Source organism: Oenanthe melanoleuca, chromosome 5, assembly GCF_029582105.1.
Source record: "Oenanthe melanoleuca isolate GR-GAL-2019-014 chromosome 5, OMel1.0, whole genome shotgun sequence".
NCBI lineage: Eukaryota > Metazoa > Chordata > Aves > Passeriformes > Muscicapidae > Oenanthe > Oenanthe melanoleuca.
The window spans coordinates 36402545-36530284 of record NC_079339.1 but is presented as its reverse complement, the minus strand read 5'-3'; the positions used below and the strand labels follow the sequence as shown (position 1 = coordinate 36530284).

At 39.6% G+C, this 127740-nt stretch overlaps 2 protein-coding genes across 4 annotated transcripts; both read left to right on the top strand.

Annotated features, from left to right (window-relative positions):
- Positions 1-30166: 30166 nt before the first annotated feature.
- On the top strand, positions 30167-93867 carry BAZ1A (bromodomain adjacent to zinc finger domain 1A). 3 transcript variants are annotated; one of them, XM_056492704.1, is made up of 27 exons: positions 30167-30295; positions 31491-31640; positions 38448-38726; positions 51531-51674; positions 58144-58245; positions 60109-60196; positions 61920-62054; positions 62581-62683; positions 64700-64866; positions 65632-65727; positions 66207-66345; positions 66795-66941; positions 69334-69429; positions 69558-69782; positions 70446-70611; positions 70878-70991; positions 71633-71757; positions 73312-73920; positions 76504-76667; positions 76846-77000; positions 79499-79647; positions 86762-87009; positions 87120-87343; positions 88594-89063; positions 90126-90268; positions 92348-92435; positions 92957-93867. In XM_056492704.1, the coding sequence occupies exons 2-27, from the start codon at positions 31528-31530 to the stop codon at positions 93145-93147; spliced, it is 4680 nt and encodes a 1559-aa protein (XP_056348679.1). In that variant the 5' UTR covers positions 30167-30295; positions 31491-31527; the 3' UTR covers positions 93148-93867. The 3 variants fall into 3 exon arrangements, with proteins under 3 accessions (XP_056348679.1, XP_056348677.1, XP_056348678.1); XM_056492702.1 differs by lacking the exon at positions 30167-30295 and adding an exon at positions 30328-30805; XM_056492703.1 differs by lacking the exon at positions 30167-30295 and adding an exon at positions 31038-31093.
- Positions 93868-105231: 11364 nt separating this feature from the next.
- Positions 105232-110976, top strand: CFL2 (cofilin 2). The gene is made up of 4 exons (XM_056492927.1): positions 105232-105408; positions 106824-107131; positions 107231-107307; positions 107399-110976. The coding sequence occupies exons 1-4, from the start codon at positions 105406-105408 to the stop codon at positions 107509-107511; spliced, it is 501 nt and encodes a 166-aa protein (XP_056348902.1). The 5' UTR covers positions 105232-105405; the 3' UTR covers positions 107512-110976.
- The last annotated feature ends 16764 nt before the right edge of the window (positions 110977-127740 follow it).

Sequence of the window (127740 nt, the reverse complement as noted above, 5' to 3'; positions counted from 1 at the left end):
CTCAAATACTGTGTTGAATCTATTCTTCACGCATTTAAAAATGAAAAAAGATGGAAAGCTTTTTGTAAAACATTCATTTTGTTGGTTACTTAGTTGTCAGTGAGACAAGTACCCCTAGAAAAGAAGCCTTGGAGAAGCTAAGCAACAGAGTGGAGGGGGGATGCAAGGCTAATAGATCTAATAAGGAGAGAATAAAAATGAAGAAAAGAAATGCATGCACAGTTCAGAATGAGGAAATGAGCACTGTAGTAATCATCAGTACAGTGGAAGCTGTGACTGAATTGGAGTGTATAAATAGGCTGCTATAAAAGGAAAACTGAATGGGTCATAAAAAGCTACTTCATAACCCTACTACCATGTGAGAAGAAAACACCATGTTGGAATGTTTTTTACTTTTTCCAGAGGTCATGCAAGATCTCCTGAATCAATTGTCAGGGCTCATGATACTGGGTATGATCTGTGCCCTGCACCTTGTTTTGGTAATATGGAAACTACAACTTTCATTGCAGTTGTTTCCCCTCTTCATGCTGAGTCTTCAAATACTTTTTTTGGGTGTTGATCTCAGATTAAAAAAATTTCAATAGACTGGAGCAGATCACCAGCATATTTAATGACATCTGTATCCTCTGACTCTGAAAATAGCATACACGCATCTGGAGCTCATATGCAACAGAGGGTGCAAAAGGGAAGCTCCCTCTGTCTTTTTTAGGCATCAGGAGAAACTCAAGAGGTGAGTTCAAGCTGCTGAAATGTGTGTTTTCCTCTCCGACCCTTGATGGATCCTCAGTTAAAACCCTCACATTGATGCATTCGCTGAGAAGACGTGGTAATTCAGTTTGACTTTATTAAACTGATATTAAGAGATATAACTCCTCTGTCCTTTTAGAAGCCTCTTCCTAACTTGACTTCATAGGGGCAGAGATCATAGGGTCATTCTTAAGGATGTTATGAGTTGAAGAGCTAGAAACAACTAGTGTATGAAAGAAGATAGGAATTGTCTCTTTTCCAGCTGGCCCATTTCAGTCCTGTTATACATTCCCACACACAAGGGAAGCAAAGGTAAAGTGTGATGTGGTTTGCAAAACCTCGTGTGAAAGGGGGCAAATCAGTCCTCCCTGTGCACGCTCAGAAGACCTCAGACGTCAGCTGAAATCCTCCCAAGAGTGTGTGTATTGCCTCAACTCAGGTTTTGCTTGTTCAGCTTGAGGAAGCTGCCAGAGTATATTCAGCATGTTGAGTCCTTGTTCTTACTTCTGCTACTGCTGAATTGCATGATATTTGGCCAGTGATTGAACTTTTCTCTTCCTTGGTGTCTACAGTGAAAATGAGAACAACAAATGCAAAATCAGAGCAGGTTTGTGAATTAATTTAATATCAACTGCTTTGAGATTGTCATATAAAAAATGTTAAACATCGGAGCTCTTCTTTGTAAAGTGACCTAATTTGAAAAGACTTGAAAGGCAAAGATAATACCAGTACCTCTCTGAAATACTTTCTGGCTCTTTCCTTCTCCTGACAGCCTTGAAAAGGAAGCACAGATTAACCATACTAGAGTGTTGAAAATGCATAAATAATTGTTTCCTAGTGCTCTGAGTTTTTACACTGCCCTTGCTGTTGGATGGCCCCTGGTGTTGGGAGGAAGGGAGAGGGGGGCACCTGCACCCAGATTTTTGGGCCTATGTGCAGGGCAGCCCTGTGACAGCTGCTGGAGATGTCACGATGGCTGCCGCAAGCTGCCAGCCGGAGCTGCTTGCTGCCCTGCACGGCTCTGGGGCTGCACAGCTGGTGTGTGCTGTGACTGCCTGAAACATAGCTCTGCATGGCCTGACAGAGGTCCCAACCCCAGCTACAGCAACAGTACACTGTGGTCATGAACAGCTTGTAAATCACAAAATTTCACTTCTGTAAGCTGAATTAGAAAAAAAAATATTGAGGGAGATGCACATCTGCAGAGCTTACAATCACCAGGAGTTCCTGTTACACATGGAAAGCAGCTCTGCTATTCCCCAGTAGCATAGCTTCATATGCAGTACCCTAATTTCTGCAGAAAGAGCTATCGGAAATTTGAACCCATCAAAAACTACTACTAGTAATAAAAGTAGTAGTAAAACGAGTACTCTATAGTAGTAAATGAAGAAAAAAAATATTCTGGATCCGCTGTAGTAGCACAAAAAAAGGTCAAGCTATAAGAATGATAGATTCATTTTGCAGACAGGAAATGTGGCAAATACCTTTACTTGAGACTTTCAAAAAAATCACTAAATGCCTGGTGAGAAGAGCCTGTCTCTCAAAGGTGTGTCATTTTCCATGTGCCTTTTTTTACAGTAAGCTATACTGGAAGGGGCTAATGACCCATGCTTGGGAAAACTTCACAGTGGAACAAGTTTGAAAAAACCCAAATCCAGCTCCTTCATTTCTCACCATCTGTATCCTTCTCTCTTTCCTAGGTTTCTCCTGTCTCTTGTCCATTCTCAGCTGTCTTTTCTCTCCCTGCTGCCAGTGCCAGGACCAGCCCCTGGTGCAGTAGGAGCTGTGCCTGAGTGTGGCTGCAGCCTGCACGTTTTCTCTGTTACTGGAAGACAATAATAGAAAATGTGACTGGTTACTTCAGCTGAGCAACTTCTAGGGTTCACTGCAGGCTGCAGTAATGACAGAAAAATTTTTAAGGGGCTGCTTTGTACTCTCCAGGAATTCCTGGTGGGGACTCCAGTGAAAAGAGCAGACCCTGCTCCATTTCATCTCTGAGGCCTCACAACAGCCTCAGGCTCCAGCTGCCCCCTGCCCACCCTTGGTAAAGCAGAAGTTGACATGCACAATGCCAGTACTCTTTGCCAGCATTTTAACAAATGGCCTCTCATAGGCTCTTGTGGTGTCACAAGCCTCTGCAGTAGAGGGGTTGTACTTGTAGAAGTAAGTGGGAGAAGAAGGCAGTGCTACTTTTCCAACAAATGCAAGTTAAATGCTCTGCACAGTTTTGGGGGAAGGAAGAGACATGGAACATCATGCTTAAGTGCATATGTTTTGTAAATTCCTGTGCAGAAACTCAGTCCAGCTTGTATCTCAAAAAATTGACATGTTTGTGTCACCTTCGGGTGAGTCTTTCCAACAGGAACAAGGTAGCAGTATGCTGAAAGGCTTAGAACTGATTACCTCAAGTCCCTTGTAGCTTGTAATGTAGGAGTTCTCTACGTGAACACATGCTGTAGTCATTCCCCATCCAACAAAGTGAGATGAAAACCCTAATCCCAGAAGTTCACTATTAATTGTAAGTTTTTTGTACTTAGCCTTTGCTTTCCCCCTTTTTTTCCTACTGCATGACTTGTGAGATGTCCCAGCTCCTCCTGCAGTTGTGCTACTACTTTGCCTAGAGACCCTGTCTTGGGGATTTTTGCATTCATGCTTCTCCAGAGACTCTTCTCCTTCCACTTGATGGGACAGGAGGAGAGGAAAACAGTTTTCATTCTTCATCACAGGGTGCATCAGAGATCCAGGTTCTCCTGATCTGCCCCTCTTTCTGTGAAAATGGCTATGAAGGCTGACTTTTCATCACCTGGCTCAAGCCCCACCAAACACATATGGGGCAGGTGGGGGAGAGGGGAGGTCTTTGCACAGCTGTGCTTCCCCAGGTTTACCCAAGCAGGAAAGGCAGCCAGCCAAAACTGCCAGCCTGAGCTGGAAATAGCAAGGATGGGCAAAGTTGGCAAGAGATTTCATGCCAAAATTTGAAGTACAATAATTTACCAGAGTCGCTAGCAGACCCAACAGAAATCAAGCCCCAGTTATCTGCAGTATTGTGTGAGCATATGTATTGTGTATGTGTGTATATATATCCACCAACATAATGAGATTCTGCTTATCCTCGAGAGTCAGCTATGTACACAGACAAAGGTAGAAGAAAGGAAATAATATTTCCTATCTTCCAGATGGGGCATTGAATTTTGTGTGCTTATTGTGATGGTGTAAATGAGGTAATTGCACGCACATGGTCTGCTGTAGGATTGCTGAGTACACTTTTTGTGGTCAGTATTTTTAGAGACTTAAAATTGGGAGCAAGAAAATACATAGCTTTTAAATAATCTCCATTTAAAAAATGACTTTGAGCAGATAAACAGTACACAATTTACTGGGGGGAGTAAGGGAGGAAATCAGAACATCACTGACGGCTTCCTGGCAAAACAATTTAAGACACTAGAATACAAGCACTAAGCTGACACACAGATAAACATTTTAAGGGCACTGGTGTAATGAATTTGGGTGGAGCTGCTTGCTTCCAACTGCTTGAAAGGAAAGATTACCAATTTTAATACTGAGCTAAACAGAAAGTTAACAAAAGGTCAGGCTTAGCATCTTAAAATGAGACTAAGCATGATGTTGTAGAAGTGCTTGCCAACTAACTAAGGTTGGATGCTGAGGAGCAGTATTCTCTACTAGAGATCGCAGATGCCTGCATGTTTTCTTTCAGTCCTGTGTAAGGTGTGCATGCTGAGGATGTAAGCAAGCCAGTACATCACCTTTGTAATTTTGAAAGCATTTTGAATAATAAGTACATTTCAGTTAGGAGCTGTAGCAATTAGGAAAAATGATTATGAGCTAGTAAGCTCAAGTAATCTTGAACTACTATGTTACATATATGTACTAGGGGTTTCACTCTCAAAAGTGTACACAGGAGCATCTTGGGCATTTCCACTGATTCTTTCCCACTTGTGTATGTTAGAAAGACTGGACCAGTGACTGGTAGGTCATTGTCAGCTCTCTCCATTCTTGCCAGGGTAATAACCCAGAAGGTCATCAGCAAAAAAATCCAAACCAGAGCCAGGCAATGAGAGAGTTGCCAAGCATTCAAGGATTTTATAGTCAAAACTACCACATGTGTGAGTACAACATGTGGTGTTGCAATACTGTGAGCCTGTGTTTCTTAATGCACTTACTGAAATTAGGAAGGACCACCACTGCCTATTTAAAATCTCTGCGTCATAGACTGATTCTCTACTTCAGTGTCATCAAGGTGTCAGCCAAAAATTCTGAAGTGGCAGTAAGATTTGCTCTGGAAGAATCCAAAATATGTACAGCTTTTGGCTCCTTTTCGGGAAGTGGCTGATTGTGGAGAACAGTACATGCTGTTGGCCTTTTTTTATTTTTAATGACTCATATTTTGGACCTTATTCCTGTTTGTCTTTCAATGCCAAACAGAAATTACTATTTAGGTCAAACTGCTGTTGTGGTACTAATAGAAGCAGACATCAGTTTTGTCGATGGATTTCACAGCTATGCATTTTGCAGAGTGAAGTTCCCTCTCTAGGCTACTTCTGACATTTAGCTGTGATGGTGTTAATACCAGCTTCTAGTGATACCTCTGCCATTTTACTTGCACACACTCAGCTGGGGAATATAGCTGGGGAGCTACCTTTCAGCTATAGCTTTTTATTTTTTTGCCATGCAGACTCTGAGTACAGCATCTTCTGCTCCCAGATGCAGCTTTCAGGCCACTTCATGCTGCTGCTGCATGGTCCCAGCTCTTCCCTCTTCAGCTCTTCCTATCCACTGGTATGCTCCTGCCTCTTGGCCTGTCTGTGGCTGCTGCCAGCTTTGCTATGTTCTGCTTCTCTTGGAGGGTTGTTTCTAACTCTGACTCCCCTGGCTCTTGCTTAATGCTTCTTGGTAAGTGACAGCTTTGGAGAGGAGCCTCAGGTTTTTAGCCTGTGTTCTGTGTTCTAGCCTGACTCTGATGCTGATGTGTCTCTGCAGTGAGGCTTGCTGCACTGCTGCCCTGGAACCAGTGCCTCAGGCATGCATGGAAATGGGAGACCTGCTAGCTTAGCCTTCTGGCACCAGCAAATGATGTTGCTGCAAGTCTCTCATCCCTACCCATCAGGTAACAGAGTGAATTGAAGTATCTCTGCAGTACAAAGTTGACACAATTTAAGCATCTTCCCTTTACAAGAGCCACCATGACCCATTAGGTGGTCCTGAGCATGGGAATTGTTAGACAAAATCAGAGGGGTGGGGCTGGTTTGGCTGTCCGCTGGTGTAGCTCCATGTGTGCAAGGCTTCACTGAATTTCCTCCAGTTCTCATCATCTCCACCTTCAACTCTAGCATTGAGACTTCTGAAGATGGATCTTTAAATCAATTTATGCATAGATGCTCAGACCCTGAGCTACAGCCAAAGATATGGGCTGAGAGAGAAAGTACAAAAATGGATTTAAGGTACCTTTGAATTTCTGCATTATTTGTATTACGTTGCTTGCTCTGATTAAATAATACTTTAACTTGCAGAATAGCCAAAGATGAGCTGGTTAGCAATCCCAGGGTCTCTACTACCAGCTAATGTCTAGAAGACTAAAGTACCTCTTAAAGCTACTATTTTCTTTCTTTCCATCCTCAGATTTTTCTGCAGGTAAGAGGAACCCTAAAATTACTTGGTTTTTGTTCTCTTTCTGAGAGGGCTTTGCTAACAGGAACAGGATGACTGAGCATAGCCTGATAATTAGGTCTGGTTTTACTTATATAGATAACAAGATGTTTTCTGTGAAATTTCCCAATCCCTTTCAAGCTGATCCTCTTTTGCAGTACATGTATGATATAAAATCCAACACTGCATTAATTTTTTCTTCTCTTCTTGGTTTTGTCTCTTGTTTTTGTGTTTGGTTTTGTTCAGTGATGTTTTCTTTCCTGGTCAATTGTTTCATCCAAACTTTGCACACCAAACAGTTGATGCCACCCTGAAACTCTAGTAACAGAAGGAATTTCTTACCACTTACTGCTTTGAGTTGATAGTCGTGCTCTGAATTAACAGAAGTTAGTTGCAGCACCCACATTTAATCATAACTGTTTAGCTCTCACAGATAATAGGGATGAGTATTTAGTAGCTAGAAAGAGGTATTTCACTGAGACTTTGAATCAGACCATTCAACTCATAGCTAATGGTCTTTCAGTAATAAGGATTTATTTTATTTTACTGTCTTGTAGCTACAGTGTTATGGTATCCAGAGTTGGGGTTATTCCTTCATCCTTCCTGCAAGTGGCTGCAAATGGCATGGAGGGAGTAGAGAAGACAGAACTGGTCAGAAACTAATTCTGTCCCTTCCCCTGCAGGCCTTAATTGTAATGAAGGACCTTGGCAGAGAGGAGAGCAGACAAACATCCTGTATGTGTGGATGACGTCCCTGCTCACAGCCTAAATTAACTGTCAGGGATATCTAGGCTCCAAAACGAGTCTTTCCAGCATATGGGAATGGGTTTACCTTACTGCTGTGATCACAGCACAGGAGAAACAAGGTGCAAACTTCTCAGCATCACCAGAGCAGCCTGGTGGCTGTCTGGTGGGGTAAGCACTGCTTGGTGCTCCAGAGAGGAGGTAAAGCCTCCAGACCAAATAATAATCTGAGCCTAGTGCTAAGCCCTGTTTAGCACTACACCACAGCTGAGCCTTTCCATCACTCACAGCCCTGAGCAGCATCTGTCTGTTGCTGCAGCCACTGGATTTGCTAAGTCAGTGAGGACTTCTCCCCATAAATTCCCACTTTGCTTCTGGCATGACCTGGACTGTTTTCTCTCCTTGCAGAACTATCTCACCTCTCCCAGTCATGTTTCCTTTACTCTTCCTACAATGTTTTCAGAAATGTACACGAGCTGTCCAATTACCTCATCCCTTGGTGAGGGAAGTTGGAGTACAGAGGTCAATAGACTGGGATCTCTTTCTGGCCAAACTGGTTCACCTGGATGCTGGTTCCCAACCAGTCTTACTGTGAGGTAGGAAAGAGGCAAGACAAGAAGGAAAAGTAGGAGAAATCAGGAGCAGGAGGACTTGTTCTGAAAGAATTAGGGGAAGATTGCTCCAGGCAAGGAGTTCTACATATCTGTCCCTGGGAGCTGGGGTGATGCACAGCTGATGGACAGCCTTTCCTTTCTCCTCTGTGTGCTCCCCATTCCCAGGACAGTTTTGGGGCACTGGGCATCCAGTGAAGAGGAAGAGGTGTGTTAGGGGGAAGAGGGAACGAGGAGCCAGTGGAGGACTAGCAGCATCTAATGAGTGTGTAGCATGGAATAGCAGTTAACACTCCTCTTTCCATGGAGAACAGCCCTCTATAAAGTTCTGGTCTTCCACTGCAATGCTCATTGGCCAGAGAAGATCCTGAGCTGGAAGAAACCCAAAAGAACGAATGAGTGCACCTGCTACCTGTGTTTTCCACAGAAAGGCTTTCCAAATTGGCTGTCAAGAAGGCTCTTTCCCATCTCCACTGCTCTCAGACCCTGGTCTTTGAAGGAGCTCTCCCTGCAAAACCAAGGCTCAGCCTAACACTTTTAACCACCCCTACCAGTGTTTTTTTCAGAAGCCATATTTATGACAATTTATACATTAGATACAGATTGCTTAATTTGCATGGGTGCCAGACACAGAGATACACAAAATTTGGCAGGTAAGCCCAGACGCAAAGGATGTGAGTGTCGCAAGAGGGAGGAGACAGGACCCTTGTTTTTACTCCTGTGAGGATTGCTGCTGGCAGGGCAAAATGGGTTTAACTGGAACCCAAAAGGCTTCAGATCAAAGCTGTGAAAGAGCTTTAAAACACATTCTGCTCTCCTCCTGCACTGCACCAGCACTCTCTTTTTGTTTGCTTTAAGCAAAATCTTTGACTGTGGTCAAATTATTATGCGTATGAAGAAGGTGTCACACGAGGCAGCTCCAGCAGGTTTTGGTAAATCAGCTAAGTGTGAGACATCCTAGTGGAACCTTGTCAGGTTTAGCAGTGATGGTTACACATTAACTGCCTCCCATCTCCCCACCTCACTGCCAGGATAATTGCACTTGCAGTGGCCAAAGCAGGAGCTTGCTGCCTCAGCCCACACAGTGCACCAGCCAGACCCAGTGGAGAAATTGCCTTTATCAGCATATGCTCTTGTTTCCCCTGCTGCTGGGACAGACAGTACTGGGAGAGGGCACACCAGACATGGGGGAGGTAAAGCATTACAGATTGCTGCTGTTCAGCTCTTCAGAGTCCATCTGCCAGGGCCTTTAAAGTGCCTTCAGTCCCAAGATGGAGGTTTCCAGTACAAATCAAGCAGCTTTAGTTTGATGCTACTTCGTAGGATCTGCGCATAATGGACCAAAAACTTGGATAGTCACCTCTGCCAAATCTAGCCAAGCAATTCAGTGCATTAGCTTTACCAACTTGCTGCTCTTTCCTACAGAGTGGAACAAGATGAGTAACACACCTCATCCCTTCCTGTTCACAGCCCAGGGTTTTGTCTTAAGCCAATAGTAATGGTGGGCTTGTGCAAAAACACCAAGCTGTAAATGCTCAAATCCTGCTCTGCTACCTGACAAAAGAGATTAATATTTTATCACTATGATACCTCAAGAAAGGGAGATCTGTTAGAGTTTTGCAGACCCTTTGCTCTTGAATAAGAGGATCTATGCAGAGTTTAAGATGTCTTAAATTCTACACGCTTTAGCTGATTCATTTTGAGTTTTCTAAGTGGAGACATGGCATAAATTTGCTAAAAAGCTAATTGAAATTTTTCCTGTTGGCAAAAGGCCAGCCATGAGTAATTATAGTGAAGGCACCTGTTGAAAAGTGAGGTTACTTAAACCCTCCTTGATTTCATCACTTGTCTTTAGTAAGCAGAAGGCACATCATCGGAAATTCTACTGTCTGAGGATGATAGCAGATTGGGGATGTGGTTATCTGCCTTCACTTACTCCACTCTGAACACTCCCTCTCAGAGGCTGAGTGGGATGGCCAGAAAATACGGAGGATGTGGTTTCTGAATTCTGAATCATGACAATTTTCCCCCAATACTTTTATCTGTAGTAATTAAAAAATTCCAGCCTGGTAATTAGACTGTAGTTGGTCTCAGGCTCTGTGAGCCTTGACACTAGTTTCTTAAATTTCAGGACTAACCAGACTAATCAAATTAAATTTTTTAATTAAAAGTTCTCCTAAACTGATACTCAATTGGAGGCCAAGCTGAGCAACAGCTTTTTGGAAGTCATTCTGTTACTTCCTTTTCTGTTTCCATTTCTTCCCGAGGAACTCTTTAGGCCCACACTAATTCTTTTTGTAAAACCTTGTAGTAGAGACAGATGCAGTCTGCATATTAGAAACAGATAATATGAGGGAAAATATTTCAGCAATTTGATCTTTGCTATTTCAACCTGTGTTTGAATAGATGACCTTCAGAGATCCCTTCCAGCCCTATTTGTTCCACTCTTCATAATACCTGTGAATTGGTATTCATGGGTACCATGGGAGCATGATGACTGAAAAGAAGTGAATGGCTCTTGCTTGCAAAGATTTCTAACTGGTAAACCAGTTAATTACATGTCTAAAAAACAAACAAACAAACAAAAAAACAGACCAAACCAAACTAACCAATGGAAAAGCACCCCCAAAAAAACGTGAGGCCTCCAGAACACTAAATATGTATCTCAGAATAGCTGAACTCTATTTCTCTGTTTTAGACAGTAAAGATATGGTTAATATTTCTTCTCAGATCAGGCGAGAGCACTTGGAAGGGAAATCTGGTACTTTTGTCAGTTTTTATCCAAGTCCTTCCTGGGGGTTCAGCTTGTACTTGGGTAATTTCTCTCCTGCATCTGGGTTACAGCAAGTGAACAAAGCCTCAAAGTGATTAGCAGTGGTTCCTGGAGGACCCCAAGAGGTGGCTTTTAGAGATCTCTCACACACTTCAGTTTTGCCTGGTGACAGGATTACCTTGGTCCCCAATAAGGACGAAACAGGGATACAGTGCATCCCATAGATATTCCCCATGAGAACTTGTGCTTACAGCCTGCAGTTCTGCTGCACTAAGCATCAACTCCAGTGATATGCACAGGATTAGATATTGGTGTAGTACCTGACCCTCTGTGTAGTTTAACACCAAACTGGAATTCATTCATACATTCAAGCTTCACAGATTTAATGATGACCTCTTCTAGTCTTTTCTCAAGTTGGCTGACACATATAAACCTGTTACTACTGTGATAGGAACCTTTTTCCTGACTACTGTTCAGGTTATCTCTGAAATTAATCTTCAGGCTTTGGACCACTCTTACCCTGAAAGCTGAGCAATACTAAAATGCAGCAATCTGACCATCAGAGTACATCATAAACTGCCTATACCTCATGGAAAAGTCTGACAGATGCCTTACTTAGAAATGCTTTGGTTTAGGTATGTCATTATATTTTGTTTCCTTAATACGTTTCTATGAAAACAGGGTCATGGTTTAGAATTTAATCTTCCCTGTATTCCTGACTTCAGTCATAACCTCAGTCCACATCAGAAATAGCTGGGACATTATCTTTACAGCATATACCAGGTTTGAAAGAGATCTTTTCATCCTTCTGGGTTTTTTTTCCATGTAAAGATCTGAAACCTAAGCAGAAAAATAATCAAAGTTTTCTCATCCTTTTAAATTATTCTTAGTGTGAATTGATTTTGTGATATTGATTCTAGGAATACTGTAAGCAGTACAGTATTACATGTCTGCAAGCAGTTATATTTTCTGCAAATATATTAAATAGTAAAAACAACTGAGTATATGCATTCATAAAAAATATAATAATTCTTTTATACATATAACATGCCCCTATGTACACAGGCATAATCGTAGAAATTCAGTCAATCAGTGTAGCTGCTGATTACATTAGTACATTTATTTTCCTATTCTTTGTTCTCAGATGATTGTGACCTTGCAGTTGTCTTTTTCAGTGTAGAACAGCATATACATTTGAAACTTATTGGGAAAAAATAACCCATGAATTTCCATGTGTAGCTGAAAAGGTGAGCAAGAAAACTGGTGAAAGATGCATTGCAGAAAAACACAGAATAAAATGTAACTTTATACATAAAGTCACTCACTACATAAGTTCTTCACTACAGAAAAGTGGATTTAAATTCAATGTCAGAATGCCATCAGCTGCCCTAGCTGAAATGATGCCTTATTTTATTTTGGTGTTAAGGCGGTTGCATTTAAACTATTAAAAAAAGAATACCAAAATAAACAAACTTTCTCTGCTGCTTATTCCTTGCTTCAAAAGGATCCAGGAAATGGTAGGTGTATAGATACTCCAAATCAAAGTCCAGAGCTTGATTAATAGGCTCCCTGACCTTTCCCAGGGAGACACAGCAGGGAGGGCTGGATAGGGCTGGTGCAGGGAAGAAGGGCTGTGCAGCTCCTCGGGGCAAGAACTGCGTTTATGCACAGTAATTTCTGAACTGCATATTTTCCACTCTTTTATGAGTTGTCTGCTATTGCTTAAGGGTTCACCTGCATGCTGGTTTTGGGATTCATTGACTTCCAGATCAGTTCAGAAACAGGCAGTTATATGGGTATAAGCTATAGTGCTAAAAGCACCTAGTATAACTATGTTCACCCTACAGGGCAGAAAGTCACTTTATTTATTTTCTTAAGTTAAAATATTACAAAAACACTAGAAAAAATCAAATCACTCCTGAGAGCAAAGAGATCAGATGAATGAGCTATATTGCAAAAGCTGGTTGGGATATTTAGTGTTTCTAGTGCTAATATTGGTGCTTTAGAATAAACCGCATTGTAACTTAAAAATAAATTAATAAATCTTTCCATTTATTTTAGTTGTGATTATTTTGTCTTCAGCTTCCTTGTCAATGTGTGACTGCAACTGCACCTTATAAAATGCATTCATCCAACATGGTTTCTTAGAAATCTTAGCTTCCCAATAATTGCTTTAGTCCACTTGGTATTGCAGGTTGGGACTCATTTGCCATGGTAAGGAGAACAATTTAAATAATTTCACTTGAGGTCTTGGTTAGTATTTTTTTACCACCATGAAACGATCTAAGAATTAAAGGATAACAGGAAACTCCCTCAAATCACATTTTCAAAAGTATTTTCCAAAAGTGGCTATGTTAGTAGACTTTATTGTCACCAGAAAGCCTCTGGTAATCTTACAAAGCATCTGCAATGAATAATCTTCCCCTCCCCCATCCTTATTTGTTGCCAGAAACAGCTTATAAATGCTCAGTTGAAGACGGTGCCAAATTTTGCTTTTAGGCACACTTGTAAATAGAAAATATTTCCACTGATTTTGGTAGAATTATTCCAGATTTTTGCAGATGCAAGTGAAAGACAAATTTTGCCTGGGTCTTCCCTCATGGATGCCACTTGGTGCCCTGATCAGCTCCAGAACTGCTGCCTCTGGTGTCAGTGGAAGGCAAGTACTTCAGCTGAGTCTGCCTATAATTTGACAAATTATTATAAACAGATTTGAACAAATATTTCTTTACAAAACAAACTGGTCAGCAGGCTCCAGGCTTTATTCTCCTGATGCATTTTACAGGAAATAATATCAAGTTAGCTATTATGAAACTACCCCCTCCTCACACACACATAATTGCTTCCAGCTTGCTGATTATTGCCCTTTCCCTAACTGATAGGGTGAGAAGAGAAATAAAAATATCTCCATACAGTAGGCCAAATTCTCATCTGGTATAAATCGACATAGTTCCATCAAAGTCAATAAAACCATCTTGATTTACACCAGTCAAGGAGCTGATGCACTATAATTTTTTTACTTGCTTTTGAAAATAAAACCTTATGTGATTGTGTAACCAACATTGCAACAGAAACCAGAATTTTCTTTTGTGAAGTTACATGTGCCCTCCCTTTGACTTTCAAACATTTTCACTTAGATAGTCCTAATATTGCTTTTTTTTTTCCTTTGCCTTCTGGCAGAATGCTCCTACCACCCTTGTGCCATGAGTGAGGTACAAACTGGACTGAAAGATAATCACACACAAAAGAATTTTTTCATGGAGTAATAAGGACAAAGAATGAAATGCTGCCACTACTCTTTCACCCAAAAGAGGAAAGAGGGTTAAGCAAAGCAAAAGATAAAAAAAAATTATTTCTGACATTCTCTCTGATCACCATTCTTCAATTAACAAACTTGTATTAACAGCACCAAAAATTAGTAATTCTTATTCAGGAATGACAGTACTGTAAACTACTTTTATAGATTAAATTTCTTAAATAATCTTTAAAATAATACAATGAAACTTATTACAAGGTTGACTAAAGCTGATAGAAACTATGTGCTCTCTTGGACAAACTTTTCTAAAGTCTTTTTTTGGTGTTCTCTAGGGGCTGTGAAACACATGGTGATTTTTTTGGGAATACTCTTTGTCTCTTGTACTTCTCAAAAGCAGAGCAAGCTGTTCACAGCAAATCTTTTACATCCATTTCAGGGAGTTCTAAGCATTTCCGTGCAACAAATTGTCAAATAAAGGTCTGGTCTTTCCCAAAACCTTCATTTTTTTTGGCTGGTTATTTTGATTGATGTGTATATTCAGAAATTCAAAATTTCAATAGCATCTTGAAAAATTGGAATGATTTCCTTGTTAATGCTCACATAGTTTTGTACCGGTTCAGCAAAGACTTTTAAGAAAATTACATTTATTAATTCTTGGTATTTAGCAGCCCCTAACAGCATGCTGGTAATTTCATTAAAGTTGATGGTGATATTTGCAGGATTGCAGCCTTTAATTTCCAATAGCTTTTTTGAACACTGTAAAAAATTAAAGCGTAATAAAAAAATGCATTAGCATGAACTTCCAAATGTTTTCATTCAAAATGCAGTCAAGATTAAGCTTGCTTTAAAATACATATTCTATTGCTTTGAATAACATCTTGAAAATCATTCTATGATGTCTGGAATTCAGTTGCAAAGACTGAATTGGAATTCAGTCACATAGTCTAGTCTCTGTTTTAATACATATTTTTTGATTCATAGACCAGTCTGAAACACATTCAGAATTGACTGGAAAAGTTTTTATAGTAAGACTTGAAAATTTGCATATTATATTTGGGGAATATCACTACACTACTTATTTTGATTTGGAAAAGACTGTTTATCTCCATTACACTGTGAGCCCTTTAGCTTTGGGATCCTGCTTTCTCTGAAGCCATCACTTTAGACTGCAGCCTTTATTTTGTGATGAAGCTTTTCTACCTGGTCAAATGAATGAATGACTGAGATACTGATGCAGAAAAATTAAATTCAGGTTCCTTTATTACCCCTTGTTTCCATGGCAAAATATGATTTGAAAACATGATCCCTGTAGAAGACAGTAGTTTCCCAAGTACCCTATAAGCAAGTATTTATAGGCAGGCACTCTCCAGATCTGTGCAGAGGAAATTAAAAAACCAGAAATTGACAAACACTTTCCATTCAGTTGCCATAGAAAGAGTGGCCCTGTCTGTAGAGAAAGGTGCTGGTAGATCTTGCCAGACGATTGTCACATGTAGGGTAGGCCAGCCTTGCATAACATGGGCAAGGAGTATCGAGGCTTGCTGGGGACAAACAGAAGCTGTTCAGAAAGTCAGGTCCTGTCCTCCCTGCTACTGATGCAGAAAAACAAGTTGCTACAAAATGAAGGCAACAAACCAAAAAGAGTTTACTTATCTAGAAAATACAGTCCTTCACAGGGCCACCAGGGCCACAGTTCAGGCTAGCAGACTCTCAGGATGCTTCTGGGGCTGCAGGAGGTTGGCTTTCAAGCTGCAGTTAAATTACCCAGAGCAGTAAAGAGGCTGCTCTCTACAAAGCTGCTCCCCTTTCCTACATAAACAGTGGAGCAACAGTCTCATGCCAATATGGACACTTGCAAGGCTTGAGTTTTTCCTTGAAAAATCACGATTGTTCTTTGAGGAAGCTGTGTCAGCTGATACTGAGAGGGATGATCTGGATGCTCTAGGCACAGGCCATTTGCCAGCAGGTTGGAGACCAGAGACCTGGTGGGTGTGGTGCCCCATTTTGGGGAGGTTGGCTTCAGCTCTGATTGCAGAAAAGTTGTCAAAACAGCATGCTTCCAGTGGCATGCTTCAAGCTCAGAACATGTTTCAGCAAAAAACGCAAATGTAACCAGTTCCAACTCAAGGTTCTTTCCTCTAAGCATAAATCACATATGAAATAAATGTAGAGGATTTAGGTAACATCTTAGATTGCTTTTATTTTATACACTACAGAAAAATTTTCATTTTATTCTGAAATGTAGCAACAAAGGTGGAAAAAGAACACAGCACTGTCTTGTCTTAAGCATGCTGAAGCTTTGTGGCATCTTTAGACTGGATTCTTGGCTTTGGAGACTAGAGAAACCAGAAAGTGTACTGGAAGTGAAGTCAAAACAGCTTGTTACCCAACTTGCTTTTTCCACAAAGTATTGAAATATTAAGAACTCAGGCAAATAATGCTTGGATACAACTCTGTTTGTGTTGATTTCCATTTGTTTGTCTGAAGCCAAACTGGGTGAATAATTTTGCATTCTTTATCTTAGCAGTGAATTGTATGGTTCTGAAATTTGAGTAAGATAAGATCACAAACAAGTAAAAGCATGCAGTAGGCTGAAAAATCAATATGTTTCAAAGTAACAGTTGAGAAACAAATTATTCCTGTACTATTAGGCTGAAAACTAGATTTAGAGATTCTGCTAGGGCTGATAGTAAATTATCTGCAAACAGTAAAGCAGTATTAAAAGAAATTTAAGCTGCCTCCATAGTTAGATGTTAATCATGCCATCATCTGGAAATAAGGTGGTCAGAAGACTGAAAATGGTAACTGTGACATTAAGGATTTTTTAAGCTTCTCAGATTTTCATAATAATTAGATATTGACAACTGTAGTTCTTTTTAAATACTCATGCTGATGTCTGCTCTTTCTGTTTATCCTGAAATTTTCTAATATTTTACTTCAATTATTAAGAATAGCTACTTTCTTGCTAAGATGTTCAAGTTTTTCAGTTCAGGACTCAAGGTCATTGTCACCAAAGAGTGGCAGAATTCCTGCTAACTTAATCACAATTAGATATATACCATGCCTAACATCAGAAAGCCATTAATAACTAGCTTATACCAATCCAAGTCTGTTCTCTGAGCGATGATACATCTTAAAAATAGTTTCCTGTAAATGAAATGTACATTTCTGTACTTAATTGTTACTTTCTAGGAGTCACTCTTTTGGTAACCCTTACACTTTGCTGAAACAAAACACTCATTGCCCTTGAGAAATACCTGAATAAGCCATATCTAATATACAATTCAAGAGTAATCAAAGGCAATAAGTGAAAACTGTAGGCTAGCAGCAATATAAAGGTTCCCTTTGCCACCAGAATCTGCCTTTTCCAGCCCCTGCTTCATCTAAAGCATTTTAAATGGTGTAATCCTGACTGTTCAAAAAAATCCTCAGTACCTCCAGTCTCTGTGTCTGGTACATAATACTAGGACAGACCTAAACATCACCTATTTATATTTCTATATGAGGTCTCCTGAGTGCTGACTATCTACAAGCAAGCCATACATGTACTGTAAACATCCATGTATTTATAACACAGAATTCCCCAAATTCTCATCACCTCAGCAGATGACTGATGTTTGGTCAACAGCATTTTTTAGAGAAAAGCTGTGTTGACAGGAAAAAGGACAGGTTGTTGAGTTATGAGGCTGTGGAATGATTGCAGTAGGGAGGACTCAGAAGCAACAAGTAGAACTGTAAATGAAGATGGGTGTCAATTCAGTGCTTTGAAGCCAGAGTGACTCAAGTGGCATGTTGAGGCACACCACACAGAGTCTTATCTGCTTAGTTCTACATAAATGTATTAAAATTAAAAATTAAAAAAAAAAAAAATTAAAAAAAGGAAAGAAACCACTTGGAAATCAGCAGAGCTACATCTTCCTAGTGTGGATCATACTAACAGTGCTTAAGATGGAGTTTGGACTAAAGACCTCAAACATGTAAGAAGCTCCCAGTCCAGACTCTGATTTTTATGAGATGGGGGAGAACTACTGATTAAGGGAGCTGCTTACAAAGTTAAAATCTTCACATGTGATGTTAAATGGCTGAGGAAAGAGTGGAAATGAAAGAAGACTTACCTATTTTTTAACCTATTTAACAATGACTGTAAACAGCTCTGTCTACGTGCCCCTGAAGTTCCAAATGTATTTTCTTGGAAATTTTTCAACAGCTGTGAAATCACTTGTTACTTGCCAATTACAGTGTAATTTAGAATAATCAATGACCACAGACATTCTAGAAGAAAAGCTGGCCACTGTGCATACATATTTAAGGGGTTGACTCTGACTGGATGGTGAGGAGCAGAAGTTGAACGGATCAGGGCTGGGAGCAAAGGTAAGGCCAGAGACAGCAAGTGGGACTGGTGCATACAGGACAGAAATGTGTGGTGTGAAAGAAGGTGAAAAGTCTTGTGGTAGTGCTAGGAGCCTCACACATACTGTGTGAGAAGCCACTGTCATTTCCAACGGAGCAGGGCTTTCTAATCTGGAGAAGCCAGAATGAAATGTCAAATCTTGCCAAATTTGGCAATTTCTGTTAGAATGTGCTCTTGTTCTAGGAAGGTTTGTGGTGTTGTGGATTGATCCTCTCACTTACAGGTTAGTATATTTAAATGTTGTCTTTCCAGCACATTGACAACTGTTAACTCCAGACTGGGATCCTTTTGGACCAGTGACTGGAGCGTGTTTAGATTCCAGAACTGGATCCCAGCCCTTCTGGATTCCCAGTGGTCCTCCAAGTGCCTCTTGCTTTCCTAATCTGAGCCAGGATGCACTATAGCCCCCTCAATGTTTGCAGGGACAGCAATCCACAGCTGCAAACCCTGGGGGAAGAGAATGCACTCCTGGGGAGAGGCTGCGTAGCCTCCTGTGGAAGGGAGAAGGGAGCCAGCACTGGGAAGAACAGACCCTTACTCTGCAGGCCTGTTGCCCAAGCCATTCAAAGGTTAGTTCAAAAGTTAGTTCTGTTGTGACAAGCCCATTATCTACCCAATGGTAGCACCATTTATAGCCTGTGATATTGATACCTGTCTTGGAGCTTTAGATGTAATCCAGTGAAATCCATCATGAAGTCCATACAATCAAATTGATGGCTAAAAACCCCACTTAAGAGCTGTATTCAAAACAAAAAAAACAACATGGCATTAACAAGATCCAAATGGAATTCATACAGTAATACAGACATGGTCTTTATTTTTTCTACAAAGTTTAATGTGGGCCTGGTTTGAAATGTACTACAATATGCATTACTTGTTATGAATAAGGAAACCATTTATGACAGAGTACCCAATGGCATCTGCCATTTCAAGTGACTTAAAAGCATTCTTAAATACTATAAATATCCCAAGGAATTGTGACTTCTTTCTGCCACAAAAACTTTTTATAACATCAGAGCAAGCTAACTTTTGATGTACACTACTTCTGTAAAGCTGGATATGACAGTTCAATGCCAAACTATGTTTCTGATTGATAAGGATGCAGTTAAAAGTAGCATTAACAATTGGTTTTTCCTCATGATCTAAATTATTCTGGAGTTATAAGTTCTAGGCAACTGTAACAAGCTCAGAGATTTAAAAAAAACCCCACAAAATAAAACAAAAAACCAAACTGAAAAGGGTGACATTAACAGAAATGTTATAATCTATTATTTTTTAAATCGGTAGGTGAAAGCCAAGGTGAAGTTCAGCTTGTACACATAACATCAATACACCACTTTCTTTGCAGTGTCAGAATATGGAATCATCTGAATCATGTGGTGCATAACATTTTTCTTATCTTTTTTTTGCAACAAGGTTCACATAAAGTGATAAGGAGATGGAGCAAATTAGAAGGTGAATGTTGAAATGACGAAAAGAGTAATTTCAAACAGGTACCTGTGTTGCCTTTTAATTTTTTGGCTATCATGTGTTCATCCCTGTCATTACCTAACCTTCCAAAATAGGATACAGATGAAAATCTTTCTTTGACCCAGGGTTTCATGCACCTGCAGAAAAAGAGGACAGAATGTGATCATTTACCCCAGCGAGGCAGCTTTAAACAGGCTTCTGCCTGAAATAAGCATCTTTCTCAGGTGTCCTTGGTCTGTTCCTTTCTCCATCAAACCTAGAAGGAGACAAGCCTGAGTCTGGAGAACATTGGCCACCATTTCATTTTGCTAAGTGAGCCATACAAGTTTATGGTGTCTCTAGATAAGGGGTTTTACGTGTCACCTACTGCACTTTAAATTACTGTAATCCTATCCCTGCACTGTTCAGGCTGCTTACTGTATTGGCAACCCAACAGGTTTAGTTTGAGGGTGTGAAGTCCTCTTTTTCTCATAACTGGCATCACCTATCTCTTAGATGCACATTGAGCATTCCTCCCACTAAACATCTGATTGCCATAAAAGGAAAAATAACATTTTATTCCTGGCATAAGAAGTTATTAGAAAGTTTTAATTAATATGGGTATCAGGAGGATAATAGGACAGTATGAACTCTATCCATTCATTTCAAGTCTCTTTAAATAAACAGATGGTAAGAAATTTCTTCTTCTCAAACCCTGTGCTTGGTACTCAGGTCCATTCAGTGCCTCAAACGACTCTTTCTGTCCTTTCTTCTTTCTTCTTCCTTCTCACACAGTGTAATACCCAGTCAGCCCCAGGATTTTTTGCTAGTTATAAAAGGGCAAAGGTTTTACATCACTCTAGGCAACAAGGCACAAAACCAAAATTTCCATCCCCTTGCTCTTAGGCAACTGCTAGACAGAGGGTTGGAGTTTTTGTTCTGTTTTGTTTTGGGGCTGGTGGGTGTTTTTGCTCCTAGAGGCAGTATCTTTGCTCTTAATTCATTCACATCAGCCTGGGAAAATCACATGTACTGCCTGGACTACTTCTTGCTCAGGCCTTCAGCAATGCTTCAATCCTTTGCTCTGGAGAGCTGCTACCTCCATAAGGTAACCACTGTCCACAGACATGGCTGAGAGCAGACTCCAGTTAGCCTGAAAGAAGAGAGTAGGGCAGCCAGATGCATAAATCAAGTAGATGGCTATCAACAGATTAAAACTTTTTCATGTTAATTATTAACAATTTTCAACATTGTAACATGTTCACTCCTTTTTATTACTCCACAAATTGTCATTACTTCCTCATCAGACAGAAGCTTGAGAGTATGTTTGTATAAAAGAACCAACAGGAATTCTAAAATGATACAATGATACCTTGGATGATTCACTACAGACCAAGGAAAAGCAAACATGCCCAAACCATATCAGCTGACATTAAATAGTTTCTCAATGCTTATTCTATCCTATCTCCAAAGAGGAAGAATTAAAAAAAAAAAAAAAAAAAAAAAAAAAAAAGAGGTTATGACAAACATTTTGTTTAATTATCTTGGAGTTTGTTTTGTTGTTTAAAGAATTAATCAGCTGTTCCTAGCCCAAGGGGAGCATTCTGGAGGCAGAGATGCACTGCAGAGCAGGTCCATGCTTCCCATGCCTTTTGTTTCTTTGTCTGTGTTCTGGGAGTCAGAGTTCAGAAGTAGGGAAGTGTACACTGTCTCAGCAGACCTATGCCTGGCAGAGCTGTTTCTGGAGAAGTGAAAATACTTATGGTTGGGGCAGTTAAGCTGGCTCTAGACCTGTTTTGAACTATTGGAGTAGTGCCAAGGACCTGGCTCAACTGATAGATTTTGTTTTCAAGTTGCATAAGCACAAGTAACCTGCAAGACTTGATTATTTTTCTGTACAGTGGTGAAGTTCAGATAGGATTATTTAAATAGCAACTACAATGGAACCCCTATAAACTCCTCTTATTTTACCTTAAACACCTTCCTGTGTGCTGCATCCTTGCTTGTTGGCCTTTGGGTTCTGATTTTACAGCTGCTCCAGTGTTTTGACAGATAGAGCAACACCGAATATTTAAAGATTTTCTGCCCATATTCCTTCAGAAAAATTGCAGATCTTACTCATCCATATTATTTTTATTAGGAAACAGTAGTCAGGTTTCATAATGAACGCAAGGGTAATTTTTGTATGATTGAACTTATGTGGGTAACATTCCATCCTTCTAATACTTTTTTCATCTTACTATGGACTCTTCATTCATTTCTTTAGAAGTTCAAACACACTAACAAGCTTTTCCCCTTGCAGACATTTTGCAAAGGCTTTAGAATATACTCATCTAGTGGAAAATAATTCTCTCTTGAAATACATAGTTATTGATTGTCAAAGGAATTAATATATTACACTTAAGTGTAAAGGAAGCAGTGTGTAAGTCAGCTGAGATAGATTTTTATCTTTACTACTACTGTAGGAGGGAAGCATACTAGGACACATATTTCAGATACTTCAAGGCAAATCTCCCTGTGGTTTGACAAGTATATACTTAGACCAGTCATCTGATACAGAATTAAGCAAAGTTCCTACACAAGTAAAATCCAGACCAAAGGAAAAACTAGTCTATGCACAAAGTTTTCACTGGCTCATCTAAACCTCTTTTTACTCCTATTTGACTAAATACCTTTAAAACTCTGTGTTAATGTGCTAATGTAGTGTTTACACCTTGTTTCTCAGTGTGTCCACCTGACAGTTCACAGCAAAGCTACTAAACTGATGCCAAAATAACTCTAGTTAAACTAGTTCATGGTCTGGTCTGCATGCAAAGCTTATGATACATCTAAGAGTAGGATTTAGGAGTAGAATGTGTTAAAAAAAAATCAGGAAAGTTCTGTTCTGCATTCCCTAACACTGTGAAACCATAACAATTTACAGGAGCTTTTATCTTTCCCTAAATCCTTATGAACTGATAGTTTACAAAATAAAGAGAGAGAAGGGACAGACTTAATTTTAGAACAAAGGATGGTCACATGCACAAGGTCTATACAACATTGAAATATGAATCACAAGTAGATTCATTCTGGTTTAACTGAAGAAACAAAGTCCAAATTATTCCCAGGAGCATTTTGTTGTTTGACCCCCACTGGAACTGATTACATTTTATGACTCTCAGCAGAAGGACCTCTTAATTTCCGTGAGGTTTTATATACACCATGCACTGATGCTAGCACTGGCCATGATCCGGCTGGTGCGGGAGGAGCAGCACAGCTTACAGTGCTGAACCCAGCCCTGTGCTCCCCTGCAAGCCACTGCAAGGCCCTGCTCCTTGGCCTGCTCTGGTTAAGCTTTCACTATCCTCCTCATCCAGAACGGGCAGAGACTCCACCTGCAATGAGGCCAGCCCTAATGGGCAGCTGTGAGGGTCTTCCCCTGTTCGGCTGCCATGGCCCACACAGCCCCTCCATATGGATGCCATGGCCCACTAGACACCCCTGTCACCCCACTGTTCATGGTTTAGGCACTAAATGTGTAGTTCCCCAAAGTGTTTTTCTTTCAGATCCCATTGTTAGTGCCAAAATCCATCCAAATCCCACTGACAGCCAGCCTGCGAAGCGGCGCCCACCAGGGTGGCAAAGTCAGCCTAACAGAAACAAATTAATGGCAGTGAATAAAACTCCTCTGGCAGCATTTCCTCATTCATACAGTCGGTCTGAGCTTCACCAGATGAAGAGCACTGCTTCTATCTGCAAAGCTGTTTGGAAAGTCACCACTTTTTGTAACCAGGTTTTACACGAACGTAAAGAAGAATCCATATGTGTTGGGTGGGCTGTACTCATGGGCTGTTGTGGAACTCACTGAAAAACACCATCGGCACAGACGTCAGCTGTGTTTCCTGGCATACCTTTCCCTTTCCTCCTCCTGAGTTTTTGACAAACTGTCCTCCTGCCAAGGAGATTCTTTTAGATGGTGTGAAAGAATTATTACTGGGGGCGGGAGGGAGGAAGTGTTTTATTTCAACTTGTGTCAGCTGCTAAACATTTTTATCCAAGCATGTGCGCATGCAATATGCACAAGTATTAGATAATGCTGAGGTTGTAACTCCTTTTGCTGCTAAACTCTCAGTTGCACAACAGGCAAGAAATGGAGAATTGAGGTCATGAATATGCCTTGCACAGTTAAAAACCTATCCATGAAGCAGGAAATTCTCTCACTGAACTTCACTTTTGTCACAGAGGCACAACACATCCACTCACAAATATTAGAAAATAAAAATCAAGGCAATTGAGGGCAGTAATGGGAAGGCACGGGCATTTTCAAACTTGATCTGACCTTTTAAACCATTCTTCTTGGTACTGACTTCAGTAGGGATAATTACTGGAATCAGGTGTAAAAGAAACACCTTGCACATTTTCTTCTTTTTCTCATGATCAGCTGCATTTATTTCACTGTACCTCAAATAAGTCAGTGGTACAGAGTGTAAGTGAAAGCTATTTTTAAGGAGGTGTCTTATCCATTGCATCCAGTAAGGACTAGGCAGAGCTGTGTTCTTTTTTCACAAAAGGCAGCTGGCAGTTAGAAGTAACTTTCTGATTTCTGGGGGCAACACAATGGTTGGTATGCTAGTTTAAATGTTCGTGTCTCTGTAAATCTGGGTTTACATGCAATGTTTTACAACATTCTGTAATTATAACAAGGATGTAAACTTTAAAAATGTATTTTAGGCAGAGATATTTATGCCAATTCAACCTTAAACATGGGTACATTTAGAGAAATATAATGATACAATGAATCACTAGAAAGTGTTCCTATAGAATAATAAACTATGTGGATATAAGTATTTCTGCAACTTAATATTAGTGTCCACACTGTAGTCTATAAGTTCCATGTGTGAAGGTAGTCTTAGGATTGCCCTTGCATTTGCTTTTTTGTCTAAGAACTTCTTGGATGACTGGAAATTGCAACTGAAATAATTGTTGGTTCTTAATACGTAAGCTTCTGAAACTAGCAATTTCATTCTTTCAATTGTGCACTAAATTGGTACTGGTAACAAAAAGATTTACATTTTCCTCCTTGCCATGAATGCTTAGCAACTGTATGTTAACAATCCAAATAACTTTCCAGCTGTCCTAAGTCCTCCAAAGAGAGCAAGACTAAAGCATGCACTGGATTTAACACCTTTAAAGTTTGTTTCCTTTAGTTCTGCTCTACTATGCATGCCTTATATAAAACAGACATATTTACGAGTGCCTGACTTTTAAGAAATGTAGAAATTCTGTCAGTATCTCATTTTCCCTTGGGTGTGAGGCTCCAGCATGGGTATTGTGAACAGTAGTGTCTGCCTAACACATCTGTCCCTGGATCTGTGGGAGAAGGGAGAATGATCATCTGGGCTTGAGCCTGAGGAGCTCTCCTTTCAGAGGATTTCCCTGGAGTATAGCATTCCCCTAAGGACTATATTCTGTGGCTGTGATGCAGTATGGGTGACTCCTCTCCAGATGTAGGACTCAGCAGGCTTGGAGTATCCTGTAAAAGCATGAAATGAAAACTGAAGCTTGCTTTGTACTCAGAGGAAGCTACCAGTTTACTCCAGCCCTCATCTACCTAGGCTGAAGTGGTTTGAGCATGAGTAGAAGCATCGTGGTGGCATGTTCCACCTGTACACACCATGACTCACCCATGTGTTGTCAAGTGGGGAGACATCCAGAGTCTTTATCAGCCAGCTACTCTCTTCTTCCAATTCTGCTCTTATCTTGGATCTACCATCAGAAGAGTGCCTGGATAGTTAACCTCTTTACCTTTGCTTTTAAGGTCTTCTGTTAGAGATAAGCAGCAGGGCAGAAGAACACAAGGTGGAGGCCAAAGGAGTCTCATATTAAAGGGATAAGTCAGAATACCGGTCACAATTGTGAGTCATCACATTTGGCAAATGAATGACTCAAAGAAAATCCAGCATGGTCTGTATTTGATTGAGCAGATGTATATGCTTCAGATTGACTCATCACTGTAAACTCTGACTAAATAACCTGGACCAGCAACTGGGCCAACTTCTCTTCATGTGCTCCTCAACAGAAATTGCACTGCATGGGATGATTTCAATGTCCAACCAGGTTTGTCTAATCTCAGTATTAGTGACAAAAACCCCACAAAACCTACAGACAAACAAACAAACAAACAAACAAACAAATTTGGGACTGTATAGTCATATAATAAAATCATAAAGCAACATCCTTGAAATTATTTGTTCTACTTATCAACTACACAGAGAGGTGTTCAATGGAAGCAATTCAAATAAGATGAATGTAAACTTAGTAAATGGTAGGTTAGTATTATGCAGCCTGAGAGTTTCCAATCTTAAATTTGACTGTACAAAGAATATCTTAATGGTACAGATCCAGATTTCAAGTAGGCTGATGCAGGATATTTAAGTCTATTGTAAAATGCCATACATTGCTCCAGCAGTGACAATGTTCATAGGTAGAAAAAATTAGCAAATCTGCCCATCATTCATTCATTCATTCATGCAAAATCCTTAATCAGCCATCACTCATTCTAAATATTAGTTAGCAATAGAAATTCAGCATATTTTAGTGTAAGAAAATGACAGTAGTGTCAATACTCCGTATCCTGTACACTACAACTGTAAGAGAGAAAATGCAGCAGCAATCCTTTCAAAGTTAAAGCTGGTTTCAGAGACACTATTAGGAAATGAATAGTGGTTTCACAACAGCATTTTATCATTTTGTAACCAGGTTAGAGGCCAATCATACATGGTCATTGCTGTAAAGTAGATAAGGTCAGAGTTCCTCCCCACTAGTATAAAGTTATCAGCTTAAATACCTTTAACAGTATTTCATGAGAGAGAAAAAGTAGGATATGATTAAACTTTAAAGGAACACATCTCTTCATTCTCTTCTTTAGTATCTTCTTCACAGATACTAAACATGCAATATCTGTTAAAAGCAGAGAGAACCATATGTCTAAATCCTATTAAACTGTGAAAAAAAATTAAGAACGTGGAATGCCTTTCCACAGAATGAATCCAATGATATAAGAAACATCCCAGTGCTCCCTGAGGGCTTTGTTGAGGGATGGGCTCTGCTGTACTGGGTGTTCTTTAAGCTCAAAGAGCCAAAGCAGACTCTGGCCATGACTTACTGCCCTCTGTGATAGCAACAGACCCAACAATTATGCCTGCATTTGCAACTGTGGAATGCCTGTCTTAAGGTTATTAAGAAACTATCGAAACTTGTGACCACACCAAAAAATTCACTGTCAACAGGGATTGATTCTTTACCTTTATTTGTGACTCGTGAAAGCAACAAAGTAATGAATGCATCTAGCAGCTGCAGAATAAGGAACCTCCTGTGCTTGTGATTGCAGAACTGCTTTAAAACCATGTTGAAATATAACTGTGCCAGAATGAAAGAAAGATTAAATGTGTTGTGAAAAATCATGTGTACTTCTTCCGTGGTTTCTTTCTTTGACTGAAGAATGTTATTTATAAGTGAGTATGTTATTAAACACTGAACATAGTGCTTTACAGCCAGTAAAAGACAATAGACCAAATGTTACTGTTACTCACAGCTGGAGTGGATTGATAAAACTAGCACATTGTCTTTGCTCACACATTTAAAGTCTAAATAAAGATACATGATCAAAAGAGTGAATTGAATTAGCAAGGTGACAGAGAAAGGGCAAAAGGTAAAAAAAGCTGTATCAGTAAGTTATAAAACGCTTAACTGGATAAATATTTTGCTGGGTGCCCTAAGCTTTTAAAAAGTGATCTATGGTTAATGTTTACATGACAGAAAGTAAGGATTTTCAAAACAGCATTTGGAACAGAGAGGGAGGACACTATTCTCCCAAAATCTACTTAGTTCATTAAAGCGAGTCAATGCTTACATATATGTTATACTTATCCCATTATATATGATCCAGTAAACTGGGAGAAAGGTGGGTGTCATTGGTATCATGTCATTTGACAGAACAACTCACTAGCAATCTATCATTTACACATTTGCACATTTATCTTTTCAACCATATGTTTTTTACAAAAATTACAGCTGAGAACTTAGTATACCATTCAAGGTCCAAGGATGTTCTATATGAAGAAACCCAATTATCTTTTTCTCTAACTTCAGCAAAACCTTGAGAGAACAAAGTGGCAATTTTGGGGGGGGAAAAAAAACAAGAAAAGCAAGAGAGCGAGTGGTTAAACACACTGCAGAAAATACTCTCCCAATTGCATGATAATATAGGTAAAACTGAGTAAAAACTCTCCTTTTGCACTGTTCCAAGTATATGATTAGGAAAATATTAGTTATTCCAGCATAAATTTAAATGTGATTTTTAAAGTGACAATGCTTTAGTAGAATATTGCATGTGCTCTACTTTTTCCAGAATAACAATGGTCATATATGGAATTATTTTGTAATGGACACAGTTGAATAAAAATTTTGGAGCATCTTTGTGTTCTTGGTAGTTTAAAGAGGGGAAGAAATAGGATATGGAAATGAATCTGTAATACTGTAAGGATCCAGTGAAAAGAAATATAAAGTTTTCACATTTTGGGGAGCTTTGAAGGAGCAGCTGGGCAGGGGTGGGGGAAGCTGCCCCAAGCCTGGGTTGACTCTATCCCTAGGAAATAGTTCTACCCTTGTAAAGCATAGAGACCAAGAGTTTCATAAGATTTTATGTTCCAAATACATCTATTTTTAAAGTTCTGTGAATGAGAACTGCAATCTCACTGACTAGGGAACTGTGTTTAATATATCTGTTAGTGTATAAGGCATCTTCTAAAAATGAAGCAGCTTCATTTTTCCTGTTTTGTGGTAAAATCCACATCAATAACCCCACTGAATATTACAAATCATCCCGTTCCTGCATCTTGAATAAAACTACTTTCAGTAATTTGTAAAAAAGTCCCAAATTATTGTAAAGATTAAACATAGTGTTAAAATAAAAGAAACATTCCTGTGGAAGAAAAGTAAGCTTTTTCTGATCTTTCGGAATTATTTTATGTTGATTTCTCAATGCCCACTTGGTAGACATTTAGCTGGCATCATAAAAACTTGTTCTAGGTCCTGCTGACCTTATTGGAAGAAAAACCAGAGCCTGGATTTGTAGATTTTAAAGAACAAAAGTGAAATCTAAATGGACTGCTCCTCTCTGTCCTAAGAACATGAAAACACAGTGCAACCCTATTACTCAGTGAGGATCTGTTCACTAGAAAATCACCGAGGGAATAATGAGGGGGGAAGAACACGAGGAGGAGGAAAAGGTGAGAAGAAAAGAGAAAGAGGACAAGAGAGAGCAAAGAGGAAAAGGGAATTTGCTTTTGATGTCACAGTTCTATCAGCTCATGCATTTTTCATGGGTACCAACTAGTGCTAAAATAATGCTGTGCTGACAATACAGGCGTGAAAAAAAAGCAGCCAGGTTCAAAACCATCATGATACTGGCTTAAAAATAGTAAGATTTACAAAAATTTGAAGCTCAAAGCTCTTTTTCCCTTCTAATTTGCAAGCCTTTCGGGGCTACATGTTCCAGCATTTCTATCAAACTTGAGATTTAGGAACATAATTATTTTTAAGGTGACCTGAGGTTCCAATTTAATTGCATCTGCTGAACAGCTTAAAACAAAGCTAACTGTTGCAAAATCGCTGCAACCCTAAGAGCTGGCAACACTAAATGTCATAAGCATGGTGTACTAAACAGTTTTGAGGCAGAGTGGAATAAAAATGACCAGATGTTAGATACAAGTGCATTAATTTAAATAGCAATTGTGCCCTTTGCTAGAAAAAAATTAAAAACTGAAAGGGAAGCCAGCTGGTAAATGAAAACTGACAGAACTCAGGAGTTAACCTGATTTGCAGTTCAAGTTTTATAAACTTGATTTGAGAAAGTGAACATTAACATTTCTCAGGGTTTTTTACTAAAACCTGATCTTTAAAAATAAAGTAATTAATGGATCGTGTGTACACATTCTGTTAGGTTTTAGTCACACATGCTACAGCAGTGCCGATTACTTGCAGAAGAAAGCAGACCATGCACAGGTGCAGGAAACAGCACGGGACCTTTATTTGTAGGAACGGCATTCTCAGTTGTTTAATTAATTAGGTATCAGCCTTCAGGTATTAATCACCTCAATAGTTCTAAGGACTTTCTACAGTTTCTGATTTCTATTATATTTTTAATATAACCACTGCACTTAGTTGTCATGAATTATAATGCATGTGGAGTTTCTGTGGTTTTTGTCTTTCAACCTGGCTAGCACTCTTAGGAACACAATTAATTTAATACTCCAGTTTTAATTACCAATGACACTGTAAATGCATTAGCGTAAAAAAAAAAAAAAAAAAAAAAAAAAGTGGTGAAAAATGAATACACCAATAAAACCATTTAATGACATTTTCGGTGAACGGGAAGGAAAAGCAATGTTGGGGGCCCGCGTACAACCCTCATGCTCATCTTAATTGTACACAATCGCACTTTCTGCAGCATGCAGCCGCACGCCCCCGCACGCGCCGATAGCACCGTGGCTCGGGGGCTGTATCGGCGAGCAGCGCGCCCGGCCCTGCACTGTCAAACGCGAGCGCCGCCGGCGATCAGCCCCGCAGGAGCCGCGCCGGGGCCGCTGCTCGCACGGCAGGTACGGAGGGCACAGAGGGGTGGCTCCGGGGCCGAGCCGCGGCTCTCGCCGGGCTCACAGCCGCTCGGCGGCCCCTCGGCACCGGCGGGCAGCACCGCGGCACAGCGCAGGCCGGGCCGCCCCGCCGAGCCGTGCCACGGTCGCCGCGCTTGTGCCGCGGAGAGAGCCGCCTTCCCCCCCGGGCAGCCGCGCTGGGCCCACCCCCCGCACCGGAGCGCTCCGGCTGATAATTCAAAAATGGAGGATGCGCCCTCTCGGCCATTAATTAATAATGTAGCTCGCTGTCTTCCTGTGTGACACACGCTGGAAGGCACCGAGCGGCCAATAAAGATGTAGGGGAGAGCAGGGGAAGGCTCCTCCCCGCAGCTCTTCCTGATTGAGGGCTTGAAGAAGTAGATCAAAAACTTCCCAGGAGCCGGCGGGGGGGGGCTGAGGAAAGGGAAGAAACGCGGCGAGGGGGACCGCGCTCCGCACCGACCGAGCAGCGAGCGCAGCCTGCGGCCGCACCAGGTGGGCAGGAGCGGAGGGAGCCCCGCAGCCCCCGCTGGACAGGCCGGAGGCCGGGCTGACCCCGCGCTGTCCCGCGGCGGCGGAGCCCGGCAGCCGCTGGGCCGGGGCGAGGCGCGGGGCGGGAGGGGCGAGAATCCCAGTTAGGCAGCGACCCGGCAGGAAGGCAAGGAGGGAGATAAGTGGTCGGCGCTGCCCCTCCTGGGTGTTTGCTTTGCGGAGAGGAGGAGGAGGAGGAGGAGGCGGAGGCGGCGGGGGAGTGGAAGTTGGTGTCCGGCCCGGCGTGTGTGGGTCAGAGGCGGGGGAAAGGGGGTGACCCGAAGGCAGGGGTGCCGCGGGAGACAAAGCGCGGCCGGGGTATCCCCGAGCCGAGCACGTTGCGCGGCTGGCGCGGGGGTTGCCGCCTCCGCCCGCCGCTCGGCGTCATGGCCCCATTGTGAGGCGGGCGGAGGCGGAGGAAGGTGCCGCCGTTGGTCCGCGCGCAGTCCCAGGCAGGCAACGGCGTGTCGGGCACACAAAAGGCTCCGCCGAGCTGCCGCCGCCGCTCCTGCTCGCTCCTAGTCCGTCTCCCCCGGGAGGAGGGACACGCCGGGCCCGCTCCCTCCTCCCCGGGCTGGTGGGCGCCGCTACCTCGCTTAATCCCTCCGTGTTTTTTATTCCTCCTCCCCCCCCCCACCACCCCCTGAAGCCGATCCTGGGGCAGGAAGAGAGCCGGGAGCGGGGCGATGCCGCTGCTGCACCGAAAGCCCTTCGTGAGGGTGAAGCCCCCCGCCGACCTCCGGCCGGACGAGCGTGTTTTCTACTGCAGGGTCACTAACGAGATCTTCAGGAACTACGAGTAAGAAACAGCCCCGTGTCGGTGTCCGCGTCCTTATGTCCGTCCTGCGCTCCCCCGCCAACCCCCCCGCGCTCCGGCGGCGGCGGGCGGGGAGCGGCTGGAGCCCCCAACGATTCTGACACCTGGGCGGGCAGGGAGGGAGGAAAGGGGATTCCCCGGGTCGCTGCGGGGAGCCGTGCCGGGGGGCGTGAGGGGGGGACCGCGGCTTGCGCCGAGCCTGTGCCCTCGCGAGGGGGATGGGGGAAGAGAGGGCGGATCTCTCGCCTGGGGCAGGGGGAATCCCTGCCACTCCTCGGCTAGGGTACCCCGCAGCCCCCTTCACCCGCGGGGCAGGGAGACAAGCCCGCTCCTTCCCCCCTCCTTCTCTCGCTCCTTCCGCGGTGTCGCCCCTGCCTCCGCCGGGGAAGTGAAAGTTGCGCGTATGGAGGCGGCGGGCGGCAACGAGCGTCTGCCGGGCTCGGGCTCTCCCTCCCGTCCGCCCCCGCCGGCAGCCGCGTGTCGGCGGCGCTCGGCGCTAGGCCGCCCCGCCGAAGGGGCCGCGCCGGGCCCGCGTGCGCCGGCCGCCCGCCCGGCATGTGCCGCTCGCCCTATTGTTGTGGTGACGGCCGGGCGGGGGGCACCGGCCCGCTGGGCTCCCGGCCGGCTCCCGGCGCGGTTAACCCCTTGCTGCCGGCCCTCGCCGCGCCGCCCGGGGCCGCGCTCGCCCCGCCTCCGCGGGGAGCCGCGGCCGCTCCGGTTGGAAATGGCCGGCGGGGAGCGCGGCGCGGGCGCGGGTCGCTGCACCTGTCCGGCGGGGCGGGGGTCCCGCCGCCGCAGCCCGGGTTAAACCCTGCCTGGAGCCCAGCGAGCGCACCTGTCCCCTTAGGAGCTTTTTTTCTAGTGAGGTTTTTATCGCTCTTCCCATCCGATTTCTTCTTTTTTCTTTCCTGCGTGTACAAAGCTGAACAGGATTGGTGAAATTCCCGTTAACGGGTGAAGGCGGATGGCACGGGTAGCCCCGAACTTGTAGCCACTCACTTCACCGCTTGTAAGAACAATGGACAAAGTATTTAGCAAGGCGTTTTTCAAAAGCTGATAAATTACGGGTTTTCACACCGCTCTGATCCAGCATCATCCCCACCTACAAAAGGCCCCTGCATCCAAACTATAATTTTTTAACGATGCGCAGACTAACGAGGTTAAATCTAAAATACTTTTCATTCGCAACATACGAAATAAAAGCACTCCTAAATCTTTTTCATGTTTAGACTTGCTTTTGTTGCTTCACTTAATAAAATTTTAAAGAAGCTGGATTAGGTAACTTTGAAGGGTACTGCCTTACTGTTCCCTGAGCTATACTCTAGGGGTGCTGAATATGTTGTCGGGAGTTCTGTAAGGAGTATTTTCCTTATAGGGTGTATAAGAACCTAACAAGGGAGGGGTGACAGCCCCCTGTTTCTGTAGGAATTAAGTCCCCCTCCCCCAGCTTCTGATACTTTGAAGCTGCTTTTCTGGTTACAATTATTTTCCCATCATTAGATGGGATCATTAGATGATTCTATTTGCTGACACTGCAGGCAAATGCTTCAGTTACATGTAGTTTTACTAAAATTTGAGTATGAAAAGTATCCTTTTAAAATGTCTGTTTTCAAAATGTTTGGTGACTATTTCAAGTATTCTGACAGGCTTATTTATACTGCAGAGGTGTTGTCATTAAGAAGTATGAAAGACCAAATTCCTTACTTAACCAAAGTTCACGAATTAAGGGGTAAATTTAGATGTGTTCACACAGGCGATCCCTAGAAATGTCAGTAGGTGGTTAGTTGAGAGGTCAGGCCTTAGAATGCGGTTTTTGGGAAGACTGCAGAAAACTCTGCTATGCTTGTTTTTTGTGTATGGGTGTGTATGTGTTTTTTGGTAATGTGTTTGCTTTTGTTGTTTTCGTTTTCTGTCTCTTTCTGTTAGGTTGGGTAAAATTGGTGCATTGGATTAGAAAATGTAGTACTTTCTTTACCTATCGAAGTGTTCTGGCACAGATGGGTGGGAAGTTTAGGTTACTGTTGGTTGTGGCATAATCTGCTGGAGAACATAAGGCTGGTCATCTTTTAGACAGTTTTAAAGATGCTGATCCTTGTCTCTGCTGGTTGCTGATTGATAAAGTCTTCTGAAAACAGCATTACCTATTTCTTTGCCCCAGCAAGGGTAATTAGATTAATAGGGATAGTGAGGGCCCACTTCTTAAAAATTGTATTAGCTGTTTCATGAAAGAAAGCTATTGTCTAAATCATGGTTCTCTGAATCTGCTTTCTGAGGGGAGAATTTAAAATTACAGAGTCCAACTAGATCAAGAGGACTGTACAGATATATATGATAATCTGAATCCAACCCCTATATCAACTATATGAATGCTTTTAACTAGTACAAACAGGTAAGACTCAGGTTGGTTTTCTGTTTGTTTTTTGGTGGGTTTTTTGACAGAGCTCAAACTTAGTGTTGAAAAGCTGCTTTCGAGGTTGTGTCAGCTTTAGTCGAGTTGATTAGAAATCGTACATTAGTATTAGTCTTTTCTATATAAGAAATGGATGTACAAATAGGAGAAGAATTTGGCAAGACTGCTATTTGTAAAGTGACTTTCCTGTTAAGAATGTATTTCCTCTTTAATCTGAAATACAATCACATAATTTTGTAACCCTTTCAAAAGGGGGGGCACGTCCAGTTATAGTTATCCTTAGTGACAGAAACTGGGAGAACAGACGTTCTTCATGCTTGGTTATATTCCTGGTTAGAGGGAAAAGACCAGCAAGGAGAGTCTGGGGGGTCATAGTAGGCAAATCAAGTACGAATGTGCATGAGATACATGGAATGGATGAAAAACATATTGAACCGAAGGGGTGTTTCCACCAGTCTTTGACGCCTTGTTGTAAAAGTTAATAGGTGATGTAGATGTGCAGATAAAGCTACTGTTAAAGTGTGGGAACTCTTGTATATGAATACAGTTCGAAAAAGACAATGATGAATAGTAATAGACACAGTGGTAGGAATGTTTCTCATTCTAGAACATGAGAGGGGGAGGAAGAGCAGTTTCTCTTCATCTTCCGAACTTAGTGAAACTTCTTTACAGGTTAGCCTGTAGAGTTCTTAGTTACAGTCAAATAGAAATCTTTCAAAAGGCTTTTTAAGTGTCCTTAGTTAAATTAGGTGAATTTTCCTGTTTTCTTGGAGAGAAACTCATTTATTAAATGCATAATTAACCTACAAATATTAAGGAATAAATTTATTTATCATGGATTTTTTTTTTGTTTTTTGTGCATTATTTGTAATGCATATTCTTGATTACTTCTGGAGACCAAGAGTATAAGAAAACTGATCCAGAATGGCAGAATTGGTCTTCTCTGATAACCCTCCTGTAGTACACTAAATTACATGTTTTTTAACATATGCTATGAAAATGAATGGAAGTAAATATTTGCAATAAATGCCCTTGAAGCACACTAAAAATTTAATAGATCTTAAAATCAAGAGTAATATTTGGTTAGTTCAAGCAAAAGACAGCCGTAATTTCTAAGCTGATTCTTACATCCATTGCAGTCAGCACAGAGATTGAAAGTAATTTATTTCTGTTAATGAACTGCCTCCTATCAAATACCTACTGAGTAGTGGCATTAAACTACTACTCAATGATTGCTGATAATTTTACAGTTAGCCTTACCTTGCATAGAAAACTATCTAATTAAATGAAATGAGGCATCCAGCTGAGAAGTTGGTGTTAATTGCAACTACAAAGACAAATTAGTTTTTAGTCCATGCTCCTCCAGTAGTTGAGCTGATGTGGACATAACCAGCGTGCTGCAGTCACATTTGGCTTCTCAAATGCAGATGTGACCATGCAAGTGAACTTTGTGGATGTGTTTTGTATGAACTTCTTCCTCTGTGTTGTCAAGAGTCACAGAGATCTTGAACCAGCAAGGAAGCCCGAGAAACCTTAATACCCTAGATAAAGATGTAGGTAACTCTTGAGATGTGATGTAGCAGCAGATGCTCTCGCTGTTATGAAACAGATTGCAGAATGTAGTTGAATGTAGAGTATAATCAAGGACATTATTACCCTTCAAGTAAAGGGAAGGGGTGTTGCTGCTGCTGCCATTCCCTTGGTTTGGTAGCTGTTATATCTGCTCTTTGACAAGCATTTTTTGATAACTGATGTGCACTGGAGAGAGACAGGGACAGAAAAAGTGTATTTAGTGGTTTACTGTGGGTTTTTGTTTTCTTTCAAACCAAGTTAAAGCGAGATCCTTAAATATTGCAATGAAACTTGGTTAACAGACTAAGTCACAGATGGTTTTGTGCACTATAGGTAAAGATAGCTAAATAATGCTTTCAAAATGGAATGTAGGGTTTTTTCACACTATTTTTTTTCTTCCCTGTAAATTCACAGGGGAAAAATCCACACAAAACAAAAGAGGAAATGAGGGAGAATGAAACTAGATACACAAAATATGCTCGTATGCAAATGGAGCATATTTTCTTCAAATGTGTTTCAGTTAAAGTAGTCTTAGCATTTTGTACTTGTAATAATCATGGATTAGGAATTTTTAGAGGTTTGTTGATTGGGATTTTAAAATTATTTTTTTAGTTTTTAATTTTTTTTTTCTCTTCGTAAGTTCAATGCTGCTGCTTTAAATAGCATGACTGCCTGGTGTCCCCTCACAAAGAATAACAGCAGCTCTTAAAGGGGCACTGTCAGTGTGAACCTCTGTCACTCCCTTGTGCTCTGGTACCTCCTTGACTTTTTTTTTTTTTTTTTTTTTTTAAGCTTTCACAATTTTTAAAAAATTATATTCTCATACATTTTTTAGTTACTCTTTAGAATGTTTTTCTGTTTCCTGGCTAAAGATAATTATCAAGAGCCTCTTACCTCTTTTGGTAAGCGAGACAAAAATGTATGTAGAAACACATCTGAATGAAGATTTAAGTGTTACTTTATCCATTGAATATCCATCCATAAAAATTACTTAGTCTAATACAGAAATATTGAAATGTAGGGCAGGACAAGACCTGAAGAGATCATGTTTTATCTATTCTATCACCTCACAAAAAAACCCAAACCAAACTCACGAAACAGATTTTTGTCTAACCTGTTCTTTCATATGTTTACGTAAGTATAATACACAGTAAAGATGCACAAAGAATGACTGACAACCATCTGTTCTTCATATATTGAAAAATAATTTATCTAATTCTCTTTCCTTTGTTCTTCTCCTTTTCGTCTTTAGATTAAGCAGGCCCACATTATCCTTGTACTGTCAAATATATTAGGTAGATTGCAGATGATATAAAAATCTGGATTTTTTTAGCTATTAAATATTACTCAGATAATTTATCTATCTCTTCCTCTTCTGTCATTTTCCCCTTCTTGCAGCTGATGTTCTTCCTAAAGCATATCTTGCTCAGAGGAATCCTGTGCTCATACAGAAAGGATTATCTGAGCCAAGACCCTTCATTGTCCTCAATCTGAAATTTCCATTTTCATTTACAAAATGTTATGGTTCATCTGTCCATCTGCAGTGAACACTGTCATCTGCATCAGTGTCACCAATGAACGTTTGCCAGCTTGGGTTTGCAGGGAGACTGCAAGAAAAAACTCGGTGTGAACTATCCAATTCTTGTAATCTCATTACTAGAAATTATTTGAACAGGTCTATCCTTTTAAAAATGGGAACACTGTGGTTTAGTTTTGGGGATTTTTTTAAAGGAATGAAATGAAACTTCAGTGTAGGTATCTCATGGAGCATGCAGATGACAAAGTACTGTGTGCTTAGAAATAGCTATGTTGGGCTGATAAAGACAAACCTCAGTTTGTCATGTGTGTTCAGTAGTTTTCAATACTAGTCCATTAATACTTTTGAAGGCAAATAAAAGCATTGTCTGAACTGGGGCATTGAAAGATTGCTTTGCTATCTGATCACTGATCCATAATATATAATATGTTTTAACATGGCTTTGTGAATAGATATATCATCTACTTCATTTAGAAAATGTTTTAATAAATTGCTGTTCTTCTGATACCTGTCAAAAATGGATAGATTTTTACTAATGTAAGCTCTTCGTTCTTGATTCCAATATAATAGCTAGTAAGCAAGCAGTAACAAGAATGCAATTTTAGCCTTAATTGGAAATGTGTGGAAGGAGGAGAATCAATATTTACTAATGGAACAAGGGAGGAAAAGAATCTGTAGGAAAAAATATTTCAGTGCTTTTTTGTAAGAGCTATGCAAACAGTGAAGGAATAAAAACTATTTAGAGAACTACTTGACATTAATTTTTTACCTCTACCTCTCCCATCTTTTCATTTGCGAGTAAAGGCACTCAAAATCTGGAACTTATTCAAGTTGCAACATGTTTCTGTGATCTTAAAGTTATTTCGTGTTTGTACAGTTCTAGGCGCTCGTCTCGCAAATATTTGTGGAAATGGGGGAGATACAAGTATGATTTGATACCTATTTAACTCAGTGTGATTATTATTATGCAAAAGGCTTCTTGCACATGAATATTTGTTTGCAGCATTTCTAGGTCTTGATTCTTTTACTGTAGTCTGTAATGAGAGGAGACGTTGGTTGTACAATAGCAATTTACCATACTGTGGCTGAAAAATAGCAAATGACCCTTGATATGTACAAACTGTAGAGCAGTAGAGATGCTTTTGTATTTCGTGCTTGTCAAAGATATTTGCAATTTGCTGCTGTATTAACTGTGAGCAAGTTTAAAACGTTAGTCAGAACTTAACTGTTTTCTTTTTTTCTTCCCCCTCCGACCTTTCCTCCTTTGCAGTGATTTTTTTGAACGCACCATTCTGTGCAACAGTCTTGTGTGGAGCTGTGCTGTCACAGGTAAACCAGGACTCACATATCAGGAAGCTCTAGAATCAGAGAAGAAAGCCAGACATAATCTTCAAAGTTTTCCAGAAGCACTCATCATTCCAGTTCTCTACTTGGCCACCCTTACCCATCGCACCCGACTTCATGAGATCTGTGATGAAATCTTTGCTTATGTCAAGGATCGGTATTTTGTTGATGAAACAGTGGAAGTACTTAGAAATAATGGTGCAAGGTAAGTATATTTAAAAATAAACACTTCTTTTTGTTTGATGTTGGTGGGGTTTGTGTGTGCATTTTTGAACCCAAAACCCAGTGTAATAAAATCCATCAAACAAATACATGCAAGTGAGGTGTGATGCTTAAGTTGGTGATACTATTACTGCACTTCCCTACTTTAATTAAGAGCAGGATTGTGTTGCTGTGCTTGATACCTTCCATTAGCTCTAAAGCAGCTGTGAAGATACAACAGTGCTCTCAGACCTTGATACTGCATGTTTTTTGGTCTGTGTGATGGATTTGCAAGGGAATATCAGTTTTTCAGTTTTTTTCAAAAAGGTGGGTTGTTTATAGAATAAGATTTAATGAGAAATTAGGGGAAGCTATGAATTAAAAAAACACACAAAAGTTTTGATGAAACATTCTGAATTAATGGCCAAACTACTGAAAGCTTAAAATAAATGATAAATGTTGGATTTTTACTTTACAGGTAATGCAAAAATTGTGATTGCATTATCAGTGAATTTGGGAATTAATTGTATAATTATAATAGTTTATATACTTTATATATAATATATAAATTATATAAATAATTTATATATTTTTAATAGCTTGTAAGTTTATAATAGTTGATTATCTGGAATTTAAGTTCATAGGGCATTCTTCCCACTCAGAGTTAGTGTTATGCTTACTGTTATACTGGTATATCTATTGCAAATTTATATCTATTGCACTTAGTGCCATGTTATAGTCTAGACTCTGAGTTGAGTTGTTAGGACATAGGTTGGACTCGATGATCTTGGAGGTCTCTTCCAACCTCAGTATTCTGTGATTCTGTGAAATGTTTTTGTCATCTTAGACTGATTAAGACCTTGGAAGAATTTTGAGCTTCAGATGTGTTCTTTCTCATGTCATTGGTACTATGCTCTATAATATAAATAAGCTTGAGTCCTTTAAAGCAGCTTCTAGGAGAGGCCCAGAAAAGGTCCATCTTTTTTGTAAATGAGTTTACAGTTTCATCTAATTGAGGTTTAAGATGTGAAAAAACATGCTGAGCTTGGAGGTGGCTGCAGACTGAGTGCTAAAGCCTTTGTGGGTTCAGCTGTTGCTGCTGGGGTTTTTGTTGTTTTTAGGGTCATTTTATTTTGCTTTTTTTCAAGAGGAAGGTGACAGCTTACACTTCAGAGTAGAAGGGACTCCTGTGGGTAGCCTTAGTACAGTCTGGTGTTTGTTGGGTGATAAGAGTGGGCTGGTTCAAAATGGTCATTGGAGAACAGTTATTCTGTGTGAGTTTTTGTAGTGGCTGATTCAGATATTATTTATAGAAAATTTTATACTACACCAGGAAGAAAAATCTCAGTGCACTGCAGGAGATAAGTTGTAACAAAATTTATATGGTTATGTACATAAGGTCAGTGCTTAATAGAAAAGCTTTCTCCATCTCTTCACTGCGCTGCTCTGTTCTTTTCAACCAGTGAAATCCCAGTCTGCAAAGCCAGGACAAGAAGAACTTCAGTAGGGTTACTGCCTTCTGTATGGAAAACCTGTATACAAAGTTTCTTTCTCTCTTTCTCATCTTTATACTTGTCAAATGACTAGGCTGAGGTTACCACTGGTATTGCAGTCATTTTGCTTAGAAAACAAGATGTTTGTTTGTTTCATTTGTTTTTTTAGAACCATGAATATTATGTACTGTCAGTATGGTTCGGGTGTTATTTTTCTTTTGCTCAATGAAATGCCTTAGTATTTTCAGAGGTAGAAAACAGTTAGTTTCCAAAATAATAGCAGAAAAAATTACTGTTTTTCTGAAAGATTTTTTCCTCTCAAGATTGACTCTTTCTATTACTTTTCTAAAATATTTGCATGTGTGCATCGTAACTTTCCAAAGATGTTTCCAAAGATAAAGTTGTGATATCCCCTTAAGAGAGTGCTGCATTTTCTTTTAGCAGTCTTTAATTCTTCTTGGTTATTCAAACTTGTGTTGAGATAAACACAAAATTATTAGATACGTATGTTCTACTTTCACTGATCAGTACATGACTAGGACATAAGCTAAATTTCTTAAGCCTCTGAGATGGACTGGATACCATTCAAAAGATTAAATTTTCAAATAACATTTATTTCCATCAAAAATTAGCCTGCTAGAGATTGTATGTTTTAAAGTACATAAGTATAAATTGGTGTAAAACAAAAAATAAAAAACTTGCCTTAGTTGATTGTATGCCACTGATAATTCTAGACAAAGGTATAGCAGGGAGCTAGTTCCGACCTTTAATACTAAACCCAGGAAACACTGCAAATAGCATGGTAATGTGGAGGGACTTTTATGCTTAGAGGTACATAATTAAAAAATAAAGTGGGAGGAGGTGAGGTGTAGTTATTTGTCTGCCAATTAACAGTTGACTTTGACCTGTATTTTGAAGTACTACAGTGGGGATTAAGTGTACCAACTCATGTTACTTGTACATAACACGGCTTTACAGCAGAGCTCTTTGACACATTTGTCTTTTGCAGCTATGTTTTTGGGATCTTTTCTAGAAAAAATTATCACAGTCTGTCTATATTGGAATAAAGTCCTACAGGACCAACAGAATTTGGCAGATCATGAAAATCTAGTTGTTTTGTGGTGTTGTAAATTCTTCCACTGCTTTTATGTATGAAGTTTTTTGTACATGTGATGTCAGCAGGATCATTTGGTTTTCTGAGCTCTGTGCATCATTTAATGCCATAATACATGTGTACCAAGGCTTGCTCAAACAATTTAAATATTGATATTTTATAACTCCTAACTTTGCATGTGTAGTATTCTTGTGAGATAGACTGCAGCTTTCTAGATTTTGAACAAAGTAAGTGGTAGGGAGGTAGAAGGCTTAGCATTTTGGCTTAATGTAAATGGTTTTATCCTTGAGCATATGAAGTTGTCTGTAATACTGCAAGAACTTGCAGGTGATCTGTAAACAGAGGACAAGTGCTTTGTTCAGAGCCTAGGAAGATGTTGGGCTTTTTGATTGTATGAAACCTGTGTGTTCCAGTTTTTGCAGTGTCTAATGCTCCGTTACTTTTTCTGGTCTTATGTCTCTTATGGTTCCTAGCCTTTTTCTAGAAAAGCAAAACTTCTACTCAGTTTTGAATTTGGCTACTTCTGCCTTGTTACTGAGGTCTGGTAGGGGGAACTCAGGAGAGATTGGGATATACTATCCTCTTCTTGTTTTGGTGTGTCTAGTGTCTCCAACAACCCTTGTCAACCAGAAAAAAATTGCAGAGAAAGCCCCCCTCGTCCTATCATGTGGTTTGTTCAGGTGGTCTCTAAGAATTATGGGTGCATTCTGGTAATCTGTTAGAAGCTCTTTTACCCTTTCAAGTGATGTATTGATTAAAAATGGCAATCTTTCTGGGTTTATATGTGTGCGACTCTTCTAGCCACACTAGGGCTGACTTTTGTCCAAAGTGGCAGCTGTGCTATGCTTTCAAACACAAGGTGCTCAGATTTCCAGTTAAAGAAACATAGGAAGTGTGTAACAACATTTTCCTAGTTGAAAAAGCAAAATTATTATTTGAAACATTGGTCAGAAACATTATAGAATACAAAAAGAAAACTTAATCTAAAATTGAGTTGCTAAAGAACTGAAACCAGTTGACACTGTAAATATTGTCCATTAGAATGTCACATTGCAGTTTGTGTAAAGTAGTTTATTGAAAAAGGCGTGGAAATTATTTGAGATTTCGTTGGGGGGAGGATTAGAGCAATATTTAATGTTAGCCATGGTCAATTAAGATGTAAAATGAGCAGCTAATGTTTTAGCTCACACTTTATTGAAGGAGAGGAAAAATTGTTGATCACATTACTGGAATTGCTTCCTGTATTTGACATTCAGAACTGGAAGTTCCAGACCCATCATATACTTGTTGGTCTTTTGATTTTCCACAAGGAATGGTGTCTCTTGCAGAAACCTGTCCATTTGTTGCTGTCTTAGTACTGTGTTTTATTATTGGTACTTGAAACTTGTGAAATTAATTTTCAACATCTTGACATCTGAAGACAGTTACCTGAAAACTGAAACTATGTGGTATGGAAGGCCTACCTGAAAATAATAACCTTAGCTAATGCCTCAGACACTAAAAAAAAAAAGCCCCTTAAACAGCCTAACTTGCTCAGCAGTAGGACCTATTCTTTCTGCTTGAAGTTAGCAGCATGCTTTTTGGATTTTATAACTATTTTAATTTTTTTTGAGGAAAAACTGCATTTAAAGCCTGTGTAAACAACCTGTTGTGATTTATCATCAGTATTCTGAGTCTGGGTGCTATCACAAGAATTAATGTCCATATTTATTAGGATATATAAGTAAGCAGTTTGATAATTAGTTAATTAAACCAAAGGTTTTCAGTCTGACTTGAGCAGTGAGATCTGACAACTCTACCCCCACAAATAAAAATAACTTCTGTGGTGATGTCTTCCCCATGTGGAGGTTGGGGCACAACCAATTCTTGTCTATCAGTTAGTATGGCACTTAATTAAAAAGTCAAGCACTTACAGACTTACAATACTTACAGATTGTTTAAAGGTCAGTGTGTAAGGAGGAAGAAAATCAAACAGAAAGGAATATCTTTTTTTCACTGAATTTGACCACTAGATGACACCACTGCAAAAGAATACTTGCCTAATGTCTGTATCAAGCAACACCAGAATGCTTTTAAAAATGAACTTACAAAAGTAGTAGATAATGTTCTGTTAGGAAGATTGCTGCATCTGATGATACATTTGAATAGGTTAACATCCTTTCTCTGCTTTGAATGATCTGATGCTGAAAATTGTCAGTCTGCAGGAAACAGATAATTACAGATCAAACTTTTTTTAACTCATCAACTGTGTCCCAGTGCTTTAGGAGTGTTCATTTAGGAGTGGATTAACCATTGCATTAGGCCAATTAAAAGATTTGCATACTGTTTTCATCTCTGTAAGTCTTAACTGGGGCACAGGAAGCATGTTGCTGGTCATGACTATAGCTGATAAGGAGTTAGGATGGTAGAAGATAATCCTTGCAAGAGATAAAGTTATAGCTAGTTTTCCAATTTTTTTATTCAAACTGGCAAGTTGTTTATATCTTATCTACCTGTCTATATATCTATATATCTGTAGTTGTCTTCTGAGTGGTAGGATGAGTTATTTAATAAGACTACTAGGTAGGAAGTGACAAAGTGTCTTTCAAGTTTAGACTAATGAGTTACAGAGAATTTAAATTATAATTACTAATTGTGTGGTTTATTAGTGGTAACGCTTAAATGCAAGTTCCTGTGTACAAAGGGAGTTTAGTACTTTATTTTGAAAGGTGAATTTGAATTCCAGAAAGCATCAAAACTAGTGTGATATCTGTGCAACAGCAGCTCTGATAGTACTGGAAAGTAGCTTTCCTAATCATAGAGCAAATACAGTATGCTTTTTCTCAGCATAGCTGATTAAGGATCAGTCAACTTCTGGCCTGGAAAAATCATGTTTAAGGAACTCACCTTCATTGCCTTTAAAGCCTTGACATAAACATGTAAATTTGTTGACTAATAAATATATTTGTATTTGATTAGTGGAAGCTATGAGATGATGATATATGGCAAAGAACCTGCAACTCATTTCTTATAAGTTGTTGAGCAGCTGTTAAAACAATTGGCACTGCCAGTCTCTGTTAGCTCACATTCTCACACTATTTTATAACTATAAATTCAAAGGCAAAAGTTTTGGTTTGTTTTATTACTTATTTGTTTTTAATCAGTACAATGTTAAGAGCCAAAGGCTGGGCAGTCAAAATGATGCATATACCAGTGTAGTACTGTCCTAATTCTGCAGGAGACAGCTGATACAGCTACTCTGTACATGCTCTTGTCCTAAGCAAAGCCATGTTTCTTAATAGTTTCTTTAAAACATACAATCTTAACTATAACTTGACAGACGAATGAAGATGCTAAAACTAGAAAGCAGCAGCTCTTTCTGTATTTTAGGAAGCTGTTATGTGCATAAAATGTCTCCTTGTTGTGTGGGCCTTAAACAGTACCAGTTAGCTTAGTAAAAGATGCCACTTTTTCCTTCAGATCTTGTTTCTCTTGTACCTCTTTAATTACTCTAAAGCACATGAAAACTGATAGGATGAGAATATGAGTGACTGCACTTATTTGACATTTGCTTCTTAAAAACTTACTAAAAGCTTACTAAAAGACAAAACAGAATGATGCTATAGCTTTTTGGTACTTTTTGGCACTTGCTACTACTACAGCTTCTTGTATTGCTCTTCTGGGGGTTTCTGTATTAACTAACTTTACATACTGTTAGAAAAATAGTGCTTTTCTAATTTTGGCGTTTGAAAAATTTTGCTTTCATTTGTGTGATTTAAAAAGTGAATTTGCTTCTTACTCACTGATCATTGTGGGTTTTATTTAAAAAGTTGGTTTCCAAGTCCCCCACTGTCCCATTTGAAACAGCCATGTGCCATCCAAGGGATGGTTTTTGTGTGCTTATCGTAAAGCATACAGAGACACGTTTACAACTCATCTGAGCCTTCAGGGTATCTTGGTTTTTTGACATGAAATGGGGACATAGCAGAGTACCAGACTATTATTTCTGTCAGAGTAATTAGTGCCAGCCAGATCAAAAGCTGGTGTGCAGAATGCTCAATAGAGGAGCTGTGAGAAGTGGTCTCCTCTCACAGCCTCTGTAATGCCAGCCTTGGTTGGATGTAAAGGCCTGATTGGCATTTGGGAGGAACTTTTCTGAGAAGCAAAAGTCCCAATAATTGCAGGGTTCACGTTTTTCAGTTGATATCCTGTAATGGTTTTGGCCTGTTACATAGTGGAGTGCAGATTCTCTTCTCTTCTTTACATTGTGTTCTTCTACTTCTCCAGCAGCAGTAGATGGATATACCCGGCCTGTTCTGCCTGTTCTGTGTATGTATCTCTGAGTTGCTGAGCTGAATGAAAGAATTTGTTCTGGTTTGTTTCATTCTAAAGAGAAAGAGAAAAGGCTGAGGAGTTTTCAGGGAGTGTGAGAGAAAAGAGACTGGTGGAGTCACATCCTTCAGTTCCTGAGAGAAGTGCAGTGGATGGAAGCTTGCAAGAGTCAGAGGAACCCTGACCCTCTCACCGTCAGGCAGAAGGGTGGGACCTAAAAGATGAGGGCGAATGGAAACAGCTCCTTGCTCAGGGAGATAGGACAGTTCCCCCCAGCCTCCCTTTCCTTTCCAAGTGCCATTGCAGAATATGTATGAGGCTCTGCAATATCAGGATCAGGCAGATAATGGAGATGAAGTTCTATCTTGGAGCTTGCCCAGAATGAGACAGTCAGCCAGATGGATCACAACTTTGGGTGGTAAGAAAGAAAGAAGGATGATTGTAGGTGGCTCCCTTTGCAGGGAAACCGAGGGCCCCATATACCAGCTGGACCCATTCCAAAGGTGAGTCTGCTGCCTCCTTGGGACCTGGATAAGAGATGTCATCAGGAGGCTCCATGGACAAATTGAGCCCTGTGATTATTACCTGCTTCTAGTTGTGCAGGTTGGCAGTGACAAGGTCAATGGGAGAAGTCTTGTAGCAGTCAAAAAGAACTTCAGGGCACTAGGGCAACAGATTGAAGGAACAGGAGCACAGGTAGTGTTTTCCTCAATCCATTTGGTAGCAGGGAGGAATGCTGAAAGGAACAAGAGGAGCCCACCTGATGAACATGTGGCTTAAGGGCCATCAGTGGAGTGTTTGGCTTTTGCAATAATGGGGTAGTTTATATGGCACCAGGCCTGCTGGAGACATACGGGGGTTATTTGTCTAAAAGTCCATGAGATGGCAGGGGTGATTGCAAAGGCTTAAAATTAGGTTTGAAGGAAGAAGGGGAAAAGACCAGGCTTGGCAGAGATGAGCCTGTTTGCAGCTTGCCTGTGTTGGGGGTGAAATCAGTAGCCCAGCTGAAGCGCATCTATATTCTACTGGCTCTGAAATGTGCGAGCTGTGTTGGAACATGCAGTCTTACAGAGATGAGCCAGGGACTCCTAAGGTATTACAAGCCAAAAGGGAAATCACAAGAGAATTACCTCCAAGGAATTAAGGGGTGTGTTCCTCTACAAAGGTGACAGCCCAGCTGAGGGTGCCTTTGCATCAAAGCACACAGCATGAGCAGCAAACAGGACGAGTTGGAAACCACTTTGCTGCTAGAAAGCGATGACCTTGTTACCATTACTGAAATCTGGTGGAACAAATCCCATGACTGGACTGTGACCATCAATGGCTACAGGATGTTCAGAAGAGATGGGAGGAAGAGAGGTAGAGGGGTTGTCCCCTACATCAAGAGGTGGATTGAATATGAGGAGTTGTCTCTGAAGAACAGCCCATGAACAGATTGAAAGCCTGTGGGTAAAAATCAGACAAAAAAACAACAAAAAAAACCCCAACAAAACCGAGGCAAGTGTTTGGTGACTACTACAGGCTCCCTGATCAAGGGGAGCCTATTGACAAAGCCTTACTGCTTCAGCTACAGGAACTATTGCACTCACAGGCTCTTGTCCTTCTGGAGGCTTCAACCACCCTGACATATGCTTGGAGAAGTAGCTTGGCTGAGAAGGGTCCTGATGGTCAAACTAAAGGGAAAGAAGCAAATACACAGACAGTTGAAGATAGGGACTGACAGGTGACCTGGGAAGAGCTGGAATTGAACCTTGCCAGGGATGCAAAGAATAACAGGAAGGACTTTAACACGTGCATTAACCAGAAAAGGAAGGTCAAAGAGGGTGTAACCCCCTGATAAACAGTGCTGGAAAACTGGTAACAATGGATGAGTAGAAGGCTGAGGTAGTTAAAAACTTCCTTGCCTTGGTCTTCGATGGCAGTCCCTCTTCCCCCACCTCTCGAGTACATGGACAGCTCTCCTCCATTCTCCTCTGCATTTATCTCTGGTCGGTGTTTGTATCTTGCATATGCTCTAGTTCTCATCGTTCCTTCAGTGAGCTGCTTAAAGTAGGTGATAATGGCACAAGCTTACCCAGCGTTTGACACTGGGTTAGGGATTTTTGGGTTTTGGTTTTGTTTTTTTTAAAGTATATTCTTTTGTTCAGTTGTTTTGTCAGGTAGCTGAATTCAGTTTCAGACAATCAATGAATGAAACTGATTGCCAGAGCTGCAAAAAGCAAGCACCATGTATGTGGCTGGAAAGAGGAATGGCAAAGGAAGATCTCCCCATTTGACAGGAGCTGTTAAGTGATCTCTGCAATCTTGTGGAGTGGCAGCCTGAGGCTGCAGGTGCAGTTTGCTTTTGTGTACCTTCAGCCTATAAGTTCTTCCTTAGAGTTCTGGGAGTGACAGAATTTGGTCAGACGTTAGTTTTCTGTTAGTTGTGTTAAACTGCTCTTCTAAGCACAGCTCAGAATCGTTTCTGCAGGAGACTGACTGAGTTGGGTTTCCTGAGAAACTGTCCTGTGCCACAGTGTGTAGTCCCTAGCCCTTGGATTGCTGGAGTTAGTTCTGTTCTTTTGCTTGTGCAGCTGGCCAGCCCTACCCAACATTCATGGAAATCAATGGAAATTTTCAGACTTTTTCATTTGAGAGAAGATAAATTTTTTTTTAAAAAATTATGTTTGTGATGCCACCTCTGGCTTTGTGTTGAAAACCTTTGAACTCCTGTTTGTTGTTTTGGTTTTTTTAAAAGAATAATATATAAAACCGTAAGGCTAAACCTTTATTGGAGCCCTTCCCATAAGAGACCTCAAAGATCTTAGTTTCTCAGCCTAACAAAAAATAGATCTGTAAGCATAAGGCCATCCTTTCAACAAGCATGAAGACCCCACTGTTGATAACAGCCTGTAGTGCAGAAATAGGTAAGCAAAATTGTTTTAGGTAGTCTTATCTGAGCTAGCGTTGTTGGGACTATTGTATATTGATGGTTCTATTCTCAATTTATTTTGAAAGCCTGGGAGATTCATTCATTGTGACTGTAATCTTTATTGTTATTTGAAGAAAGTGCTTTCTGACTGATGGGGATATTTAGGGTACATATTATGTATGTTGATGCTGCTGTCTTTTTAGATTCAGTCACCCCCAGATCTTATTTCATGGGGAATAGTGAATATGGTTTGACATAAGCTGTGTAAAGATCCTAAAGTATCTTTTTTAGGAATTAATTCAAGTAATATTATTAATTTAAAAGTCTTGATTCAGCTTACAGCTATGTTGTTTTTTGTGCCTTATAATATAAAACAAGAGTTGTAGTCGGTGAACTCGGAGCGATTAGGTTATTAAGAGGAGCAGAAACACTAGAAACAGTGTCTTTGCCACTTAGTCCAGGGAATTGGTGCTATTAGCCATGAAGGCTAAAAAAAAAATAATTAATAGATTATTTCTTTAATGCGAGAAGGAACGGTTGCATCACTGTCTTTAATCTCCTGTCTATCAGTAAGCATTAAATTGCACAGGACTGTGCTTTTATTGCACCAGGTAATGTGTGTTTCACTTGATTCCTTCCCCAAAGGTTTCTGGTAATGATTTGAATGGTATAGAAGATGGAGTATCACTTCCTTTCTGAGATAGCTTAATCTGTTAGTCATTCTTCCTGCTGAAAAATAAAGGGGAAGGGGGCGGGGGGTGGAATGCAGCTGTATTGGGGATTTTGCTGCTCACTGAATCCAGCGTATAGAATATGTAATTTCCATTCGTAGAGAAGGAGATGCGGTGCCCCGTAAATGGCGGGGCTGCCCGATGTATAGCAGGTAAAATGCACGTTGGAAAGCTGCTGGGTGACTGGAATATCGGTGTTTTTGTGCAGAGGGCGCCCGGCCGTGCGTGCGCCGCAGCCTTTGTCCGTGGGCGCCGCGGGTGGCGGGGGCTGCGGCGGGAGCCGCGCCCTCCAGCGGCGAGCGCGGTAACAGCAGGAGCGTGCGGGGAGCTTCCTTGCTTTGCCATTACAGATTGGGTGTCTGAATCTGAACTGGACTCACTAGGAAATAGATTATAAAATCTGAAACAAAACTAGTTCTACTGAGAAGTCTTTATTTAGGATGCGAACTTTGTTGGATTTTAAAAAATAAATCCTAATCCTAATAATGTACATTCTGTTGCACAGTCGGCTCCATATTATATAGTATAAAGGGGTGAGTGTGATGTTCCATATATTGGAAAACCAAGTTACTAATAGTAGACATTTCTTAGAGGACTCAGAGTCTGGTGCTGGGCCAGACCTTAATAAGCCTTTTTGGAATTGGACTGACTTTGTGAACAGTCACCAGATTCTACCTCCACTATACTTTGAGACTCTTGGTTCTTTATACAGAGTCTGTTTAGATTCTTTACAGTTAGTAAGCTTGGTCTCCACTCTCTGGGAAGACATGTCTTCCAGCCCCAGACCAGCCAGCTTTGGCAATGAGATAGGCTGTGGAATGGCAATGTGCCTGTGGCCAGCAAGTCCGGGTGGGCTCAGGCTGCCTCTGCGTGCAAGCAGCTCTGGTGTCCCCATGGATACCATAAGCATTGGTCATATTGTTGTCTTTAGGAGTATATAAGGATGTTAATAGTTTTGTTGATTTTAAAAAAATAAAATTATTTTCATATTTTTTAATAACCTGCTGGTGCATCATGAAGCTCCCTTCCTGTTGGAGAGAGCAGCTACAGGGTCTAACTGCATGACTGATCCTTGGTAATGTCACAAGAATTCTACATAGGATGTTTTAATGTTATTATGTTATTTTCATTCTTTGGGGTTTTCTCTGGCTACCACCATCTTTTCTTTCCCATTCCCGACCTCCAGTCTTCCCAGTGTGTTCAAGTTTTGGGTAGTACCGTCTGCTTGCAGAAAGACATGTTCAAGGAGTATTTTGATATTGCTTTCTTTTTGCCAGTGTTCAGTTCAGATAGAAAAATATTAGAATTTGTTTGTCCTGGATTTAGTGAAGTTTGTTTGGTTTTAGCCTAAGTGTGACACCAGTAATTCAAGCCCAGGACTTCACGTATTCTTCATTTTATATATTTCAAGTAGGAGTGCTTGGAGAAAACAATTATTATATTATCTTTTTCCCTATGCTTTGAGCTTTTAGTGGTAGAATGTGACAATGTCCATTGACTACAGCAGTTAATATTCATGAATCAGACAAGGCTTTTGGATGTTAAGATAAAGAATAGGAACCATGGAATTCTAGAAAGGGCTGAAAGTTTGTGGTTAAGAACCAGCTATAGTGCAGTTGCCCAGCATGAAGTGTTGATTAATTGTACTTTTTGATATGTAGTTAATTCTCCCTTTTATAACCAGCATTCAGGATAGCAGAGGAAGAGACTTGTTTTGTCAATTGTGTGCATGCCAGATGGAGCCTTAATATGTGTCAGCAGATAAATGGGCCATTATTAAGATTAGATGCATAATGATCATTTCAGCCTTGTTTATTTAGGTCATCAACAGTAGTAGAAAATGATCTCTTTCAAGAAAAAATACTTTGGGATCTGAAAATCTTCATGAAAATAACGTAGAATTGTTGTTGTCTAGTTTTAAAGTAATACATTAAGTTAACTTTTTAGTTTATTTTAACGAGAATTGAAAAAAACTCACAACCACAAGCAACTTGATTTGTTTTCAAATGAAAAGTTTTCAGCTTTTCACTGAGAAATGAAGCTGATGGCTGTGTACTGTTTATTAGATGGCACTTATGAAATTAATATTTTACGTAGTATTTCAGTTCAAGTCTCTTAGTTACTTAATTAGTGGACAGTACAATGTTCAGTTATGTATGCATTCTTAAAATAACATCTGCTGCTATTTTAGGCTCCTTGTACTAGTGAAAGACTTTTGACATTAATAAATGTCTGTGTTTTATTTCAGGTTGCAGTGTAAAGTTTTGGAAGTCATAGCTCCAGCCCATCACAATGGAATGGCGAATGGCCACACCAGCAGTGCTGATGGGGACACAATTGTCATCAGCGACAGTGATGACTCAGAAACGCACAATAGCTCTGCACAAAACGGGTACATGATGCTTTCTGTATGTCATTCTAACTGGGTGAAAATGAGGCTAAAGCCAGATGGGTCAGAGTCTTACTGAAACAAATTATTTGATCTGTATGGATTGTGAGCCTTCAGACAGCTTAAGGTGACAAGCTGGTTATGGAACCAGGAAACTACATTCTGAGAAGTGGAATACCTACAGATTAATCATTGTTTATCTCTTAGCAATGACAGTGTTTTTGCTGAGAGATGGTGGAAGAGCTTTATGTACCTCTTGGTAGTCTCTGTGCTGGGAAATTTGTGCTGCTGTAGCAGAAAGTGCAGTTTGTTCTGCATTTCTGCAGTCTGGTATCACTTCACTTCCATCATGGGGCTCAGAATTGGGATTACTTTGTAACAGGAGGGCATGCTTTTACTGGAACTCTCTGAAAAGTCTTCCCAGAGACTTGTGTTTGTGTCCAAAAGACCAAAAACATACTAAGCTTTCTTCATTGTGCATGTGTCTGTATAAATATATCATTGTATTTGATGGATTTAATTATGATGTAGGTGCAGTGAAACTGTGTGTTTTACATTGAGGAACTTTCTTTGGACTGGAGTAGCCTAATAACATTGAATAGGAAAGCTTTGTAGCTGTAACTGTGTTGTTTAGTATGGAGTATCCCTTTACTGAGCAGTAATTGAGCCTATCCTAGCAATATAATGAGAAGAAAGTCTTCTTTGCTTCATAGGCATGATGATGAAAGAGGTGGGTTTGAAGTGGGACCTAATCTAGGATCTAGCAATATATAGACTGTGCATGACCTGTTACTGACTTGAGGATGTCACATAGATGCAGAAGTTAATCTTGTTGATTGCTTCATGAAGTCATGTCCTGACATGCCTAGAATAACTAGGGTGGAGCTCCTCACTTGGTTAAGAAAATAACGTGGGATAAAAAAATTTTTAAATTTCTATGCTGTCTCTTGAGGGTAATGTCTAAATTGTTCATGAAGACATTCTATGTATTTGAAAAACTGAAAGCTTTTTAAGTATTCCAAAAGGCATGTGATGTTTGAAAGCAGGTTATTCTTGGAATTAAGCAAGCATGCTGAGTGTACGATCTGACTGTTGATCCTGTTATAGTGCTGTCACTTCCATGCATGTAAAGCTGATGGTAAGGCTAAGTCTTGCACTCTCAGTCAGTCTGTGGTTCTCCCCAACTGATAAGTTATTTTGACAGTGCAGAGAAGGGAGGGAAACTAATTTCTTTTTATTGGAAAGGGAATTCTTGTGAGACTATACAGGCTTTTGAAGCAGTGTTCTGTGACATCTAACTAACGTTTGTGCTGCAAGTTAAATTGCAAACCTCTTGTGGCTTTAAAATGCTTTCTGTAAGTTTTAAGTGAGTCTGTTTATAACAAATGTGAGAGTGTAGTAACAGTTATTTTCTAGATATATTCTGGTTATATGCAGACTTGAAAAGTATTATTTGCTGTATGTACAAAACCTGTCTGTAAGTAAAGCATTGTTGTGAATTTTTGTATGCTGGCATATAAGATTCTTTATACCATTACTCCTAACAATAAGAAATCCCACTCAACTGAATGGCATTGTTTTGCAGCCCTAATATTTCTGTACTTTGCTGTTTATGGAGGGACTTGCATGTGGAGAGTATAGATGTTAGTCACCTTGGGACCAATGTCAAGTTGATATGTGCAGGGCAGTTCTGCCTCAGCCTGCACACAAATGTCCAGGTTTTGAGACCCAGCCTTTGTGCAAAGCTGCAGTGCTGTTAAACAATGGTACAGCAGATGCTCAGGGTGTTTGTGAGGCAGGGGGAGGGGAGCACAGCACAGATTGATGGGCCATCTGCAAATATTTTTCCTAAAGAATCCGTAAGGCTAGAGAATCTTAACTGAAAATAGATGTCATTAAAGATCCCAGCCTTTCTGTGACCCTACTCCTCCTGTCTGTATAGGGCAGAAATAGTCATGTAGTCTGTACAAATATTCCTGCTGACCTTTTCTGTTGTGTTCTGCAGTAAAAGTTGGAGTGGTACAGGAAGAAAGAGGCTATGATGCTCTTATTTTCCCTGAAAAAAACAGGCTGCTTTCTAAGGCCTGGGTTACAAAGCAAAAGGTAGCAATCTTATAAGTTTTTAAAACATTTATACTGTAACCTGGGAGCCTCTGGTACTGTAGGATAGTGGTCACATTGAATAGCAGTATTCATACCTTAAACTGCTAGACTTCTAAAGGTAAGGTTGAACTCTAGTGTTGGCTTTAGCACTCAGCAGCAGCCTGGAGGTTGAGGGGCTTTTGCTGCCAAATGTGTACAATTCAGCTACAACTTAATTATTCATGGCATTCCTTTTGCCGGGGCTGTGAGTAGTGTGAATCATCAAGCATCATTAGAAGTACTAGAAAAAAATATTCTTGGTTTGCTGGCTGGTCTATGGCAGTAAATTTGGGTGTTTGTTCAGTTTGAACTGAAGATTAATTTTGGGGAAGGGCTAATTGTTTCTGCAGATTTTGGGCTATAAGAGGTAACAGTTTTTGGAAATACTGTCAGTGGAACCTTACCATCCAGGCCTTTTACCATCTTCAAATGAGTTTTTAACTTTATTTGGAGAAAAAAATTATGAACTGGATATGTCAAAATGTGGGCATAGCTCATCATTAAAGCTATATAATATCTTCAGTACAATAAACCTTTTTTCATCTTTATTTCTTATCTTTCCTTTTTTCCTCTCTCATTCCTCCACTGCTTGAATCCAAGAATAATGATGATGGGTAATAGTCCTCTTTATATTATAAGGAAAGACCAAAGTACTTGGATCAAAGACACCTTAAAATCTTCACCAAAATGTTAGAAGTTAGGATTTTCTTGCAAAGTGCTGTTGTCTTGTCCCTAGGATGTTGTTCTTAACACCCTGTTTTGTTGTTGAAATTTTATTTCAGTTGCAGAAAATATTTGCAATTCCAAATGGGCAGTGCTTTTTATTGCTTGGTACAGAGTTGCTTGTCAGTGGCAGCCTTCAAAGATGTGCAGAGGCGCCCTCACTATGGGGATCAGTTTACTGACAGGTTACCTCTGTGTAAGGCTTGCACTGGAGCATGACAAGACCATAAATTGTGTTATTCCTCTAGCATTCTTCAAGGGGAGTTTTTCCATTCCCAAATTTAGTCAAAGAGAAGAAGAAAAGCCACTGCCTCTTTCTGAAAAAGTGGGACAGTGGTTGCTTTAGCACTTCAGGACAGTGTTTGAATCCTCCAACTCTCAGTATTTTTATGTACAATTTTTCTACTTCTGTTAATACAGTAAGATACTGTAGCTGTGGCAGGACTCAGACCAGATGGTAGATAGGTGTCCTGGAGAAGGTAACTGAGAACGACAGGATTGAGGGAGCAGGGTTTGTTTAGGCTGGAGTAAAGGAGGCTCGGGGGAGACTTTAGCACTCCCTACAGCCACCTGAAACAAGGGTGTAGAGAGGTGGAGGTTGGTCTCTTCTCCAGGGTAGCAAGTGACAGGATGAGAGGAAATGGCCTCAAATTGTGCCAGGGGAGGTTTATATTGGATAATAGGAAAAACTTCTCCACTGAAACATCAGGCATTGGAATAGGCTGCCCAGGGATGTAATGAAATCAGCATCCCTGGAAGTGTTCAGAAGGCCATGCAGATGTGGCACTTGAAAATGCAGTTAAGTGATGAACACGGTGGTGCCAGCTTGGTAGTTGGACTCAATCTTAGAGGCCTTTTCCAGCCTTAATGGTTCTATGGCTGTAAGGTTTCAGAGGTTATTGGGTGCTGTCAGAATGTAGCATAGCAGTAGTGTAAGAAGAAATTTATATTCAGGTCATGTGGTCACTGTGCCAAAGTAATTGAAGGCTTGATGAGATTATTACCTGTCAGTGGTTCAGTATAACCTTGTGAAAAATGCAAGATTCTGACACGAGTACTCACCACATTCACTTCAGTGCAGTAGAAATTAGTGTAGTATGGATGAGTCAGTTGTGGTTTTTACCTACTGAATTACAAAACACTCTGTGTTTTTTCCTCTGGATTTGGTTGTGTGTCAGAGCTGTGCTGTGAAGATTTTTTTTGTAAGGGATCTCTGCTCTGAAATGGGTCTAACCCTTGCTAACTCTATTGTGTTTTATATAGTGCTTTACAAAATAAAATATTACCAAAAATAATAATAGTTTTATGCTAAAGCTGCTAGATAATTTATATAATTATTAAAGCATTCTCTGTGTGTCGAATGACCTTTTTCTTCCTCTTTTGCACTAAGCAAAATTTTTACTATAAATTTAGAGGAGGATATCAGGAATATATTTACTTCTTCGGATAATAACTGAAGACTCAGAAGCTAAGCAGAAAAAATGTAGTGTGTTTGAAATTACATTTGGACTATTGTATATAATCCACTGAAGTTAAGAAAGATTTACTTAAGCTAAAAAGTAAAGATTAATGATAAAGAGTTGAAAATTGGATTATTCTTTGGGCCCTGAATTTGATTGCAGTATTATAGCTTAGAATCTATTCAAAATGTATAAATAACCTGATATACTTTTGGTTTAATATTAGAACTCTGATGCCTTTTATTCTGTATCTGAACATTTTCTGTTTGGGTCATTCTTTAGCTTGCTAGACTAAAGGACTGGAAACCTAATGGTGTGTGATGAGGTGCAAGCTTGTCATTCATGCTATGCAGAAATTCCTAGGGACAGCCTTTATTACTTTAGCTTTCCTGTCTTGACACTGGAGATGGTCATGGAAAACCAAATCATGGTATGACTAGAATATGAAGCCTCTTTTTACAAACTTATGTAGAGATGTTAAAATCTTGCCAGTGGAGATATACTGGATTACAGTTGATCTCTGTTTTGCTAATATCTATAGCTGGGTGAGCTTTTTTCTGTTATATTTCTTAGGCTGTGTTTGGTCCAAGTGACTCAACATTTGACTTGAACTGTGATGTGCATGCAGTATCATGCAAGGCACTGCATGCATGTCACAGCAGCTATCTGTAGGTCTAGTAGATGTATTGCTGTTTCCAAGTCTGTCTTCTTTTTTTTTGTCAGTCCACTTACTATTAACTGTACTGATAAACTATGCTTGTAAACTATTTTTCTCTTTAGAACTTTGAAAATTATTCTCATTTGAAATGACAGTAATGGTGAATAAGTACATTTTCATTTAATCTGTGTTAATTAATGTATTTATTAGATATTGGAATGTTAATATTTCTTTTATTTCTCTTTCACTAAGTTAGTGGGGAAAAACAAGAATTGTAGCAAATTTTATTTTCAGCAGCATTGTAAAGTACAGTTCTCAACATCTTGTACATGTTTTTCACAATGCTAAAGAATAGCAAGTGAAGCATTTTGTAAATGCTGGAAGGACTGACAATGGTGAAATGCATAGTTTTAAATCTCCTAGTTCATCTACATAGCTGCTTCAACTTTCCTTCTTGATGAAATAAGATGATGACTGAATTCTTCCTGATAAGGCAGTACAATTCTTGATTGCAAATTGTCACCTCAGGAGAAGTTAGTTCTGTTGTTTAATGCTAAATTGCAAAATTATTTAAATAAAGTCTTATTATTTAGCTCTGTTCATAAAGTCTGTCCATAAATACAGTACTCTTCTTAGAGTATATTGTCTGTGGCAAAATCTCTCTCTTTCTTGTAGAGGAGTGAATTTTGGTAGCACACCAGACCTGGGTGTTATCCACCTAGGAATAGATCTAACAAAACAATTAATGTTACAATAAAACTGAAGAAATATTTTCCATGAGAGGGGAAAAAATCTAGTTCTCTGTAGCAATACCTGTAAAAGGGAAGTGTGCTTTGGCTAATAAAGCATGTAACCTGGTAAGAATTTAATTTGAAGTGTAGATATGTTGCCTTATGATTTCTGTTACTTTCTGGTTTATTTATGTTGTTGGTAAAGTGTCTGGTTAGTTTTTTTTTTTTTCTAAGGTGTTATTTTTGAAAAATATTTTAGGTAGTTTTTATGTTTTGCAGTGCAATTGGTAGATCAAGGGCTACTGTTTTTATTAATTTTATTTATTTCTGTTTTTATTAATTTTATTTATTTCTGTCTTTTGGACTCTTCCTCATAATCTTTTTCTCCTTTTTTCCTGTCTTCCTGTTGCCATCGTGAGTGCTGAGAGTATTAAGGAGACAATTTTCTGAAGTATAGGGATGTATCATTACTTGTCTCTCTCTTCCTTCTTTGCATTCTTATCTCCCATTTCCTTGCTCAGTAAACATCCCTCATTGTTCTTCCTGTTCCTTGCAGGAACTGGTTTTAATGCAGATTTAAATATAGTAGCAGAAAAGTTGGCAGAAATTAATAGGCCCTCTTTGGTACTGGTGGAAATTACAAGCTGAGTTATTTTAAGAGATCCACTGTGTAGGCATATAAGTATATTAAGTGTGCAAAATATGAGGGTGATGATAAGTGAATGTAAACTTCTAATTTTTAAAACTTTTTTTCCTAGGGAGAAGAAAGCCATAATTGATCCTTCTTTGTTCAAATACAAAGTCCAACCTATTAAAAAACACCTATATGAACCTGTTATTGTTAAAGCATCTCAACTAAGGTAAAAATTAGTATGTGGAAATTAAAATTGTTCTTTGTAACTGTGAGTTGTGTAAGATGTTTTTGATATAAAATGGCATTTTGAAACAATGTTAGATCTGTTAATTAAAAACACTGAAACAAAATACTGTAATGCAGGCCTTCTATATCAAGGATTCCAAGCTTTGCCAGCATTAACACAGGTACCCACTCCTTGCAGGTGTCTGCTTTCATTGGTGCACAGATGAGACCTGCTGTTGTTGTCTGCAAAAATCAGCTGAGTTACCCAGTGTGCAACAAGGCAATAATTATACACTGGAGAGAGACACTGATTATTTGAGAGATGTGCAAGCCTAGGTGATCAGTGGTATTCCATAAGTCAAGCACGTTTTAGCAAGCAAAAGAATTAGTGCTCATTTGCTACAAGATTCATAGTTCTCTTACTAATTAGTATTCTATTTTCTGATGGTTAATGTTTCCAATTAATTGATTAATTACTTCATTTTATGGTAATTAGTCTGCATGCTCAGTCTTTCTCTTTTGAGTCAGTGAGTTTCTTGTGCCAGTGGTCCTGAGTTGGTGGCTGCAGATTTCCCCCTGCAGAATTACCTTTTACCCAGTTGGAGCTGATTTGGTACAGTTGCTTGGTTAGGTTTCCTTACCTTGGGAATTCTACTAGGTGTCTTTGTGACCCCTAAATTCTTCATTCTTTGTATCCACTGTCAGTGGGCATTCTTCTTCCCAAGCTTTGTTTACCTCTCCCCAGGTCTGCCTTAACAAGGCAATTCTACCAAAAAGTAATTTATTTTTCTAACACCTGGGCATCATTTATAGTAGCTAACAACCAAGCTCTCTGTTTCATGCATTAAATTTCCCTTTGTGTTGATTAGGCTTGAAAGTATACGAATATCAAACATCAAAGAACATCCTTTCTTAACAATATTTTTATATATTCCACATTTTGCAACATTGACTTCTGATATCTTGGCTACTGTTGTGATTGATGGAGTAGGTGGAAAAAAGTTTGAGAACTCTAATAATAATAATTATAATAATGAAGTCTTGACATTGTGAGCACTCTGGTAGTATTGCTGGTTTGAAATGTCAAAACAGACATTGGCAATCAGATTGATTTAAAATAGAAAGGTGTAGAGGTTTTGCTTCTTAAATAACAAATGTCTCAAATTTAGTTAAAATATATGTTTGATTGTAATTGTGCATCAAAATTTATATAAACTGGGTAAACTGTAAACAAATTTCAGTTTGTGTGATTACAAATCATTTAGTTCCAGTACAAATCAGGATTTGTGTTTTCATTAACTCCTCCTGTGTAGTGAAGTTTTTTCATTCCCATGAAGTAATGCTGGTTCCTGGGAATGCCAGCAGAGTGCACATGTCCTCTAGAAAGAAGTGGCATAGCTTGACTGAGTAGCGTGTGAATTCACCTTGTCACTTGTGGGCTTGCCTCCCTGCTTGACAGATGTGAATGCTTTCCTACTGTCCCTGTTTGTTTGTTTGTCCTTCCTATCTACTGAAACAATCAGACTTGAGTTTTATTTTAAGAAGTATTTGGAGGATCTACCATGGATCAAAATGGTGGTTATAAAAGAGGAAGTAACACAATCTTCAAAATAAAAATTACAGATGCATAAACCAACTGTTATGTACTACTTGGGTTTTGTTTTAATCATAAGGAAAATTTTAATTCACTTGAGGTTTCAAAGAATGGTTGTTAATTACAATAGTAAGGGTGTTATTTATAATGAAGAAAATAAGAAGATCAATCATGTGGTCTATCACATGTATTCTTGCACATACTTTTGACTGTACTTAAACACTAGTTAAAGATGTTAGTTGATAATACTACCTTTCTTTCCTAATACAGCCGGAGGAAACATCTCTTTTCTCGTGATAGACTTAAACTTTTTCTGAAACAGCACTGTGAACCACATGATGGAGTAATTAAAGCTAAGGTAAGCAAGAAGAAATAATTTATTGGATAGAATATTGACACTATTTAGTATTTTTGCTCCTCTCTGTTAGCTGCTCCTTTTAAAAACTGCATCAAATTTAGCTTTTTGTAAGTATAATATACTTTTCTAAAATAAAAGGTGAATACTTCAACTTTTTGTTTTTGACTAACGCTTGTAAACAAGATTGTAGTTTTTCTGAAGCACAATTCTTTAATTTCTTCTTTCGCTACTAGTTTAAAAAAGTCCTCAAAATAAAAAAGAGCATTTACCTAGAAAAATTTTATTTGTTGAAACATAATATACTTTTGATTAGTCTAGCACATGAATTGTTTTCATTCTTCAAGGTATGCAGCTGGTATTTCTAAGTCAAAAATGAACTGTTTCTGTGTTGGTATAGTAAAGCAGTGTTATTCTGTTCTAACGTTTTGAGCTGGAAAATGTTTTACAATAGACTGAGTTTTGTCTCCAGATCTTCAGTGAGACAAGTGAGTTTAGGTAGCTAGAATGGGTTTTTGATAAGCTCTTGGATGTTGACTGTTCATGTTCTTGTAATCTTAGATATATGGTGACACTTAGTACAACTCAGACAAAAGTTCACATCCTAGTGGGCACTGCATGTCTGAGAATTTGAGCAGCTTTTCCCACAAGGCAGCAGTTTCCCTTGCTTGCTGTACCACAAGAGATCCTGAACTCCTTCATTGTGTATTGCATCCTTGACCCTGAAATCCTTGCTATCTTCTTGTTTTTAGAAGGTGGCAGGGTTTTTTTATTGTGTCTGTTTTTCATACAGTTGTGTAACTGCTCAGTCTGCACAGGAAGGCTTGGAGAGATGAGAGTCTTGCCTCAAAGTGGAGGAAAATAACAAAGGCAATAAATTTCTAAATTAATTTGTAACTCTAGAGTCTGTCTCTTCTAAAGAAATGGAAATAGAAGAAAATAGAGCTGAAAGGGATAAACCACCCCATTCCTTGTTAGTGCTTGTTAGGGTTTGTTAGTGGTCATTTTGACCCAGCTCACTTTACCACATTAAGGACTAGTGATCTATTAGTGATGCTTTCTGGAGCCTCAGGAAGACTGTTATATTCTGTATATGTGTATTTGTCATCTTGTCTTTATTTGGGCTTTCTGTGGAGTGTCTTCTTGTCCTCTTGCTGATTGCCTTGCATTTCAATTATGTGAACATGTCCTGTTTGGAATGTCACCTTTGTATCCTCATCTGTATTGTTCAATAAAGGCATATTTCTTGAAGTTATCAGATTGAGAAAGTAGACTTGAAAAGAAACTCTGACAGTCTGGAACAATCTTTCTCCAGAAATAAGTACCTGTGTAGTAGAGAATTCTGTAATTCTTCAATAAGTTACATTTCTGCTGATATCTGTCAAAACTTATTCTTGACACACTTCATTACCTTGCTAGGGAGACACTGTCCAGCTGTGTTTGCTAAAGGCATATAAGGAAACAACATCTTGCCAAATGAAGCAAAATTCTACTTTCAGATGTGCTACATACATTATTATCCACTTGGTAGATTAACACTTCACTTACACTATTTCAGAGCTTTATTTCTTATCCTCAGTTAATCAGTTGTGGATATGGTTACTCCTGTTGTCTTGTTTTAGAAATTAATGATTGAGTAATTAGCTCATATTTAAATTAATTAGCCCATATTTATAAAAATGTAAGAATTTCACCATGAATATCTATTTTCATCTTTCTTACTAAGGCAACATCAGTTGAAAAATACAATCTAGCAGAACAAAACTTCTCCTATTTCTTTCCTGATGAACCACCCACATTTATCTTCAGTCCTGCAAGCAGACGGCGAGGGCGACCTCCAAAGAGGGCATCTGCAAGTCTTGTAAGTAAAAGCATTTTTAATCCCAGATGAAGACTCATTAGCATAGTCTTATGAAGTTCTTCCATTTTTCTGAGTTTTCAGATCATTTGAAATACAGGGTTGACATTGTGCTTTTTTTATTTTGAGAGCAGTTGGGATATATTCCACAATTGCTCTTCAAGTAATTGCTTTATAGTTAAGCTGGTGAAAGGGATCATACTTGATATGTTATCTTCTTATTTTTGTCATTATTTCTGGGATCCCATTGAGAAACTAGTTTTTTGGTGTGTTGTGGTGACAAACAGAGTGCTTGTCCATTCTGGGATTAATAATTTGCTGAAAAGCTTTCATTTGAACTCTCAGATGAATTATGTCACTTGCCCTCAGATACAGGTATGTCACTTGCCTGTATTTCAACACTCAGACTCTTAGCCACTATACTACTTCATTGTATTCTAGTTGAAAAATTTGGAATATCTTTTGCTGTATATTTCACTATAGTTATTATGTTCTTTTTTTTCCTCTCCACCCCCAAATTCTCTATCAGGAGGACAGTATTACACCTAAACAAAACACCTCAGGAAACAAAAGTAAAGTATCAAGGGAAAGGGCAAGGTTCCAGAAGCAGAAAGATGATGTGCAGGCCATAGGTAAGTTGAAGTTTACTCATATGCCAAGTAGAACCAGTTCTTGCAGGTTTGAGAGCAGGCCATAATTAGAATATTTTTGGGTTTGTGCCTTTAGAAGGGAAAATGTATTAAGAGTGTACTGCCACACCACTATGGCCAAGTTCTCCTTTCAATAGTTAGCATGCTTGTTTCCTGGTTTTATTTTTTTTCCTTGTCAGTTGACTAAATTGGGGAAATGTAGGAAGCTTGTGGTCCAACTGTGTTGATTTCTCTCTCAGATGAATAAAGAGCTAAATAATTTTTGTAGACACTTGGATGGTGAAGTCATGTGTAAATTTTACCAGCTGAAGGTATATCAAAACATGAATGTATAACACAAATGTTTGTTTTATGAGGAAAATGCATAAATGTTAAAACTATCTCAAAATTTAAACGAATTGAAATATATTCTGGGGGTTTTTTTTGTTTTGTTTTGTTTTTTTTGTTTTTGTTTTTTTTTGTTTAAAAGAGCACAAGTCACTTCAGAGATTTTTGGTTTCTACTGATTTAATTATTTTGGTTTAGTTTTGACCTGTTCCTTATCAATTTAAATTTAATTTCAAATTAAGTAAGGAGATCCATATGCCTTTTGTTTGGGTTTAACTAGATAAACTGGTATGTCTTCTTGAGGACAAAGGTTAGACAAGGAGATATTCTTCTGCATTGTAAGGACTCATGTCCTTCCTAAGGAAAGGCTTTCATCTGTGGAAGTATTTTAGTGAACTTCTGGTTCCAGCCTCTCATTTCCTTGAATATAGAATTTTTTTAAGATGGCAAGGACATTTAGAAATTACCTAGTCCAACATCTGCTTAAATAACAGTGAAGTTGTCTGATGCTCCTTTGGGCCTTTCTTTTATGGGAGATGAGGACACTAGAATTTCATGTGTTTTTGTGTCCACGTTCTTGCACAACAAGCATCTATTTATTCATGTGCTGGCAATGACAGCATAGACTGAGGTAACAGCTCATCAGCAACAAAGCTGCTTCCTCTCTTGTGTGGACAGAAACTGCAGCTTCTAGAAGACTAGTAAAGACACATTCTCACAATGTGAAAAGGTAGCAAAATACCAAGTACCTTGAAACATTAACCTCCGCAGTATGTTGAAGACCCTGGGGATCAGCTTCACTGCATTTGTTTGCCAGGTACAGACATTGCTGCTTAGTGCAGTAGCTATCTGTAGGAGGAACCTAGCCCATTTTCAGAATGTTATAGGAAAGTTTTTCTTGTAATTATGATCCACTTGGTAAGAGTATGGGTCTTCTTTCATTTCATTCACTTAGGATTCTAGCTTTCCTGTTTATTCAGTTAAAACAGTGAGACCTCCTTTTGTTTGTTAGCCTGTGTGTGGGCTGATAGGCACTTTCTGTCCACAGAAAGTGGAAATTTGTTGTTCTTCTACATGTGACTGCAAAGAAATCTGCATCTCTTCAGGCAGTAGCATTTATTATCATTTGAAGTTAGCTTAAAGTGTGTAACTGAAGTAAAATTTGAACAAAATACACTGAAATATACATTTCAAATGTATTGACTTCAGTAATTTAATAATAACTAAATATTTAAAGATCACTTATTTAAAGGTTTTTACTATCACAGATATTTCACGGTTGTGTGCCATACCTAGTTGTGACATGCTTTTATTTAATCAGTCATTATTAAATATGTTGCTGTAATTATATGTTGGAATCAGTTCTCATCTTTATATGTCAATTGATAGAAACCAATAAACAAGTAATTACCTTCTGTATACTCATAAACCTAGATATATTTAACTTTATTACCTGTCGACAACCTCGTAAAACATGTCTAATACATAGGCTTGAAACTTTGATTCTGTAGAGAGCTTCCAAGTGTTTGAATTTCTGGTTGGTGGGGTGACAATTCAATCTTCATAACAATATCTTCTTCATATGGTAATTATAAAAATATCAGTCTATCTATCAGTTAAAACTGACATTTTACAAAAAAAAACCCTAAGCTTGTTTTTTTTTCTTTATAGCTTTTGAAAAAGCTAAATTAAAACAAGAGAAGGCAAATGCTATAGAAGCTAGGAAAAAGGAGAAAGAAGATAAGGAAAAGAAGAGAGAAGAATTAAAGAAAATTGTGGAAGAAGAAAGGATGAAAAAGAAAGAAGAGAAAGAGAGACTCAAAATAGAAAAGGAAAAAGTAATGCTTTTGAAGTATATGTGTTTCATATAGGAACATGGCTTTCTGGTTTCCTTATCTCTTAGTCGCTGTTTCAAGTTATTTTCTGTTAATTATTTTCAGTTCCTGGAAATGCACTTTAGAAGAATAGACAGTTACAAGACTTGATGATGGGTTGTATTTCTGGTTAGCATTTCTATAATTTTAGTTTACCAAAAGTTCTTTTTAAATTTTAACTTACTTCAGTAATAATGTGGTGGGCTTGGGGGGTTTTTTTGCCAATAATGCATAAAACTGTTTGATTTAATGGTTGTCTTCTCTTTGAAGAATCTGTTCTGCATCAGATTAACAGCGTATCTAATAGTTGTGGGTTTCTGTGTGGATTCTTTGGATGTAAATTGCTAAATAACTTTTTGTCAACCTGAATATGAAGAAATTATATATACACATTCACTATCTTATTTTGATGGTCTTTTTTGAGGCAGTTTTCATATATGCTGTCTAATTTTTGATATTTTTTCTTCAGCTACTTCCATTAAAAAGAAAACAAAATTCAAAATACCCCCCAACAAAAGCAATAATTAATTCAACAAAGTATCACCTCATTTAAATATTTTTGCCAATCTCATTTTAGAGAAGTAAAAATGAATAGATTACCCCATTCTAATTAAATGGGATGTTTGACTTTTCAGTGTGATTGAATAGTAAGTGATGCAGTTTTAGAAATTGCAATAAGGCCATGCAACAATCTTTACATACAATTGTGGCTGTGTTTGTTTTTTTCAGGAAAGAGAGAAACTGCGTGAGGAAAAAAGAAAATACGTGGAATACCTGAAACAGTGGAGTAAGCCTAGAGAAGATATGGAGTGTGATGACCTTAAGGTATGATTGATTTTGGAATAGCTGAAGACTCTAGTTTGCAGGGTCCCCAGATGGATTAGATTTCCTAATGCAGAGGCAAATGTAGATCTCTTTGGAATGCTAGAGGCTGTGAGTCACCTGCAGTGTGTAATACACATTTCCCAGTGGCAATGTTATTAGGATCATCTGCATTTTCAACCTTCAGAGCAGCTTTTCAGGCTGTGCTCAGTCTGCAATGGAGTATGTTCAAAGTGCTGGCATTACTTAGTGGAGGCTATTGAGCATACCTGATTTTTCTGTTAAGTATACAAAATGTGCTCACTTAGAAAAATGTGAGTCACTTCAAAGATTTGAGTAATGAAAAATTAAATTTTCGGCTACAAAAAAATGTAGAGAAACTCAGTGAATACATCCCTTAGAATAATAAACTCTCTGGTTTTGATAATTTGTGTACTATGCACAAACCAAATACTATATTAAGTGGTCCATTTGGTTTGCAGGAACTTCCCATTCCAATGCCAGTGAAGACGAGACTTCCTCCTGAGATCTTTGGTGATGCTCTGATGGTTTTGGAGTTTTTACATGCATTTGGGGAACTTTTTGATCTTCAAGATGAATTTCCTGAAGGAGTGACTTTAGGCAAGTTGTGGTTTATGTGGCAAGTTGCCCTATTTTGGTGGTTTCCCTTTTACCAAACAACCAAACATCTTAAGTGCACACAAGTACCACTGCTACAGAATCTTCTGTGTGGCTTTAATCTGTCAGTACTAACACTGGCATATCAATCCAGTTTTCAGTTTGTGGTCAACTCCAAGCGACTTGTAAAATCAAAATTAATTTTGGTGTACAAGTTTTATTCTGCTTATCAAAATATCTGCTTGTAGTTTTTTCTTGCAATTATGTTGTAAGAGAACAATATTTATTCAGCACTCTTTCTGGCACCATCACTCTAGGAATAAATGCAGTAAATTATGGAAACGTAATTTAATTATCATACCTGAAGGAAAAGAAATGTTTTCATTCTTCAGTACATAATTTTTTTTTCCAACTTTGCGGCAAAAGTGACGATTCTTAAACTTTATTCACAGAGGTTTTAGAGGAAGCTCTTGTAGGAAATGACACTGAAGGCCCACTATGTGAATTGCTGTTTTTCTTCCTGACTGCCATCTTTCAGGCAATGGCCGAAGAGGAAGAGGAAGTGGCCAAAGATCAAATAGCTGATGCTGAGACCAAAGGTCAGATCTTTAATTTTACTGCTGAAAAGCTGAAATTGCACTGGAATTAACTTTAAGCTGCATGATTTGTGGCATTCCTTTGTTTAACCTTGTCTTATTATGCATGGATATTGTATGTAAATGGGCTTGTTTTTTCTCTTCTATCTGAAATTGAAGCCTTGAATTGGGCATGGACTGCGGAGTCTGGGGGAATAGAGAAAAGAGAAGCTTATTGTTACTACAATTGTATCCAGCAAAGCATAATAAGCTTTTAACAGCATTGCTTGTGTTACGGAGGTGCAGGAAGCATCTTTACCTTCCTCCTCTTCCTCCAGCACTGTTACATGTTTCTCCTGAGGGTCAGGAAACAAGTCATTTTCCTAAGTCTTCTCAAAGATATTTGTATCTATAAAAAATCTGTTCCTAACTAGATTAAAAACTAAAACTCTCCAGCACAACTGGAATGGAGAATTGAATATTCATTGTCCTTCAAGACTTGAAATTATATATCCACAGCTCCTGGATAATACCATGTGTGTTCTTTCAGTAAAGATTCTCAGAGTCACTCTGACTTTGGTCTTTGCTCTAAAGCTGATGTTGTCCCCATTTTCAGAGGCATTTGGTGTATACTAACCTTTGATGAGAGGGAAGTGCAGGCTTTGTTACAAATTTGCGGTCTCGTGTTTATGGACTGCCAAATTTGCTGACTAAAGGAGAAGTTTTGATCCATCCTACTAGCCTTTATTTCATTAAAGGTAGGTAGATAAGAGCACTCCCTGTGTGAGATCAGATGAATTCTGTGGTACCCCTGCAAGCCAGATGTGTGAATTACATGAAGGTTCCTTTAATTCCTCCCTTGAAGATTGTTTATTTTCATGCTTAAGATTTATGTCCAGTCTATAAATTATCTTTATATAAAAGCATGGGCACTGTCTTCAATAACAGAGGCTGCTCTTGTTAATTGAATAAAGTTATAGATTAGAGACAGCATTAATAAATTTAGGCTGTATTTTAATTACAGTGGAATTTAGCAATTAAACTGTATTTATTAACTACTGAGAGTATTGCCTTGGCAATACAAGCAAGGATTCCATTATCAGGTAACCGTAGAATAGTTGATTAGATTCTATATTATTCACGTGGCTGATCAGAAAAAACATAATGTAAACTTTCATATTTTAATTTGACATCGTGGGGCTGACTATTGCAAAAGTCTGCCATTTTGTTTCTAGTTTAGCAGAGTTGTGGGTAAGGCACTTCATTTATTATGTTTTACTATCCTCAGAACTTTCATTTCTCGTCACTCTTGTTTAGGCGTCTTCTTTCCCATAAACGAATTACATAGTCTGGGCTTTGTAATTCTTGCTAACCAAACTAGCAGTAGTCAGCATGTTTGCTCAGTTAAATTCTGTACAGGCAGCGTTTCTGCAACAGTGAGCACCATGGATATGTGGTTTTGGGGTGTACAGTACTTTCTCAAAGTGTGTTATGTAGTTAAAGTGAGAGGGGAGATGCAGAGATTCATTTTGCAGTGTCTGGATGACAGTTTTCAAGCAACATTAAACATCGTAGAGGAAGGATTCTTGTGGATTTGCATTTTATGTATTGTTTGTATGGTTTGTATTTGTGGTTTTATTATGGCCTGGTGACTTTAACTGCTTAATAATTCGGATTTGAATGAAGTGAAATTGTTGAAACAGCATACAAGTGCTGAAAATACTCTGCCAACCCTCTGGAGAAATACCTGTAAGTGCTGAGGAAACCTTTGTTTAAGAAACAAGAACTTGCTATTTCTCCCTTTCACTTCCCTGCTTTCCTGGTCAGTTTCTTATGTATGGTGATCATTCAGTGCAGGTGCTTGATTTAGTGAAATACGATTTATTTGTAATGTCTTAGTAATTGTGCTTGTGCAGAAGAGGCAGTATCTGAGTTACAGATAGAAAGTGTAAAGTGAATGGTTATAGCCAGTATTGACATACATGGTTGGTTTGAGCTATGCTTCCTAAAAACAAAATTATGAAAAACAGTTCATTTGAGGAAAGGAAATACAGGTGTTCTTGCATTGCTACTTGTCTGCGCTTTCAAGCGTGTTCCTGGATTTGTTCTTGCTGCCTTTTATGTTGCCATTGTGCATGTTCCGTGTGTTGCGGGTGCTTTAACAGCTTACATGGTGTTCTTCCTATATATAGCATGTGGTGCATGTCCCTAGCTTGTAGTTGGATTATTTTAGTTGCATTGAAAGATCTGTAAATTTTTGTTTGGATGTTGAATTGAGTTTTGAATACATTGATGCATCTGTAAATATCATCCCTCTTTTCGCTTTGTCTGCAACTCTCAAAACACAGCTTCCTTTCCTCCCCTCCACAGTACAAATTTTAATTTGCACTAGAATAAAGTGTTTATTTCCTTAAAGATTTAACAGAGGCTTTGGATGAAGATTCAGACCCCACAAAATCTGCACTGTCTGCAGTTGCAACTTTGGCAGCTGCATGGCCCCAGTTACATCAGGGTATGTGTGGGTTTCACTTATTGTTTTATTACTGTTATTATTTTGCTCTGTATTTTAAAGCACTATTTTTATATTTATGTACATTCAAATGTCTGTATAAAATAACTGTTTGTTCTCCTCAACTGTAGGCTGCAATTTGAAAAACTTGGATCTTGATAGCTGCACTCTTTCTGAGATTCTCAGACTTCACATTCTAGCATCAGGTGCTGATATAACATCAGCCAATGCAAAATACCGTTACCAGAAACGAGGAGGGTTTGATACTACTGATGATGCTTGCATGGAGCTGAGATTAAGTAATCCTGGTCTCTTGAAGAAACTTTCAAGTACCTCAGTATATGATTTGTTGCCAGGTAATAAAAGACAACACATGTTAGAGATTATTAGATTGCTCAATAAGTGGTCAACTTTGCAATTGCTTCAGACTAATAGTGGTCAAAATTTATTGTATCATAGAATAATTGAGTTTGGAAAGAATTTCTGGGGGTCATGTAGACCAACACTCACCCTCTATGCTCCAGTCCCCACAAGCACATCTCACCACATCAGAGATTGCAGAGCTAGGCAGTCTCATTACTCCTGAGTAGCTTTTTTTTTTCATCTCATTTTAAAAATGTTAGTGTTACTTGCATAAGGGGATCTCTGTGGAAGAAGCACTGGGGTGTTTGATTCAGCCTCTGCTTTCCCTCCCCCCCCCATTTGTATTTGGATTCTTTGTTCATTATTTGGAAATGGAGAAAATTTTTTATCTACTGTTCCTTTATCTCTATTTTGAAGGTAATACTGCATTTTACTGCTTCATTTGGTGGTAAAAGCTAGTAAATTAAAAATAAAGGTTCATGTCTCTGAGCCAAGCAGATATGCTTTCAGGAAATGTCTCTGCAATTGCACCTAGTGCACTACAGATGTTTGCTCGCTAGTTCTTAAGTGAGAACAAATCCAGTTTGGAGTCTGTAAGAGAGAAACTTATTATCAATTGCATAGTGAAATATAAACGTTGGTCCAAATTTTGTTAGGAGAAAAGATGAAGATCCTTCATGCTCTCTGTGGGAAACTTCTGACTCTTGTCTCCACTCGGGATTTCATTGAGGACTCTGTTGATGTGCTACGACAAGCAAAGCAGGAGTTCCGAGAGCTAAAGGCAGAGCAGCACCGCAAAGAACGAGAGGCAGCAGCAGCAAGGTAGAATTAGGAAAACTAAATTGTGATGCTACCATTGAGATTAATCCCTTCCTTGCAGAAGGCATATAAGAAACAATAGTAATGTTTCTGTTCTGTGCTGGTTTCCTGGGACATTAGACAGAAGTGAAACTTAGTTGTGCTAAATGTTGTGTTCTCCTGTGTTGTCGCTATTTTTGTATGAAGTTTTAGTATAAAAGAAAAAAGATGTGGACAGATCAGATAGTAGGTTAACTGCAACTGGTTTTCTATATCCTTTTTACTATTAGGATACGTAAGAGAAGAGAAGAAAGGTTAAAAGAACAAGAGTTAAAAATGAAAGAGAAACAAGAAAAGCTGAAGGAAGAGGAGCAAAGAATTTCTGCTGTAGAAATATCTGTTGGGTATGATACATAGTATTATTGTGATGTTTATCTTATAGCACTTTTCAGCTCCATGACCAGTCCTCACATCTGTAGTTTAATTGACTTGATCATATACAAAGGTATATTTTAAGTATATTGTCCTTAATGTTGATTTTATTTTTCTTCCTAGTGATACAGAATTGGTTAAAAAGTTACCTTGTAAAAACTGCCTGTGTTTCTGTAGGGCATTAATTGTATTTGCTAGATGAGGCAAAAATATGTAACAAGCATTTTACAGAATGGTATATACATTTTGGGAAGGAAACTTTCTTAGATGTGAAAAAAATTTGTGGCAACAGAACTATACTAAGATGTGTCCAAAAATGATCTAATAATAATAATAATAATACTCTTCAAATGAAAGTGTAGGTACCAAAGAGCAGGTTTTAGTCTTTAATATAGAACCTTACATTTACAGTTTGGTTTCTTTTGGGCTTTAGTATAGTCAGTGATTTACAGTTTATTTTTAAGAGCAGTATAGGTATTTTACTAGTTAAGTATTTGGGAGATAAAAATACTCTTTTGTGTCAAAGATGCCATATTTTATTGTGCATTTTTTTAATCATTCAGTTTATATTGCATGGTTGGTTAGTCACCTTTTGTTTATTTTGCTATGTCAGGGAGGAGGAACGGGAAGACCTTGATACTAGTACAGAAAGTAAAGAGATGGAACGTAAAGAGCAAGACATGGACACAGTCACAGAGGATGAAGAAGAGCTGGGACCAAACAGAAAACGGCGGAGAGGTAATGCTATAATGAGTCTCTGTGTGTACACCTGCATGCATGCATCTGGCAAGTTCTTGTGTTTTATGGTAAGAATATCAATCTTTGCTGTAATTTTCTTTTAAGGAAAAAAAAATCACACTTGAACATAATCATAATGGGGAATTAAGGATAGAGCCAGCCTGGTGTAGTTCTTATGGTCAGCTGCATGTTCTTTTATACTTCTGTTTCTTCTTGTCTTCCATACGTGCTGTGTGGATTCCTCTTTTGCCTAAGACATGTTATGGTGTTCCCTGACAACTCATTACAAGTACTTGCCCTCATAGAGAGAGTTGTAGGAATTTCATGTAATAGGAGATGGTGTCAGTTTGGTTTGTTTTTGTTTTGTTTTGTTTTTTTTAAGTAAATGGCAAAACTAACTGGTATTTCGAAAGAAAACGTTAGATCAAGCATTAGGGTGTAGTTTGCCTTCGTTAATGAAGCAGCATGACTCCTCTACAAGAATAAAACCAGACTTATGCCTAGATTTAATTTCCTCAGCAGTGTGCTAGTAGGAACTGCAGTGCAGTAAATGGTGCAGCCTGCTGTTCCTAACTAAGCATAAATATCACCATAGGAGGATGAGTTGTTGATGGCTTTGGGCTGATAGCTCATCTGTGTCTTTCTGTTGGGAAGGCTTTGTGCTGGTGTCTGTGCCAGTGAAAGTCCTGGATGATTGTGGACTTAAGTTGCAAACTTGTACAGTTCCTAACAGTATCTGGGATGGAAATTCCAAGTCATTCAGTTATACAGATTTACATGTTTGTTACAGGCTTGTCATGATGGTAAAGCAATGAGATCCTAAACAGAATTTCAGGTTTCTCAAATATCTGTGTTTGAGACGTTGTGACTGGATGACAAACAAGTGTTATTATTTCATTCCTTACAACTAGGGAGCTGAAAGTCACACTGGAAATATGTAGAACTTGAGTGTTGATAGCATCTTTCAGGTTGCATGCATTAATTATGAGTCATACTGGTCTAGATGACTACCAGGACATAATACTTTGGTAAACTAAAGATGTGAACTGAAATGTTTTCAGCTGGTACAAATTGAGGGGAGAAAATAATAGTAAATAGATTTTAAAATTAAAGTGATCAAGTAAGATACCTGAGTTTGCCATAAAAGCTGCTATGTAGGGATTCTGGTCATTTTTGAGACTTTTGGGGGTTTAAGATCATCATTTTGAGTATGATAAATCAAGTCTGAATCATAGCTTGGATTCAGTAGATTAATTCTTAAAACTTGGGTTCTTTTTGTATGATGTTGAAGATGACAGTGTCAGTAAATGAGATTTAGTCTAGTTTCTGCAAGGTGTATTTAAAGTGGCTACCCATTATTCAAGGGAATGAGGGTTAATCACTTGAGTTTTTTCTTTAATAAAACCAATATTGTCGTTTGACTGAGCTGATGATCTTTGACAGTGTAAGTTTGGATAACCAGAAAGGGACAGAACAAAAACCTGCCCTCTACTTGAGCTTTTCGTTAAAAATTGTAAATTAATTGCTATCATACTTCTTCTTTTAACTTTTTAGGAAGAAGAGGGCAAAATGGATATAAAGAATTTACAAGACAAGAAGAGACCACTTGTGAAAAGAGTGAACCTCTTACTGCTGAAGATGAAGAAGCTTTAAAACAGGAACAACAAAAGAAAGAGAAGGAACTGTTAGAAAAGATTCAGAATGCAACAGCCTGCACAAATATCACCCCGTTAGGTCGTGACCGTCTGTACCGCCGCTACTGGATTTTCCCTTCTGTTCCTGGATTGTTCGTAGAGGAGGACTATTCTGGTCTCACTGAAGACATGTTGTTGCCTCGAACCTCTTCCTTTCAGAATAGTGGACAGTCTTGCACAAATGAACCTCAGGTATTCAGTAAAACTGGAGAGTCTTTGAAATCCTCTGAATCTACCTCCAATATTGACCAAGATTCACACACCAGTGTTGTTGTAGAGGTGCCAAGGCCAGTATACAAACCAAACCGTTGGTGCTTTTACAGTTCTCGGGAACAACTGGACCAACTCCTAGAGGCTCTCAATTCCCGAGGACATAGGGAGAGTGCCTTAAAAGAAACTCTTTTACAAGAGAAAAGTAGAATATATGAACAACTAAGCAGTTTTCAAGTGGAGAAATTCCATATTCCAGGTAAATGAAATGTTCTTGATCTTTATTTGTTTCTACTGATGAAATCTCTATATAATATTATAGAAACCTCTAGTTCTAATATAACTGTAATTTCTAAAATCTAAGAATTATTTTTAAGCTTTTTTTTTCCACTCGATGGAAAACATGTTTGGTTTTTTCCTTCCTTCCTTTTTTTTTTTTGTTCTTCTTGCTTGACAGACCTTTGTAGTATATTCTGGTGCCTCATGCTAAAAAAGAAGCAGTAATTTTTCTGTGATCTGCTTAGTAAACCAGTAAACTGGCTTTTAAACAGACAAGTTTGGGAAGTAATTTTAGCTTTGAAAAAAGATTAACTGAGGGATAAAAATTAATACATACTAAAAAGCTGTGTAGCTGTGTCGGTAGGTACATGGAATTAACATCAGTGCAGTGGCATTTAGTGATATTACTCTTTTCTGGGTTTTTTCCCTTCTTTTCCTTTGGCAGACACTCATTACAGAAGGAAACAGCAGGACAGCAGATGTTTTTTTGGGTTTTTAAACATAGGAGTGTACTGAAAACAATCCTAGAACTAGGATTGGGGGTTTTTTCTTTTTCTCCTAGCCAAGTATTTTGCCATTTATTAGTAAGGCACTGGCTCCAATCACTGATAAAATTCTGCACATACAGGCTTACAGCTGGCTTGTTTATGGCGTGTTGGTGGGCAGACAGTGTTAGCAAAGTGAGACTCCTTAGGGTCATGTTTAAGAAATTGCATTTTGTTTTTAATTATGACAAATTACCTTGAGAATTTGGGGTTATCTGTATTGGGGCAAGGGAGAATTATTCACAGCAGACACAAATTCTGTTTTCCTGGTATGCATATGCTAGGACACGCTGTGAGCAGATCAGATACGCTAAATTTATAACTGATCTACTATTTATTTTGGTGGAAACTAGCACAGGACAGAGTTTTTGCATAGTAATTAAGCTTTATTTTGAGGCCTTTTTTCTGTTTTGTTTTTTGTTGGGTTTTTTTTGTTTTTTTTTTTTTTTGTGAGAAAATCTCCGTCATCTTCTGATATGTTTGAGTTTGTACATATGGTTCCTTATTTTCTTAATCACTGCACCTTTATCTGTGTTTGGTATGTTGCTTTCTGATCTGAAGCAACTTGATGGCCAGAGTCACAGATTTTTTTTCTCTTTCAATGTTAGAACTGTAGAATAGCACTGATTTTCATTTAAAAAAAGAGACAGCTTTGAAGTTCACTTTAATAGAGATCAAGAAAATTCAAATGCAGTGGTCCCATACCAATGGTGCCACACCAGTGTATGATAAGCAGGGGTAGATAGCCATGTGTAGATGCACTCGGCTGGGAGATTTTCTGCTGTGGACTCCAGAGGCTGCCCTATTGCCTTCACTCAAATGACTTGCAGGACAAGAGGGATTCTCCTGCACTGTTTCTGCCTTTTCCTGTTCCTGCTCAAAAGAGCATGGAAATAAAATTTGCTATTACATGATTGTATTCCAGTATCCACTAACTTTTCTTTGTTAATTATTTGAAAAGCAGTTGCTGCCTTTCTAGTTCTGCTCAAGAAAAAATACTGCATTTCTTCTTTGCTTTTAAACCAAAGAGGACGTTTCCCACGTCCAGGCATTAGAGTTGCTAGTCTACATTTTCAGAGTATTTGCATGATTGCTTTCAGTTACAGGGAATTGTTTCAGCAATTGAGAGCACCTTAGAAATTCATCCTGTGCTTTCTTAGCAACAGCTTTATTGTATTTATTAAATACCTCTCAAATGATTGCATGTACCTTCTTATCACTGCACTCAAAGGTTTTAAGGTAAATCCTGTGAACAAAAGTGTTCACCACCTCTGCAGACTAATTTAGGATTTGGGCATACTTCCAGCTCTTTCCTGTGGCTTTTGAGTTTTTGCATGAACTTTGAGTTCTCTTGGGAGTAGGTTTTTGCTTGACAGCCCATCATCATCAGCTCACACCTTGTTTTCATAAATTATCATGTTGTCTTACTCCTTTTTTCCCTGCCTTTAATTAGAGGACACAGTCAGTCTTGTCTGTGCCTGTATCATATTATCTTTTTGTTTTGTTTTAAGGTTAGGTTTTTAAAATAGATTTTTATCTTGCCTTGTTCTGTTAGGTTTTATGATTTTCAGTTGCACATGCTTATTTTAAGTGTTTCTGTGGTAAAGATACATGCAGGAAAGACAGTTGAAGAGTTCTTTTGTAAAGTAAGAGCAATCAAATAATAGAAATGTGACTATTGTCTCTTTTTTTCCTCCTTGCACTTAGAGCAAGATTGGTGTTACTTACCTACTACCTTCAAAATAATTTTAAGACAAAAGAACTACTTTTAAATTAGCAAAGATTTCTCTCATGTGTTGTTATGAGTGGATGCCAGTCTTCTATTGGTCATCATTACCCTGCTTGGCTGAATCAGATACCTTAGTTGGCACAGATGTCAGTGTTGGCACCTAGCTACAAGAAGGGAATTTTGAACCCATGTATTCACCTTGTTCTGTCTCGTACTATTGTTCCCTCTGCCAAGAGCTGCTTTAAAGGAAGAAGATCTGCTAATACCAAATTACTTGCTGTTCTTGCAGAAAAACCTCAAAGTGATGTCAGACCTCCTATAGGACGGGGAAGGATCCAGAATATCCACGATGGATCTCACCTATCTGCAGAGAAGCAGCTTGAACTGAGACTTAGGGACTTTCTTTTGGACATTGAAGACAGGATCTACCAAGGAACATTGGGGGCTATTAAGGTATTTATAAATGCTAGAATGTAGGAACATAGTGGTGCCATCAAGTCTGTAACTTAAATGAGAACTCTTGCTGTGATTTTACTAAAAGCATAATTAAATTAAATGTAGACAGTAATGGGTACTAAAGGTTTGTGTCCTTTGATTCTTTAGAAACCTCAAATTTGTATGTTTGCTTCAGGTTACAGACAGACAGGCTTGGAGGGCAGCCTTAGAACATGGGCGATATGAGTTTCTGAATGATGAAAACAAAGAAAATGGTATTATTAAAACTGTGAATGAAGAATCTGAAGAAATGGAAACTGATGATCAAGATAAGTTTATTGTGAAAGACAGGTAAGAGCTATAGTTTAAATAATGGTTCTCTCTGAGTTGTGTAGCAGTGCTCTGGTTTTGTTTGGCTGGGGGCTTTTTGACCTTCAAATTGTTTTTACCCTCAGATTCTTCCACATGGTGATTTTTAAGACTGTAAATCTTAAAATGTGATATTTTACTTTGGTTTATAGTCTCTAAAGGGTGCTGTTCTAATACCTAGACTAAGGCACCAATTTTTACATCTTTCAATATTCAGATATTACACTGCTCAAAGTAAACATTAATTATCAAAGAAGGAACACGTGGATTCATTTTGAAGTGATTGTAAATGTGGGGAAAAATTAAACTGGCAATTGATGTTTTATTTTCCAGAAGAACCTCCCCCAAAAAAATCCCCCCAACCAAAAAAACCTCACACAAACCAAAAAACCCTCCCAACAAGACAAACCAAAACCAACAAAACCAAAAACACTTCAATTTCTGAAAAGAGTAGGAGTGTTAAAAAGGAAAAATGTTAATAGTAAGAAATCTCTGGTTGAACTGGCCAGTATACCTCATGAGTCACAGTAAGAACCACCAGGGCAACAGGCCATGGTCTGGATTAACTGTAAGTGTAGAAGCAAAGCGGAGATGTTATCTTACAACTTCAGGAATGATACTGCTGTGGAGCAAGCTGCAACATAGTAAAAAGAAGGAAACCTCAAATTCTATAGTATTGTAGCTGTTAAGTTTTCTGTGGTGTTTTGTTTAGTATTTAAACATTTGAGATGGATTTGGTTCTCTTGATAGCAGTTCTTGTTGTAAATAAAACTTCAGAAATGGTGAAGATTTCCAAATTCTTAATTCTCAGAAGTTGCATACTTCTCAGAAATAAAGGTCTGCCTTAATATAGTTAATGCATATAAAATTGTATGTCTTGATAGGGTGTGAATATTGAAATACTTCAGAAAGAAGGATTAATTTGAGACAATCATTGTACTAACATACTGTTTACCTTATGTATTTTGTGACGCTTTCTGATGTTAGACTTCTACAAAAGCTGTATTTCTGAGTGGACTAATAAATGCTGTGTTGGATGCTAGGAATTTAAAGTTCAAGTTTTTTTCTCATTTTTTTTCAATTCTCATTCATCACTGTGAATTAGAATTTTCCTATAAGACTATCCTTTGAATCAGAGTTCTCTAGTTCCAAAATGGATGGAGTCATTCTTTATATCGATCACACAATTTACAGACATTTGCTTCTTGAAAACCACAGTATAGAAGTACTCCTCTGTTTTAACCAAGAAGCTGAAATTTATCTGTTTTCACTTAATATTGGGTACTTGTTCCGTTGCCAACTCAATTCAACTGCAGAACTTTGTAGCTTAATATTTTTCCATTCGATACTGACTCCATCAGAGTTTCTGAATAAAATCTACTCTAATAAAGTCTTGCATATTAAATTAGACTATGGGATTCTGAAATCATGTGACAGATTGCTTTTGATGTGGGGGTTTTTATCCACCTCAGAGCAAGTGACATCTCATTAAGACCTTGGAGTTTGACTAGTGAAATGTAAATAACTCTGCAGCTTTCTTTCTGTTTGCTTTCAGGCTCTCAAAATGTGTGTGACTGCAAAATATAATGAACAGCTTTTAAGTGTGAAAAAGAACAGGGACAACTAAACGCATTGCTTATTCACGAGAATAAAGCACAATCCAGACAGTCTTAATTAGTTAATTTTTTATAAGCCCCAAGTAGAAATGGAATTTTATTTTCAGTAGCGAGCTGCTCTCCTACACATTATTTAATGTTTGTGGTTCAGAAAGATTAACTACATTTTGAAATGATTATTTAGTCTTTTGGTCCTGTTTTATTGGAAAACTAGCTCTTTGGTGGTTTGTTTGTTTGTTTGTGGGGTTTGTTTGGTTGGTTTCAGGGGCTTTTTAGGGGTTTTTTTATTGTCTAGGAGGTTTTCTAACCACTCTTACATAAAAAATTAGTATTTTATAAAGATCCTCCATGGATGAGAACATAATAGTTAACAATTCTTGATTTAAATTGAAAAATTCCTTTGTTTTTATTGTTTTATTTTCTTTTCAAAAATCTTTTGAATTGTAGGGATCTGTGTAGTTGATCTTCTCCAGGTTGCCGTGTTCTAAAAGGCTACACTTCACCACTGGAGGTGTTTTCACTGAAGAATTATTGGGACTATATTCTTCACAGAAATCTGTCATAAACTAGCTGATGGATGTGACATCAAATTTTCTGGAAATCTTAATTGTTTTGAAATTTATTAGCCACATTTCTTGCAATTTATATAACTGTTACCTAAAGATGATTTACCAAGATTAACTAGGCTAGCTGAGCAAGCATAAGAACTAGGACAGCTGATCACACCTGTGTAGTATCTGTTCATGTCCATAATCCATGTACATAAAGTTAAAATAAGAGGCTTCTGTAGATATATACATTTGCAAATATCTCTGGTATTAAATTCAGACACTTCAAAGATAATTTAATACATTTTTCTTCTAGACTTGTTGGGTTAAAAACCGAAGCTCCAAGTGCTGCATCAACAAGCACAAGTACTCCTCAGCCTGTCAGTAACGTGGTCCACTACTTGGCATCTGCACTGCTTCAGATAGAACAGGGAATTGAGCGCAGGTTTCTCAAAGCACCTCTTGGTAAGTCTCAGAATTAAAACTGTCTCTGGTCTTGTGTAAGATTTCGTACTAACAAACCAAACACATCCACCCCAACACTGCAGTAAGACCCTGGTCCCAAATCCACTTGCTTGTTTTGTAAGACTGGATGCTTTAGAAGGACATCTTGGGGAAAAGAACAAAAAGTTAGCACACTCACATATATTAATTAACAAGCAAATTTTACTCTTAAGTACATGCTTATTTAACATAGATTATTTCAGTGATCTTGTTTATGTGATCACTGTGGTACAGTTATACTGATGCAGTCGGAGACAAATTGTCCTTAGGCAGAAATGATCAAGCTTTCTGGGGGAATACTATAATTGAGGCCAGTATATCATGCAGTTCTAGGTTGTAAAAATGTTTACTTCGTTCTGTACTGTTTCCATGAAAGCAATATAGGCCTAGTTTACCTGGATCACCTTGTTCAGTAAAGTATAGGAAAGATTTACATTGCAAACATTAAGATTCTCAGGTTTTTGCATTTGTACTGTAAAACTTGGAAATAAAAGGTTGCAAGAGAAATTTAAACCAAACCAGGATTATAGCTTGACTTTGATATATATTCCTTACTTGGTTTCCTCTGATGAGGCTCCAGAGGTGAGAGGGGATCCAAAGTGCATAAAGTCAGTTTGTTTTCCAGTGATCCCTCAGGTCTAGATTCCTTAGGATCATTTTGCAATTCAGAAGTGGACTTTTATCTTAGAGAAATGTGTAAACATGGTTCCTCCTTCCCAAGGTGGCTGTCATGTCCAGACTTCCTGTCTGGATGGCACATTGGGGATGAGCTGTGCTCTGTACTTGCTGGGCTGCTTTACGTTTCACCTCTGGTTTGCCAGTGCAGTGCATTCCAGGGTCCTCCAGGGCTGCAACTGCTACGCACCCTGTAGACTGATACTCTCCTCTGATAATCACTGTGTATAAAATCACTCTGCTCTGGCAGACTCTGCTGTAGTAATTGAAGATGAAAATGCAGGTTTTGGTCTGTTAACCAAGATGTTAATGCCCTGTGGTGCAGTTGACCCGAAGTTGTTTCTGCATCTTGGCTGCTCCTGCATGGAGCCTGCTGTCTGGGTATCAGTTCCCACTGAAGATGGGCTTGAGCTAGATTTGTGCCAGAGCCTGACACGTGGGCATGGATTCCCTTCCACAAGCTTTTGATATCAGTGTGATGACCTCTAGAAGAGGGAAGTGCCGCAAATGATTGAGATGAAATGGGAGAGCACAGGAATAGTTGAAACCGCAGCTGTTTAAAAGCTTTACTTGGCTGAGTGTTTGGTCAACTCAAATATGTCTGCACCTTCCAAGCCAGGCATGATACAGCTTATTTCCTGCTATATGACTAGATTGCAACCTGTGCAACAGTTAATTGACAGTACCTCTAGCATTTGTCCTACTTTTCATATGCAAGCTGTAAATACACAGTGCATTATATGCCTCCATTTCTATGCGGAGTCTGAGAGTACTTTGCTGACAGCCCCTGGCTGACAGTTGTAAGTTTACTAATCCTCTAAGGGGAAAAACATGGTTATTAGCAGGCTGTGGTCATTGATTGTGCATCCTGAGTTAGAGGAAAAAGAGTAAAAGAAGAAACATGCCCCAGAAGTATTGGAGAGAAAGTTTTTTAGCAGTTTCAACTCTGCCATAATCTTATGTTGGTTCATGTTCTTGCCTTACCTTTGGAATAATGGTGGGCAAGGTTTTTTTCTTAACTTGGAAATCCTCTTCTCTTAGGTGTTTTATACTGAATGACAAAGAGAGTAAAAAGAGAGGAAAGCAAATATGTGTTTTGCATGTCTTAAATCTCTGATGTTTGTTTACTGTAATGTGCCCATGCATCTCTTTTGCTGTGAAAAATGCTACTGCTCTAAGATTACAGTAATGTATAGAATAACCTATATCGCTGAGGAGCAGGAAGGATTCCAGGTGTCCTCTGCTCTGGCTTACTGCCCTAACCATTAAATGACAGTGTCAGGTTCCCTCTTGCTTTTTGGTGCCAAATGTCTCATGTTTTCAGTTGTGTAATGAGCTGCTTTTAGCAGAAGGTGAATCTGAATGAAGGCAAGATTGCATATGTACAACAGACATAGAAAAGTTCTCTACTTAGCTTGACAAGGAGGTGTTTGTAGTGCTACTAAACCTTCTAATGAAAAGTGGACACTTGTTTTTCAGGACTGGTCTGTGCTCAAAGCTATGATGCATTTTTTTTTTCCTGACTCCTCTAGAGTATGACAAACAGTATTCTGATGATAGGATTAGCTCTAAGTTTGTAACCACTGGGGTTTAGTTTGCAGAGTTTCTAGTTTTGTTAGACTGTTCTTACACAGATTACTGTGTTTCTGCACTCATTCTTTCTTTTTTCCTCACAGGAGAGGTGTTTTTTAAATAGTTGCAGTTATGTAAGGGAAGCCCCCTGCCCCCAGATAAAATGCCTTGCATATCTGTTTCTTATGTTAAATATGATAATCCCAATTTTTTTTGGCTGATTGAGTTACCATTGAAGTAAAAATACTGGAAGTCAAGCAAGTGCTAGGAGTTCTGTTTTGGTAGCAGTACAGGGGAACACTTGTGGTAAAAAGTGTGTCCCTGCATTTCTGCTTTAAACCACACTTAAAATGCTCTTTGTCATTATTTCAGTTCTCGCTTTTGCTGCAAAGATCCTTTGCCCTCTCCATCCCGCCCTTTACTCTGCTCTGTTCCTAGTAGGGAATGGAGCCATACTTAACAATTTTTAGTTTTCATTTACGACTGCTAGTCCTAAAGCCAGCATGCTGAAATTCCCTGCAGTCACTGGCAGGTTTATGCTGGTGGCCTCCAGGGTGCAGAGCAGACAAAGGGACCCAGCACAGCAGTAAAAGGACCAGCTGCTCCTCTTAGCTCTGTTTTTGTTTGAGGCTCTATCGGGCTGCCAAGAGCCTTGCTGGTGATTCTGATAGGTTTAGAGTTGAGGTGCATACCAAATGTTCAAGTGGAAAAGCAAGAAAAGACTGACAGAGAAGATAGTGATGTGAAAGGAGATCTGGAAACCCCAGAAATGGCCCCTTCAGCCTTACAAGCTGCTAAATGCCCACTAATCTTCTGTTGTCTGGTGATTAAATGTAGCATGATTTAAATGATATGCATTTCTTAATTATGAACTGTCTTTGAAATCCTTTCATTAAATATTACTATGAAAATTTGGATTTTCTTCCTTCAGTGCAGCCTAAGGTAGTTACAGGAGACTCATGGAAAGGAGGGGGTGCAGTTGCAGTAAATTGTTTTCCTGCAAACATTTCAGAGTTAAAATGTAAAAAATCCTTTTTCTTTTTTAAATAGTTGTTTGAAAGAAATTCTGAAGTGCTGCTTCTCAGAAAAAAAAAATGTTTGAGAGGGAAGAAATACAAGCAGTTTTTGTTATGAATTTTGCTTCTTTTTTGATATAAATTTACTTTTCCTTACATTTCAAAATACTTTGCAGTGCAGTAATAGGTCTCATCATTCTTTTTACAGAGATGTGAAAGTTAAGGTATAAAATGATGAAGTGATTTGGTTGCCCTGTTGTTCAGTGAGGCATCCACAAAAAAAGTCTGCCTTCTGCATTAGTTCAGGACTTCAGTCATTTAAGCATCCTTCAGATTTCCATGCAAAAGGTTGGATTCTGATTCATGGGAGCACCTTTGAGACTGATGGAGGGAACCATGTGCCTACTTTGTAACTTGTGCCATGCAGTTCTTGCATGACAAAAAAAAAAATGCCCAAACCAAGTTTTTGCTCCTTTTTGCTTGTCTTTATTCCGTTCTTTCTTTTTAGATTTTATCTTTATTTTCTGTACTCCCAAAGCTGTTTCCTTTCTTATTTATAATTGTCCTCATAACAGCATCAGACATCTTCCAGCAGTATCCTGGGATATGATCAGTATATACACATGCTTTGTTCTTATGCTTTCATTACTTCCCTGCAGAGTTTCATGAGCAGAGGCAGCAAAGGTGGAAATGGGCTTTTTTACGATAAAGAATTTTTGTTTACTCTTCAGAGAAGACAGTCAAAGAAGGTGCCTTGTAATTGAAGCAGAGGAGGTTGACCATGGCTCTTCCTTCCTTGGAGGTCAATTTAATAATTTTAATACTCGAGAACACTCCTGCACAAAAATATCCAAAATACGTTGTTGCAGGTGGAGAGATGAACTAATTCTCTTGGTCCTTGAGAACTGTGCCCATAACCTGGCTACATTTTTTGAGCTGTAAGAAGGTTGGTCGTAGCACAGACCAGACAATTTTTTTGCTGAGAGAGAAACCTGTGGTTAGCATCTGCTGCTGTGGCCATTTGCACCAGAGATGGACAGAAAGGTAAGGCAGGGTAGGATTCAGAGGTTTTAGTTCAAGCATTCTGTTTGTAGTGGGAGTCAGAGTAGACACTGGGATGTGCAATTCCACCATACACAGTTGTTAAGGGAGTACCCTTCACTGTGTGCACATATTGAGAACCACTGTTCAAGTCATGTTTTTAGGCTACATAAGTATGGAATATAAAAATTAATTTAAAATAATCTGCCATGCTTCAAAAAGGTGTTTGAAATAACTCTATGAATTTAATGTTAGGTAATGCAGAAGATGATGAAAGGCACCACTGGGGGTATAAAAGGAGGAAGAGAGTGAAAGACAAGACTAGTCAGAGAGATGGTAAATTTTAAATGTTACTTGTATTGCTAAGAATTAGAAAGCATTGAATATTTTATCAGGTTTTCTTTTTTACTGTTTTTTACTTAATTAATTTTGTAGTTAGTTCCTTACATTGAAGGTATTGAAGCAAAAGTTTTAAACATGAAACAAATACAGCTCAAATATTTAAAACTAAGAAGAAGGTTTCTGCAGCCAGAAATAAAGAACTGGATTTTTTAAAATAACTTTTAATTTTTTAAAATAACTGCCTGTTCACATAATCCTGGGATTTCCCCCCTTTCTTTTAATGTCCCCATTTTTTTCTGAAACTTTACAACATTGTACAAGTGCATATCCTTTCTAGAAACACTAAAATGGAAAACCCTTCCCTGAACTCAATTAGCTATTGATAGATGAGTGCATAGATGTGTCAAATGACTTCATTTGCATTGTAGGAAGGCTTGGAGCACTTAGCTGACAGAAGGGTATCCCACTGTGCAGTGTAGAGCTGCTCAGACACAAAGGAAGAGGCCATTTCTCCCTCCAAGTTAACAATATAAATGAGAAAGATGATGGATGGAAGAAAAAAGTGTTATTCTAATTTGACAAATTGGGATCTGAAACAGTGGGTGTTGTTTGGCTTGTTGGTTTAGCAGCAGGATATGCTGGTCAGTAATTTTCATCTCTACTTGCTCTGCAAATTCGCAGTTGCAATATATTTGTCGTGTTGTGTGATGAGCTATATTGGTGAGCCAAACCAGGCTGAAAATAACCTTCAAATAAAAGTAATAATGCTCAAGCTGTCTTTATTAGCCAAAGAAACGCTTGCCAGACTACATATATGCTTAACATAACATGTCTTTAAGAGTAAGAGTTACAGTACAAATCTGATTTAAGTGATCTTAATTTTCTTACTGAATTAAAAAAAAATGGAGATATACAGCAGTGCTATGAAAAGGACCTGTCTACTGTCTTCAGAAGACTGAACTTAACATAGGAAGCCTAAGGACTAAGTAATAGGAAATGTTAGGTTTGCAGTTTAGGTCTGCATTTTATTTATGAAGCTGTGTTTCCTGATTATCCTCTGCCTTCTCCCATCACTTCTCATGTGCTGCTTGCTGCTAATGCAAATGTATGCAAGATTAGACAAATCCTGGCAGTCAGTTGATGAGAAGGCAGAAGGACCTTGCCAGGAGAGCAATTAGTCTCATTTTTGTTCTTTCATTTTATTTGTTATTAGATATTTTCTCTTCCTGATAATAAATCATTTGGCAGACAGGTGCATCACAGGCCATTTGTGTGCCCACTGTCAGTAGTGCAGCAGGCAGGGTGGCATTATGTACTGGAGTGCATCATTAATCATCTGAGATCACACAGTAGTAGCTGGACTGTCACTTTTAGAAGGGAAGTCTTCAGACGTTTCCTATAATCCAGAGCACTGTTGTATTGTCTCTTCCTGTCCTCAAACCCTCTTACTTTAAAATGCAAGAAATAACTTTCGTTTCAATAATGCAATTCACTTTCTGCTCAGCAGAAAGGGTGCAGGATGTCATTTATACCTTCCATTTTCTCTCAGGTTCTCAAACAGCCTATTTGCTTCTCTAGTTCCCAGCTGCCCATTCCCATTCATTACTGTCCCCCTCACTATTCAATGTGTGTGTTTGTGTGGCCACTTCCGTGGCCTGGATTGCAAACCAAAACTATTTGAAGATACAATCTAATTTGGCACCCCTGTTCCCTCCCCTGTTTATTTTTAACTTAATTAGGAGCTTAGGTGTTACTTGGTTTGACACTTGATGTGGACCACAGGTCGTCTTTGTGTGCTACATGGCTTAAAAGGTGTTAAGGAAACAGGTATATTTCATCCAGGTCAGTCACCCAGCCTGGTCAGCCACACAGAGATGCAGGTGCTTGTGGAGGGAGAGTGCAGGGCAGGAATGAAGGCAATGAGGCATGGGCAGAGGGCTGAAAGGCTGTCTGGTAGACTGTACTGGAGCAAGAGTGAGTGAAAAGTGCTCTGCAAGCTGTTCTTTGCCAGTGAACTTTCTTTAAACATTTTGAGATTTCCAAATGTAAGTGCAAAGAAAGATAAATTGGACATGTGATCATTTTTTCATAATCTTAAGTAATGTTTTGTACTTTGTAAATTGAATCAAATTAGGTTTCCAGATTGATATCCGACTTGCACATACACAGGTCGTTAATAAGTTGAATAGGTATTGAAGAGTAAAATCTTAAAGCTCCAGCATCTTGGAAACTATGGAGAAAATTTTCCAGTATTGAAGAGATAAGACAAAGGTTGAATTATTATCCCAGTTTGCTCTTTGCTGCCTGTTTGACAGTCAGAGTATTACCTCATACTCTCAAATAACCTGGATCTTTGAAAAAGAAGTTTGTTAATTCTGTGGAGGTTTGTAATTTTTCTTATTTTTTTAAATCCTCTCCTTCAATGGAAGATGCCAGTGATGGTGGACGGTCCTATAAAACAGTTCTGGATCGCTGGAGGGAGTCACTTCTTTCTTCTACCAGCTTGTCCCAAGTCTTCCTTCATCTGTCTACACTGGACCGAAGTGTCATCTGGTCCAAGTCCATCCTCAATGCTCGCTGCAAGGTGTGTCGGAAGAAGGGCGATGCGGAAAGCATGGTGCTGTGTGACGGCTGCGACCGGGGATACCACACCTACTGCATCAGGCCCAAGCTGAAGGTACCTCGGGAGGAAGAAGTGCTTCCTTTTCACACAGAGAGGGAATAGTTCTTATAGCACAATTGCACATTGCTAATGCTTTTTCTCTGCACTTCCCCTTCTGTTTCTAGGTCATTCCTGAAGGAGATTGGTTTTGCCCAGAATGCCGACCAAAACAGCGCTCTAGGCGCCTCTCCTCCAGACAGAGACCTTCTGTGGAAAGTGATGAAGAGACTGCTGAGCACCTGGAAGGGGAGGAAGGGGCAAACTATGATGAGATGGGGCAAAGTGAGGAGGAGCATTATGAAGAAGAGCAAGATGAGGAGGATGAATCTCAAGAGGAGGAAGAGATCAGGTAAGTAGACTTGTTCAAATATCACCTTGATCGTGGAGTAATTGTTCACATTAGTATGTATCTTGAAACTCTAGTTTGAAAAATATGTTTATTTTTAGAAAAATGGCAGCTTGTTACGAATTTTGCTCTTATGAAAAGATTTAATACCGACAAAAGCTAGGGCCACTGGACTTGGGCTCACTTTTCAGGATAAAAATTCCAGCTTTGGGTGTTTGGGTGAGAGAAGGCAGTTCTGTACAGCTACTGTTTGAATGTAAAGGGGAGAGAGTTTCAAACAGTAGAGGTTTTCTGGAGAAAACCTGGAGTTATTTTTGTCCAGTTTTGCATTTTGGAGGACTAGATGTATAAAGTATTAGAACATTAGGGAAAACAATCCATCAGAGGCCACATGGAAGGCTTGAGGACTAATGCAGTAGCTGTTTAAAAAAGGACAACAAACAAATGGAGCCACCCATACCCCCTGAAAGGACTCCTCCAAAACCATAACACCAAAACAAACGTAACCCAAACAAACAACCCAAGAAAACCTCCTTGAAAAACAATCAACCCAAAAACACTACACAATCAACTAAACAATATAAAGTGATAACTTCAGTAAAAATTTGATTTGATACACATGCCAGCAACATAAAAATTGAAGAAAACTTTTCTGATCTCTCAGTATTTTTCTTCTCTTTTTGGTACAGTCTTTTGAATTGACTAAATCAAGGTTATTTGCCGCTCTGACAGTTGAGATTCAATAATTGGAGAGAATGTGCATGTCCTTGGGAAATAAATTTATCTCTGGGATCTTGCCTCTCCCCTGTAAAGGAAGGGGAGTCTAGAGTATTAGTTATAAACCCTGATCAGAGCATAATTCTTATATGTAGCATTTTACAACTGCATTTTATGTGGCTGATAATAATGTTCAGGAATCCTAGTAGTTAACACTTGCTGTGAGAAATAAGTGATTTAAAGAAATTGATAGCTGGTGCTCCAGTTAATGCATTCCTATTGCATAAGCTGCAAAGATGATCAGAATTCTGAGAATTTCTTTAAGGTATGTACTTCACATAATACTACTGAAGAGACCCCAGAGCAGTATTTAAGATAATAGTAATTATGGGTGACTGACTGCATGAGGTTGCAAACCAGCTGCTTTACTAGTTCAACCTTGAATGGCTGGATTTTTTAAATGCTGAATTAGAAAACTGAGGGAAAAGAGACAAATGGAATTTTGGAATAAATAAACATAACTGTTCACTTTGTAGCCCATCAAAGCAAGGAAGATCTCAGGTCAAGTTTCCATTAAAAATGAGAGCAGCCAAACTCAACAATCCATTCTCGAGTCAGAACAGCCAGCGTCAGGCACGATATGCTTCTCGGAGCCAGCAAATTGAATCTTCATCAAAAATGACCAGAAGGGGTTTAAGAAACATAAAATCAGCCTCTTCAGCAGGGACAAAGCCTGCCTTAAGACTTAATAGCCGGACCACTCGTCAGAGCCAAAGTTCATTACAAGCAGATGTTTTTGTGGAGTTGCTGGGTCCTCGAAGGAGACGGAGAGGAAGAAAGAGCGCTGGTAACACGCTGGAAAACAGCCCTTCCAACTCACTTGGATTTCGAATTGTTGATACCGCAGACCACAGCGAGCGGCTTAGGAAATTTCCAGTTTCTGCTTCAAAGCTTTCTCTTCCTGTTGCTGAACCCAAGAGAAGAGGAAGAAAACGACAATCTACAGGTTAGGGAAATGTGTTTATCACAGCAAAATCCACATTCTGTTCCTTGCTAAAATATTTGTGTGGTAGAGCATGGACACTAGAAGTAATGATAGAAGGCAGTTTTGCCACTTCCAATGAGACAGTTTCTTTCTTTTGCAGTGACAGAAATGAACCTTAAAATTTTCTGAGATTTATTGCATCCATATTTGAAATTTCGTATTTGCACACAATATGCTTTATAATAAGTGGACAGAAAATTTGAAAGTTGAAAATTTGCCTTAACTCACAGAAATGCAAATGTTTACTTGTAGCTTTTATCATTTTATTTTATTAAAGAATTAAACAATTAAGAACACAGAGGCAAGATAGTGAAATTTGGAATATACACACACAACAAGAAACTGCTACCAGAAGAAAAATGTTGTCTGTCTTGTATAGGGCTAACAGTGTCCTTGCTTGTTAAGGTAATACTTTGATGGTAAGGAAATACTTGGAAAGATACAATAACCTTGTAAAAACAAAAAGGACCCAGTGTGAGACAAGAGTATAAGAGCTTGCACTCCAGTGTGGCAGCCTTGTATTCTGCACCATTTCTGTCTACCACTATTCAGAATTTCTGAGCTTTTTCTTTAACAACCCTGCTGCCTACTCTTGAAAGCAGATAAAACCACTCTGAATAGAGGTTTTGTGAAAGTAAAAGTTAGGAGCAGGCAGCTTATTCTGTTTTTTCTCTAAGAGGGCTTTTCTTCAAGTGTATAATGAATTGTTTTAAGATTGAAATCAGTGAAAAAAAATATGTCCAAAATTAATGCAATGGAGGAGGCACACAGCTAAGTCCTGGGTCCTTAGCATTTTGTATGACAGGAGAGATGTTTTAGTAGTAAATGACAAGACTGGAGTATGGTTAATACTTTAGACCAAACTATATGCTTTGTGCTTTTAAATGACAGATTCAAAATAAGCAGAAAACAATGGTGTTTCAACTTTTTTTTTATTTTTTAGTTGTCAGGCTTTTAATTTTTTATCTGGTGGGGTATTGAGTTGTTGTGTTTTTTTTTTTGTTTTTTTTTTTTTTTTCCCAGAATCATCTCCTCCAGTATTAAACAGGAGAAGTTCAGGACGTCAAGGTGGAGTCCATGAACTCTCAGCTTTTGAACAGCTCATAGTGGAACTGGTGCGACATGATGACAGCTGGCCTTTCATGAAACTGGTTTCCAAAATCCAGGTAACTGAAAGAGCTGTAGGGGGAGCAGCAATGGCTGAGAGTTCTGTAAGCCTTGGGAATTTACAGCATGGTCCAAACAGGGAGATAGAGCCAAGCAGTGGGATTCAGGAGAGCTCTTGCATTTCAGCTCAGATATTTGGTGCCAGAAGTAACTTTTACAACTGATGTGGTCAATTGGCGAAATTCAAAATATGCTTTTCATTGAGCATCTTAAAATGTGAGATGCTTTGGTTTGAAAAAACCCAACCAAGTAAGTAGAGCACAGGACTGCTAAAGGTAGGCTTGTGGTTATTAGTTAATTAGTTGAATTAATCTTCAATTTATGCAAAGATATTCTGAGAACAGACCTTTGATAAATAATAAGATAGAAACAACTTAATGCTGATCTTATTAACTAAAATACAGTAAAAAGATGATTCTTAATTTCCCTCGTGTTTAAATTACAAAATACTGTATGGTTATGTGGGTACCCAAAGTAAGTGCTGCTGCAGAGGTTTTTGCTACAATAAAACTTCCCAAAGCTGCTTTCTGCAGGCTGTACTGTCTTGTCCGTTGTAAGGAACTGCTGAAACTATCTGACTCTGCCCAAATGCCTGTCCTTTCCAAGCCTTCTGAGCCAATTCTGCACAGACATTCTTGGGGTTCTAGAGTTTGGTTTTTAAGAGCTCTGCTAAAATTAGTAGTGGTAGCTGTTCAATGAAGACCTGAAACTCTGAATTCAGAGTCACAAATAGTTGTAAGGATTGATCTATCTGGACAAAGAGAATGATGTACAAATGTGAATGAACAAAGTAAGCATAGAGGAGCAGGAAAGGAATTTTGAAAGAAATGGAGATTAGTGACTGCCTACTAAAGTATTGGAATTATGTTGAGAAGGGCAGTAACTTGGTGAATGCAAGGAAATATGGAGAATTCGACTTAATTTTGATGCTGAAACTAAGCTGCTAGAACTCAGTGCATTCTGGTTTGCCTGAATCAATCACTAAGGTATAGTCTCTATATAATTGGAAGGAAAAAAATCCATACCTGACCAAAATTTTCTTCATGATAGATATTTTGGTTTAAATTTTTAGCTGCCTTTAAGACAATCTAAAGAATACATTGAATAGTCAGTGCACAGCAAGCCAGAAAGAGAAAATTACTTTTCTTTTTAGCAATTACATAAACAGCACTCCTAAGGAAAAAGAATGGAAAGGGAAAGGAATGAAAAATTTGTCAATTGTATTCTGTTTCTCTGCTAATACTTCTAATTGAAGGTTGCACTTGAATTAAAGTAAAATTGCAGGCCATAACTGAGAACTTGGTTTTAAAACATACATGATGGTGCATGTGGATCGTTTTTCTTGGAGGGGGAAAGTCATGTTTGGATCTGATACCTTTTTCTTTCTCTTCCACCACCCCACTTTGTGAGACAGTCATCCTGGAGTTGGTACTTACTGAAATTCAAAATTAGATCCAAATGATCAGTACACTTAAAGGTTAGGCAGGCCTTTTCCTCCTCTGACTCTTGATCCCATAGATGTTGTTCTGGAGAGGTGGTTTCTCTCTGGTACTTGGGTACAGTCTCCTGCTTGCTGCTCTTCAGCACAAGTGAATGGAATCTCAGAATTCTGAATGAGCAGTGGTGGAGTTAAAATGGTTATTACTTATGATTAAAGAGCTTTTAACATTGTAATATATTACAGGAAAAATAAATCTAAAATATTGGAAATAATTTTTGTACTTGACAGATGGGAATAGCTGAATTGGCATAATGCTTATCTGCTCGTGAAATTTTCTTAATGGCTGTTCACAGGACATTTAGGAGTAGATTTATTCATTAAATTGCTGGCTAATGTTTGTTGTAATCTGCTACTTGAATGAGACAAAAAAAATAAAAGCAGTGTCTGAAAACTAGTATTCCATTCAGGGAATGAAGGTAATTGTGTAGGACTCCTCTGATTATTTAAAAGCAAAACATAAATGCTTTTTGCTGATACATAAATTCTGCCTATGTAAAACATGAAAGGAAATAATGCTTCTATTTGTTTGTCCATGAATCTTTTTGTTTGGATTTCTTTTTTTTTTTTTTTTTTTTAGGTACCAGACTACTATGATATCATCAAAAAACCTATTGCCTTAAATATAATCCGTGAAAAAGTGAATAAATGTGAATATAAGTTAGCATGTAAGTATTATTTATTGAAAGAGGTATATTGTACCTTGTTCTCTCACTTTAAATACTTGTCCTAAAATAGAACTGTGTCAGTTGATTAGAAAGCTGGAATTGTGTTTGCTTTGGGGTTTTGTGGTGTGTTTTAGGTTTTTTAAGAGAGCAGTTACTAATATTTTTTAAAATAAAATCTGTTAAACATAGTTCCTTTACAACTAAGATACATGATTGATAGATAAGAAATGGGCAGCTGTGAAACTTCTGGTAATTTCTCAAGCCTTTAATATCAATGAGTGACACTGATGGAATAATTAGAGAGGTACTGTTATTCCTGTCTGATTTGTATTTCCTGTATTGATAATCAGAGAAACTTACGCATGTTTACATACAGTGATAGAAACTTGATACATGTAAAGACATTTTTGTGTTGCAGCTCTTTGTAGGATCACTGTACTAATTTATTGATGTCATATTGGTTTATCAGACTGCTGTCTGATGACGTGAAACATGCTAAATTAATTTATTTTATTCACCAGCTGAATTCATTGAAGATATTGAGTTGATGTTTTCGAACTGCTTTGAGTACAACCCTCGTAACACGAGTGAAGCAAAAGCTGGAACTAGACTTCAAGCTTTCTTCCACATTCAGGCTCAAAAGCTTGGACTTCCCATCACATCTGGTAACGTGGACCACACCGCTCCAGCGGCGAAGAAGTCACGAATCTAACCTCTGCCTTCCAAAGGATTTTCTGAGGGAATTTATTACATTCATTAAAATGGATTGCTAAATTACGCAGTCGTCATGTCTGTTTAAAGCAATAACAACTGTTTAACCACCTTGAAGTGTGGCCTGCACTATATTCTCAATATAATATTAAGCACTCAGGAGAATGTAGGAAAGATTACCTTTGCTACAGTTTTATTCAGTGTCTAATAATTTTGATAGATGTACTGGATACAGTACTGGTTTACAGAGGTTTTGTACATTTTTAATACATTCATGTGTCCAGATATCTTCCAGAAGTACTTTGTTTTTTCCTGCACAAAATAACCTTGTTTCATCCTCTAGATTTTGTAGGAGCTGTGGTATTGAGGGCTTTATCAACTCAGAGAAAATCTTCTGCTGTAGCACAGTTGAAGAAACTGTGTGTGTTGTTAAAACTTGTTTGGAGCATATCTTCTCAACACTAATGAGTACAACTGCATATCTTTTCAAGTACTGTACCAGTGCTGGCTGGAGGTATTCGGTCTGAGTTTATTAAGTAGATATTTATTTAGCATTCAAAGTAATTTGTGAATTTGTTTTGTATTTATAAAATTTGTACTTGGGGCAAAAAAAAAAAGTCCCATAAATTTAAATTTTGGGGGGTGGGGTTTTGTTTGTTTGTTTGTTTATTCCCCTCTGACTTGATGATCAATCAATAAATACCTTCTCGTGTCCCTGGCAGTTCTTCTAGCAATGAGTAAATTTGCAGGACTGTACTCTTAAATTTCTACATGCAACTTTGGAAGTGTACAAATAAAATGACACATTTTTTTCAAAGTATGTTGAGCTTGGACTTCCTCTTGAGTTGTACTGCTGCACCACGGTCCCATTAACTTATGAAGACAATTTGCTGGAGACAACACAGCAGAATCTGGTTCCAGTATGAGTACCACAGCCAGCACTCTGGGCAGCTGCAGCCACTGTGATACCTGTTCTGAGGAATGCAAGTGTCCATCAGTATGTACAAAGTAATGTAAATAGTGTAAGTTGTCTGGATTTTAATTTGGATCTCTAACAGTGTAAAACCATACAGATTTGTTCAGTTGACCAACAGCTTCTTTAAACTATCCTTACTATGCTTGATGGTTTTACTTTACTTTAAATATTTATTAATTTAAATTTATTAAGCTTAATTTGAGTTAATAGGTTTAAATCAGTCCTGCCCTCTTGGAGATAGGCCACACTCTGAGAAAAAAGTATGGAGCAGGAGTTTGGGGATAGGAGAGAGCAGTGGGCAAAACTGGAACATGACGCTTGCTGCTGCTGCATCCTTATCCTTTCCCCCTGTGTTTATGCAGCTTGTGTTAAAGGGTTAAAACCTGAATATGCTCTTAACAGTTACTTGCTATGTAGTTGTGGGCTTTCTTTGGCTGCTGTAGTGCTTACCTTGCCTTAGAGGTGGTGAGAATGGGCATTCTCTTGAATTTAGGGAATATATGGCAGTGGACAGGAGATTGATCAGTGTTCAAAGTGTTGCAATTGTGGGTTGGGGGTTTTTAATATAATATATTTAATATAATTTTTTTAAATTATAAGAATAAAAAGGGGGAGAGATGTTGTTCAGAAATGTCTGCTAAAACTTCAGAGTTTCTGTGGAAGCTTTCTTGTTCAGAGCTGACATCTGTGTCCAGATTAAAGAGACATTTTTTTGTTCCCACAATAGGAATGGTCTCAGTGAAGAATACTAAATTCTGCAAGGAATATGAGCAGCAAAAGACTTGGTTGGAGGGTATAAGTTGTACTTGATATCCCTGCATCTGTCCAGTCCCAAGAGGCTGTGAAAATCCTGACTAGTAGGTTGTACAAACAGTTGTGCTCGTTCTTATTCACATGAATAATCCCCCATTGACTTGAATGTGAATACGTTTTAAGGAGGGGCACAGGGAGCTGAATAAGTCTGTCTCTGGTAGATGCAACTTAAATAATTTCTGTCCCAAACCTACTCCCAGCTGTTCATTCCAATCACTCTTTTTCCAAGGTTATTTTCTTCAATAGTATCCCCTCAACAACACAGCTATAATTTTGAGTTTGGATAGAGCAAGTGGGAACAGTCCAACCTAAATCTCTGCATATGACAATGGTGTTTGTCTGATGTGCTGAGTGAAATTACAAATTTCCCTTTAAAGTTTGCAAGCCCGAGGCCTCACTTATATACACTGAAGGTGGAATACAGGAAGTAGTATTCTGCTTTGAACAGCTGTGCTTAAAATACTCCTGTCTGCTGTATGTGCAGTTCAGATCTGACTGTCCTTGGTTTTAGTGGTGCTTGCAGGCATGAACCAAGTTCCACAAAGCAGACTGCCTGATCTGGTACTTTCTTTGAAGCTTTTTCACAATTCAGTGATGCTTTTTCTGAACTATGTCAGGTTATCTTTTTTGTGGCCTTTGGAAAAAGGGGAGTTACTTCTATCTCCCTCCTTGTCTTAGGGGCTGAAATATTCATGCTCCTTATCCATCTTTCCCCTCTAACAAATACGTGTGTTACCATGATCAGCCATCCCAGCTGATGTTACCATCAGGGTAAGGTCTGTACAGCATCTGTCAGGGCTCCAAACAAAAGTTTTTCACAAAGGTGTCAAAATGGATAGGGCGAACAGCTTCATCCTGGATTACACTAGTGAGGCTGTACCAGACTCCTAAGGAAAACAGGCAGTAGGCTTCCTTGAGCTTCAAGTGTAGCATCTGTCCTCTAAGCATTTTAACAAGATGCAGCAGTGAAAGTCTTGCCCTTCTTGGTAGCTCCCATGGATCTTAGCCCTGGCATGTATCCAGATACTGCAATACCAGCTGGTTTTCCTGCTTTGCAAATTTTGCCCCTTTCATTCATGACAGCACTGAGTAACTACCCTAGGCAATTTCTTCTGATGTTTTTTCGTACATAACTCTTTAATAGCCATGGGACCAGTCCCTTTGGGCTCCCAACCCACAGGATTCTCTTGTCCAGGAAACACTAGTATTTCCTCAAAGACAATTTGGTCACCTCCTGGCCACCGTAGGCTCCCAAAGATGCAGAAGACCAATCCTACAGTGACTGCTGGTACTAGAAGCAGCCCTTCCTGCCCAAGCAGGATGAGGTCACAAGAAGCCCACTGCAAATGCTGGCTGTAGCCATCTGTAGTGGTTGCAGTCAAGCTGGTACTGGCTGTTCATGTTTAGGTTTCAACACCAGCACAGCTAGGACTTGTTGTATCAAGTCCCTTCACCTGTCTTAGGAGGCAGGTGATCATCTTAACTGGCATATCCCGTGTCAGATTCACCTGCTGGAAGTCTGGAAGCCTGTAACAATATTGGAAAGCTTGTGTTGCTTTGGTCTGGCAGCCCACATGACAGATATGAGCTAGCACTCTTCTTTGTGAGGGATTTGAGCTGGGGCCAGTGCCCCAGCACCCACTGCTGGATGGGCCTTTTGTAGAGGGGTCAGATTTTAAGCACTTAGGAGACAGCACTTAAATGTTAGTATTAACAATAAAGAAAAATGATCTTAGCATAATCTTAGCAAATATGGCCATAAGTAGCAGCTGAAGACCAGCCTGAGTGTGCATATATAGTTACAGGGAGGCAGACCCTGAACAGCCCCACTCCACTCGCTGCAGTCACCAGCTGCCCCACAAACAGCTGTCCCTGCATCTGTCACAGTCCAGAAGTGAAGAGCCTTCCATGGACATGTGCAGGGAGCAGGTCCCTGGGGACAGGAGAATGTGCCTGAGTTCTACCCAGCACTGTGTTTCAGCTGCACTGGCAATCTAGTACTGTAGGATTTAGGAGATTACACTTGTGGTTTATGAGTCATTGATGTAACCACTGAATTAACCCTTACCCTGGAGTGATCTTGTCTCTTCCAAGTTTTATCTGTTTGTATTCAATAAATAATATCTAACACTGGTCACATTACCTGTTCCTGATCACTGTTGTAACTGTTCACAGCAATTCTAGATAACACTTCTTGAGGCTAGCAAGGTCCCTGCAAGAGCCTTCTCACTCTAAAGGAATTGCCAGTGTGCAGATGACTGCAGGAAGTTTTTTGTACAGCATTTGGCTGTAACACCAAGAGATCTTTCCCTTGCACTGCTAAACTGCCTTGATCTTCACAACAGTGACATAGTCTAGTTCTGCAGAGGTGTTCCTGATGCTTTACCCATCTTGCTGCAAGGGGATATTCTGAGATTTCTCAGCCTGCTACCAAGCAATGTATTCTTCGTCCTGCCCTTCCTTGGCTACCCGCTTCCCTTAATTTGATGCTTCCTTAGACACTGCTATTAAAACCTTGCTTTTGAAGTGCTCAATTGTGTATATGTCTAGTATCAGGTCTGTGTAAAAACCCCTCAGAGAATCTTCAATTACCACCAATAAGAAAGCTTTCCATTTCAGGCCGTCGGGTTTGAAGATGATGTCTGGATTAAGACTGATGCAAAAGGTAAAATAACTTCTGCTGCAAATCAGAAGAATTATAAAGACAGGTAAGTAAACTGATTTCCTTATTTCCCAATAGGGATGCTGACATAGCACCATCCCTAAAATATGTTTCTATATTTGTGGATGCATGTGTATGTGTATGAAGTATATAACTTGGGCAAAGTTTGGGATTTTTAACTGCTCTAAGTCACTGACCATTACAACAATGGCTATCATTTATGACTCCTAGAACTTAGAGAATGCTTGGGTTAGAAGGGACCTAAAAAAATCATCCTGTTCCAACCTGGCTGCCATGGGCAGGGATACCTTCCACTAGACCAGGATGCTCAGAGACCCATCCAACCTGGCATTGAACACTGTCTGGGAACACTGCCACAACTTTCCTGGACAACCTGTTCCAGTGCCTCACCAACCCCTCAGTGAAGAATTTCTTCCTCTTGCGTAATCTAAACCTGCCCTTGGACATGGGAAGCCATTCTCCCTTGTCCTGTCATTCCATGCTCTTGCAACAGGCCCTCTCCAGCTTTCTTGTAGGCACCCTTCAAGTAATAGAAGGCAGTTTGGAGTGCATTAAAATGCACATCAATACAAGCCACACCTGAAAAGTTCTTGGGGCAGAAAGCCACATACTGCATGTGTTTTCTAAAAGGTGCACTAAGACAAACCTTAGGTTTGTTTCTTTACCATAATATATCAGTTTCCTGGGTTTGCAGTGCTTCTTTCCTGGAAAACTGCTGAAATTAATTTTACGTATTTTTTTTAAGTGCAACTCAATCTTTAATTTTTTTTTAGGGATGAAAGAAGGAAAACCAGTGTTTCCTAGGTCTCCAAAGCCAGGGCTGTATCACTGCCGCCCTGCGAGCGGCTCTGGGCCGCAGCAGCAGCCGGCCAGGCTGGAGGTGCTCAGCCCACACGAGGTCCTGCAGCCTTTGCCAGAAGGGGAGAAGGCAGCCAGCTCCAGCATTCCGCCTGCGCCTCCCTGCTTGCTCACAGCGTTTATCCAGCTGTTCAGGTCACTCGCTTTTGATGAGAGAAATGTTTGATTGGGCCAAGTTTCCTACGAGGATGTTACATGACAGCATACTCTCCAAAACGCTGGCCGATGGCCATGGAAGATCAGCTTTCACTTGTGTCTTCTCTGCTGTTGTTCATCTTTTTCCTTAGATTGATTTCAAAGAACCACAAAAGGAAGGGTCTTTATTTGACCAACACAGAGCTGCTGTACCAGCACGGTGTCACAGCACCGTGGTCTAGAGTTACTCTGGTGCTTGTGCTGCCTGGTTTAACCATGCCATGTGGAGGGACTGAAAATGGCATGCTTGTTCCATAATTTCCCTGTAACAAGGTTAGAAGGAATCCTCTACAAGGATTACCTTGCTCTGCTAGGATAACGCACAGTCCAGCTTCAGCTTTGTGAATTTACGGTCTTGTCTTACCAATTTATTTAGGATTTATACTGATAGTTCCTAAGTTAGCAGTCCTATAAGAATGTGTATTATAATCTACGTGCTTTCCAATTTTTCTCCTTCAAGCACCCTACAGATGAAATTAGCTTGGAGAGGAAAGGACTTTGAAGAGACAGGCACTGCTGTGGCTCAGCTGCTGTGAATTCTGCGTTCAAAATGGCAGAAATGGGAGCCAGGATGCTAAAATGTCTGGATGGCAGTTCTGCATTTGACTCTGGGCAGTGTGGGGCTTCATAGTTGCTTTTCATGAGCATTCCTGTGCAGATCCCACCATCAGTCACATGCTGGGCTCTGCAGCCCTGGCACAGCTCGTGAGCACTGCTGTCACCAGAGGACACTTCTGCACTGACCGACAGGCCCCACGATCCAGCAATGGTTATAAATATTCCTGGGCCTCAGTCATCCTAAAGCCCATCCTCAACCACCAGAAAGTGATCTCAACTCATGTATTTAGCATGTTAGGCTTAGCTAATGTTTTATTTTTAGATTGCTGTCTGAAAAAGAAAAACTTAGTGATTTTAAAAGGCACTATCGACTTTTTAAGCATCTTATATTGCAAGAGGTCTTTGAAATGCTTGAATAGATTTAGGTGGTGAACCTTTTGTTTCCATAGTTGTTGCTTTTAAGAGGTTTCTTAGAACTAACCCTTGAGTTCAACCTTCTTCAAACAGAATTTCCTTTCATTCATTACAATGCTGCAAACAGTCTGAGATCTGTCTGGAGCAATTTTAAGAGCATTAAACTCCAGACCCAGAAGTGTCTGTCCTCCTGACCTTTACAACTTCCAATCTAAACAGGCCACATGAATTAATCTCTGCCATCTTGGCACTTTTGTCATAGCTTCCTCTATCTCCTGGAGAGTATTTGATCCTTAACTAGTGATGCTTTTTTGTATTTAAAAGATACCTCCTTAAATCAGACCTGCAATGTCATAGAAGTGCTGATCGTGATTAGAAACAGCCCATCTTCCAAGGACCTTATTCCAACGTGATGACATAACCCCAGCAGGAAAAGCAGCACAGAGCAATGAAGGTTAGTAGCAGAATCAGGCCAAGCCTGGAAGACTTGGTATTAATGCCTGAAATCTCTGTACAGTCTGTGTATAGTGTTGCTTTGCACTTGTCCAGGCACAGAAAAACAAGGATTCCTTGTCCCACCAGGAACCCTGGCTGTCTCAGGGGGGCTTTTCTGTAAAAAAAGAACATAATGAAGTTAAATCATTATACACATTACATGTCAGCCAGCCCCAGCAACTCCAAGGTCTGCACTCACCTGTCCAAAAGGAAAGGAGTTTTTGGAAACCATTGCCACCTTTTCCTGGAGGTGCACCAGTTTAAACTGTGCCATCTGCTGAGATGGCTGGCTGTATTCTAACTTTTGGCAGTTGTCCTGCAAACCAGGCTGAGGCTGTTCAAGAAATGACCCTTTCCAGCTGTCATGCTCGTCTGCTGAGAGGAGTCGCTGCTCTGTGGCTCAACAAGTTTTCAGAAACATAAACAAGATGAACTCACTGCTAAGAGAATTGTAGATGTGCACTTCAGTAAAACCACTGTTGCCCTTACTCCTTCTTTGTGTAAGATCTATTATATTTAAAATATATAAATATAGATATTTAGATACTAAATACAATTAACTTAATATTGTGAGCAAAGAACCAGCTGTTGAGTCACAACACAGAGTAAGACAAGAAACCACACTTTTATTTTTGTGCTGATTTTAAAAAGAAACAAAAACTTCTGCTTCTGTGACGTGGTAAGTGTACTAAAATCCTAGCATAAGAGGCAGCAGAATTTGACTTTCTAAGCTTGAGGAAAGAAACTTGGAGACTCCCAGCATATGGACTATCACTCATTTTATAAGACTCGGGGAAAGTGTAAAAATTGCTGAGTGCTGTTGATGCATTTCACAGCAAAAGGACACTGCAGTAGTTAGAAGCACATTTTGTAGAGCATATAAGAATTACAAAGGCTAGCAGGATAAACAGCAATTATTTCTTCTAGTGCTACAAATGTGTAAACTTTTGTAAAAGTTGAATATGTGCTAATTACGAAAAGGCAATTTTTATCTTCTGCTTTTATTAATAAGGCTGAGTGAAGTTTTTCTGTATTTTAGACTCTAGGTGATTTTTTTTTTCTGTTCCGCCATTATTTCTCATGTTTCTCTCACAGGAGGAGTGTGTTTAAATACCATCCCCAACACTATGCCATTACAAGACATAACATTTTAATTAAATCTCTCGCTCGCTGTCATTGACAGGCCCGTGGCTGCCCGGCGTTGTGATTCAGTGACACGTGTGAGTTACCAGCACGGCGGGAGAGGGGGAATTCCACCCTGCCCCGAAAACCTGTGGCTGCTGCTCCTCCAGCATCCCTTAGGCTTAGGGGCTTAGGCTGCTGCCGCTGCCTGCTGCCTCCTGCCCGCTCTTCTGGCACACGGCCATCAGGTCAACCCGTCCAGGGAACGCGGAGAGAGGGAAAAAAAGGAGCTTTTCCTCAGCCGCATCCCTGCCAGGGCTGAAAAGGGCGGTCCCCACCTGGCAGGGGAAAAGTCCGCTCAATCCCAGCGAAGCATCACCGCACTCGGGCTGGCCGCACCCGCCTGTCCCAGCGCATCCCGCTGCAGCCGCAGGGCAAGGAAGGCTCCGGGAGCCCGGCAAGGCGGCGGGACGGCAGGAGCGCTCCCACCCCGGGCACAGCCGAGTGACTCACCCGAGGAATGTCCTGGCACGGGCAGGCTCCCGGTGAGGGTGACGCAACGGGCTCGGCTCGGACCGGCCCCCTGCCCGAGCCACCGCCAAGGGCACCGGGAGCCCGGAGCCCACGGGGGTTTGGGACCGCAGCGGCACACGAGGCTGCTGAAACCAGCAGAAGTGACCCGTGGAAAAGCGACAGTGGAGTCTGGAGCTTCCCTTATGGGGCTCGCTGGGGATCCCCGCCTCACAGCAGCAGACGCATCCTGCCCCTCTCTTCAGGCTCCTGGAATTAGCTGACAGGGAGGCACTGAAAATCTTCCTATCTTGCAGCAAAGTCGTGCCAGGAACACAGCTTAAGAGTCAAACATATTTACTGTATTTTTTTTGTTGTTGTTGTTGTTTTTTTTGTGAATAATGTATCTGCAGTATAAGGAGAGAGAAAAACTCAGTGTAATCATTTCACAGGTTTTCTCTAATACTCTCTTACATTACCAGAAGTTGGACTTTTTCTGGCATTCTTTGCACTCCCACTGAAAATACAGAATTGTTAGAGGGAAACTTGGTATTTTGCAGAGGTACGCAGGACAGCAAAGGGGGAAAAGAAGTGCCCTGAGCAACAGATCTCATCAATTGCAGTTCCCTATGGATTTCTCTCCTTTGACAGGTTGATTTTTTGAACTGAATTGTATTGTATTGTATTGTGCTCTCAGTTATTTCAGTGTGTATCTATGCAAGTTTCTCTGCTTTTCCTTTCTTTCTGCTTAGTCCTCTTGAAGATAAGCTGGCATCACTATAAGAGCTCTCATGTCTTCCAGCAGAAACCAACAGGTTCCTGAATTGGACTGGTAGATGTACAGCCCCACTTTCTGCTATCTCAACTGAATTATTTTATAAAATTTAATTACTTAATTAAGGATCTTAATTACTTTTGTGACCTCTACTCTTCTGTCAGATTTAACCAAATAAGCTTGCAAGTGAAAAAGTAACTGAGACAAAGACTAGCCCAAGTGGGAGAGGGGATGCCTGAGGAGGCCAAGCAGAGGCCTTGCTTCCATGGGAAATGAAGTGGTGACACTGAGTTCAGTGAGAACAACAGAGAAGCAAATAGGATGCACAGCAGACTAAAGGAAACGACTATGATACCAAAGAGCTTCAATGCATAAGGCAGCTTAGTCCATTATAATCATTTCTCACTAATGAGCATCCAGGAATTGAATCCAAACAAAGAGTGCCTCCTGCTCCACGGTGAGTCACTGCTTCCATCGACAGAGGGTGAAGGGAGGCTTGGAGGGCTTCCTCAGAGGCATGTGCTCCACAGAGGGTATCATTCACAAAGCTTTTAGTGCTGCTGCAGCTGGGCTCTCTGAATCATTGGGCTATTTCGGTGGTGCCCGGTGGGATGCAGGTCTTGTGGCATAGGGGTAGTGAAACTCGATGCTTCCTGAGCGCAGTGAGATGCCGATGTGAGGAACCAGCTTTGTCTGAGTGTGCTCCAACAATCAGATTTGCTTGGTCATTACTGCTTTTGGCTGGATACTGGCCATTTCTCCAAAGTTCACCACTGGGCTCTATCACAAGTTCCTTCTCTGATCATTGCAGTCACCAGGAGTTCAAAATTCATTTCCTTGGAAATGAGAAGCCCCTTTCTGTTTACATGTGACCCGCTTTTCACCTCTAAGAAATGCTCTCAAACTCTGGTAAACTCATTTCTGTCTCAGAAATTTCTGTAAAGTCAGAAAATACTCCTCTTTCAGCTGTGCTGCCTCTGTACTCTGATGGCTGCCAAGTACCAGTCAGTGATGTGCAGCAGCAGCAGCAGCAGCCCTTAGTGCCTGGGTACCTTAAGTATGCACCTTGTGAGATTAAGAGAGTAGCAAGCGCTCCTGATTCATTATTCAGTTTCCATGGTGTTAAAAACAGAGGGTGAGTCATGCACGGTTTTGCAGTTGCCATCCCTGGAGCACCTATCCAGCCACACAACTCGAGCTGGTAACTCTCCACCTTTCATTTTAGGAGCCTGGGATATGCAGTGCAGAGGCCCCGTGTGGGTGGCTGAGGGTGCTCTGCAAGGGCATGAGATTAGGGCACTCCCACACAGCAGAACATGCTCTTGTGCACATGTTAGAAGTTTGCTGAGCCCATGGTAGTGACTGTGGTCAGTAGCACCAGAGGATGTACTGCACATGGGCACAGCTACATCTGCTTGCCAAATATAAAATAAAGGAACTCCTTCCTGAGTCCCACACTGCTAACCCTTGAACAGGCAGTAAAAGTAACTGAGTGGCCATCCTCTGGAAAAGAAATGACTTGAGTTGAACAGAGCTCAGTGACAGCAGGAAGTACTGAATGTGTGGCTGTGAGGAGCTGAGGGGTAAATATAACTCTGGATTAGTGATTTCAAGGCTGATGGATCAAATTTTGAATACTGATGATGCAAATCAGTCTTGAATTCTGCATCCATAGTGCAGGATATAACTCAAAAAGGATTTTGGAAACATTGTATCTCAGATGATCAACACCGTAGTATAGTATAGTAATGGAGAACAGGGGGAGAAATGTCAACACATCCCTCACCCAATGCAGTATGAATATATGTATATATATGTATCTAAAACACAGAGAGGAATCCAATACACATACAGGCATGCTGGCAAACACTGGCTTGCTGGCTTCCACCACCATAGTGGTAGCAATTCAAGTGCTTTGGGGAGAGACAGCTAGCTGGTCACAACGCAGGCTGGAGACTCACAGGTACAGCTCCTTGGGGTCTTCAGTGTTTAGGATGTCTTGGTTTTCAGACACACTAGTTCAGGGTGCAGAGTCACATAGGACTGAGAATCCTCTTGTCCACTTGGATGGGCTAAAGTTAAAATGCTCTGTGTTTGTTACCCTGTGCCTGAAGCCCTGTCCAGCTCAGTATGGAACAGTAAAATACTGTCGGGAGAACAGTCCTTCCTTTTTTCCCTGTAAGTCATGTTCCCATTTTTTAATGCACCTTCTGCCCTACGTGCGGTGTCCCGCCCCAGTGAGCGCAGCAAGAGCAGCCTTTGTGCCAGGCCCCTTCGTGCCCGCGGCCTGTGCCCGCACAGCCCGGGGCACAGCGCAGCTCCTCTTCGGCCGGGGACAAGGCGGCGTGGCACGGCAGCGCCACAACGCCCCTGTGCCGGCTGGGGGGCGTGAGCCGCAGCCGCACAGCGCCCGGCCACGAGCCGGGAACGGGGCAAACCCTTGAGAGCAGCGCCGGGCGGGCAGCGGGGCCGCCTCAGAGCAGCCGCGCCGCCATCGTGCTCCGAGCCCAGCGGAGGGGCCGCGTCCCCCCCAGCAGCCAGCCCACCCACCGCCGGGCCGGCTGCGGGGCCGCCCGGGACTGCGGGACGAAGGCCCAACACCCGCCGCCGCCGCCGAGCCGTCCCCGCCGGGCTGACTGGCGGCCCCGGCGCTGCGGGCCTCCCGCGGGGGCCGGCCCGGCGCGGCCGGCGCGGCACGTGGTGGCGGCGCGGCCCATGTGACCGGCCCTCCCCGGCCGCTGCGGCTCATCCCCGCCCGGCAGAGTCCCCGCCCGCTCGCCCCCAGCGCAGCGCAGCGCTCTCTGCGTGCAGCAGCCCCGCACCGCAGGCAGCCGCCGCCGCCGCCCCGGGACCCGGCGCCATGGTAAGGGCAGGGCGGCGCGGCGCGGCCGGGCGGGAGGGCGGTGCGGGCGGCCGGCGCGGCCCGGCGGAGCCGAGCGGGGCTGAGCAGAGCAGGCCGGGCCCGGCGCGGCCCCGCGGCCTCCGGCGGCCATTTTAGTCTAATTTTAGCCGGGTGCGGGGGGAAGGGGCCGCGGGAGCGGCCGCGGGGCAGCTGCGGGCGGCGGGGCCGGGGCCGCTGCCGGGGCCGCGTCTGGGCCGGGCGGCGCAGCGCTCCCTGCGGCACCGCCCGGGCGTGCGAGTACCGGAGGTGCGGGAGGGGCGGTGGGCGCGGGAGACGGTCCCGCACTCCCCCGGAGCCGCCGCCCGGTGCCCAGGCCCGAGGGGCGGCCGGGAGCGGCCGTGTGGGAGCGCCCGGCCGGGGCGGGGTGCCGGAGCGCCGGGCGGAGGGCGCGGGGCGGCGGGATCGCCTCCGTGCCCGCGAACAAAGCGGGGAGAGGGGCCGGCGGCGCCCCCGGGGACAAAGCGGCGGCTCCCTGCGCACCTGCCTTCCGTGCCCGGGCAGCCTGCGCTGGCAGCGCCTGCCTCGGCAGATGCAATTGCTGGACCGAGAGCAAGGGCGCTGCAGATGGGCTGAGCTCGCTTGCTCGCTCGCAGCGGGGTTTGCTAAATTATTTTCATTTTGCCTTGAGCTCCCTGTTTGCCCTGCCGTGTTTTGTTTCCTTGCTGGTTTAGGCTCTTGTTCTGAACGGTTTGTGAGCCTTATGGGGAGCTGTACAGTGTGTTCATTTTTATATGAACGGAGAGCAGTCAAACAATACTCCCGCAGCAGTATGAAGTAAAATTCGGGAGTTCTTAAGGCGCCGTGTTGAAGCTGACACAATGCAGAAAGCATTTCTGCTGCTTGTAGAGCCTTACCTCACCCAACAAAATGAGAGTCATGACAGTGCTGGATGTGAGCTGCTGCTGTAGGGTTTGCTCTACAAAAAAAAAAAAAAAAAAAAGAAGCCAACAAAAATCAACCCACCAAAACCCCACCCCCTCCTATCCCAACCGAAAATTACAAACTCCTCTCTTATGTTCGGTTCCTACCCTCTCATCACTCCCTCTTCCCCTCCCCCCAAATAAGCCAAATGCATGATAAGGCAGAGGAAAACTGTTTGAGTAGTACAGTTGTGTGGCTAGTTGTATGAAAGTGCTGTCCAGAATTGCAGCTGAAAATGCTGAGATCTACAACACTAAACTACTGAATTGACACCTCCTTTATATCCTCTGCTCCAGTCCTACAAATATTACTAAATTCATAGTGTGTTCAGGTTGAGTATAGTATTTTTATTCTTACGGGGGCAGGCAGACTTCTTTATCTAGCACTGTGGGCTATCATCTTTTTTCTAGTGAGTGTTAATTTTTGCTGTTTATTCCTTTGATCTCATTTAACAGGCTTCTGGAGTAACAGTGAATGATGAAGTCATAAAGGTTTTTAATGACATGAAAGTAAGGAAATCTTCAACCCCAGAGGAGATTAAAAAAAGAAAGAAAGCTGTTCTCTTCTGCTTAAGTGATGACAAAAAACAAATAATTGTAGAGGAGTCAAAGCAGATATTGGTTGGTGACATTGGTGATACTGTGGAGGACCCCTATACAGCCTTTGTGAAGTTGCTACCTTTGAATGATTGCCGATACGCTTTGTATGATGCCACATACGAGACAAAGGAATCTAAGAAAGAAGACCTGGTATTTATATTCTGGTGTGTGAAAGCAAAAGCTTGCTGTTAAAATTGAATACTCTGGAGTTACCACTGGATGACTTAATAACTGTTTTGTTGTTGGCTTTTTTTCCTTTAAAGGGCTCCTGAAAGTGCACCTTTAAAAAGCAAGATGATCTACGCAAGCTCTAAAGATGCCATTAAAAAGAAATTTACAGGTACGGACCTGACGATGTTTTTGTCGTTACCTACAGTGCCATTTAGATGCTGAGGTTCTCACAAGTACATTGTTGTCCATCTGTCTTTCAGGTATTAAACATGAGTGGCAAGTAAATGGTTTGGATGATATTAAGGACCGTTCAACACTTGGAGAGAAATTGGGAGGCAACGTGGTAGTTTCACTTGAAGGAAAACCCTTATAAAAAGACAGACAAGTGCCATCTGGATCTAAGGAGCTTCCATTTCTGCAGCTCGTTCAATTGGAATAGCATTAGTCTCCCCATCCCCTCCCCTCCTCAAAAAATAAGTCCCTTCCCCACCACCCTGAAGGAGATGTCATTGTTAAGCAGTTCTACCAGTGATTGCCATTAGACTGTTTAATCCTGGTAGTTTTATGTAGGATTCAGGGAATGCTTTCACGTCATACTCTTGGCCAAAACTGACGTTGCAGGCATTCCTTGCAACATGTTCAATGAATGTTATAGTTAATGTAAATAGTCTAGCAGACAGCAAAGGGTAAGCTAATTGAATGCCTTGAAAGTATTGTCCACTGGTCGGATGGTAGACTCTCTACAGTATTACTTACAGTTGCACTTGATTGCAGTTCCATGAGGCTCTTGTGCATTCATACACCTCACCTGCCTTGACAAGCCTATTTTTGTGACATGGCAGCACACAACACTATGCATTTAAAGCACTTTTTTGTAATATGTTTGACCTGCCCCCCCCAAGGAATGCCAATTAAGTTGCTGTAACTGTGTCATCAAATTATTGTAGTACCTCAGTTTCATTCCTGTTACATGCATATCTTTATAAATGAAGTAGCTGTTACGATGCCTTTCGTTTTCCATTGAATGTACACTACTGAACAGGAGTAGAAGTTATCTGTTTACCATATGAGTCTTGAAACACTAAAGTTTTGTAAAACATCAGTCATGGTGGCAATTTCTGTATTAAAAAGAGCCTTAAATGGAACGTTGTTTTTTGAGATCAAAAACGCCACGTTGCAATAAAACTTGTGGCTTATTACAGAACGTTGCCTTGTTTTCATTGGAAAATATAGTTTTTAAGTGTTTAAGCATATTTCAAATAACTTCTGTGGAAAGTATTGTAAAGGTAAACAATCATTAATCTCATCTTGAATAATACAAGTTTTTAATACTGATTTAGGCACTGCTTTACAATACTTTGTGGCTCTGTTCTGGCCGTTCAATAAAGGACTGCTCCTAGTTTACTGCAAAGTAAAGAAGCTACCAGTACTGGAGACCATTAGTTCCGTGAAACACTTGTGTCAGAAACTTAAAAATACGAAGTAAATTAACCATGCAGTGTGTTTTGTACCTGAATGTTCTTAAAGTTCTACATGCCAGAGTAAAACCTTGCACTAGTTCTTACAGCCAGCCGTCTTTCTCATAAGATGATGTGTAATGACAGTTACATGCAGAATATGAAGCAGGGAAATAATTTTTGTTTCTTGAGTGTTGCAGTTAGACTGACTCAGTACAAGAATTAGCCTAAATGAACTGTTCTGCTTGTTAGCTTCTATGTAAATAGAACTGGAAAGTGTTTGCCACTACTGAGGCTTGCATAGGGGACGTGTTTTGGCTGGGAGCCAAATAATGCTCTCCTTATAGAGAATTTGATCTGCTCTGTGTGAGCAATCCTCCGCTAGCCAGAGCTATTTATGGCAAACACATGCTTTTGTATCTTGTCATCGTTATCCACAAATGGCAAAACTGGACATGATTCTCCTGGTATGCATAAAGGAGCGCTGTTAGGCAGCCACTGGCAGCTGAACTGTACATGCTGCTAGAAGGAATGCTCTTTTATCATTACCTTATTTTAAAAAGTTGGTGGAGTAGAACCATGGAGCTTTTAAATGCAGGCTCTCTATGTTCAGTCCATAGCCCTTTTTAAACAAGGAAGCAGATAATAATCCAAATACTTTCTCTTTTTTCCCCCCCTCCAATAGTTTTAAATAACCTAATGGTACTGTGTTTAGGCTCTCTTGTCCTGTAGAACTTTAAGACTTTGTTTCAGGCTTCTGGCTATCCCTATGACTTGCACACCTCATTGTGTTAGCTGTTCTATGTAGACTAAACTTTACTAGAATTTAAGTAAAAAGGCATGATGACCACTGACTTACAAAGTGTATTAATGAGTCTTGGTTTTGTTCTACAAAACTCTCCTTTCAGGTACCTTTTAAGATTGCGAAGTAACTGACGGTATGCATGTTGTCTAGATGAAAAAAAAAAACCCCACAACTTTTTATTCCTCAAAATAGTCTATTTCTGATCATTCTTGTTGTATGCAAAGCCCAGTTTAATGTAAAGTTCTTTGTGCTTTATGTTTAACTTGAGTTCAGTACAGTAAAATGAAATTACCTTTTAACTGATTTTTCACAAGGAATAAATTGTTTCTTTAGAAAAAGCCAAAACGGAAAATGTTAAATTTTAATAAACCATTTGAATTTTCATTTTAGACAGTAAACTTTTTTTAAGGAGTACTGTGTTTAAATTTATTGTTTGTCTCTGCTGCAGTCCGGAATAATGTCCGTGGCTTCTTAGTTGAATATTACAGGTTCTTTTTTTATTTTTTTTTTAAAAGCTAGCTTAGGTGTATATTCACTCAGTCCAATTAGCTATGAAATTGAAGCACAAACCGTCTTTATGTAAGATTCCTACCAAATTAAAGTTTTGGATCCAAAAGGATCAGCCTGCCTTCAGTTTGTTCTTGAAATGAATGACTGACTGATTGATGTGAGGTCTAATTCAGATGGCTTGCTTTTACAAAAAAAAAACAAAAACAAAAAAAACCAAACCAAAACAATAAAGTGCTACAGAACTGTTACTGTTTGAATTATAAAACAAATGAAAGACAGCTGGCATCTGTTCCAAAATGGTTTATCAGCTGTTGTTTTCTGTCATTATGCAAAATGGTGAGGGCCTCATTGTGATCAGAAGCAGAGGAAAATCCTCTCTAGTATCTTCTGTGTATCTGTGTAGACGTGACTTTTGGATATCTTGGCTTCAGTTATTCTATTGATAAGGAGGTATTAAATAAATTTTTCATGAGAGTAGCTTGTGCAGAAATGGCATTTTTCTTCTAAAAAGATACTTCAAAGCCAGCAGTTCTGTTTGATTTGGTAAATCCTGGAAGAGGTATGGATAGATGGGCTTGATTTCTCTGAAAAGTGAAATCAATCCAAGACTAGAAAGTGTAAGTGAGGTTTATGCTTGTGGCGATTTTAGAAATGCAAAGCTTAAATTTATATGGACTTGAGTGTAAAAATCACTTCTAGTCAGATCATGAAATGGAGTTTGAGTATGCTCAGTTAAAACCCAAAGAGTTTCTCTAAGTGGAAAAATTTTCCTGCTCTACCATTCCCTCAGAACAAGTGATGAAATACAGCAATTGCCACAATTTGATAATAAGCTTTACTCTCTTATGCCAATTCCAGTATAAACCAAATTTTCATGTCTGCCTATTTTTTATAAATTTCTGTAAGTCCCCTTTAGTTTGTGGTGGCGAGTTAATGATTGTAGAGTGAAAACACGGCACTAATGGTGGATCAAAGATCATCAATGTAGCACCTGTCTGAGTATTGAATTTCTTTGAAATATTTCTGATTTTGAAAACCTGATATAAATAAAATTAATTTAAATGTCTTCAGTTGTTGAGTTTGTTTGTGTGCTAGACAGCACCTACACTAATCAGTTTGTTGTTGTCTTTGGACTGGGAGCAGCCCAGATACTGTGAAAGGAGAAGTTGTGGAATACCTGGATTTTGTAACAGGTTTCATCTGCTCACCATTGAGTTCAATATCCAACTGTAGAAAAAGCCAGCACTGGTGGCTCTGGAGGGGGATATAAAAGACTTTTTAGTGGGTTGGTTCTAGATAACTTTTTTCTTTTGTTGGATCCCAGCTTATGTGTTCAGAAAATTAGATGGCTTTTATATAGCAGATGTAAAAATGTATGTTTGCACGTTTCTAACACAGGGAAGGAAGTGAACTGATGTAGTGTGAAAAAACTGACTCTATGAAGAAAGAGTCATATGATTTGGTATCAATGGCATCTCTTGTTAATATGAGATTTCTTGGATCTAGGAATATGTTACCTGGAAGAGTTAATTTTCCAAACAAAGCCATCAAGAAACAGCTTCATCAGATTCTCTGGAGAAGGCAGACTTTTACAATGTGCATTAAAAAACCCTTTACTGTTTACTTAACATAAGCCTTGCCTTTGGCTGTGGGGAGCATATATAAGAATATGCATTAAAAGAGAATGAAAGGTCTCATTCTGAAGTTTTTAAATAAAAATTACTGTTTAGTTAAAAAATGTTCTATTTTTACTAAATTCATATCCAGTGCTTGACCCTATTGAATTTGGACATTTCTGTGCCTCACCTCCCATGCTGTTAAATCTACAACAATCCCCACACATTTTACTCTTCCTTGCATTACTTATCTATGCATTCTACTAGTAACCTCAGAAAAATAAATAAAACAGTAAAAATTAAATCTTTTCACAGGAAGTTCAAACAGGTGACATAATTTATGTTCATTTAATGATTTCATAGAATTGTATTTTTACATTGTAAACCTTAGAGGAATAAAACGTGCTAATTGGAGGTACTGAAAGTAATTTAGATATTCCTAAGCTTCTGTGATTGTCTTTTTAATAACTCATTGTAGGTTAATGTTTCTGTTGCCAGCTTTGCTTCATAGTTACTTAGAAAACTAATGATTGGAAAATAAACTTGAAGGTGCTGCTGATTATTTTTAGAAGTTTCTAAATGTCAATTTAGATTATAAAATAATACACAAACTTCAATTTCCCACTGCTAGACTGATTTTTATTGTTACGTGTACAGGCTTAGAAATGTATGTGTAATCGTGCCTCTCCTCTTCCACCCCTTTATTTTTAAAAACAGCTGTGTCACTGCAAATCCCTACCATCTGCCCACTGTCTTCTGTAAAGGTTTACAGGCAATCTCCACTTGTACCTTTTAGTATCTATTTTTCTCCTCTCTTGTTTGTGATTGTAGGAGTTTGATTTAGAAAAACTAACCGCTGTAATATTGTGCTCCTTGAAACCTTTTCTAATATGCAGAAAGTTAAAGCATCAGTTAATCTCTGGTGAGCAGAGCTGCAGGGTGTACATTGGCTTGAAAAAAGAGATATGTTTTTGAGAACCAGTTTAGAAAGCCTTATTTGTGTCTGCTTCCTCTTAGTGGCAGCACTGCTTTCATCTGTGACCTTCTATTAAAGCTGATGTGAGAGCTAAGCTTTTCTTCCATTTTGGCTGTTTCAACAGAAAATGGAATGTGCTTGTAGCAAACAAGGTGCAGAGAAGCAGACAAGGTTTAGAAGCAGCAGTTTTTCACAGAGACCTGTACATCTGGTGGGAGGGAAAGGGTTACAGCAGAGTATTTGTTTCCTTTAATTTCAGTAGGAGCTTGCAGCTGTAATGACTGGGCTTATGTTATCTTTTGCTCTGCCTGAACATACTGATTCCACAGTCCCAACTGCCTCACTGCTTTCATGCAGTGAAATGTGAACACACAGCTCTTTATCAGTGAAATGTGGTCTACTCCTACAGAAGTGAAGCACTGCTACAACAGTGCTCTTGATTAGCCATGTCACATGGAGAGATGCACCTAAGCTGCATTTGAACAATTCTTAAAAAATGTGTGGGTTTTGATTACACCAAATACAATAATTAAGCTATTACACAGAACCTGAGGATGAACAGGTGACTTATTAATTTGGTGACAACAAGTGACAAATATAATTCATGATCATATTTTTGAATCTTAGCCCTGTTATTTAAGCATGACTTAAAGATGAAACACTTCCCAGTCCACAGAATTAATTTCCTGCATAAATTCTTTTAAGCAGCAGCAGCATAATTTTAGCTCATCACTGAACATCCTGAGGCAGAATCTGTCACCTGAGGGTTTTTTAGTCGTCTGCTTGACAAATTCCTTTTGTAGTGCTGCATTATTTCTCTGCATCCACACTTTAAATTCAGTTCCCAGAACTCTCCTTCCAAGTAACCAGAATTCCTAAACAATATTTATTCTGTGTGACTAAAGTAGAAAGGCATCTTGTAGAACACCCATAGGAAACAAATGCATGGTATTAGCCTGCGTGGCCACTGAACATGTTTGGCCCTGCGTGCCATCTCTGGCTGTTGGGTTATTCTGATGAAAGGTCAGCTCATTCAGGTTTGTGTGCAATAACCCAACATAGAAAATTTGTGGAAACAGGAATTAGTGTTTTAATTTTGCTCAGATAAAGACTTTACAAGCTGGGTGTGGTAACAATTTTTTAATTTTTTCTTTTTACCTGTCCTGACAAAAACACCTGGCTTTGATTTTAGCCAGTTTTATCTATTTAGTTTGACAGGTGCAATGGTTGGAACTATCCTCAGGACAAGCTATATTTAGATATATAACCTTTTGATAATTCTGGCAGTTGTTTTGATCTCATTATTTTAATTCAGTCAGTTCAACTCCATTACAATTTTAACTGCCTGGTGTTCAGTATTGTCAATGTAATCTCACAAAACTTGAGGAGCATTTAAAAGTAGTCATCTTCAAGATTAGTAATAATAAAAATCAATTTTATTTATTTATTTTATAGTCTCTGTTTTGCAAGGAAGATGTCAACTCCCTTAAAGTCAGGTGGTTTTCCAGGGAGGTCCTGGCTGAACACCTGCCATAGATCTTTGTGATTAGATGGAAGAAATGTTGGAGCATTCATCTCAGAGCAGTTTCCTTTGCTTTCTTGCATAGCTGGATGAATTTCCTCTCCTGGAAGATGTTCAGGTCACTGTATAAATATTTAAAGTATTTTAAAATTTTTTATAATTATCAAAATTTAAAGTATTTTACCCTCTATTTCTGAATCAAATGGACAAACTGTGATTACAACTTTTTTTTCGGGTGATACAGTCAAGGATCTCAGCTGTGAATTTCATTTTCTTCATTTTTTACCAGGAGATACTTCCAGTTATTGCTTTGTGCACACCAGATTCAAGGAGCATGTGATTGGCTCTGTGTTTATCTGCCATTATTTTGTGCACAAAGTAATAATGGCACACAAATAAATATATATTTGACACTAATTATAGATCACAATCTTATGTTAATTGAACATCTGTCTTCTATGGAAAATAGTGATGGTAAGATTTTACCTTGTTTGTTTTTAATTTTTTGTTTAGCAATGGTGTTAATAAACAGTTTTTCTGCTGTAATAGCAAATTGGAAATGTGAGAAGAATTATTTCTCTGTGCATCAGCATCTTGCATTGTGTGCAAATACAGATTCTTTGTTTCTTCTTAATAGAATGTTTGGATCACATTCAGTGGCTAATGGAAAAGAATATAGGATTTTTGTAAGTCACATTTTACAGTATTAATGTGAACATGCACATGTTTTTTGAGCTATGAGATAAAGACCTTTACTTACAAAAGGGCATATTTTGGGAGAAAAAAAAATAACTTTTTAAAGCTTATATTTTCTTCTGCTAGCACTTTACTTTTTATTCCTGAAATTACCCATTAGGATCTGTTTTTTCCTTTTTGTTAGTTTTTTGGTTTTGGTGTTCTCACTTTCCCCACACTGCATCATGTTTCAGCCTATTACAGACTGGATTAAATTGTTATCAAAAGAAGAGGTATTATGTATATAACATACACAGTTTCTGTAGGAACGAGTAAACTGTTTGCTTGACCCAGTTTCATGGAGCTATTTCCTTCTACAGAGATGGGATCACAGTCAAGGAAGAGGGAAAAATGGGTTTGCTGAGAGTATTTATGAGCACTCAGTGGGAATGAGATTGTTATTGTTGTGCTTAATCCTGAAATAATCATATACCATCTCATCAACGTTGCATCAGTGTGTGAGAGACATAAATATTCTGGCTACTTTGTGATATTAGTCCGAGATAATTTTCTATTATTATAAACTTGGAGCTCTCCAGATAAATATAGAATATTTCTACCTGTGACCAATGTTTTGATGTTCTCACAAACATCTGTTGTGTCTTTTAAAAGATGATTGCCAACTAGTGGAAATGCATTTCTGAGGAAATACATCTTTAATGGGTCTGAAAATTAAAATGAAGGTTATAGAAGCAACCACTTCCCTTAATCTTTCTGGGGGAATTCCTATAATGTTATCAGGCTTGCTTTTCCATCTGTTGGGCACAGTATGAAAGGATGCACAGAATGGCTGTTATGGTAACATAGTATCTGTTATCACTGACATTAATTTTATGTTAGTGAAGTTACAAGTCATGCTGTATGCAAAAAGAATAAAAATATTCTTCAGATTAGAATTTGTCGTTTTCACAGACAGTAACATTTAGTTCCCTTTCAACAAGTGGAAATGTCCTGCTGCATCTTTGTTTCTGTGAAGATGAAATTACAAACTCAAACCTTTCCCCTGCCTTTGATTTGCTCTGTGTCCTATCTCCTCCACAGCATTTCCCCCTTCTTCCAAATCATTGTCCCTGAGATATTGCTCACCTGCTTCCTCTAATCCTCTTATTTACCTCACTTTCACTTCCTTTCATCACTTTTTTGCTCCCTACTAGTTCTGATTTTCCTCTAGTCCTGTTCCTTCATATTAGAAGTGTCCTTTAGTCCTCATCATAAACAGACAGCAAACAAGAAAAAAAGACCACAAACCAAACAATTTGTGATCTATTTACTGTTTTCTTTTATTAAAAATATGAATCCTTATGAAGAAATTATTCAAAGAGTAAACCTGACTACAGTTTACCAAAGTGCCAAACAGTTTAAAATAATCTCTTGAGTTGTTTGAACAGTTCCACTCTGTCCATGGGATTTAACTCAGAAATCCAGACTCTACCATTTAGATGGGAAATTGCCATATTGGGTTATTTTATGCTCTGATCAGTGCCAGAAGCATGAACTCTCCTTTTTTTGCAATCATTAAAGCATCTGATTTCAGCTTTTAACTTCCATTAAAGTGGCTAAGTAATTGCAGTGTGAGGAAATGCTATGGATGCATGAATTTATGATATATTGAAAACTGAAGTGTAGAAATAGTGTGAAATAAGCTGTGTATCAACACAGAAGCTCTAAGTTAATTGCATGCTCACTGGTTCATTGCCAAATGCACTGGTTCCTAGTAAAATCAAGAAAATCTCAGTATCATAAAATGTATAGAAAACTGCTACAAGAATTAGAGGCCATATTACCTGTTAAAAAAAGTTAGATTCAATAAATCTTGAAGTAACCCTTTGTATAATCAGAGATTTTATTAATAAAATACCTTTTAAGAGTTTTCATCTGCTTCCTTTTTTGGAACCTTGTATCAGGCTTATTCATCTCCTTGGGCTTTTCTCTGCAGTCAGAAGCACTAGAAATTGACAGCATTGCAGTAAGGATTTATTTCCTTTTCCTGACCTTAAAAAGAAAAAAAAAAAATCTGATGAAGAGATATATGAAGTAGAGCCATCTGAGGGTGCTATTTGACAACCTAATTGAAGGCACTCTAATGTCATGAGTGGGAGAAGAGGGGGATTCCTGCAGCTGCTGGGCTGAATGCCCCCTCTCATTTCTGCTGCCTGATCAGGCAGTGGTTTTGTGAATCTACACTTCTCACTTGCTTTGGAAAAGTTTTGGGTTTTTTGCTTGTTTAGGGAGGCACGATGCCTGAAATGTTTCAGATGTTTCTGGGAATTGCCTTGGTCAGCATCTGGTATGCAGGGTGTCCGTGGAGGAGCTAAACTTAGCATTCACTGTGGGGCTGGAGTGAATCCAGGGAAGGGCAGGGAGCTGGGGAAGGGTCTGGAGCACCAGTCTGACCAGGAGCAGCTGAGGGAGCTGGGGGTGCAGCTCCCTGAAGAGGAGGTTGTAGCATTGTAGCATACTTGGCATTGCTGGTTTTAATCCCTTCCAACTCAGCATATTCTATGATAATGTGATTTTATAAATGATTTTATGATTAATGACAGCCACCATGCTCCTGCACATTGCTCAGTGTATTTCCAGGTGATGCCTGTGTTACATGTACCTTGTACAGTAAATCCAGAGCTTCCAGGAAGAATTGGACATTCTCTGCCCATACATCACACAGCTAGCTGATGTGTATGCTCACAGTGTATTTAACAAAGATCAGAACCATCAGATCTTTGGGTCTCTGGTAGGTAATGAATGATTCTGACATCAGCATGTTGTGTTTTAGCTGGCAGACCTAGGGCAAAAATCTGAACAGCCCAATGATCACTGGCATCTCAGCTTCTTATGCACATACTTTAAACTGTGTGTTCTTCTGCACTCTGACTCCTGTAGAGCAGTGGTGAAATTCAGTCCATCAACTCTCAGCTGCTCATCATGCAGCACAAGACTTGTAAAGGCATTTTGGTGTTTAATTTAAGGTGAAATTCAGAGTTACACTCCATCAGACATGTGCATGCCTGACTCCAGCTCTTGCTTCCTCCCTTCACTCCTTTAACAGTGTTCTGACCACCCTTCCCCCATGAAGATCCGTGATATGAATTAACTGAATTCCTCAGATTCTGAAGTTCTGACTACAAGCTTTCAGAGGCTGGGAATCCTGCCATGCCATAGTATTCTGAAGGGTGTAGGCAAGCATGCTCCATGTACAGCACAGTCACTGAGCTTTGAATATCTAAGGGTCAGCACTTCTAGAGAGCCTGGGGTTTGCTTTGCTCACTTGATCAGTTAGAGGAACTTTGTTTTTTCAGCTTCATTTCCCTGTTAACATTCCAGGTGAATTGTATCTAGTTCTCCAGCACCCCAAATGTCTGCAAGTCTGGCCACAGAGCCCCATACCTGCAGATGTGGTACAGGGCAGGGCTCCATGCAGCACATGTGAAAGCTTGCACGTTGTTTTTCCATGCAAATTGCCTGACAGAGAATAGAGAACCTGATCCCATCCAATGGGGCTTTCATTCCAATCACTGCATATTGCCTGCAATAAAGCCATATTGCCCCCTTTCCTCCCCCTCCCTCAAATCTAACAAGAGGAACTTAATTGGTTTTTTTAGTACTATGATTGAGATGATATTTCAGAATCCTTTGTTGATGCCTTGAGGCCTTATTTTAATACTAGCCTAAATATATTCTTGGGCATTTTATTTTGTACCTGTATTGTTCTTTATTTAGAATAGCCTTCCCTTCCCCCTCTTTTTTTATCTCTGATGTTCTATTTCCTTCTTTTATATGTTCACACCAAGATATTTCCAGTAAGATAGCCTTCTTCATCCCCTTCATTGTTGTAGCAGCACCTCTTGGTACCTGGTCCAGTCTGAATCTATCTTTTCTGGACACATTTGACCAGCCTTTAACAGATTATGAAGATATTAATGCATTGCTTTCTCTTTTTTTTCTCTTTCACAGGATCTCTGCCTTCTTCCATAGAAGGCTGATTATATCACATGACTAGTATATCTAATTCTTTTTTCTCCTCTGTTTTTATAGAAATTTCTTTTGGCCCATTAAGATCATCACTTTGCATTATTTGCTAAAAATTCCATCCTATTTCTGTTACTGCAGTCCTCAAGGTCATGAAGGTCTTTCTGTGTGATACTCCAATCCTCTTCTGTATCAGAAGTACCCTCCAGTTCTTTGTTTTAGCAGATTTCACTTGCTCATTTACCTCCTGTTTTTTGTGCCAAGATCATTAATGAGAAGATTAAATAAGATTGTTCCCAAAGTGAATCTAGCAAACTCCATTAATAATTCCCCTTTCTCCTGACAGAAGGCTCCTCTTCAGTCAGTTTCTTATATGCTTTACAGTTCATATGTTAGTCTTGATCTTCATTTTAATTAATATTATACAGTATACCTTCAGGAATCCAGCAGGATTAGGTCCAGAATCTTTCTCTGTAAAGAACACAAAATCACTTTATCAAATAAACATATCAAACAAGTCTAGAATGACTTATCCATGGTAAGTGGTGTACTTTTACTCTACTTCTGATCCTTCTTTATCTTTTATTATGTTTCCCTTCCAAATGTGTCATAAAATCCTGATCATTATTCAGCTCAGATACTGCTTTGGCAGCTGCCTAGTTCATTCATTCTCTTTCTTGGTTAAATCTAAAAACTAATATTAAGAGATTGATATCTCAATTTTATTTTTAATAAATTAAGCACCAAATATTTGATACTTCATTCAAAAATAAAATGCTAAAATTGGAACAAATTAAGTTATTTTCTAATATTTTGTTAATAATTATTAAACAGTGTCTCAGAAATGTACAAAGAGGGGAAATATGAAAACAATGAGACAGCTATAAATGTTGTGGATGGCATTCATAAATTCTGTAAACATCATATAGCCAAATTTCAATTAAGGACCATGCTGGTATCTCACTGTGGAGCCATATATGGCTGCCTTGTGGCCCAGGATGAATCAGCCAGACTCAGCTGTGACATTGCACATCCTTAAAATAACTTTCAGCATTAATGTGTTTTAGATTCAGAACCAGATGTAAATAGCAGGTGAACCAAAGAGGGGAGGCTACAAGAACTGGTAGAACATTAGGATGGGACTTAAGCTGAAAATGTGTAGATTTAATACAGAGCCTTACTGAATCAGATTGAACCTTAATTGCTCTTCTAATTTGCTTTATTTCATCACAGAGTTTACAGGTCAGACACAATCATATCTCAAAAGCAGCCAAACCATTTTATGATTCATGTGGAATCATGTGGATTCAGCTGTGTGCCTTAGGGCATTGGCTCAGAGGCATTGCAGAGGGAAGTGTCCCTGATGAATCACCAGTGTGGCACATTGCAGTGCTCTTTCCCATAAGCTTGTCCCACAGGTACTGACTTGGTGTAACTCAGTTTTGGTTTGTCTGCAGGATTCAATACAATCTTGTACCACTACAGAACACTGGTGTGTTTTATGGATCAGAAATTAATGTACACACTGAGATAAAGTAATCATGATTAAGTAAAATTTTAGCTGTGGGTGGCTCAGAGCTGATTTTGTGACTATATGCCTGGGACAGGATTACATGAAGCCCAGAGCTAAAAAAAACAGACTGGAGGGGGAATCCATTGCCAGGACACATTACTGTAACTCCTCAGTCTTCAGTGCTACAGCTGAGTGATTATTTGAGATGTAAAATAAGAAATAGAACAAATAAAATGTTTTTGTGAGAATTGAAAGGCAAAATTTAACAAAGGCCTTTATTAGGTGCATTTGCAATTGAACTTTACACTGCTTTGTAAAGGCCTACCTTTGTCCTAAGCACTGATTCCCTGGGTGGGGAGATTTCAAAGTTTGAGTTCCAAAAATAGCATTGCCTTAAATGCTGGGAAATAAGCTGCATTGCAGGTTTGGTAAATCTGAAGGTTTTGTTCAGCCACTTAGTCATAGCTGCCCCCTCAAGCAAGAGATAACAAAAGGATATTTTTTTGAGAAGGTGGGACTAGAACAAATATAACGACCTGAAACTGCATGGGTGCTTTGCATTTTATAAAAGAATCAGAGGAAAAAGATTTCCTATTGCAGAGTATTATAAAATGACTAGAGCAAATAAACTGTACATAATGATTTTGACTTCATGTAATCAGCAAAGCTCCATTGACTTTAATGGAAAAACATTGATTTGCACTAGCAGAAGAGCAGAGTGGAAGGAGGTGCATTACTGATTGTCTTGTTAATGTGGATTATATTCCTGAAGAAATTCTCAAAAGTAGAGATTATTAAAGTTTTGTGTTTGTTTTGTAGCTCCATTCTGCAGGTCCTAACACTTTCAGTGCCAAATCTGTAATAGTAGTACTGCACAAAGTGCAAGGAACACATTCCAGAGGAGAGCCTGAATTCATTGTCTTTTTTCCCCTGATCTGGATGAGGATCCCTCACCAGTCCTGAGGCACAGCTCCCCTCTCCAGCTGCTGGTACGTATTGCCTGGTGCACTTGTACAGTGTCTACCACTGTTGGGTGGGGGGTACCTGAGAATTCAGCAGCAATGAACAGGACACTCAACTCCCTGCCTTTTGTGTGGAGTTGCACGGTTGCCCTGATTGAAGACTTTTTTTTGGAGTCTATGTTATTCTATGCATCAGCAGGATTTGACCCTAAATGTCACCAGTACTGTGATAATTGTGGACAGATCTGGACATGGTAGTTAGGATAACACAGCTGAGATTCCCAAACTAATGTTCTGGATTCAGTTTTGTAGCTTGGGAATGAGAAACTTTCATCCCAGTGAGAGGACTGGCAACATTTCCTAGGTTGGTTTGGTTTCTGTTTGCAGAGCCACCCGTGTGGCTTTGGTCAAATGTAAAATTCTCAGTGAGGCTGGTTCACCTGTTCACCATCTGGTTCACCTGTTCACCATCTGGTTCACCTGTTCACCATCCAGTCCACCGACTCAGATGCAAAAATCCGTAGATCAAAAGTTATTAATGAGGAAAAAGAACAAAAGAAACTCAAAGCACCGATGCTTTCCTTCCTTCCCTCCAATACACATTGTCCAGCTGGGACAAAAATCATCTGTAACACTGCTCAGTTCTTCACTGAAGAGCTGATCCTGGACCTGCTCATGAACATTACGAGTATCTCTCCGTCTGACCACAGGTCACTTAAATACCAAACATTTCCATTCCCCACATTGCAACACAAGGCTTGTTTGTGCTCAAACACACAATTACAGTTTTGATTTCTACAGACAAATATATAACCTCTCCTGGTATCACATTATCTCTGCCTTGACCGCGGGACTATTGCAACTCAATAAAGTGCTAATGGAAACCCAAATGTTATTTCATTAACTTTCATTCCAGATTATAGCCTGGCCTGGACAGCATCATAAAGTTGTGTTGGCTAGAGGCTGATGGACAAGTGCTTTTGTTATCTTTAGCCATGCATGCTTTCTGCAGACTCCCTTGTCATGCAAGCCATCCCAGCTGAATTTGTGCTCAGATGGGCTCAGTGTGTGTGCCTGCTGGCATGTCCTGGCCATCAGTGGAAACCACTGCACTACTCTAAAACACCACAGCAGAAGCCATGCAAATTTTTCCTGGTGTGCTTACTGGATTTTCACAGTAGGGTCCTTTACTGTAACACCCCTGATGTGCAGGATGAAGTAATGTATTAGCAATGCCACAAGAGGCTTCCTGATTGGTTTGAGTCAACCTAAAACTGCACTGCTGCTAAAAAGCATTGCACTATCCTTAATACTGTCCCTATGTTATTATGCTGGCCTAAGTGAAACTGATCCTGCAAGAAGAACAGGTAAATTGGATCATCTCCCTCATCTCTCTGCCCCTGGGGCTGCACTGAGGGAGCACTGGGACAGAGAGTAGGGGCACGACATGGAGAGACATGACCTCCCCTTTAGCAGCAGCATGACCTTTGGTGTGAGCCCTGGTTTCAGCTGAGATAGGGTGAATTTTCTCCCTAGTATCTGGTACAATGCTGTGTTTCAGATTTGGTATGAGAATAATGTGGATTGCACACTGATATTTTAGATGTTGCTAAGTGGTGCTTGCCTGAGTCAAGGGCTTTTCACTGTTTCGTGCTCTGCCAGTGGGGAGGTACACAAAAAGCTGGAAGGGAGCATGGTCAGGATCACAGACCAGACTGGCCAAAGAGACGTTCCACACCACAGAAGGCCCAGTATATAAAGTAGAGGAGCTATTGGAAGGGCACTGAGTGCTGCTTGGTGATGGGTTGGGCAACAGTAGTGAGTAGTGAGCGATTATTATTATGCATCACTGTTTTTTCTAAAAATCTGAGTTCTATTTATTTCTCTCTTTTTGTTATCTACTTTTTCATTGCAATTATTATTATTATTATTATTATATTTTCCTTTATTTCAAGTACTAAACTGCTCTTATCTCAACCCTGTGGTTTTACCTTTTTCTGATTCTCCTCCTCATCCCACTGGGGTGGGGAGTGGGGAGTGAGTGAGCAGCTGTGAGGTACTTAGTTACCAGCTGGAGTTCAGTGATGACAATGAGCTTAATCCAAACTGCACCCTTGGCTGTTTTTACATTCAGCATCTCCAGACTGAGAGAACTGGTCTGTCTGGGAGCATGGGCTGCAGCTCAAGTGCTGGTGGTTACACTTTGGGAATCAGTTACTGCAGCTATTATGATCGACCTGCACAACTTGGCTGCTTGCAGTGAGCACCATCAGTTGAGTCAAGGTATCTCAGGAGATGTTAACTCAAAAGCAGACAGCTGGAAGTAAATTGCACTGAAGCTAAACAGTGAGTGCTTTCTGTGCTGCACTTTAACCCATGCCTCTTATTGCAACTGGCTGTCCAACACAATTTAAAATTAACAGGCATCTGCATCTTCATAGCTGTTAAGTCAGAAAAAGAGAACCAAGAAGGTGATGATTGGCCTGCCAATATCTACGTGGCCCAATTTTTTCTTTTCTGACTACTCCTCAAGCCCTATTGCCTCTGGCTCTGCAGATACTACATAGAAAGCAACACATTTGGATGCAGTGTAGAATTCTTTTTTCTACTGGACCTCTGAGCAAGTAAGAGTTTTAGACCATAAATGAAAGATAGGATGTGTCTTAGGGCACCTACTCCCATGCAGCCGTGCTGTAACTGAAATGTCACAACAGATTTACCTGGAGATGGAAGCAGCTTTGCTTTTGAGTCAGATATTGTCACATTTGAAGAGCTGCTCCTGGCCATTAAATAATGCCTCATATGATTGCTGGTTTAATGCTGCTTGATGACATCTATTAAACTAAGATCTTTGTCTGGTAAATGTGTCAGAAGTAACATGTTTGGGTTTTTTTCTTGACTTATCTTTGATCATTTTGAATGAGACCACTTTGGTCAGAAAATCTTTAGAATGCAGGTCAGGTAAGGCTCATCTGATACATGCAGAAGACAAAGAGCACACAGTTAGTGTTTGGCCAGCTTGTGAATGTTGCCTCAAGCAGAGCATGTTAGTGGTCATCACATCCTCTCACACTGCAAGTGATGCCCTACTACTACTGGCATTCAGAGGAAGCAGTAGGAGACATCTGAGGTTTTCAGAGAACTCAGAAGAGTGTCTCTTTCAGGAATGCAACAGCAAAAAATAGTGACTGAGAAGCCAGGGAGGAGCAGAACAGAAGAGAAGACTGAAATTAAGAAGATACAAAAATGGAATGAGCTGATTACACAGAGGACCTAAAGGTTGGGAGTGAGGGGAAAGCAGTAATTTTGCAATAAGCTGGAGAGAACAGACAGCTGCCCTCAGTCAAGACCAAAGGAAATTGGGGTATGGGATGGGGTGGTCCAACAAAGAGAAAGGAAGAGACAGACTGGAAGGAGAATGAGATATTAGGAAGGAAAAATGCTAAATATTAGAAAAGAAGGGAAAATAATAAAAAATAAACCCAAAAAGTATTAGGATAAAAGGAAATAAGATAACAAGGAGCAAAAGACTAGTAGTCCCCAACTGTATATACTGATATATACTGAATTAGGCAGAAAGTGTCATTCAGTGTGTTCTGACAAAATAAGCAGCACTGTGCAGCCCTTCCTGATACCCACTATTGTACCAGTGACAAGACATGACAAGAGCTGCTTTGTCTTCCCTGCCTGGTGCTGCCCTGCTGGGCCAGAGCTGGCCTTTGAGGAATGACGTGTGTGAGGTCAGTCTTAGCAAATCTGCTTTTTTTCCTTCTTGGTCGCACTTTCATCAACAAGGCCTTATTTATACTGAGGATTTTTTTCTATTTTACTATTCCCTAGCTGTGACAAGCACTACTGTAAATGGCTTTTTGGTATTTTTACCTCAGACTCATCTCAACACCTGACACAAAAAGAGCAATAACACTGCTTTGGAGAAGTCTCCCATATGCTCTTACCACTGCAGTTACTGACAGAGTTCAGACTTTTGTGAGGCAGATATCCCAAAGCATTCTTATTGCCCTCCACAGTACATGGATTAAACCAGGCAGCTCTCAAATTAAAAACCTGATAACCAACATGGGAAAACAATCTCCCTGTTTTCACCTGTCATGTCACCAAAAAGGTTTTTCTTTTTCTGTTATAATAATACATTTTGTTACAATAAAAAAATTAAATATTTTTCTGCTGTACTTGGTACAGGTAAAACTTAGTCTGGAGCAAAGGTGAAGCAGGAAACTTTGGATTTCTCTAAAAAAAAAGACATCTCAGAATGTTCTCTAAAGTACTCTATGTTTCAGCTGATTTATAAAAAAGGGACTGGAGTTTAGGAAAAGAGATGAGTTCAATTGCTTTAAATCTGGAGTAGGCAGCTGATGCTGATCAGTCTGTGACTTGTTTATGAACATTTCTTGTTTATAAACATTTCCCTGTGAACTAGGGAGGAGAGAACTTCTTTATAGCCTCCTTCCTAGACAATCCTTTAGGAGCTGTGGGAGATGCAGTCTCCTTTTGCATCCATTTGTAATGAAGAACTTGTGCAGCTCATTGATTGCCTACAATCTGTTATAGAAATATGACAATTAAGATTAATAACAGCATGCAATCCAAAGAAGAAAAGAACTATCAATATATTCAGAGCCCAGAATAAGTAAATTTTGCCTGTGTGTACTGCATAATATAATCTTCACCTTACAGCTTCTTGGTGTTAGTTCATGGCACTGTGAAAAATGAGGCTTTAGACAGTTCAACTTTCTGCATCAGTGTACCTGTATATGGACATTAAGTCATTCACAGCAACAAAAACAGTGTCTGTAATGCCACGTAAATGAATTTTGAAAAGAAGGAATTTGATTCTTTCCTAGGGAAGAAGTGTGATGAATTGCATGACAATACCTGCATACACACAGTCAGCATCTTGCACAAGGAGGCCAGGATTTTTAAAACTGCAGAGCGAGCCTTTTCTGGGTCCCTGCAGTCTGAATAGAAACCCACACATCCTTATTATTTGCATATGTCCCCATTATGCTTTGGAATTCACAGAAGACTATTCCATACTGAGAAACAGGTTTTTTTTTTTTCTTTTCTTATGGAAATTACTGTTCCTCAGAGTGTCTAGAAGTTACTGAGTGGTATTAAGCTATGTTTCTCTTTCTTCTCTATAATATTATACAATTTCCCCTGTCTGTTCTTTCAATCCTGCATATCACATCCTCTTTGTGTTTCTAAGGAAATATGATCGGTTTGCTGGCAATTTTTTGTGGTAAAGTGATGTATTTCCATAATAGGTAAAAAGTTTCTACTGCTAACTGAGCTTTTTTGACAGGTTTTATAATAAGGTTTGGAAGCCTTTTTCTTGCTCAGCCTTAAACTTCTGAGAACATTACACTTAAAACCCTAGTTTTCCACAGAAATAAAAGGTAAATATTGATTAATCTTGTCACAAAAAAGAAAAAAAGCACCACCATAAAGCTTTAATGATGTGGTTCCTTAATATAGTTTCAGTTAGCTTAGTAGAGAAAATTTAAATGATGTAAGGGAAAAAAGTATTTTCATCTCAAAGACAAAACAAAAGGAGGAATAAATCTGTTACTGAGATACAGGAAAGCTGGTCCTTACAACCACAGTTTGACTGCAAGATGGTGTATTTGAGCTTCACATGAACAGTAGTACATGAGGCAGTTTGATGAAGGAAACTGAGTGAGTAGGTTCAGAAAAGGGGAGAAACTTCTAAAAAAGAAAAAAATGCATGAAGAATAGTTCCTCACACTTAAAAAACCCATACAAATCAGGTTATGAAATACCAGAATACAGTTCCTGGCTATATCAAACACTTGCATCCATTGATTAACTCCATGGTGAGTATCCAGTGCAGATAGTACTATATGACTATATGATGCCATGGAGTGGGAATACTTAAGATCTCCCCGGGGATTCTCTGATAAAAGCCAAATATTTCTAAATTGTATGGCTTCTGATTTTCCAGGGATAACACGCTCAAACACAAAGGAAATGTTACTGGTTGGGCAAACCTCGGCCGAAAAAAATTCCGAAAAGCATGGACATAGCACCATCTACTGACGTTATGGATCTTTGCAGGTGGATGTGTTTTAAAAAATCGGGAGACCTACGGGTTACAATAGCGCAGCAGCGCTCCCGAACTGGAACAGGATCGGCTCCTCTTTGTATTTACAGCTCTGTAAACTCCAGATAATGCCAATCCTCGCCTCAAGGGTTTGCAGCTGAAAATGAGACTAAGAAAACATGCTAAATGAATAGAAAACAATAAAGAAAAAAGTGAGGAAAAATGAGACCCAAAAATGAGTAGCTGAGTGAGTCAGTGTGTCCTGGAGCTAAAGGAGGATGTTGCTAGTAAAGGGAATAAATTCTCAATATGTCACTTGAAAGCCCCAAGACTTTCCTTTCTTTTGGTTTTGAACTGCATTCTCCTTTGGGCCATCCATACAGCTTATCAGAGTCAGTGGAACTCACTGTTAAGAGAGTTTCCCCCTCCTTTATCCCATGTAATTTTGCTGCTGGTGA

What these genes read in the sequence shown, in the direction of transcription:
- BAZ1A (XM_056492704.1), top strand. Translation starts at nt 31,528, where the DNA reads ATGCCGCTGCTGCACCGAAAGCCCTTCGTGAGGGTGAAGCCCCCCGCC. An exon ending in ATGGCCCCAGTTACATCAGG is followed by an intron (nt 69,430 to 69,557) that starts GTATGTGTGGGT and finishes CCTCAACTGTAG; the next exon opens with GCTGCAATTTGAAAAACTTG. An exon ending in GAACATTGGGGGCTATTAAG is followed by an intron (nt 76,668 to 76,845) that starts GTATTTATAAAT and finishes TGTTTGCTTCAG; the next exon opens with GTTACAGACAGACAGGCTTG.
- CFL2 (XM_056492927.1), top strand. An exon ending in GACCTGGTATTTATATTCTG is followed by an intron (nt 107,132 to 107,230) that starts GTGTGTGAAAGC and finishes TTTCCTTTAAAG; the next exon opens with GGCTCCTGAAAGTGCACCTT. An exon ending in CATTAAAAAGAAATTTACAG is followed by an intron (nt 107,308 to 107,398) that starts GTACGGACCTGA and finishes TCTGTCTTTCAG; the next exon opens with GTATTAAACATGAGTGGCAA.